The sequence below is a fragment of the Callithrix jacchus genome, chromosome 21 (assembly GCF_049354715.1).
Source record: "Callithrix jacchus isolate 240 chromosome 21, calJac240_pri, whole genome shotgun sequence".
Lineage (NCBI taxonomy): Eukaryota > Metazoa > Chordata > Mammalia > Primates > Cebidae > Callithrix > Callithrix jacchus.
Genome location: NC_133522.1, coordinates 20,553,233 through 20,697,411, shown reverse-complemented (window position 1 = coordinate 20,697,411; position 144,179 = coordinate 20,553,233). Strand labels below are relative to the sequence as shown.

Genomic DNA, 144,179 nt, shown 5'->3' with positions numbered 1-144,179 from the left:
TACCAAACAACAATCACTATACACCATTCCCTCCAATAACAGTGACTATAGAGCACTGACTCAACAACAGTCACTCTAGATCACCTACCCAGCAACACTCACTATAGTGCCCTCTACCCAACAACAGTCACTATAGAGCAGTCTACCCAACTACAGTCACTATAGAGCTCTCTTCCAAACAACATTTGCTATAGGACACCCTACCCAAGAACAGTCACTATAGGGCACTCTATTCAACAGCAGTCACTATAGATCACCCTACCCAGCAAAAGACACTATAAAGCACCTACCCAACAACCGTCACTATAGAGTACCTACCCAACAACTGTCACTATAGAGCACCTACCCAACAACTGTCACTATAGAGCACCTACCCACCAATAGTCACTATAGAGCATCTACCCAACAACAGTCACTATGGAGAGCTCTACCCAATCACAGTCAATATAGAGCACTGTACCCAACAAGAGTCACAATAGAGCAACCTACCCAACAACAGTCACTATAGATCAGCAACCCAAAAACAATCACTATAGAGCAGCTTCCCAACGAGAGTCACAATCGAGCAACCTACCCAACAGCAGTCACTATAGAGCACCTACCCAACAGCTATCACTATACATCACCTACCCAGCAGCAGTCAGTATAGAGCACTCTAACCAACAAGAATCACTATAGAACACTGTACCCAACAATCACTATAGAACACCATACCCAGCAACAGTCAATATAAAGCATCCTACTCAGCAAGAGTCAATATAACATACTCTATGCAACAACAGTGAGAATAGAGCACCCTACCCAAAAACAGTCACTATAGAGCACCTACCCATCAACAGTCACTATGGAGTGCTCTACTTAACAACAGTCATTATAAATCACTCTACCCATCAACAGCCACTATCGAGCACCCTACCCAGCAACAGTCACTATTGAGCACAAACCCATCAGTCACTATAAAGCACTCTACCCAGAAACAGTCACTATAGAGCATCCCACCCACAATATTCACTATAGAGCACACTACCCAGCAACTGTCAGTATAGAGCACCTAATCAACAACAGTCGCTATAGAGCACCCTACTCAACAACAGTAAGTATAGAGGACCCTACCCAACATCATACACTGTAGAGCACCCTACCCAGCAATAGTGACCATATAACACCCTACTTAATAACAGTCAATATGGAGGACTTACCCAAAAACAATCACTGTAGAGCCCTCTACTCAGCAAAGGGCACTATAGAGCACTCTACCCAATAACAGTCACTATTAGAACACCTTACCTAAGAAGTCACTATAGAGCAAACGACCCAACACTACTCACTAATGAGCACCTACACGACAACAGTTACTATAGATGGCTGTTAACAAAAGTCAACATAGGGCACGTACCCAACAACAGTCAGTATACAGCACCCTACCAAACAACAGTCACTATAGAGCACTTTACCCAACAACAGACACAAAGGCACAAAACACCACACACACATTCTGCCGTGCAGACATGTCGAACAGGCACACCATGCACCACAAACCCACAGTGCACAGTGATTGCACCTCACAATGACACACACTACTTACCACACACACTCCACCATACACACACGTTGCACAGATACACAACACTCACCTAACACACAATCCATAGAGCAGTCACCAAACACAGACATACCACTTACCAAATACACTGCACAGTGCAATCACCTCAGACACACAGCACCCACTGCACACACAATCCAAAGTTCAGACACTCTTCACAGGCACACACCACTCACCACACACACTCCACACACACTCTACTGTGGGCACACCTCAGAAAGACACACAACATTTAATACACACACTTTACGCACACACTCCATATAGCACAAATCTTACAAAGACACAAAGTGCAACACACACATACTCTCCACAGTGCACACACCTCACAGGGAAACGTGCCACTCATCACACACACACTCCACAGTGCACACACCTTACACATATACACAACTCATCACACACACTCCCTCCACAGTGCACACACCTTACACAGAGACACACCATGCACTACACACCCAATTCACCGTGCACATACTTCAGACGTACACCACTCATCACACTCACACACACTCCAGTGTACACACACCTTACAGAGACACACAGAACGCACCACAAAAACTCCACAAACACACGTCACAATGCACACACATCATACAAACACCAATCACCTGACACCTTATCCATAATGCAGGCAGCTCACACTGTCACACACCAGTCACCACAAACACTCAACACACAACTCAGTGCACTCATTTTTTACAGACACACACCACTCAGCACACACGCTTCTCAGTGCACACACCTCACAGAGAAACACACCACTCAATACACAAACACACACAAACTGCACAGTGCACACACATCACAAAAACACACACCACTCACCATATACACACACTACACAGTGCACCCACCACACACAGACAGCCAATACTCAAAAAACACACACTCCATAGTGCAGGCACCTAACAAAGAGATAACACTCACCACACACTACAAATTGCACTCACCTCACATGGACACACACCACCAACTGCACACACAATCCAAAGTGCTGACTCTCCACACAGACACACACCACTCACCACACACCGAACACACACTCCAATGTGCACACACCACTCACAGCACACACACACTCCACAGTGTACACACAACACAGGGAAACAGACGAGTCAGCACACACACACTAAACCGTGAACATACCTCACACAGACACACACCACTCACCAAACACACATTCCACAATTCACACAACTCACATAGACACACAGCAGTCACCAAAAATGCACTTTATACTGCACACACCTCACACACACACCACTCACGACACACACACTCTACATTAAAGAAACCTCAAACAGACACACGACTGGCCACACCAACTACACAGTAAATTCATTTCACACAGACACACAACATTCAACATCCACACATTCTGCAGTGCAGACACCTTACACAGGCACACCACTCACCACAAACACACACTCCACAGTTCACACAACTCACACAGTCACACAGCATTCACCACACACAGACTCCATTGTGCACAGACCTCACACACCACAAACGAGACACACACTCCACATTGAAGAAACCTCATACAGATTCATGACTGACCACACACACTACACAATAAATACTTTTCACACAGACACACAACACTCACCACACACACATTCCAGAGTGCAGACACCTCACACAGGCACATCACTAATCAAAAACACACACTGCACAGTGAACACACCTCATAAAGAAACACCACTGGCCACATACAAAAATTCCACAGTGAACACACCTGACACAGACACATATTTTTGACCACACACACTTCACAGTGCACACACTACACACAGACACACACCACAAACCACAAAGCACAGAGACTGCAGTGTTCACACATCTAACTCAAACACACACCACACAGTGTACACACCTCACAGACACACCACTCACAACACACACACTCTTCACAGTGCAAAAACCTCACACAGACACAAGTCACCCTTCAACACTCTTCACAGTGCACACAACTCACACAAACACACAGCACTCACCACACACTCCACAGTACACACACCTCACAGGGACACACACCAATCAGCACACACACACTCCACTGTGCACACACCTCACACAGACACACCCCACTTACCATGCAGACACTCTCCACAGTGCACACACCACACACAGACACACACCAAGCAACACACACATTCTAGAGTGCAGACACCTAACACAAACACACAAAACTTACCACACACTGCACAATCACACTCCACTCTGCATACATCTCAAACATGCCACTCATCACATGCATACTACACAGTGCACACACATCACACAGCACACACCACTCACCACAAACACACTCCACAGTAGAGACACCTGACCCAGAAACACACCAGTCACCACACACACTCCACACACATTCTCCACAGTGCACACATCTTCAACAGACACACACCATCCACACCTTAAATAGTGCACACAATTCACACAGACACACCACTCACCACACACATAGCATTGTCCAGTACATAGACCTCACACAGGCAGACACCACTCGACCAACACAACCTCTTCAGTTCACATGACTCACACAGACACACAGCAGTCACCATACACGCACTCCGTAGTACACACATCCCACACAGAAACACACCACTCACCACACAAACACACCCATACTGCACAGTGCACACACTTCACACCAACAAACACCACTCACCATACACACACTCTACACACTGCACACACAACACACAAATAAACAGTACTCACCAAGCACACACCCTTCACAATGCTCACACCACGCAGTCCACAGACTCCACACACACTCCACAGTAAAGGCATCTTATACGAAAACACTAATGACCACACACAGTACACAGTGATCACACCTAACAGAGACACAAAGCACTCACCACACACACATTTTACAGTGCAGACACCACACACAGGCACAACACATAAAAAACCCACTCCACAGTGCACACACCTGACACAGACATTTTTGACCACACAAATACTCCACAGTGCACACACCACAAACAAAAACACACCACACAAAAACAAACACTGCATGGTGCAGATACCCAACCCAAACACACACCACTAACCATACACACAATACACAGTGCACACACCTCATAGACACACAAGATTCACCACAAACACAATCCACAGTGGACACACCTCACAGGGACAGCCACCAATCAGCACACACACACTCCACTGTGCACACACCTCATTCAGACACACACCACATACTATGCACAGAGAATACACAATGCACACACCTCACAGAGACACACAGCACTCACTGTACACAAACTCCACAGTTCACACACCTCAGACACACACTACTCATGACACACACACTTTACAGTGAAGACACCTCACACAGACACACAACATTCACCACACACACATTCTGTAGTGCAGACACCTCACACAGGCACATGACTCACTAGACACACACACTGCACATTGCAAACACCTCGCAGACACACTACTAATCACACACACACTACACAGTGCACACACCTCACAAAGGAACACAACACTCACCACACAAACAACACAGTGCACAAACCTCACACAAACACACCAGTCACAGTATACACACACTACATTGTGCACACACCAAACACAGACAATACTCACCAAAAACACACTCCACAGTGCAGACAACTAACACAGACATACCACTCGCCACACACTACACAGTGCACTCACCTCACATAGACACACACCACTCACCACACACACAATCCAAAGTGCAGACACTCTGCACAGACACACACCATTTACAACACACACTCCACTGTGCACACTTCTCCCACAGAAACACAGAAATGAATACACACTTAACACACACACTCTACATAGCTGGCACATCATCCAGACACAAAACTCACCACAAACACACTCTCAGCAGTGCACACACCTCACACAGACACACACTGTGAACACACACACACTCCCCAATGCACACACCTCATACAGAGACACACCACATACCATTAACAGAAATTTTACAGTGCACACACCTCAAAGAGACAGACAGCACTCACCATACACATACACTTCACAGTGCACACCACACACAGACACACACCATTCACCACACACACTCCACACACTCCTCACAGTGCACACACGTCACACAGACACACACCACGAATCAAACAGAACCTCCACAGTGCACACACCTCACACAGACACACAGCACTCAATACACACCCTTAATACACACATTTCATGTAGCACACACATCACAATGACAATATACTCACCACACAAACTCCACAGTGCACACACCTCACACAGACACACACCACTAATCACACACAAACTACACAGTGTACACACCTCACAGAGACACACAGCACTCACAATATCCACACCCACCACAGGGCACACACCTCACACAAACACACACCATGCAGTCCACTGCACACAAAATTTACAGTGCACGTACCTCAGACACACACCACTTGTCACACATTTACAGTGCACACACCTCACAGACACACACAGCATGCAACATACATATTCCACACACACACAGCAGAATGTGCACACATCACACAGACAAAATCCAATCACCTCACACCCTATTCACAATGCAGGCACCTTACATTGTCACACACCAGTCACCACACACACTCAACACACACACTCAGTGCACACAATTTATACAGACACACACCACTCACCACACACATTCTATGTTGCATAGACTTCACACCAACACACTGCAGAACACACCCACACTCCACAGTGCACACACCTCACATAGACACACACAATTTTCCAGACACACATATTGCACAGTGAAAACGCCTCACAAAGACACACCGCACTCACCACACACACATTTTCAGTGTACACACTTCACAGAGACACACACCACTCACAAAACACACACTCCACAGTGAGGACACCTCATACGGAAACACTACTGGCCATACTTGCTACACAGTGAACACACGTAACAGAGACACAAAGCAATCACCACACACACATTCCAGAGGGCAGACACCTCTCACAGAAACACTACTCGTCAGAAACACACACTCCACCGTGCATACACCTGACACAGACACACACCACTGATCACACACATACTCCACAGTGCACACACCAAACACAGACACACACCACATGCCACACAAACACACACACTGCACTGTGCACACATCTAACCCAAACACACACCACTCACCATACACACACACTACACAGTGCACACCCCTCCCACAGACACACACCACTCACCACACACACACTCTGCACTGTGAAAAACCTCACATAGACACAATTCACTCACCACACACACTCTTCACTGCACACAAATCTTACACAGACACCCACCACTAATTATACACACACTCCACAGTTTACACACTTCAAGGGACACACACCAATCAGCACACACACACTCCACCATGCACACACCTCAGCCAGACACACACTGCTTATTAATAACACACTCTCCACAGTGCACACACCTCACACATGCAGACACCACCCAAAAAACACACTGCATAGTGCAGGCACCTAGCACAGACACACACCAGTCACGAGACACACTCCACAAACATAACTGACAGTGCATACACCTTAAACAGACAGACACCACTTACAGATTAAAGAGTACACACAACTCAAACAGACATACCACTCATGACACACATAACCCCCACAGCGCGCACGTTTCACACAGACACATATTTCTCACGACACAGACACTTTACAGTGACAACAACTTTAACAGTCACAAGACTGACCACACAACCTACACAGCAAACACACCACACATGGACACAACACTCACCACACACATATTTTGCAGTGCACACTCCTCACACAGGCACAGCTCACTCACCAAACACACACTCCACAGTTCACACAACTCACACAGACACACAGCAGTCATCACACACACAGTCCGTAGTACACACAGCTCACACACACACCACTCACGACACACACACTCCATGTTGAAGAAACCTTATACAGACACAGGAATGACCACACACACTACACAGAAAATACACTTCATACAGACCCACGACACTCAACACATATTCCACAGTGCAGACATCTCACACAGGCACAACACTCGCCACAAGCACACCCAGCACAGTGACCACACCTCACATAGTCACTATAGAGTACCCCACAATAAAAGTCAGAACAGAGCACCCAACGCAACAAAAGTCAATATAGAGCACATACCCAGCAACAGTCATTATAGAGCATGCTACGCAGTAACAGTCACTATAGAGCACTCCACTTAACAATAGTCACTACAGAGCACCCTACCCATAAACTGTTCCAATAGGGCACCTACTCCACAACAGTCATTATAGAGCACCTCACAGAATAACAGTCACTATAGAGCACCTACCCACAACATTCACTATAAAGCACCCTACACAACAACATTCGCTATAAAGAACCCCACCCAACAACATTCACTTTAGACCACTCCATCCAACAACAGTCACTATAGAGCCCTTGACCCAACAGTCACTATAGAGCACTCTATACAACAATAGTCAGAATAGACCACTCTACCCAACAACAGTCATTATAAAGCCCTCTCCCCAAGAACAGTCATTATAGAGCCCTATCCCCAACAACAGTCACTATAGAGCACTCCACCCAATAAGAGTCACTATAGAGCACCCCAGTTAGAAGCACTCACTATGAAGCACCCTATTCAGCAAGTTACTACATAGCACCCTACTGAACAACATTCACTAGAGATCACCCTACCATCAATAGTCGCTATGGAGCACCCTACCAAACAACAGTCACTATAGAGCACCTACCTGACAACAGTCAATTTAGAGCACCTACCCAACAACTGTCACTATAGAGCACCTATTCAACAACTGTAACTATAGAGCACCTACCCATCACCAGTCACTATAGTGCACTTACCCAACAACAGTCACTGTAGAGCACTCTACCCAGAAACAGTTACTATAAAACACTCTACCCAAAAAGAGTCACTATAGAGCACCAACCCCAAAACAGTCATTATATAGCATCCTACCCAAAAACAATCACTAAAGAGCACTCTACCCGAAAACAGTCACTATAGAGCGTGCTACCCAACAAGAGTCACTATAGAGCACCCTACATAACAACAGTCACTGTCTAGAGAACTCTATGCCACAACAGTCCCTCTAGAGCACCCCACTAAGCAACAGTCAGTATAGAGCATCCCACCCAACAAAGGTCACTATAGAGCATTCTACCCAAAAACAGTCACTATAGAGCACCTACTCAGCAACAATCACTATAGATTACTATAACCAGCAACAGTCCCTATAGATTAACCAACCCAACAACATTCACTATAGAGAACCTGCCCAAAATCAGTCAGTATAGAGCACCCTACCCAGCAACAGTCAGTATACAGCACCTACCAAACAACAATCACTATAGAGCACTCTACACAACAAAAGTCACTACCAAGCACCTACCCAACAACAGTCACTATCTAGAGAACTCTACTCAACAACAGTAACTATAGAACACCCAACCCAAAACAATCCCTATAGAGCACCCTACCCAATAGCAGACAGTATAGAGCACCCTACCAAACAACAGTCACTATAGAGCACTTTACCCAACAACAGTTACTATAGAGCACTCTAACCAAGAACAGTCTCTAGAGAGCACCCTACCCAATAACAGTCAGTATAGAGCATGTGACCCAACAGCAGTCACTATAGAAGACCATACACAACAACAGTAATAATAGAGCACCCTTTCGAAGAACAGTCACTGTAGGGCACCTCCAAAATAGTGTAAGGTGCTATATAGTGACAGTTGTTGGGTAGGGTGCTCAATAGTGACTTTTGCTGGGTAGGGTGCTCTATAGTGACTGTTGTGCAGGGTGCTTTAGAGTGACATTTGTTTGATAGGTGCTCTATAGTGAGTCTTCCTTGGTAGAGTGCTCTATGGTGACTGTTGCTGGATAGAGTACTCAATACTGATGGTTGTTGGGTAGGTGCTCTATAGTGAGGTTTACTTGGTAGGGGGCTCTATACTCTATGCAACTCTATAGTCAGTTGCATAGAGTTCTCTATACTAACTGTTGCTGCATAGGTGGTCTAGAGTGACTGTTGATGGTTGGGGTGCTCTATAATGACTAATGTTGTTTAGAGTGCTCTGTAGGTGACTGTTGTTGAGTAGAGTGCTCTATATTGACTGTTGTTGCATAGGTGCTCTATAGTGACGGTTGTTGGGTAGGGTACTCCATAGTGACTGCTTTTGTGTCGAGTGCTTTATAGTGACTGATGTTGTGTAGTTGCTCAATAGTGACTGTTATTGGATGGAGTGCTCCATAGTTACGGTTGTTGGGTGGGGTGCTCTATAGTGACCATTGTTGGGTAGGTGCTCTACAATTGCAATTGCTCAGAAAAGGCTAAATAGTGACTGTTGTTGAATAGGGGTTCTATAGTGACTGTTGTTTGTTGTTGTGCTCAATAATGAGTGTTGTTGGTTAGAGTGCCCTTTAGGGGACTGTTCTTGGGTGGAGATCTCTATAGTGACTGTTGTTTTGTAGAGTGTTCTATAGTGACTGTTTTGGTTGGGGTCTTTATAGTGACTTTTATTAGGTAGGGAGCTCTATACTGACTGTTGTGTAGCCACTTTATAGTGACTGTTGTTGGGTAGGGTGCTCTATAGTGACTGTTGTTGAGAGGAGTGCACTATAGTGACTGTTGTTTTGCAGAGTGCTGTATAGTGACTGTTGTTGTGTAGAGTGCTCTGTAGTGACTGCCGATGTGTAGCATGCTGTATAGTCACTGTCGTTGGGTCAGTGTTCTATAGTGACTGTTGTTGGGTAAATGCTCTATAGTGACTGTTGTTGGGTATGAGCTCTATAGTGTCTGTTGTTGCGTAGGGTGCTCCATAGTGACTGTTGATGGATACAGTGCTCAGTAGTAACTGTTGTTGGGTAGAGTGTTCTGTCATTACTGTTTTTGGGTAGGTGCTCTAAAGTGACTGTTGTTGGGCAGGTGATCTATACTGAATATTGTTTGGTAGATGCTCTACAGTGACTGTGTTGAACAGGTGCTCTATAGTGACTGTACTTGGGTATGGTGCTGTATAGTGACTGCTGTTGGGTAGCTGGCCTACAGTGACTGTTGTTTGTTGGGGTGCTCTATAGTGTCTTTTATTGTTTAGAGTGCTCTTCAGGTGACTTTTCTGGGGTGTTCTCTATACTGATTTCTGTTGTGTAAAGTGCTCTATTGTGACCGTTGTTGGGTAGGTACTTTATAGTGAATATTGTGGGATAGGGTTAACTGTTTTTGGGAAGGTGCTCTATAGTGACTGTTTTTGGGTAGAGTGCTCTATAGGTGACTGTTGTTGTGTGGAGTGCTCTATAGTGACTGTTGTTGGGTGGAGTGCTCTATAGTGACTGTTATTGTGTAGATTACTCTATAATTTCTGTTGTTGTGTAGGTTGCTCAACAGTATTGTTGGATAGAGTACTCTATTCTGACTGTTCTAAAATAGGGTGCTCTGTAGTGACTGTGGTAGGGTAGAGTGCTATATAGTGACTGTTGTTGGGTAGAGGGCTCTATGGTGACTGTTGCTGGGTGTAGTGCTTTATGACTGTACGGTAGAATGCTCTATGGTGACTGTTGCAGGGTAGGGTGCTGTATAGTGACTGATGTTGGATAGAATCCTCTATAGTGACTGTTTCTGGGTAGGGTGTACTATAGTCACTGTTACTGGATAGGGTGCTGTTTAGTGACTGCTGTATGGTAGAATGCTCTATGGTGACGGTTTTTTGGATTGGGTTTTCTATAGTGAATGTTGTTTGGTGGTGAGCTCTATAGTGACTGTTTCTGGGTAGAGTGCTCTATGGTGACTGTTGTTGGGTGGGTGATATATTGTGACTGTTTCTGGGTTTTGTGATCTATAGTGACTGTTGTTGGGTAGGTGTTCTATAGTGACAGTTGTGAGGTAATTGCCCCATAGTGACTCTTGTTTGGTGGCATTCTCTATAGGTGATTGTTGTTGGGTTGAGTGCTCTATAGTGACTGTTCTATAGAGGGCTTTATAGTGACTATTGTTGCATTGAGTGCTCAATAGTGACGGTTTTTGCGTAGAAATCTCTATAGTGACTGTTGTTGGGTTGTTGCTCTATAGTGAGTGCTGCTGGTCAGGGTGCAGTATAGTAATTACTGTTGGGTAGGGTGCCCTGTACTGAATGTTGTTGTTAGGAGTATTCTATTGTGTCTGTTGTTGGGTGGGTTGCTCAATACTGAATGTTGCTGGATGGTGTGCTCTATAGTGACTGTTTTTGGATAGAGTGCTCTCAATAATGATGGTAGGTGCTTTCTAGTGATTGTTGTTAGATATCGTGCTTTATAATGACTGCTGTGTTTTGTTCTCTATAGTGACTGTTGTTGTGTGGAGGGTTCTATAGTGACTATTGTGTAGAGTGCTCCATAGTGACTGTTGTTGGGCAGAGTGCTCTATAGTGACTGCTGTTATGTAGGTTCTCTATATTGACTGTTGTTGGGTAGGGTGCACTATTGAGACTGTTATTGGGTAGGTGCTTTATAGTGACTGTTGCTTGGTAGCGGGCTCTATTATGACTGGTGCTCTATAGTGACTGTTGCTGGGTAAAGTGCTCTATAGTGACTGTTGTTAGAGTGTTCTATAGGTGCCTGGTGTTGTGTGAAGTGTTCCATAGGGATTACTGTGTAGAGTGCTCTAGAGTGGCTATTGTTGGGCAGAGTGCTGTATAGTGAGTGCTGTTAGTAGGTACTCTACATTGACTATTGTTGGGGAGAAGGTCTATCGTGACTTTTGTTTGGTAGGGTGCTATATAGTGACTGTTATTGGGCAGGGTGCTCTATAGTGACTCTTATTTGGTAGTGTGCTTTATAGTGACTGTTGTTGGATAGGATGCTCTATAGTTACTGTTGTTGGGTAATCTATACTGACTATTTTTGAATAGGTTGTTCTAGAGTGTTCCATTGTGACTGTTGTAGGGTAGAGGGCCCTATAGTGACTGTTGTTGGGTCAGTGATCTATGGTGACTGTTTTTGGGTAGGAGCTCTATAGTGACTGTTGTAGGGTGGAGTGCCCTATATTGACTGTTGTTAAGTAGGGTTCTTTATAGTGACTGTTGTTGTGCAGGGTGCTCTTTAGTGACTTTTTGGTGGGGTGCTCTATAGTGACTACTGTTGGGCAGAGTGCTCCATAAGTGACTGTTGTTGAGTAAAGTGCTTTATAGTAACTGTTTTTCTGTGCAGTGCTTTGTAGTGTCTGTTGTTGGGTAGAGTGCTCTACAGTGACTGTTTCCTTGGAGGTTGCTCTATACTGACTGTTTTTGGGTAGGTGATCTTTAGTGACTGTTGTTTAGTAGGGTGCTCTATTGTGACTGTTGGATATGTGCTCTATAGTGACTGTTAGTTAAGGTGCTCTATAGTAACTGTTTTTCAGTAGCGTGCACTATAATGACTGTTCAATTGTGGAGTGCTCTATAGTGTCTGTTGTTTGGTTGGGTTCTCAATACTGATTTTTGTTGGGTAGGGTGCTCTATAGTGACTGTTTATGGGTAGAGTACTGTAGATAGTGACTATTGTTGGGAAGGTGCTCTATAGTGATTGCTGTTTGATAGGGTGCTCTATAGCTACTGTTGTTAAGTAGGGTGCTCTATATTGACTGCTTTTATGTGGGGTTCTCTATAGTGACTGTTGTTGAGTAGACTGCTCTATAAGTGTCTGTGGTTGGGTGGAGTGTTTTATAGTGACTATTTTCTAGAATGCTCTATAGTGACTGTTGTTGGGTGGATTGCTCTGTAGTGATGGTTATTGGATAGGGTGTTCTAGATACTGACTGTTAATGTATAGGGTGTTCTATAGTGACTCTTGTTGAATAGAGTGCTGTATAGTGACTATTTTGGGGTAGAGGGCTTAATAGTGACTGTTATAGCATAGGTACTCTATAGTGATTGTTGTTGGGTATAGTGCTCTAAAATGACTGTTGCTGGGTAGGATTCTCTATAGTGACTGTTGTTGTGTAGAGTGCTCTATAGATTTCTGTTGTTGGGTGGAGTTCTCTATAATGAATTTTGTTGTGTAGAGTGCTTTATACTGACTGTTGTTTGGTAGAGTAATCTCTACTGACTGTTGCTGGGTAGGGTGCTTTATCATTACTGTTGTTGGGTAAAGGGCTCTAAAGTGACTGTTGTAGAGTAGGTGCTCTATAGTGACCATTGTTGGTTATAGGGCTCTAGAGTCACTATTGTTTGGTAGGGTGGTCTTTAGTGACTGTTATTGGGTAGCTGCTCTATAGTGACCCATGTTATGTAGGGTGCTTTATATAGACTGTTGTTGAGTAGAGTACTCTATAGTGACTGTTGTTGGGTAGGGTGCTCCATTTTGACTGTTGTTGATTAGGGTGGTATATACTGATTGTTGTTGAGTAGACTGCTCTATAGTGACTGTTGCTGCATAGGGTGCTCTATAATGACATTTGTGGGGTAGGGTGCTCTATATTAACTGTTGTTGGGTAGAGTGCTCTATAGTAAATATTGATTATTAGGGTGCACGATAGTGTCTGTTGCTGGGTAGAGTGCTATATAGTGACTGCCATTATGTATGGTGTTTTATAGTGACTGTGGTTGAATAGAGTGCTCTATAGTGACTGTTGTTGGTCAAAGGGCTCTATAGCGACCACTTTTATGCAGGTGGTCTATAGTGACTCTTGTTGTGTAGGGTGCTATATAGTAACTGTAGTTGTGTAGGGTGCTCTATAGTGACCGTTGATGGGTAGAGAGCTCTATAGTGACTGTTGTTAGGTAGGGTGTTCTATAGTGACTCTTGTTGGGTAGGGAGCTCTACAGTGACTGTTGCTGTGTAGGTGCTTTATAGCAACTGTTGTTGTGTGACATGCTGTATAATGTCTTTTGCTTGTTATTGTGCTCTATAGTGACTGTAGTTGGGTAGGTGCTCTATAGAGAATGTTGTTTTGTAGGTTGCTCTACAGTTAGTGTTGTTGGGTAGAGTAATTTATACAGACTGTTCTTGGATAGGGTGCTCTGTAGTGACTGTTGTTGGGTAGAGTGCTATATAGTGACTGTTGTTGGGTACAGGACTCTATGGTGACTGTTGTTGGGTAGGTGCTCTATAATTAATTTTGTTGGGTAGAATGCTCTATAGTGACTGTTGTTGGGTAGGGTGCTCTATAGAGAATGTTGTATGGTGGCATGCTCTATGGTGACTGTTGCTTGGTAGAGTGCTCTATGGTGACTGTTGTAGGGTGGGTGATTTATAGTGACTGTTTCTGGGTTGTGTGCTCTATAGTGACTGTTGTTGGGTAGGTGGTCTTTAGTGACTGTTGCTGGGTAGTGTTCTCTATAGTGACAGTTGTTTGATAGGTGCTCCACAGTGACTAATGCTGAATAGGTGCTCTGTACTGACTGTTGCTGGGTAGGGTGCTCTATAGTGACTGTTGTAGGGTGAGGTGCTCTATGGTGACTCTTTCGGTAGAGTGCTCTATAAGTGACAGTTGTTGGTTGGTGTGCTCTATTGAGACTGTTGTTGTGTAGAGTTCTCTATAATGACTGTTGTTGGATAGAGTGCCCTACAGTGACTTGTTGGGTACCTCGCTCTATACTGACTGTTGTTCGATAGGTAATCTATAGTGACTGCTTTTGGGTACAGTGCTCTATAATGTCTGTTTGCTGAATAGGGTGTTCTATAGTGACAGTTGTGAGGTAGGTGCCCTATAGTGACTCTTGTTTGGTGGGGTTCTTTATAGGTGATTGTTGTTGGGTGGAATGCTCTATAGTGACATTTTTGTAGAGGGCTCTATAGTGACTACTGTTGCTTAGAGTGCTCTATAGTGACTGTTGTGGCATAGGTGCATTATAATGACTGTGGTTGGGCTGGTGCTCTATACTAAGTGTTGCTGGTTAGGGTGCTGTATAGTAAGTGCTGTTGGGTAGAGTGCCCTATTGTGAATGTTGTTGTTTGGAGTATTCTATTGTGTCTGTTGTTGGGTGGGGTGCTCAATACTGAATGTTGCTGGGTGGGGTGCTCTATAGTGACTGTTGTTGGGTAGAGTGCTCTCGATAAATACTGTTGTTTGATAGGTGCTCTCTAGTGTTTGTTGTTAGATATTGTGCTCTATAATTACTGTTGTGTTTGTGCTCTATAGTGACTGTAGTTAGGTGGGGTGCTCTATAGTGACTGTTCTTGGTTAGGGTGCTCTATAGCTATCATGCTTTATAATGACTTTTGTTGTGTTTTGTGCTCTATAGTAACTTGTTGTGTGGAGTGTTCTATAGTGACTATTGTGTAGAGTGCTCTATAGTGACTGTTGTTGGGCAGAGTGCTCTATAATGACTGCTGTTAGGTAGGTGCTCTATCTTGACTGTTGTTGGATAGGGTGCACTATAGTGACTGTTATTGGGTAGCTGTTTTATAGTGACTATTGCTTGGTAGCGGGCTCTATTGTGACTGGTGTTGGATAGGGTGCTCTATAGTGACTGTTGCTGCGTAGAGTGCTCTATAATGACTGTTTTTGGTTAGAGTGTTCCATAGGTGACTGTTGTTGTGTGGAGGGTTCTATAGTGACTATTGTGTAGAGTGCTCTAAAGTGACTTGTTGGGCAGAGTGCTCTATAGTGACTGCTGTTACATAGGTGCTCTACATTGACTGTTGTAGGGTAGGGTGCACTATAGTGACTGTTGTTGGGTAGGGTCTCTATAAGGACTGTTTCTGTGTAGAGTGCTCTATAGTGAATGTTGTTAATTAGAGTGCTCTAAAGCTGACTGTTGTTGGGTAGAGTACTCCACAGTGACTGTTGTTGGGTAGGTTGCTCTATACCGACTATTATATGTATGGTGCTCTATAATGATGGTTGTTAAGTCAGGTGATCTATACTGACTGTTGCTGAATACAATGCTCTATAGTGACTGCTGCTGGTTAAAGTGCCCTATACTGACTATTGCTGGGTAAAGTGCTCTATAGTGACAGTTTTTTCATAGGTACTTTATAGTGACTGTTGTTGAGGAGGAGGTCTAGAGAGACTTTTGTTCAGTATCGTGCTCTATAGTGACTGTTGTTTGGTAGGGTGCTTTATAGTGACTCTTATTTGGTAGGGTGCTCTGTAGTGACTGTTGTTAGATAGAGTGCTCTATAGTTACTGTTGTTAGGTAGAGTGATCTATACTGACTATTCTTAAGTAGGTTGTTCTATAGTTACTGTCGTTGGGTAGATTGCTCTATAGTGAATGTTGTTGGGTAGAGGGCTCTATAGTGACTGTTGCTGGGTCGGTGCTCTATAGTGACTGTTGTTGGGTAGGGTGCTCTGTAGTGACTGTTGTAGGGTGGAGTGCCTTATATTGACTGTTTTGGGGTAGAGTTCTCTATAGTAAATGTTGTGTAGGGTGCTCCATAGTGACTGTTGGATGGGGTGCTCTGTAGTGACTCCTGTTGGGTTCTCTATAATAAATGTTGTGTAGGGTGCTCTATAGTGACTGTTGGAAAGGGTGCTCTGTAGTGACTCCTGTTGGGCAGAGTGCTCCATAAGTTACCGTTGTTGAGTGGAGTTCTCTATAGTAAATTTTGTTGTGTACAGTGCTCTGTAATGACTGTTGTTGGGTAGAGTGCTCTACAGTGACTGTTTTCGTGGAGGTTGCTCTATACTGACTGTTGTTGGGTAGGTGATCTACAGTGACTGTTCTTGGGTAGGGTGCTTTATAGTGACTGTTGGGTATCTGCTCTATAGTGACCGTTGTTGGTTAAGGTGCTCTATAGTAACTGTTGTTGGTTAAGGTGCTCTATACGGTTTTTCGGTAGTGTACGCTATAGTGACTGTTCAAGGGTGGAGTGCTTTATAGTGTCTGTTGTTTGGTGGTGTGCTCAATACTGATTTTTGCTGGGTAGGGTGCTCTATAGTGACTGTTTTTGGGTAGAATACTCTAGATAGTGACTATTGTTGGGTAGGTAATCTATAGTGATTGTTGTTTGGTAGGGTGCTTTTTAGCGACTGTTGTTGAGTAGAGTAATCTATAGTGACTGCTGTTGTGTGGTGTTCTCTATAGTGACTGCTCTATAAGTGTCTGTTGTTAGGTGGATTGTTTTATAGTGACTATTTTCTAGAGTGCTCTATAGTGACTGTTGTTGGTTGCATTGCTTTGTAGTGACTGTTGTTGGGTAGGGTGCTTTAGATACTGACTGTTATTGTATAGGGTACTCTATAGTGACTCTTGTAAGGTAGAGTGCTGTATAGTGACTCTTTTTGGGTGGAGGGCTCTATAGTGACTGTTGTTGGGTAGGTGCTTTATAGTTACTGTTTTTGGGTAGGTGCTCTATAGTGACTATTGGTTAGGTGCTCTGTAGTGACTGTTGTTGGGTGCAGTGCTTTATAGTGACTGTTGTTGGAAACGGTGCTCTAGAGGAACTGTTGCTGGGTAGCGTGCTCTGGAGTGACTGTTGTTTGAGTTCTCTATAGTGACTGCACCTGCATAAGGTGCTCTATAGTGACTGTTGCTGGGTAGCGTGCTTTATATTGACTGTTGTTTGGTACAGTGCTTTAAAATGACTGATGTTGGGTACGTGCTCTATAGTGACTGTGGCTGATTAGGGTGTTCTATAGTGATTTTTGTTAAGTAGAGTGCCCAATAGGTGACTGTTGTTGGGTGGAGTGCTCTATTGTGACTATTGTTTAGTACGGTGCTCATAGTGACAGTTGTTGCATATGATGCTCTATTAATCACTGTTATTGGGTAGAGTGCACTGTAGTAACTGTTGTTGGGTAGAATGCTATATCGGTGATAGTTAATTGGTTGAATTCTCAGTATTGATTGTTGTTGTGTAGAGTGCTGTATAGTGACTGTTGTTGGGTAGAGTGCTCCATAGTGACTGTTTTTGGGCAGTGTGCTCTATACTGACTGTTGTTGATTAGGTGCTCTATAGTGACTGTTTTTGGGTAGGTGCTGCATAGTGACTGTTGTTGGTGGAATGTTCTAAACTGACAGTTGCTGGGTAGGTCCTCTATAGTGACTGTTGCTTGGTAGGATGCTCTATAGTGAGTGTTGTTGTGTACAGTGCTCTACAGTGACTGTTGCTGGGTAGGGTGCTCTAAAGAGACTGTGGTTGGTTAGTGTGCTCTTTGGTGACAAAAGTTGGGTAGATGCTTTATAGTAAATGTTGCTGTGTATTGGTCACTCTGTAGTGACCAATGTTAAATTGGGTGCTCTATAATGACTATTGCTGGGTAGAGTACTCTATTGTGACTGTTGTTCAGTAGGTGCTCCATAGTGACTGTTGAGTAGGGTGCTCATAGTAACTGTTCTAGAATTCGGTACTGAATAGTAACTGTTGTTGGGTAGAGTGCTTTATAGTGACTGTTGCTGTGTAGGGTGTTCTATAGTGACTATTGTGGATGGTGTGCTCTAGTGACTGTTGCTTGGTACAGTGCTCTGAAATGACCGATGTTGGGTACGTACTCTATAGTGACTGTGGCTGATTAGGGTGTTTTATGGTGACTTGGGGTAGGTGCTGTATAGTGACTGTTGTTGGGTGGGGTACTCTATAGTGACTGTTGTTGGGTAGAGTGCTTTATAGTGACTTTTGTTTGGTAGGGTTCTCTATAGGGAATGTTGTTGCATACGTTCCTCTATAATGAATGTTACTGGGTAGAGTGCTCTATAGTGACTCTTATTGGTAGGGTGCCCTATAGTGACTGTTGTTGAATAGGGTGCTCTATAGTGACTGTTGTGTAGGGTGATCTATGGTGACTGTTGCTTGGTAGAGTACTCTGTAGTGACTGTTCTTGGGTAGGTGCTTTGTAGTGACTGTTGCTGGGTAATGTGCTCTGTAGAGAGTGTTGTTGGGTTGGTGCTCTACAGTGACTGTTGTTGGGTAGGTGCTCTACTGTGACTGCTGTTTGGTATGGAGTTCATAGTGACTGTTGTTGGCCATGCTGTTCTATGGTAACTGTTGTTTGGTAGAGATCACTTAAGTTACTGTTGCTAAGTAGAGTTTTTGATAGGTGATTGTTATTTGGTGGAGTTCGCCATAGTGACTGCTTTTGTGTAGAATGTTCTATAATGACTACTGTTGGGTAGGTGCTCTTTAGTGACTGTTGTTGTTTAGGTACTCTATAGTGACTGTTGCTATGTAGGGTGCTCTAAAATGACTGTTATGAGTTGGGTGCTTTATAATGACTGTTCCTGAAAAATGTGCTCTATAGTGACTGATGTTGGGTGTGTGCTATATAGAGACTGTGGCTGGTTAGGGTGCTCTATACTGACTGTTGTTGATTAGGTGCTTTATACTGACTGTTCTTGGGTGTGGTGCTCTATGGTGACTGTTGTTGTGTAGAGTGCTCAATTGGTGACTTTTGTTGGGTGGAGTGCTTTATACTGACTGTTGTTTCATAGGGTTCTCTATAGTTACTGTTTTTGGGTATGGTGCTCTATAATGTATGTGGCTGGATAGAGTGCTCTATAGTGACTGTTCTTGTGTAGCTTCTTTATAGTGATTGTTGCTGGGTAAGATGCTCTACAGTGACTATTTTTGGGTGGGTGCTTTATACTGACTGTTGTGTAGGGTGCTATATAGTTACTGTTGTTGGGTAGAGAGCTGTATAGTGACTGTTGGGTGGAGTGCTTTATAATCATTGCTGTTTCATAGAGTACTCTATAGTGACTGTTGTTGGGTAGGATTCTCAATGGTGACTTTTTGGTATGGTACTGTATAGTGACTGTTGTTCTGTAGTGTGCTCTATAGTAACTGTTGCTGGGTATGGTGCTCTATAATCACTGTTGCTGGTAAGAGCGCTCTATCGTGACTCTTTCTGGGTATAATCCTCTATAGTACCCTTGTTGGGTCGGTGTTCTGTGGTGACTGTTGCTGAGTTGGGTGCTCTATAGTGACTGTTGTCCTGTAGGTGCTTTATACTGACTGTACTTGTGTAGGGTGCTTTAGATTGACAGTTGTTGCGTGGTTTCTTTATAGTGACTGTGGTTGGACATGTGCTCTATAGTGACTGTTGGTTGGTAGTGTACTCTGTAGTGACTGTTGTTTAGTGGAGTTCTCCAATGTGACTGCTGTTGCGTAGGGTGCATTATAGTGATTTTTGCCGGGTAGGGTGATTTATAGTGACTAATATAGGGTAGAGTGCTGTATAAAGATTGTTGTTTGGTAGGTATTCTATAGTAACTGTTATTGGGTAAAGTGCTCTATAGTGACTGTTGCTGGGTAGGGTGTTCTATAGTGACTGTTGTTAAGTAGAGTGCTCTATAGTGACTTTTTGGGTAGAGGGCTCTATACTGACTGTTTTTGGTTAGGGTGCTCTATGGTGACTTGTTGAATGGGGAGCTTCATAGTGACTGTTGTTGAGTAGGTTCTCTACAGGTACAGTTTTTGGGTAGATGCTCTATAGTGACTGTTGTTGGGGATGTACTCTATAGTGACTGTTGTTAATTACGGTTCTGTATATTGACTGTTGATTGAGTGCTCTGTGGTTACTGTTGCTGCGTAGATTGCTCTATTGTGACTGTTTCTGGTATGATGGTCTGTGGTGGCTGTTGTGTAGGGTACTTTATATTGACTGTTGTTGAATACTGTGCTCTATAGTGACTGATTTTGGGTAGGTACTCTACAGTGACTCTTGCTGTGTAGGGTTCTCTATGGTTACTGTTGTTAGTTTGGGTGCTTTATATGGACTGTTGCAGGGTAGAGTTCCCTAGAGTGACTGTTGTTGAGTAACTGCTCTATAGTGACTGTTGCTGGGTAGAGTGCTCTATAGTGAATGTCTTTGTGTGGTGTGCTTTATACTGACTGTTGCAGGGTAGAGTTCTCTATTCTGACTGTTTTTGGGTAGGTACTTTATAATGACTGTTGTTAGGTCGGGTGCTCTACAGTGACTGTTGTTGGGTACGGTGCTCTATAGTGACTGTTTTTGAGTAGGGTGCTCTATAGTGACTTTTTCTGGCAAGAGTGCTCAATAGGTGACTGTTGTTGGGTGAAGTGCTTTATATTGACTATTGTGTAGAGAACTCTATAGAGACTTTTGTTGGGTAGAGTGATCTATAGTGACTTGTGCAGGGTGCTTTATACTGACTGTTGTTTGGTAGCTGCTCTATGCTGACTGTTGTTGGGTATGGTGCTCTATAGTTACAGCTGTAAAGTATGGTGCTCTATAGTGAGTGTTGTTGGCTAGAGTTTTTTATAGTACCTGTTTTTCAGTAGGTGGTGTATAGTGACTGTTGTTGGGTAGACTTCTCTATAGTGCCTGCTGTTTGGTTGTGTTCTCTATACTGACTGTTTGTATTTAGGATGCTCTATAGTGATTGTTTGTGAATAGAGTGTTCTATGGTGACTCTTTTGTGTAGAGGGCTCTATAATGACTGTTTTTGGGTATGTGCTTTATAGTGACTGTTCTTGAATAGTGTGTTCTATAGTAACTGTTGCTGGGTACAGTGTTCTATAGTGACTGTTGATAAGTAGGGTGCTCTATAGTGACTGTTGTTGGGTAGGATGTTCTATAGTGTTTGTTGTTGTGTAGGTGCACTATAGTGTCTTTTGCTCTTTAGGTGCTCCATAGGGACTGTTGCTAAATAGTGTGCTCTATAGTGACTTTTGCTGGGAGGGGTGCTCTATACTGACTGTTGTTAGGTGAAGTGCTCTGTATTGACTGTTGTTTGGTAGGTATTTTATAGTAACTGTTGTTAGGTGGGGTGCTCTATAGTGACTGTTATTGGCTAGAGTGCTCTATAGTGACTGTTGCTGAATAAGGCGCTATATAGTGACTGTTTCTGGGTACTGTGCTCTATAGTGACTGTTGCTGGGTAGAGTTATTTATAGTGACTGTTTTTGGGTGGGGTGCTCTATAGTGACTGTTGCTGCATAGGGTGTTTTATATTGAATGTTGTTGGGTAGGACCTTTATAGTGACTGTTGCAGGGTTGGGTGTTCTACAATGACAGTTTTGGAATAAGTGCTCTATAGTGACTCTTGTTGGGTGGGGTGCTCTATAGGTGATTGCTGTTGGGTGAAGTGCTCTATAGTGACTCTTATGTAATGGGCTCTATAGTGATTGTTGTTGGGTAGTGTGCTCTATACTCACTGTTGTTGGGGATGGGTCTCTGTAGTGACTGTTATTGGGTGGGTGATTTATAGAGACTTTTGTTGAGTACGGTGATCTGTAGTGACTCTTTTTGGGTATGGTGATCTCTAGTTACTATTCTTGGGTAGAGGGTTCTATAGTAACTGTTGATGGGTAGGTGCTCTATAGTTACTGTTGGCTGGAGTTCTTTAAATATTGACTGTTGTTGGTTAGGGTGCTCTATGGTGACTGTTGTTTGGTTGAGGACTCTATACTGTCTGTTGTTGGGTGTAGTGTTCTAGATAGTTTAAGTTGTTGGGTAGAGTGCTCTATAGTGACTGTTGTGGGGTAGAGTGCTCTATAGTGACTATTGGTTTGAGATCTCTACAGTTACTGTTGTTGGGTAGGTGATCTACAGTCACTTTTCTTGAGTAGAGTGCTCTATACAGACTATGTTGGGTAGAGTGCTTTATGCTGACTATTCTTTGGTATGATGCTCTATAGTGACTATTGTACAGTAGAGTGCTCTATAGTGATTGTTGTTGGGTAGAAGGCTTTACAGTGAATGTTGTTGGGTAGGTGCTCTATAATGACTATTATTGGGTGGAGTGTTCTATACTGACTGTTCTTGAGTGTAGTGATCTATAGTGAGTGTTGTTGGGTACAATGCTCTGTAGTGACTGTTGTTGGGTTGGTGCTCTATAGTGACTATTGTTTAATAGAATGCTATATAGTGACTGTTGTTGAGTAGGGTGCTGTATAATTACTGTTGTTGGGTAGGTGCTCTATACTGATTGTTGTTGCATAGGGTGCTCTATAGTGATGGTTGTTGGGTAGGTGAATCATAGCAATTGTTTCTGGTTAGGTTCTTTATGGTGACTAATATTTGGTTGGTGCTCTATAATGACTGTTGTTGCATAGATACTCTATGGTGACTGTGGTTTGGTATGGTGTTCTATAGTGACTGTGATGGTTACAGTGCTCTATACTGATTATTTTTGTGTAGGGTGTTCTATAGTGACTTTTGTTGGGCAGAATGCTCTGTAGTGACTTTTGCTGTGTAGAGGGGTCTACAGTGACTGTTTTGGGGTAGGTATTTTTTAATGAATGTTATTTTGATGAGTGCTCCATAGTGACTGCTCTTGGGTACGGTGCTGTACACTGACTCTTTTTGGGTAGGGTGCTCTGTAGTGTCTTTTGTTGGCGAGAGTGCTCTATTAGTGACTGTTGCTGGGTGAAGAGCTCTATAATGACTGTTGTGTAGAGGGCTGTATAGTGACTGTTGTTGAGTAGAGTGCTGCATACTGACTGTTGTTGGGTAGGGTGGTTTATACTGATTGTTGTTTGGTAGCTTCTCTATACTGACTGTTGTTGGGTATGGTGCTCTACAGTTACTGTTGTAGTGTACGGTGCTCTATAGTAAGTGCTGTTGTGTAGAGTATTCTATAGTAACTGATTTTGGGTAGGTCCTCTATCGTGACTGTAGTTGGGTGGAGTGGTGTAAATAGTGACTCTTGTTGGTTAGGTGCTCTATACTTACTATTGTTGGGTAGGGTGCTCTATACTGACTGTTATTTTGTGGAGTGCTCTATAGTGACATTTGTTGGGCAGACAGCTCTATATAGTGACTGTTGTGTAAAATGCTTTAGAGTTACTGTTGTTGGATAGAGTGCTCTATAGTGTGTGTTTTTAAGTAGAGGGCTCTACAGTGACTGTTATTGGGTATGCGCTGTGCAGTGACTATTGTTGAGTTGGGTGCTCTACAGTGCCTGTTTTTTGGTAGAGTGCTCTATACTGTTTATGGGTAGAATGCTTTATACTGACAGTTGTTGTGTAGAGTGCTCTATAGTGACTGTTGTTGGGTAGAGGGCTCTACAGTGACTTTTGTTTGGTAGGGTACTCTATAGTGACTGTTGTTGTGTAGAGTTCTCTATACTGACTCATCTTGTGTAGGGTGCACTACAGTAATTCTTGTTGGGTAGAGTGCCCTACAGTGACTGTTTTGGGTAAAGGGCTCTATTTTGACTGGTTTTGGGTTCATGCTCTATAGTGTCTGTTCTAGAATAGTGTGCTCTATAGTAACTGCTGTTGGGTACGGTTTTCTATAATGACTGTTGTTAGGTAGTGTGCTCTATAGTGACTTTTGTTGGGTACAATGCTCTATAGTGTCTGTTGTTGTGTAGGTACGCTATTGTGTCTATTGTTGGTTAGGTGCTCCATAGAGACTGTTGGTGGATACTGTGCATTATAGTAACTGTTGTTGGATGGGGTGCCCTATACTGACTGTTGCTGGTTGAGGTGTTCTAGAGTGACTGTTGTTTTGTAGGTATTCTATAGTAACTGTTTGTGAAAGTTGTGCTCTCTAGTGACTGTTATTCGGTAGGGTGCTCTATACTGACTGTTGTTGGGTAGGGTGCTCTATATTTTTTTTTTTTAATTTTTTATTGGATTATAGGTTTTGGGGTACATGAGCAGAGCATGCAAGACAGTTGCGTAGGTACACACATGGCAGTGTGCTTTGCTTTTCTTCTCCCCTTCACCCACATTTGGCATTTCTCCCCAGGCTATCCCTCCCCACCTCCCCCTCCCACTGGCCCTCCCCTTTTCCACCCAATAGACCCCAGTGTTTAGTACTCCCCTTTCTGTGTCCATGTGTTCTCATTTTTCATCACCCACCTATGAGTGAGAATATGCGGTGTTTCATTTTCTGTTCTTGTGTCAGTTTGCTGAGGATGATGTTTTCCAGATTCATCCATGTCCCTATAAACGACACGAACTCATCATTTCTGATTGCTGCATAATATTTCATGGTGTATATGTGCCACATTTTTCCAATCCAGTCTATTATCAATGGGCATTTGGGTTGATTCCAGGTCTTTGCTATTGTAAACAGTGCTGCAATGAACATTCGTGTACATGTGTCCTTATAGTAGAACGATTTACAGTCTTTTGAATATATACCCAGTAATGGGATTGCTGGGTCAAATGGAATTTCTATTTCTAAGGCCTTGAGGAATCGCCACACTGTCTTCCACAATGATTGAACTAATTTACACTCCCACCAACAGTGTAAAAGTGTTCCTTTTTCTCCACATCCTCTCCAGCATCTGTTGTCTCCAGATTTTTTAATGATCGCCATTCTAACTGGCGTGAGATGGTATCTCAATGTGGTTTTGATTTGCATCTCTCTGATGACCAGTGACGATGAGAATTTTTTCATATGATTGTTGGCCTCATATATGTCTTCTTTCGTAAAGTATCTGTTCATATCCTTTGCCCACTTTTGAATGGGCTTGTTTGTTTTTTTCCTGTAAATCTGCTTGAGTTGTTTGTAAATTCTGGATATCAGCCCTTTGTCAGATGGGTAGACTGCGAAAATTTTTTCCCATTCTGTTGGTTGCCGATCCACTCTAGTGACTGTTTCTTTTGCCGTGCAGAAGCTGTGGAGTTTCATTAGGTCCCATTTGTCTATTTTGGCTTTTGTTGCCAATGCTCTTGGTGTTTTGTTCATGAAGTCCTTGCCTACTCCTATGTCCTGGATAGTTTTGCCTAGATTTCCTTCTAGGGTTTTTATGGTGCCAGGTCTTATGTTTAAGTCTTTAATCCATCTGGAGTTAATTTTATTGTAAGGTGTCAGGAAGGGGTCCAGTTTCTGCTTTCTGCACATGGCTAGCCAGTTTTCCCAACACCATTTGTTAAACAGTGAATCCTTTCCCCATTGCTGGTTTTTGTCAGGTTTATCAAAGATTGTATAGTTGTATGTATGTTGTGTTGCCTCCGGTGCCTCTGTTTTGTTCCATTGGTCTATATCTCTGTTTTGGTACCAGTACCATGCTGTTTTGATTACTGTAGCCTTGTAGTATAGTTTGAAATCCGGTAGTGTGATGCCCCCCGCTGTGTTCTTTTTGCTTAGAATTGACTTGACTATGCGGGCTCTCTTTTGGTTCCATATGAAGTTCATGGTGGTTTTTCCCAGTTCTGTGAAGAAAGTCAATGGTAGCTTGATGGGGATAGCGTTGATTCTGTAAATTACTTTGGGCAGTATAGCCATTTTCACGATATTAATTCTTCCTAACCATGAACATGGAATGTTTCTCCATCTGTTTGTGTCCTCTCTGATTTCGTTGAGCAGTGGTTTGTAGTTCTCCTTGAAGAGGTCCCTTACGTTCCTTGTGATTTGTATTCCAAGGTATTTTATTCTTTTTGTAGCAATTGCGAATGGCAGTTCGCTCTTGATTTGGCTTTCTTTAAGTCTGTTATTGGTGTAGACGAATGCTTGTGATTTTTGCACATTGATTTTATATCCTGAGACTTTGCTGAAGTTGTTTATCAGTTTCAGGAGTTTTTAGGCTGAGGCGATGGGGTCTTCTAGGTATACTATCATGTCGTCTGCAAATAGAGACAATTTGGCTTCCACCTTTCCTATTTGAATACCCTTTATTTCTTTTTCTTGCCTGATTGCTCTGGCTAGAACATCCAGTACTATATTGAGTAGGAGTGGTGAGAGAGGGCATCCTTGTCTAGTACCAGATTTCAAAGGGAATGCTTCCAGTTTTTGCCCATTCAGTATGATATTGGTTGTTGGTTTGTCATAAATAGCTTTTATTACTTTGAGATACGTTCCATCGATACCGAGTTTATTGAGGGTTTTTAGCATAAAGGGCTGTTGAATTTTGTCAAATGCCTTCTCTGCGTCAATTGAGATAATCATGTGGTTTTTGTTTTTGGTTCTGTTTATGTGGTGAATTACGTTGATAGACTTGCGTATGTTGAACCAGCCTTGCATCCCTGGGATGAATCCTACTTGATCATGATGAATAAGTTTTTGATTTCCTGTTGCAATCGGCTTGCCAATATTTTATTGAAGATTTTTGCATCTATGTTCATCATGGATATTGGCCTGAAGTTTTCTTTTCTCGTTGGGTCTCTGCCGGGTTTTGGTATCAGGATGATGTCTGTCTCATAAAATGATTTGGGAAGGATTCCTTATTTTTGGATTGTTTGAAATAGTTTTAGAAGGAATGGTACCAGCTCCTCCTTGTGTGTGAGGTAGAATTCGGCTGTGAACCCATCTGGACCTGGGCTTTTTTTGTGAGGTAGGCTCTTAATTGCTGCCTCAACTTCAGACCTTGTTATTGGTCTATTCATAGTTTCAGCTTCCTCCTGGTTTAGACTTGGGAGGACACAGGAGTCCAGGAATTTATCCATTTCTTCCAGGTTTACTAGTTTATGTGCATAGAGTTGTTTGTAATATTCTCTGATGATGGTTTGAATTTCTGTGGAATCTGTGGTGATTTCCCCTTTATCATTTTTTATTGCATCTATTTGGTTGTTCTCTCTTTTCTTTTTAATCAATCTGACTAGTGGTCTGTCTATTTTGTTGATCTTTTCAAAAAACCAGCTCTTGGATTTATTGATTTTTTGAAGGGTTTTTCGTGTCTCAATCTCCTTCAGCTCAGCTCTGATCTTAGTAATTTCTTGTCTTCTGCTGGGTTTTGAGTTTTGTTGATCTTGCTCCTCTAGCTCTTTCAATTTTGACGATAGGGTGTCAATTTTGGATCTCTCCATTCTCCTCATATGGGCACTTATTGCTATATACTTTCCTCTAGAGACTGCTTTAAATGTGTCCCAGAGGTTCTGGCACGTTGTGTCTTCATTCTCATTGGTTTCGAAGAACTTCTTTATTTCTGCCTTCATTTCGTTGTTTACCCAGTCAACATTCAAGAGCCAGTTGTTCAGTTTCCATGAAGCTGTGCGGTTCTGGGTCGGTTTCTGAATTCTGAGTTCTAACTTGATTGCACTATGGTCTGAGAGGCTGTTTGTTATGATTTCAGTTGTTTTGCATTTGTTGAGCAGTGCTTTACTTCCAATTATGTGGTCAATTTTAGAGTAGGTGTGATGTGGTGCTGAGAAGAATGTGTATTCTGTGGATTTGGGGTGGAGAGTTCTGTAAATGTCCACCAGGTTTGCTTGCTCCAGGTCTGAGTTCAAGCCCTGGGTATCCTTGTTGATTTTCTGTCTGGTTGATCTGTCTAGTATGGACAGTGGAGTGTTAAAGTCTCCCACTATTATTGTGTGGGAGTCTAAGTCTCTTTGTAAGTCATTAAGAACTTGCCTTATGTATCTGGGTGCTCCTGTGTTGGGTCCATATATGTTTAGGATCGTTAGCTCTTCTTGTTGTATCGATCCTTTTACCATTATGTAATGGCCTTCTTTGTCTCTTTTGATCTTTGTTGCTTTAAAGTCTATTTTATCAGAGATGAGAATTGCAACTCCTGCTTTTTTTTGCTTTCCATTAGCTTGGTAAATCTTCCTCCATCCCTTTATTTTGAGCCTTTGTGTATCCTTGCATGTGAGATGGGTTTCCTGGATACAGCACACTGATGGGTTTTGGATTTTTATCCAATTTGCCAGTCTGTGTCTTTTGATTGGTGCATTTAGTCCATTTACATTTAGGGTTAATATTGTTATGTGTGAATTTGATACTGCCATTTTGATTCTAAGTGACTGTTTTGCCTGTTAGTTGTTGTAGATTCTTCATTATGTTGAAGCTCTTTAGCATTCAGTGTGATTTTGGAATGGCTGGTACTGATTGATCCTTTCTATGTGTAGTGCCTCTTTTAGGAGCTCTTGTAAAGCAGGCCTGGTGGTGACAAAATCTCTGAGTACTTGCTTGTTCGCAAAGGATTTTATTCTTCCTTCACTTCTGAAGCTCAGTTTGGCTGGATATGAAATTCTGGGTTGAAAGTTCTTTTCTTTAAGAATGTTGAATATTGGCCCCCACTCTCTTCTGGCTTGTAGTGTTTCTGCCGAGAGATCTGCTGTGAGTCTGATGGGCTTCCCTTTGTGGGTGACCCGACCTTTCTCTCTGGCTGCCCTTAGTATTCTCTCCTTTATTTCAACCCTGTTGAATCTGACGATTATGTGCCTTGGGGTTGCTCTTCTTGCGGAATATGTTTGTGGTGTTCTCTGTATTTCCTGCAATTGAGTGTTGGCTTGTCTTGCTAGGTGGGGGAAATTTTCCTGGATGATGTCCTGAAGAGTATCTTCCAGCTGGGATTCATTCACTTCATCCCCTTCTGGTACACCTATCAAACGTAGGTTAGGTCTTTTCACATAGTTCCACATTTCTTGGAGACTTTGTTCATTCCTTTTTGCGCTTTTTTCTCTGATCTTGGTTTCTCGTTTTATTTCATTGAGTTGGTCTTCGACTTCAGATATTCTTTCTTCTGCTTGGTCAATTCGGCTATTGAAACTTGCGTTTGCTTCGCGAAGTTCTCGTATTGTGTTTTTCAGCTCCTTTAATTCATTCATATTCCTCTCTAAGGTATCCATTCTTGTTATCATTTCCTCGAATCTTTTTTCAAATCTTTTTTCAAGGTTCTTAGTTTCTTTGCATTGATTTAATACATGATCTTTTAGCTCACAAAAGTTTCTCATTATCCATCTTCTGAAGTCTAATTCCGTCATTTCGTCACAGTCATTCTCCGTCCAGCTTTGTTCCCTTGCTGGTGAGGAGTCTTGGTCCTTTCTAGGAGGCGATGTGTTCTGGTTTCGGGTGTTTTCCTCCTTTTTGCGCTGGTTTCTTCCCATCTTTGTGGATTTGTCCGCTGGTCGTCTGCGTAGTTGCTGACTTTTCGTTTGCGTCTCTGAGTGGACACCCAGAATGTTGATGATGAAGTATTTCTGTTGCTTGGTTTTCCTTCTACCTGTCTTGCCCCTTCGCTGTACGACTGTTGAGGTCCGCTCCAGACCCTGCTTGTCTGGGGTGCACCTCTAGTAGCCGTGGCACAGCGAGGGATGCTACCAGTTTCTTTTTCTGCTCTCTTTGTCCCAGGATGATGCCTGCCTAATGACAGTCTTTTGGATATAGAGGGGTCAGGGAGCTGCTTGAGGAGACAGTTTGTACTTTATAGGGGTTTAATTGCTGAGCTGTGCACTCTGTTGTTCATTCAGGGCTGTTAGGCTGCTATGTTTGATTCTGCTGCAACACAGCTCATTAAACAACCCTTTTTTTTCTCAAATGCTCTGTGTTGAGGGGTTTGGGCTTTATTTTTGGATGTCCGATCAGGTGTCCTGCCCAGCTCAAAGGCAGACTAGCCACTGTTTGGCTGCCGAGGCTCCGCCCAGCTGTTGTGTGATTCGCGCTGTTCCTGCCGGCTCTGCTGTGGTCTCCGCCACGCCCTGTCAGCAGTGGGCGTGTATCTCAGTAGGGACGGGTTGCCTCGGCAACGGCTGGCTGCGTCAGCAGTGGGCGTGTATCTCAGTTGGGGCGGGTTGCCTCGGCAACTGCTGGCTGCCTCAGCAGTGGGCGTGTATATCAGTTGGGGCAGGTTGCCTCGGTAGTGGTGGACGCCCCTCCCCCACAGAGCGTCTCGGACCGTCTGCCCGGGATAGTTTGAAATCGCGGTTTTGTTCGTCCCACTGGGTATCCCAACCGATCTGTCCCTGCAATCCCCTGGGCTGGGCTACTGTGCAAGTCTCGTTCAGTCTCAAGTCCAGCCCTCTCAAGTCTCAGGTTGCCGGTTCAACAAGGCACCCAGACAAGCGCGCCCTGTGGGGATTGCTGGGTAGGGCCGGCCGCCGCCGCCCCGGCTGCCGGCTTCACCAGGCAGACCTACTGCCTGGCGTCCCGTGTCTTTTTATACTTGGGAGTTTCCCCGTTCTGTGGGCAACAAAGATCAGTCTGGAAATGCAGCACTGACTCACCGTTTGCGAATTCAACGCGGGCTCCAATCCTGGGTTGTTCTCACAGCGCCATCTTGAGTCCCCTCAGGGTGCTCTATATTAACTGCTGTTAAGTAGGTGCTCTACAGTGACTGTTGTTGGTTAGAATTCTTACAGTGACATTTTTTGTAGGGTGCTCTATAGTGACTGTTTTTGGGTAGGGGTTTCTATACTAACTGTTGTTGAATAGGTTGCTCCATAGTGTCTGTTGTTCTGTTGGTGTGCTACAGTGTCTGTTGTTTGGTAGGTTCTCTATAGTGACTCTTTCTGTATAGATTGGTCTATAGTGACTGTTGTTGAGTGGGGTGCTTTATACTGACTGTGGCTGAGTAAAGTGCTCTGTAGTAATGGTTGTTTGCTAGGTATTCTATAGTGACTGTTTTTGGATGGGGTGTTCTGTAGTGACTGCTTTTGTGTTGGGTGTTGTATAGTGACGGTTGTTTGTAAGAAAGATCTATAGTGACAGTTGCTGGGTAAAGTGCTCTATAGTGACTGTTTCTGGATAGTGTGCTCTGTAGTGATTGTTGTTGGGTAGAGTGCTCTATAGTGACTTGTGCTGGGTAGAATGCTCTCTAGTGACTTTTGCTGGATAGTGTGCTCTATAGTGACTGTTTTTGCGTGAGGTGCTCTATACTGACTGTTCCTTATTAGAGTGCTGTATACTGATTGCTTTTTGGTAGGTATTCTATAGTGACTGCTGTTTTGTGGGGTGCTCTATAATGACTGTTTATAAGTAGAGTGCTCTGTAGTGACTGTTTTTGGGTAAAGGGCTCTATATTTACTGTTGTTTGGTAGAATGCTCTATAGTTACTCTTGATGGGTAGGGTGCTCTAAGTGACTGTTGTTGGGTAGAGTGCTCTATAGTGACTGTTGCTGGGTAGAGTACTCTAAAGTAACTCCAATTGGTAGGGTGTTATATAGTGACTACTGTTGGTTAGGGTGCTGTATAGTGAGTTTTTTGGTAGGTTGCTCTTTAGTGAGTTTTTGGTCAGGTGCTTGATACTGACTGTTGCTTTGTAAGGTGCTCTATAGTGACTGTTGTTGGATGTGGTGCTGTATATCGACTGTAATTGGGTAGAGTACTCTATAGTTAGAGCTGATGGTTAAGTGCTGTATAATGACTGTTGCTGGGTAGGGTGATCTACAATGACTGTTGTTGGCTGGGTTCTCTACAGTGACTTTTGTTTGGTACATGCTCTATACTGACTGTTGTTGGGTATGGTGCTCACAGTGACTGTTGTTGGGTACAGTGCTCAATAGTAACTGTTGTTGTTTAGAGTGCATTATAGTGACTGGTGCTGGGTAAAGTGCTCTTTAGGTGATTGTTATTCAGTAGAGTTCTCTATAGTGACTGTTGTTGTGTAGAGTGCTCTATACTGACTGTTGTTGGGTAGAGTGCTCCATAGTGACTGTTTTTGGGTAATGTGCACCATTTTGACTGTTGTTCAGTAGGTGCTCTATACTTACTCTTGTTGGGTCGGGTGTACATAGTGAGTGCTGTTAAGTGTGGTGCTCTATAGTAACTGTTGTTGGGTAGATTGCACTATGATGATTGCTTTTGGGGAGGTGCTCTTCAGTGACTGTTGTTGGTTAGGTGCTATATAGTGACTGTTGCTGGGTAAGGTGTTTTATAGTGTTTTTTTGTGTTGGTTCTGTATTGTGACTGTTGTTGGTAGTGTGCTCTATAGTGACTGTTGTTGGATAGAGTACTTTATAGTGACTCTTGCTGGGTAGGGTGCTCTACAGTGACTGTTACTGGGTAGGGTGTTCTTTAGTGACTATTGTCGGGTAGGTGCTCTATAATGACAATTGGTTAGATGCTATAATGTGACTATTGATGGGTAGGATACTCTATAGTGACAGTTGTTTGGCAGTTCTCTATAGTGACCATCACTTGGTAGGGTGCTCTATAGTGACTGTTGTTGACACTACAGTGACTGTTGTTGAGTAGGGAGCTCTATAGTGATTGTTGTGGTGTAGGTGCTCTATACTGACTGTTTTGGGAAGGGTACTTTATAGTAATTCTTATTCGGTAGGTTGCTCTACAGTGACTGATTTCGGGTGAAGTGCTTGATAGTGACTGTTATTGGGTAGAGTGCTCTATAGGTGACAGTTGCTAGGTAGAATGCTTTGTAGTGACTATTGTTTGGTAGGTGCTCTATAGTGACTGTTGCTGGGTATGTGCTCTGTAGTGACTGTTGCTGGATGGGGTGATCTACAGTGACTGATTATGGGTAGATGCTGTATAGTTACTGTTGTGGGGTGCTCTAAATTGACGGTTGTTGTGTAGGTGCTCTGTAGTGACTGTTGTGTATCGTGCTCTATAGTGACTGTTACTGGGTACAGTGCTCTATATTGGCTGCTGTTGGGTAGAGTGATCTATAGAAACTGTTCTTGGGTAGGATGCTTTATAGTGACTGTTATTCAGTAGAGTGCTCTTTAGTGACATTTTTTTGTAGAGGGCTTTATAGTGACGGTTGTTGGGTAAGTTCTCTATAGTGACGGTTTTTGTGTAGAGTGATCTATACTTTTTGTTGGTTGGTGGGTTGGGTGCTGTATAGTGACTTTTGTTGCATTGGTGCTCTATACTGACTGCTGTTGTGTAGGTGCTCTATAGTAACAGTTGTTTTGTACTGTGCTCTATAGTGACTGCTGTTGGGTGAAGTGCTCTATAGTGACTGCTGTTGGCTGAGGTGCTCTATAGTGACTGTTGCTGGGTAGGTGGCTCTATAGTTACTGTTGATGGGTAGGTTGCTTTGTAGTGACGGTTTCTGGGTAGGGTGCTCTATAGTGATTGTGGTTCAATACAGTGCTCTATAGTGACTGTTTCTGGGTAGGGTGCTATATAGTGACTGTTTCTGTGTAGGTTGCTCTTTAGTGATTGTTGTTGAGTAGAGTGATCTATAGTGACTGTTGCTGGGTAGAGTGTTTTCTACTGATTATTGCTGGGCAGCATTCTCTATAGTGACTGTTGCTAGGTAGGGTACTCTGTAGTGACTTTTGTTAAGTGAAGTGCTCTATAGTAACTGTTGCTGGGTAGAGGACTTTATAGTAACTGTTGTTGGGTAGGTCCTCTATATTGACTCTTGCTGGTTAGGGTTCTCCCAGTGACTGTTGTTGGGTGGGGTGTGCTAAAATGATTGTTTTTGGGTAGAATACCATTTAGGTCATTTTTGTTGGGATGAGTTACTTATACTGGCTGTTGCTGTGTAGAGTGCTCTTTAGTGACTGTTGGGTAGAGTGCTCTCAAGTGACTGTTGTTGTGTATAATCCTCTATAGTTACTGTTGTTGGGTAGGTGCTATATAGTTACTGTTGTTGGGTAAAGTGCACATATTGACTGTTGTGGGGTATACTGCTCTATAGCAACTGTTGCTGGGTAGAGTGCTCTATGGTGACTGTTGTTTGGTAGGTGCTATATGGTTACAGTTTTTGAGCAGGTGCTCTGTAATGACTGTTGTTGAGTATGTGCTTCATAGTGACTGTTGTTGGTTAGGTGCTCTATATTGACTGTTGTTCTGCAGGGTGCTCTATAGTGAATGTTGTGGGTAAGGTGCTCTATACTGACCATTGATTGGTAGGGTGCTCCATAGTGACTGATGTTGGTTACATGCTCTATTGTGACTGTTGCTGGGTAGTTTGCTCTATAGTGACTGTTGTTGGGTAGGTGCTCTATAGTGACTGTTGTTGGGTGGGGTGCTATATAGTGACTGTTTTTGGGTACAGTGCTCTATAGGCGACTGTTGTTGTTTGGAGTGCTCTATTGTGGCTATTGTTCTCTAGAGTTCTCTATAGTGAGTGCTGTTGGATAGAGTGCTTTATAGTTACTCTGGTTGGGAAGAGTGCTCTATAGTGGCTATTGTTCTGAAGAGTGCTCTATAGTGAGTGTTGCTGGAGAGAGTGCTGCATAGTTACTGTTGGTGGGGGCTCTAAATTGACGGTAGTTGTGTAGGTGCTCTATAGTGACTGTTGCTGGGTAAGGTGCTCCATACTGACTGTTGATCTGTTGCATGCTTTATACAGACTGTTGCTTGGTAGAGTGCTCTATAATGACTGTTATTTGGGAGGTTCTCTATAGTGACTTTTGTTGGGTGGAGTGAGTTATATTGACTGCTGTTGGGTACTAGCTCTATAGTGACTGTTGTTCGGTAGAATGCTATATAGAGTTTGTTGTTGGTATGGTGCACTTTAGTGACTGTTATTGGATTGAGTTCTCTCTAGTGACTGTTGTTGTGTAGAGGGATCTACAGTGACTGTTGCTGGGTAGGCACTCTGCAGTGAGAGTTGTTGAGTAGGGCATTATAAAGTACCTACCAAACAACAAAACTCTTGGGCATTCTACACAACAACAGTCACTATAAATCACCTATTCAACAACAGTCAGTATAGAGCACCCTATGCAGTAACAGATACTATAAAGCACCTGCCCAACAATAGTCACTACCGACAAAATAACCAACATCAATCACTATAGAACACCTTACCCAAAACCAGTCACTGTAGAGCACCCTACCAAAAACAGACACTATAGAGCACCATACCCAACAAAAGTTATTAAAGAGCATCTACCCAACAATAATCCTTATGGAGCACCTACCCAACAACAGTCACTATAGAGTACTCTATCAACAACAATCACTATTGAACACTGTACCCAACAACAGTTACTCTAGAGCACACTATTCAATATAGTCACTATGGGGCACTTACCCAGCAACAGTCACCATAGAATACTCTACCAACAGCAATCACTATAGAACACCGTACCCAACAACAGTTATTATAGAGCACACTATTCAACAAAGTGACTATAGAGCACCTACTTAACAACAGTCACTATAGAGCATCCTACCCAACTACAGTCAATACAGAGGACTCTACTTAATAGTCACTATAGAACACCCTACCAACAACAGTTCCTATACTGCCCTTTACCCAACAACAATCACTATAAATCACCCAACACAACAACAGCTACTACAGAGCACCATAGAAAACAACAGTCACTATAGAGCACCTGAACAACAGCAGTCACTATAGAGCTTTTTACCCAACAATTACTATAGAGTACTCTACCCAACCACAGTCACTGTAGAACAAACTATTCAAGAGCAGTAGATATATAGCACTCTACCCAACAACAGTCACTATAGAGCACCTACCCACCATCAGTGACTATACAGCACCTACCCAGCAACAGTCACTATAGAGCGTTTTCACAACAAAAGTAACTATGAAGCACCTACACAACAGTCACTGTAGACCACCCTACCAAAAACAGTTACTAGAGTACCTTACGAAACAACAGTCACTATACAGCACCCTACCCAACAACAGTCACTACAGAGCACTCCACCCAGCAACAATCAGTATAGAGCATTCCACCCAGCAACAGTCAGTTTAGAGCACCCTACCCAACAGTCATTATAGAGCACTCTACCCAACAGTCAGTATAGAGCAATCCACACAAAAACAGTCATTATAAAACCTTACCCAACAACAGTCAGTATACAGCATCCTACCCAACAGCACTCAATGTAGAGCAAGTAAACAACTACAGTTAGTATAGAGCACCCTACACAACAACAATCAGTATAGAGGTCCTGCACAATAGCAGTCACTATAGAACCCTTTACCCGACAACAGTGACTATAGTGCACTCAACCCAACCACAGTCACTATACAACACCCTACACTAGAGCAGTCACTGTATTGCACTCTACCCAGAAACCATCACTGTCAAGCTCCCTACCCATCAACAGTCACAATAGAGCACTCTATTCAACGACAGTAAATATGAAGCACCCTACCCAACAAACTTTACTATATAGCACCATACCATACAACAGTACACCTACCCTGGTTTACACCCTACCCAGCAACAGTCACTATAGAGCACTCTGCACATCAGTCACTATACAACACCCTACACATTAACAGTCACCAAGGAGCACATTGTTTATCAACACTCACCATAAAGCATTCTACAAAACAAGTCACTATAGAGCACTCTACCCAACAACAGTCACTACAGAGCACCCTATCCAAGAAGTCACTATGGAGTGCTCTATTCAACAACGCTAACTATAGAGCAACATAACCAACAAAAATCCCTATACAGCACCTACCCAACAACCATCACTATAAAGCACCCCACCCAAAAATAGTCACTATAACATACCTACCCAACTACATTAACTATAGAGCACTATAACCAGCAAAAGACATTATAGAGCACTTCACACAACAACAGTCACTATAGAGCCACCTACCCATCAATATTTACTATTGAGCACCCTACCCAACAATAGTCACTATAGCACACCCTTCCCAACAGTCACTAAAGAGTCCTCTACCCAGTAACAGTCACTATAAAGCACACTACACAAAAAGAGTTACTATAGATCACCCTACACAACAACAGTCAGTATAAAGTGCCTGCACAACAGCAGTCACTGTAGAACGCTTTACCCCACCAGAGTCACTATGGAGCACTCTACACAACCACAGTAACTATAGAACACCCTACACAAGAGCAGTCACAGTATAGCACTCTACCCAGCAACAGTCACTATCGAGCTCCCTACCTATCAACATTCACTATACAACACTTTACCAAACAACAGTCAATATAGAGCACCCTACCCAACAAAAGTCACTATAGAGAATTCTACCCAGCAACAGTCACTATCGAGCTCCCATCAACATTCACTACAGAACACTCTACCAAACAACAGTCAATATGGAGCACTTTACTAAACAAAGGTCACAAAAAAGCACCCTACCCAACAACTGTCACTACAGAGCACCCTACCCAACAACTTTTACCATAGAGCACTCTACCCAACAACAGTTTTTATAAAGTACCCTAACCTGCAACAGTTACTATAGAAGACGCTACCAAAAAACAGTCGCTGTCACTTCACCCAAAAGCGGTCACTATAGAGAACCCTACCCAAAAACAGTCACTATAGAACACCCTACGCAGAAACAGTCACTAGAGAGCACCATCCCCAACAAGAATCACTATAGAGCACCTAAACAGCAACAGAGTCACTATAGAGCCCTCTATCCAACAACTTTCAATATAAAGCACTCTACCAAACAACAATCACTATAGAATTCCTACCCAGAAACAGTCAGTATAGAGCACTCTACCAAACAACAGTCACTTTAGAGCACTCCAACCAGAAACAGTCACTATACAGCTTCTACCACACAACAGTAACTATAGAGCATCATATTCAGCAACAGTTACTATACAGCATGTACCCAACAACCGTCACTATAGAGCACTCTACCCTGAAACAATCACCATGGAGCACCCCACCTCACAACGGTTACTATAGAGCACACTACCCAGCAACATTTACTATAGAGCACCTACCCAACAAGAGTCACTATCGAGCACCCTAGGAAGCAACAATCAGTATAGCACACATACCCAAAAATGTTCACTATAGAGCACTTTTCCAACAATGGTCACTATACATCACCTATGCACCAACAGTCACTGTAGAGTTCTCTACCCAACAACAGTCATAATAAAGCACTCTTTCCAGCACCAGTCACTATAGTTTACTCTACCAAGCAACAGGCACTATACAGCACCTACAAAAAAAGTCACTATAGAGCACCCTACCCACAACAGTCACTACAGGGTACCCTACCCAACAACAGTCACTATAAAGCACCCTACTTAACAGCAGTCACTATAGAGCACCATACCCAGAAATTGTCAGCTTAGAGCACCCTACGAAACAACAGTCACTATAGAACACTCTACCCAACAACAGTCAATATTGAGCACTCCACCAAAAAACAGTCACTATAGAATCCTACCCAACAACAGTCAGTATAAAGCACCATACCCAACGACACTCACTGTAGAAGACCTACCCAAGAACAGTCACTGTAGAGCACTTCACCCAACAACAGTCACTATAGAGTACCTACCCAACCACATTCACTATAGAGTTCTCTACACAGCAAGAGTAACTAGAGAGCAATTTACCTAGTAACAATCACTATAAAGCACCCTATTCAGCAACAGATTCTATAGAGCACTCTACCCAACAACAGTCACTATAGAGCACCCTACACAGCAATAGTCACGATAGATTACCTACCCAACAATGGTCACTATAGAGCACCCTATGCAAAACAATCAGTATAGTGCACGTACCAACAAGACTCACCATAGAGCTCTTACACAACAACTGTCAATATACAGCACCTATGCAACAACAGTCACTATAGAGCATTCTACTTAACAACAGTCACTATAGCGCACCTACACAACAATAGTCACCATAGAGCCCTCTACCAAACAACAGTCACTATGGAGCACTCTTCTCAGCAACAGTCTCTATAGAACATGGTACCCAAGAACCATCACAACAGTGCAGTCTACCTAACGACAGTCACTATAGAGCACCGTACACAGCAAAAGTCACTATTGAGCATGCTACTTAACAATCACTATAGAGAATCCTACCAACAACTGTCACTATAGATTACCATACATAACCACAGTGACTATAGAGCACCTACCAAACAATGGGCACTATAGAGCACCTACACAACAACAGTCACTATAGAGCACCCTACCAACAACAGTCACTTCAGAGTACCTTACCCAACAACAGTCACTACAGAGCACCCTACCCAACAACAGTCACCATAGAAAACCCCACCCAACAACGGTCACTATAGAGTACCTACCCAGCAACAGTAACTATAGAATATAGTTGCTCTATACTGACTGCTGTTGGGTGGAGGACTCTATAGTGACTGTTGATGGGTAGGGGTCTCCACATTGACTGTTGCTGGTTAGAGGGATGTATAGTGACTGATATTGGGTAGGGTGCTCTATAGTGACAATTGTTGGGTAGGGTGCTGTATAATGACTGTTGTGTCAGGTGCACTGCTGACTGTTGCTGGGTGGGGTGCTCTATAGTAACTCTTGTTGGGTAGTGTATTCTATAGTGACTGTTGTTGGGTTGAGTGCTCTATAGTTACTGTTGTTTGTTAGGTGCTTTATAATGACTGTTGTTGAGTAGAGTGCTATATAGTCACTCTTGTTTAAAAAAAGTGCCTTATATTGACTGTTGTTGCATAGGTACTGCATAGTGACTGTTGTTGCATAGCGTGCTCCATAGTGACTGTTGATGGGTAGGGATCTCCATAGTGACAGTTCTTGGTTATAGGGATTTATAGTGACTGTTATTGGGTAGGTGCTCTCTAATGACTGTTATTAGGTAGGGTGCTCTGAAGTGACTGTTGTTGGGTAGAGTGCTGTATAGTGACTGTTTTTGTAGCGTGCTCTATAGTGACCATTATTGGGTGGGGTGCTCTATAGTGACTGTTGTTGGGTAGAGTGCTATGGATAATGACTGTTGTTGGGTAATGTGGTTTTTAGTGACTTTCTGGGTAGAGTGTTTCATAGTGACTGTTTTTGATTCAAAAGCTATATAATGACTGTTGTTTGGTAGGTCCTCTATAGTGACTTTTGCTTGGTAGGGTGCTCTATAGTGACTGTTGCTTGTTAGGTGCTTTATAATGACTGTTGTTTGGTAGAGTGTTAAATTGTGATGGTTATTGTATAGGGTGTTATATACTGACTGTTGTTAGGAAGAGTGCTCTATAGTGACTCTTGTTCAAAAAATGTGCTGTATAGTGACTGTTGTTGTGTAGGTGCTGTATAGTGACTGTTGTTGCATAGGGTGCTCTATAGTGACTGTTGGGTAGGGTTCTCCATAGTGACAGTTCTTGGTTATAGGGCTCTATAGTGACTGTTATTTGGTAGGGGCTCTATGGTGACTGTTGTTAGGTAGGGTGCTCTGAAGTGACTGTTGTTTGGCGAAGTGCTATATAGTGGCTGTAGTTTGTAACGTGCTTTATAGTGACTATTATTAGGTTGGGTGCTCTATACTGACTGTTGCTGGGTGGGGTGCTTTATAGTGACTGTTCTTGGGTAGAGTGCTATGGATAATGACTGTTGTTGTTTAAGTTTGTTTGTAGTGGCTGTAGTTATGTAGAGTGTTTCATAGTGACTGTTTTGATTCAAAAGCTATATAGTGACTGTTGTTGGTTAGGTCGTCTATAGTGACTTTTGTTGGGTAGGGTGCTCTATAGCTACTGTTGGGCATGTGCTGTATAGCGACTGTTGTTAGGTAGGGTGCTCTATAGTGACTGTTGCTGTGTAGGGTGCTGTATAGTGACTCTTGTTGGGTAGAGTTCTCTATAGGTGACTGTTGTTGGGTGGAGTGCGCTATAGTGACTCTTGCTGGGTAGGATGCTCTATAGTGACTGTTGCTGTGTAGGGTGCTGTATAGTGACTCTTGTTGGGTACAATGCTCTATAGTGACTGTTTTTAGGTAGAGTGCTATATGGTGACTTGTTGGGTACAATGCTCTATAGTGACTTTTTAGGTAGAGTGCTATATGGTGACTGTTGTTGGGTAGGTGCTGTATACTAACTTTTGGTTAGGGTGCTTTCTAGTGACTGTTGCTGGGTAGGTGCTCTATAGGGACTGTTGTTGGGTAAGTTGCTGTATAGTGACTGTTGTTGGGTAGGGTGCTCCATGGTAACTGTTGCTGGGTTTGTTGCTCTATACTGACTCTTATTGGGTGAGGTGCTCTATAGCGACTGTTGCTAGGTAGAGTGCTCTATAGTGACTATTGCTGGGTAGAGTGCTCTTTAGTGACTGTTGTTGGGTAGGTACACTATAGTGACTATTGTTGGGTGGGAGCTCTACAGTGACTTTTGTTGGTAAGAGTGCTCTATAGTAATTGTTACTGGGTAGCAAACTCTATACTTAATGTTGTTGGGTGGCTGCTCTATGGTTACTGTTGCTGGGTAGAGTACTCTTTTGTTACAGTTGTTCAGTAGGTGCTCTATAGTGATTATTACTTGGTAGAAGGCTCTATGGTGCCAGTTTTTGGATAGATGGTCTATAGTGACTGTTGTTTGTTGTGGTGCTCAATAATAACTTTTGTTGGTTAGAGTGCTTTATAGGTGACTTTTGTGGGGTGGAGTTCTCTATAACGACTGTTCTTGTGTAGAGTGTTTTATAGTGAGTGTTGTTGAGTAGGGTCCTTTGTAGTGACAGTTTTGGTGTAGAATGCTCCATAACGACTGTTGTTGGGTCGGTGCTCTATAGTGACTGTTGTTTGGTTGGGTGCTCTATAGTTACTGTTGTTAAGTATGTGCTCTATAGTGATTGTGGTTGGGTTGGTGCTCTATCGTGAATGTTGTTTGGAAGGTGCTCTATAGTGACTCTTGAACATTTGCTTTATAGTGACATCTGTAAACAACATCTGTTGTTAGGTAGGGTGCTCTACAGTTAATGTTGTTGGATGAGGTGCTCTATACTGACTGTGGTTGGGTAGAGTTTCTTATACATGACTGTTGATGGGTGGAATGCTCTATAGTGACTGTTGTTGGGTAGGGTGCTTTATAGTGACTGTAGTTGGGTAGGGTGCTATATAGTGACTTTTGTTGGGTGAGGTGCTCTATAGTGACTGTTTCTAGGTAGAGTGCATTATAGTGACTGTTGCTTGGTAGGGTGCTCTATAGTGCATATCTTTGGGTAAGTACTCTATAGTGACTATTGTTGGGTGGGGTGCTCTATAGTGGCTCTTGGTTAGATGCTCAATATTGACCGTTTTGGGGTAGGGTGCACTATAGTGACTGTTCTTGGGTAGGTGCTGTATTTAGACTGTTTTTGGGTAGGGTGCACTATCGTGACTGTTGATGGGTAGGTGGTCTATAATGACTTTTTGGGTAGTAGCCTCTATTGTGACTGTTGTTGGGTAGGTGTTGTGTAGTGACTGTTGCTGGTAGCGGGCTCCATTGTAATTGGTGTTGGGTACAGTGCTCTATAGTGACTGTTGCTTGGTAGAGTGCTCTATAGTGACTGTTGTTGTGTTGAGGGCTCTATAGTGACTGTTGATGTGTAGGTGCTTCATAGTGACTTTTGTTGGTAGGTTCCCTATAGTGACTGTGTTTGCATAGGAGTTTTATAGTAACTGTTGTTTGGTGGGGTGCTCTCTAGTGACTGTTATTGGGTGGGGTGCTCTATAACTTACTGTTGTTGGGCAGGGTGCTTTTAAGTAACTGTTGTTGGGTTGGTTCTCTATATGTGACTGTTGTGGGTTAGAATTCTTTATAGTGACTGTTTTTGGTAGAATGCTCTATAGTGACTGTTGCTGGGTAGGGTGCTCTATACTGACAGTTGTAGGTAGGGTGCTCTATAGTGTTTGTTGTTCTCAAAGTGCGCTATAGTGTTTGTTGTTAGGTGCTCCATAGTGACTGTTGACTGATAGTATGCTCTATACTGACTGTTGCTGGGTGGATTGCTCTATTTTGACTGTTGTTTGGTAAGTGTTCTTGGTTGGGGTGCTCTATATTGACTTTTATTGAGTACGTACTCTATACTGACTGTTGTTGGGTAGGGTGCTCCATAGAAACTGTTTTGGGTATATGCTCTATAGTGACTGTTCGGTAGAATGCTATTTAGTCTGTTGTTGGGTATGGTGCACCATAGTGACTCTAGTTGGGTGGAGTTCTCTATTGTGATGGTTGTTAGATAGGTGCTTTATAGTGACTGTTGTTGGATAGAGCGCTCTATATAGACTGTTGTGTTGTAGAGTGCTCTATAATGAGTGTTGCTTGGTAGGGTGCTCTATAGTGATTGTTGGGTAGGTACTCTATACTGAGTGTTTTTGAATGGGGACTCTATAGTGACTGTTGTTTGGTAGAATTCTTTGTAGTGTTTGTTGTTGGGTATGGTGCACTATAGTGACTGTTATTTCATGGACTGTTATAGGGTAGAGTGCTCTAGATAGTGACTGTTGTTGGGTAGGGTGCTCTATAGTGACTGTTGTTGGGTAGCTTGCTGCATAGTGCCTGTTGCTGAATAGAGTGCTTTATCATGACTGTACTTGGGTAGCATGCTCTACAGTGACTGCTGTTGGGTAGAGTGCTCTATGGTAACTTTCTGGGTAGAGTGCTCTATAGTGACTGTAGTTGCGTAGGTGATCTATAATGGCAGTTTTTTGGTAGGTTCTCTTTAGTGACTATTGTTGGATGGGTGCTCTATAGTGACTCTTGCTGGGTAGGTGTTCTATAGTGACTTTTGTTCATGAGGGTGCTGTATAGCGACTGTAGATGGTAGGGTGATTTATAGTAAATGTTGTTGGGTAGGGTGTTCTATTATGACTTTTGCTGAGTAGGGTGCTCCACAGTGACTGTTGCAAGGTTGTGTGGTCTATAGTTACTGTTTTTGGGTGGAGTGCTCTATAGTGACTGTTGTTGGGTAAAAAGCTCTATAATAACCCTTGTTGGGTAGATGCTTTATAGTGACTCTTCTAGTGTAGACGCTCTATAGTGTCTGTTGTTGGGGAGAGGGCTCTATAGTGACTGCTGTTGGATAGAGTGGTCTATAGTGACTGTTGTTGGGTAGAGTGCTCCATAGTGACTGTTGTTGGATCAAGGGCTCTATAGTGACTGTTGTTGAGTGGAGTTCTCTATAGTGACTGTTGTTGGGTAGGGTGCTCTATAGTGACTGTTGGGTGGAGATCTCTATAACGACTGTTGTTGGGTAGGGTGCTCTAGAGTAACTGTTGCTGGGTAGGTGCTCTATGGTGACTGTTATTGTGCGGTGTGCTCTATAGTGACTAGTGTTGGAAAAGTGCGCTATAATGACTATTGTTGGGTGGGTTGCTCTTTAGTGACTGTTACTGGTAGTGTGCCTTATAGTGATTTTGTGAGGTGTGTTCACTGTGCTGAGTGTGTTTCTGGTGAGTGGTATACCTGTGTGAGGTGTCTGCACTGCAGAATATGTGTGGTGAGTGTTGTTCGTTTGTATGAAATGTATTTACTGTTTAGTGTGTGTGGTCATTCGTGTGTCTGATATGGGGTTTCTTCAACTGGAGTGTGTGTGTCGTGAGCAATGTTTTTGTGAGTAGTGTGCATTGTGGAGGGTGTGTGGTGTTACTGCTGTTTGTGTGAGTTGTGTGAACTGTGGAGTGTGTGTTTAAAGAGTGTTTTATGTCAGTGTGAAATGTGTTCACTGTGGAATGCTATGTGTGTGGTGACTGGTGTGTGTGTGAGTTGTGTGCACTCTGTAATGTGTATGTGGTGCATGTCTGTTTAAGGTGTGTAAACTGTGGAATATGTGTGGAGTGTGTGGTGACTGGTGTATGTCTGTGTGATGTGTGTGCAAGGTGGAGTTTGTGTGTGCTGATAGGTGTGTGTCCCTGTAAGGTGTGTTCATTGTGGAGCATGTGTGTGTTGTGAGTAGTGTGTGTCTGCGTGAGGTGTGTGCACTGTGAACAGTGTGTGTTCAGTTACTGGTGTCTGTGTGAAAATTTTCAATGGTCAGAGTGTGTGTGTGGTGAGTCGTGTGTGTCTGTGTGATGTAGCACTGTAAAGTGTGTATGGTGAATTTTCTGTTTCTGTGTGAAATGTGTGCACTGTGTAGTGTGTGTGTATGGTGAGTGGTGTGTGTTTGGGTTAGGTGTGTTCACAGTGCAGTATGTGTGTTAGTGTGGTCTTTGGTGTGTGCCTGTGTGATGTCTGCACTGTGGTGTGTGTGTGTCGTCAGATGTGTGTGTCTGGGTCAGGTGTGTGCACTGTGGAGTGTGTGTTTGTGGTGAGTGGGGTGCTTGTGTGAGGTGTCTGCACTGTGGAATGTGTGTGGTGAGTGTTCTGTGTCTCTGTTAGGTGTGTTTACTGAGTAGTGTGTGTGGTCAGTAGTGTTACTCTATGAGGTGTCTTCACTGTGGAGTGTGTGTGTCGTGAGTGGTGTGTGTTTGTGTGAGCTGTGTGGAATGTGAAGTGTGTGTGTGGTAAGTGGAGTGGTCTGTGAGGTGTGTGCACTGTGTAGTATGTGTGTCTGAAAAGTTGTGTTTTTCTGTGTCAGGTGTGTGCACTGTGGAGTGTGTGTGCAGAGTGGTGTGTGTCTGTGTGAAATGTGTGCACTGAGTGTGTGTGTTGGGTGTGTGTGGTGACTGGTGTTGGACTGTGTGAGGTGCCTGCATTGTGGATAGGTTGTGAGGCGATTGGCGTGTGCCTGTGTGCTGTGTGTGTGCAGAATTTGTGTGGTGAATGCTGTGTGTCTTTGTCATGTGTGTGTTGTGGAGTTTCTGTGTGATGAGTGGTGTGTGTCTGAGGTATGTGCTCTGTGGATTATGTGTAGTTCGTGGACTGCATGGTGTGTTTCTGAGTGAGGTGTCTGCACTGTGGAGAGTGTATGTGTGTTGAGTGATGTGTGTCTGTGTAAAGTGTGTCCACTGTTGAGTGTGTGGTGAGTTTTGTGTCTGTATAATGTGTGTGCTATTTAAAGTGTGTGCATTAAATGTGTGTATTGAGTGGTGTGTGTCTTTGTGAGGTGTGTGCACAGTGGAGTGTGTTTGGAGTGTGTGTAGTGAGTGGTGTGTTTCTATGTGTTGTGTCTGCACTTTGGATATTAAGTGCTGTGAGTGGTGTGTGTCTGTGTGAGGTGAGTGCACTGTGTAATGTGTGTGGTGAGTGGTATGTCTGTGTTAGGCGTCTGCACTGTGGAGTGTGCATTTGCTGAGTATTGTCTGTGTGTGGTGTGTACACTGTGTAGTGTGTGTGTGGTAAGACGTGTGTGTGAGGTGTATGCACAGTGGAGTGTGTGTGGTGAGTGGTGGGTGTCTGGAGTGTCTGCACGTTGGATTCTGTGTACAGTGGGTGGTGTGTGTCTGTGTGAGGTGTGTGCACTTTGCACTTTTTGTGTGTTTGTGTGGTGAGTTGTGTGTGTCTGTGTGAAATGTGTGTAATGTGGAGTGTGTGTGGCAATTGGTGTGTGCCTTTGTGAGTTGTGTTCACTTTGTAGTGTCTGTTTGTGGTGAGTGGTGTGCCCATGTGAGGTGTCAGCACTGCAAAATGTGTGTGTCGTGAGTGTTGTGTGTCTGCGTGAAATGTATTTACATTGTATTGTGTGTGATCAATTGTGTGTTTGTATGAGGTTTCTTCAATGTGGAGTGTGTGTTGTAAGTGGTGTGTGTGTGGTGTGTTCACTGTGGGGTGTGTGTGTTTGGTGAGTTGTGTGTGTCTGTGCAAAATGTATGCACTGAGTGTCTGTGTTGAATGTGTGTGGTGACTGGTGTGTGACAGTGTGTGGTACCTGCATTATGGATAGGGTGTGAGGTGATTGGTATGTGTCTGTGTGATGTTTGTGCATTGTGCTGCGTGTGTGCAGAATTTGTGTGGTGCATGCTTGTGTCTCTGTGAGGTGTGTGTTGTGGAGTTTCTGTGTGATGAGTGTGGTGTGTCTGAGGTATGTGCACTGTGGATTTTGTGTGGAGCCCGTAAACTGCGTGGTGTGTGTCTGTGTGAGGTGTGTGTACTGTGGCGGGTGAGTGTGTGATGAATGGTGTGTGTCAATGTGAGGTGTGTGCACAGTGGAGAGTGTGTGCATAGTGAGTTTTGTGTCTGTGTGATGTGTGTGCTATGTGGAGTGTGTGCATTAAGTGTATTGAGTGGTGTGTGTCTGTGTGAGGTGTGTGCAGAGTGTAGTGTGTGTGTAGTGTTTGTGGTGAGTGCTTCGTCTGTGTTGAGTGTCTGCAATTTGGATTCTGAGTTCGGTAAGTGGTGTGTGTCTGTGTGAGGTGAGTGCACTGTCTAGTGTGTGTGGTGAGTGGTATGTATTTGTTAGGTGTCTGCACTGTGGAGTGTGAGTTTGGTGAGTATTGTCTGTCTGTGTGTGGTGTGTACACTGTGCAGTGTGTGTGTATGAGAAGTGGTGTGTGTTTGTGAGAGGTGTGTGCACTGTGCAGTTTGTGTGTGTTTGTGTGGTGAATGGTGTGTTTCTGTGTGAGGTATGTGCACTGTTGAGTGTGTGTAGTCTAAATTGTGTGTCTTTGTGAGGTGTGCACACTCTGTGGTGTGTGTTTCTGGTAAGTCATGTGCCTGTGTGAGGTGTCTGCACTGTAGAATGTGTGTGTGGTGAGTGTTGTGTGTCTGTGTGAGGTCTGTTTACTATGTAGAGTGTGTGGTTAGTCTTGTGTCTCTGTGACGTGTCCATTGTAAAGTGTGTGTTTCGTGAGTACTGTATGTCTGTGTGAGGTGTGTGTACTGTGGAGTGTGTGTGTATGGGGAGTGCTGTGTGAGGTGTGTGCACTGTGGAGTCTTTGTGCATGGAATGTGGTGTGCATCTCTGTGAAGTGTGTACACTGTGTTGTGTGTGTTTCTACAGTGTGTGTTTGTGTGGTGTGTGCACTGTGGAGTGTGTGTGCTGACTGGGGTGTGTCTGTTTGAAATATGTGCACCAAGTGTGGGTTTTGAGTGTGTGTGGTGACTTGTGTGTGACAGTGTGAGTTGTCTGCATTGTGGAAAATGTGTCAGGTAGTTGTTTTTGTAATGTGTGTGCATTGTGGTGTGTGTTTGTGGAGTTTGTGTAGTGTGTGCTGTGTGTCTCTGTGAGGTGTGTGTACTCTAGAGTGCATGTGAGTGTGGTGAGTGGTGTATGTCTGAGGTATGTGCACTGTGGATTGTCTTTGGAGTGTGTGGAGTGCATGTTGCATCTCTTTGTAAGGTGCATGCACTGTGGAGGGTGTGTGTGGTGAGTTGTGTGTATGTGTTAGGTGTGTGCACTGTGGAGTGTGTGTGTAATGAATGTTGTGTGTCTGTGTGTGGTGTCTGTCCTGTGGAGAGTGTGTGTGTGTTGAATTTTGTGTCTTTGTTTGGTTTGGGCTATGTGAAGTGTGTGCCTCAAGTGTGGTTATTATGTGGTGTGTGTGTGTGTAACGTGTATGCACAGTGGAGTGTGTGTGGTGAGTGGTGTGTGTTTCTGTGGAGTGTCTGCACTTTAGATTGAGTGTTCAGTGGGTGGTGTGTTTCTGAGTGAGGTGAGTGCACTGTGTAATGTGTGTGGTATGTGGTATGTCTCTATTTGGTGTCTGCACTGTGGATTGTGTGTTGTGTTTGGTGATTGTTGTGTGTCTGTGTGAGATGTGTGCAATGTGTAGTGTGTGTTTATGGTGAGTGGTTGTGTTTGTGTGGGGTGTGTGCAATGTGCAGTGTGTGTGTGTATGGTGAGTGCTGTGTGTCTGTGTTAGGTGTTTGTACTGTGGAGTGTCTGTGTGTTCTACAGTGTTTTATTGTGTGAGGTGTGTGCACTGTGGAGTGTGTGCACTGAGTGGTGTTTTTGTGTAAAATGGTGCACTGAGTGTGTGTTGATTATGTGTAGTGACAGGTGTGTGGCAGTGTGTGGTGTCTACATTATAGATAAGTTGTCGGGTGATTGGTGTTTGCTTGTGTGAGGTGTGTGCACTGAGGAGTGTGTGTGTGTATGGTGAGTGCTGTGTGTCTGTGTGAGGTTTTTGAACTCTGGTGTGTGTGTATACTGAGTGGTGTATGTTTCTGTGAGGTGTGTTCACTGTGAAGTTTGTGTGTGTTTTTGTGGTGAGTGGTATGCGTCTGTGTGAGGTGTGTGCACTGTAAAGTGTGTGGTCAATTATGTGTGTCTTTGTGAGGTGTGTTAACTTCACAGTGTGTGTTTGTGGTGCGTGGTGTGCCTGTGTGGCGTTTCTGCACTGTGGAATATATTGTGGTGAGTGATGTGTGCCTCTGTGAAATGCATTTCCTGCATAGTGTTTTGTCAGTCGTGTGTTTGTATGAGGTTTCTTCAATGTGGAGTGTGTATGTCGTGAGTTGTGGGTTTGTGAGCTGTGTGCACTATGAAGTGTATGTGTGGTGACTGCTGTTTGTGTTAGTTGTTTGAACTGTGGAGTGTGTGTTTACTGAGTGGTGTGTTCCTGTGTGAGGCATGTGCACTGTGGAATGGGTGTGTGGTGATTGTTGTTTGTCTGTGTGAGGTGCATTTACTTTGTAGTGTGTGGTCAGTCTTGTGTCTCTGCGAGGTGTCTTCACTGTAATGTGTGTGTTGTGAGTAGTGTCTGTTATGTGTGAAATGTGTGCACTGTGGAGTGTTATGTGCCTGGTGAGTGGTGTGTCTGAGTTGTGTGCACTCTTCAATGTGTGAGTGGTGCATGTCTGTTTAAGCTGTGTGCACTGTGGAGTATGTGTGTGGACTGTGTGTGGCGACTTGTGTGTGTGTGACTTGTCTGCACTGTGGAGTGTGTTTATGGTGAATGGTGCCTGTGTGAGGTGTGTGCACTGTGTAGAATTTGTATGATAAGTGGTGTGTGTCTGTGTGAACTGTATGCACTGTGTAGTGTGTGTGTATAGTGAGTGGTGTGTGTTTGCGTGAGGTGTGTGCACTGTGCAGTTTGTGTGTTTGTGTTGTGAGTGGGTGTGCACTGTGGAGTGTGTGTGCATGTTGAGTGGTGTGTGTATTTGTGAGGTATGTTCCCTGTGCAGTGTGTGTTTGTGGTTTGTTTTGTGACTGTGTGAGGTGTCTGCACTGTGGAATGTGTGTGTGATGAGTGGTGTGTGTCTGTGTGAAATGTGTGCATTGTGGAATGTTATGTGGGTGGTGAGTGGTTTATCTCTTTAGGTTGTGTGCACTCTTTAATGTGTGAGTGGTGCATGTCTGTTAAAAGTGTATGCACTTTGGAATATGTGTGTGGAGCGTGTGTGATGACTGGTGTGTGTCTACGTGAGGTGTCTACAGTGTGTAGTATGCGTCTGATGAATAGTGTGACAGTGTGGAATGTATGTGCAGTGGAGTGTGAGTGTACAGTGTGTGTGGAATTGCCTAAAATTGCCTGGAATTGGCTAGAATTGCCTTACTTTGCATTACCTTGCCTTGCCTTGACTGGAATTGCCATGCCTGGAATTGTCTTCACTTGCCCTAGCTGGAATTGCCTTGTTCGGAAATTCCTTTCCTTTCCTTGTCTTTTTTTGCCTTACCTGTTATTGCCTTTCTGGCAATTGTCTTGCCTGGAATTGCCTTGCCTGGAAATACATTTCTCTGCCTTGTCTTTCCTTGCCTTACCAGGTAGTGCCTTGCCTGAAATTGCCTTGCCTAGAATTGCATTGCCTTGCCTAGAATTGCATTGCCTTGCTTTAACTTGCTTTTCCTGTAATTGCCTTGCCTTCCATTGCCTTGCCTTGCCTGGAATTGCCTTGCCTAGAATTGCATTGCCTTGCTTTAACTTGCCTTTCCTGGAATTGCCTTGCCTTGCATTGCCTTTCCTTGCCTGAAATTTCCTTGCCTGGAATTGCCTTTCCTTGCCTTACCTGTAGTTCCTTGTGTGGAATTGCCTTGTCTTGTGCTATCTTGCCTTGCCTGGAATTGCCTAGCCTTGCCTTGCCTGAAATCACCTTGCCTGGAATTTCCCTTTTTTGCCTTGCCTTGCCTTACCTCAAATTGTTTTGCTTGGAATTTCCCTGCCTTGCCTTGCCTGAAATTGCCTTACCTGGAATTGCCCTGCTTTTCCTTGCCTTTCCTTACCATGAACTGTTTTGCCTGGAATTGGCCTGCCTTGCCTTGTTTTGCCTAGCCTTGAATTCCCTTCCTTGAACTTTTTTTGCCTTGCTGGGAATTTTCTTGCCTTGCCTTTTCTTGCCTAGCCTGGAATTGCTCTTTCTGGAATTGCCTTGCTTTTACATGCCTTGCCTTGCCTTGCCTAAAATTGCCTTGCTTAAAATTGTCTTGCCTTCCTTTGCATTGTCTGTAATATCCCTGCCTGGAATTTCCCTGCCTTGCCTTGCCTTGCCTGAAATTGCCCTGCCTTGCCTTGCCTGTAATTGCCTTGTCTTGCCATGGCTTGCCTGGATTAGCCTTGCCTGAAATTTCTTGCCTAGCATTGCCTGGGATTTACTTGCCTGGAATTGCCTTGAATTTACTTGCCTTGCCAGAAATTTTCTTGCCTGAAATTGCCTTGCGTTGCCTTGTTTTGTCTTGCCTTGCCTAGAATTGCCTTGACTTTTCTGTCCTTGCCTGGAATTGCCTATCCTGGAATTTTCTTGCCTTGACTTTCCTTTCCTGGAATTGCCTAGCCTGAAATGGTCTTGCCTTGCGTTGCCTGGAGTTGCCTTGCCTGGTATTGCCTTGCCATTTTTTGCCTAAATTTGCCTTCCTGGAATTTTCCTGCCTTGTTTTACGTGGAATTGCCTTGCCTGGAATTGTCTTGTTTTGCCTTGCCTTACCTGGAATTGCATTTCCTGCAACTGCCTTGCCTGGATTTGCCTTGTCTTTCCTTGTCTTTCCTTTCCTTTTTTTTCTTGCCTTGCCTAGAATTGCCTTGTGTGGTATTACCTTGCATAGAATTGCCTTTCCTTTCCTTGTCTTGACTTTATTTGCCTTGAATATTCTTGCCTTGCCTGGTATTGCCTTGCCTTACCTTGAATTGCATTTCCTGCAATTGTTTTGCCTGGAATTGCCTTGCCTTGCCTTTCCTGAAATCGCCTTGGCTGGAATTTTTTTTTTTTTTTTTTTTTTGCCTTGCCTTGCCTCGAATTGCCTTGCTTATAATTTCCCTGCTTTTCCTTGCCTGGAATTTCTCTGCTTGGACTTGCCTTGCCTTGGCTTGCTTTGCCTTGCCTGGAATTTAATTGCCTATTATTGGCTTGCCTTGTCTTGCCAAGAACTGACCTGCCTTGCATTACCTTGCCTGAAAATTCCCTGCCTGGAATCACCCTGCCTTTTTTTGCCTGAAAATATCTTGTCTGGAATTTTCTTGCCTTGCCTTGCCTGATATTGCCTTGCATAGAATTTCCATGCCTTGTTCTAAATTTTCTCTCGTTGCCTTGACTTGCCTAGCCTGGAATTGCCTTTCCTGCAATTGCCTTGCCTGGAATTGCCTTTCCTGCAATTGGCTTGACTGGAATTGCCTTGTCCTGTCTTTCCAGGATTTGCCTTGCTTTCCTTGCCTGGAATTGACTTTTCTGCAAATGCCTTGCATTGCCTTGCCTTTTCCTGCATGGGATTGACTTGTCTGGAATTGTGTTGCCTGGAATTGCCTTGCCTTGGGTTGCCTTGTCTTGTCTTGCCTTGCCTGGAATTGCCTAGCCTTACCTTGTCTGAAATTACCTTGCCTGTAATTGCTTGTTTTTGCCTTGCCTTGCATTACTTTGCCTTGCATTGCCTTGCATTGCCTTGCAGTGCCTAAAATTGACTGTCCTGAAACTGCCATGCATTGCCTTACCTTGCCTAAAACAGCTTTGCCTAGAATTGCCCTACATTGCCTTGCCCTGCCTTGCCAGGAATTCATTTGCCTAGAATTTGCTGCATTACCTTGCCTTGCCACCCCTTTCCTAGCCTAGGATTGTCTTGCCTGGAATTGCCTTGCCTTTCCTTGCCTGTAATTTCCTCGCTTGGAATTGCCTTGCATTGCCTTGACATGACTTGCTTTTCCTTGCCTGGAATTGCCCTGCCTTGCCTTCCCTGGAAGAGCCTTGCCTGGAATTGCCTTGTCTTGCCTAGCCTTGACTTGACTTGCCTTGTTTCAAATTGCCTTGCCTTGCTTTTTCTCTCTTTGAATTGCATTGCATTGCCTTGCTTTACCGTGACTGGAATTGCCTTGCCTTGCCATAGCTAAACTTGCCTTGCCGGGAATTGCCTTTCTCCTCCTTGTCCTGCCTTGCCTTGCCTGGAATTGCCTTGCCGTGAATTGCCTTTCCTTGACTTGCCGAGAAATACCTTGTCTAAAATTGCTTTGCCTTGACTTACTTTTCCGGAATTTGTCTTGCCTTGTTGTAAATTTTCTTGCCTTTCCTTGCCTTGCCTAACCTGAAATGGCTTTGTCTGGAATTGCCTTACCTAGGCTTGCCTTCCCTTTCCTGGAATTGCCATGCCTAGAATTGCCTTGCCTTGCCTTGCCTTGCCTTGCCTAAAATTGCCTTGCCTGGAGTTGCCCTGCCTTGTCTTGCCTTTCCTGGAATTGCTTTGCCTTGCCTTGCCTTGTCTTGCCATGCCTAAAATTGACTTATGTCAATTGCATTACCTTGCCTTGACTTATGTGAATTTGCCTTGCATTGCCTAGCCTTGCATAAAAGAACCTTGCCTGGAATACCCTTGGATTACCTTGCCTTGATTGAAATTGCCTTGCCCTGCATTGTCTGGCCTTGCCTGAAATTGCTTTGCCTGGGATTGCCTTGCCTTGCCTTGTCTGAGGTTGCCTTCCCTGGAATTCCCTTGCCTTGCCTTACCTGAAATTGCCTTTCCCTGCTTTCTCTTGCCTTAATTTTTCTAGAATTGCCTTTCTTGCAATTGCCTTGCCTGGAATTGCACTGCCTTGCATTGCCTGGAGTTGCCTTCTCTGGTATTGCCTTGCCTTTCCTTACCTAAAATTGCCTTGCTGGAGTTGCCTTTCTCTGCCTTGTCTTGCCTTATTTTGCCTGGAATTGCCTTTCCTGAAATTTCCTTGCCTAGAATTGCATTGCCTTGCTTTGCCTTCCCTTGCCTTGCCTTGCCTGGAAATGCCTTGCCTGGCATTGCCTTGCCTTGCCTTGCCTTGCCTTACCTCGCCTGGAATTGCCTTGGCTAGGATTGCCTTGCCTTGCGTTGCCTTGCCTTGCCTTGACTGGAATTGCATACACTGGAATTGTCTTGCCTTGACTTAGTTGGAATTCCATTGCCTGGAAGTACCTTTCTTTGCCTTGTCTTGCCTTGCTTTGCCTGAAATTGCCTTTCTGGTAATTGCCTTGGCTGGAAATGCCTTGCCTTGCATTACCAGGTATTGCCTTGTCTGAAATTGCCTTGCCTTGCCCTGTCTGGAATTGCCTTGCCTAGAATTGCATTTGCTTGCCTTACCTTGCCTGGCCTGAAATTGCCTTTCCCTGCCTTGCCTGGAATTTCCTTGTCTGGAATTGCCTTGCCTTGTCTTGTCTTGTGTTGCCTGAAATTGCCTTGCCTTGCCATGCCTGATACCTCCTTGCCTGGAATTGCCCTTTTTTTCCTTGCCTTGCCATCCCTAGAATTGCCTTTCTTGGAATTTCCCCGCCTTGCCTCGTCTCGAATTACCTTGCCTGAAATTGATCTGCCTTGCCTAGTTATGCCTTGCCTTGAATTCCCTTTCCTGGAATTGTTTTGCCTTGCTGGAAATTTTCTTGCATTGCATTTCCTTGCCTAGCCTTGAATTGCCCTGTCTGGAATTGCCTTGCTTTGTCTTGGCTTGCATTTCCTTGCCTGGAATTGCCTTGTCTAAAATTGTCTTGTCTTGCCTTGCATTGTCTTTAATTGCCCTGCCTGAAATTGCCCCGACTTGCCTTGCCTTGCCTGAAATTTCCCTGCCTGCAATTGCCCTGCCTTGCCTTGCCTTGCCTTTAATTGCCTTGCCTTGCCTGGATTTGCCTTACCTGCAGTTTCCTTGCCTAGCCTTGCCTGGAATTTACTTTCCTGGAATTGCCTTGCATTGACTTGCCTTGTCAGGAATTTTCTTGCCTGGAATTGCCTTCCCTTACCTTCGCTTGCCTTGCCTTGTCTTGCCTTGCCTGCAATTGCCTTGACTTTCCTGGCCTTGCCTGGAATTGTTTTACCTGGAATTGCCTTGCCTTGCCTTACCTTTCCTGAAGTTGCCTTGCCTTGCCTTGCATGGATTTTTCTTTCCTTGAGTTGCCCTACCTTGCCTTATGTGGAATTGCCTTGGCTGGATTTGACTTGTCTTGTCTTGCCTTGTCTTGCCTTGCCTTGCCTTTTCTTGCCTTGCCTGGATTTGCCTTTCCTTGCCTTAATTTTTTTGAGTTGCCTTGATTTTCTAGACTGGAATTATTTTGCCTTGCCTTGCCTGGAATTGCCTTTCCTATAATTGCCTTGCCTTGTCTTGCCAGGAACTGACCTGCTTTGCATTACCTTGGCTGAAATTTCCCCACCTGGAATTGCACTGCCTTGCCTAGTCTTGCCTGGAATTGCCTTGCATTTCCTTGCCTTGAATTGACTTTCCCAGAATTGCCTTGGATTGCCTTTCCTTTCCTTTCCTTTCCTTTCCTTTCCTTTCCTTTCCTTTCCTTTCCTTTCCTTTCTTTTCCTTTCCTTTCCTGGAATTGACATTTTGGAATTGCCTTGCATTGTCTGGCCTTTTCTTGCATAGGATTGTGTTGCCTGGAGTTGTCTTGCCTGGAATTTCCTTGCCTTGCCTTGCCTTGTCTTGGCTTGCCTTGCCTGGAATTGCCTTCCCTGGAATTGCCTTCCCTGGAATTGCCTCTCCTTGTTTCGCCTTGCCTTGCCTTGCAGTGCCTAATATTTACTTTCCTGAAATTGCCTTGTGTTGTTTTGCCTTGCCTTGCCTAAAAAAGCCTTGCCTTGAATTGCCCTACATTGCCTAGCCCTGCCTTGCCTGAAATTGACTGACCTAGAATTGTGCTGCCTTCCCTTGCCTTGTTTTGCTTAGAATTGCCTTTCCTTTCCTTTCCTTGCTTTTCCTTGCCTGGAATTGCCTTGCCTTGCCTTCCATGATATAGCCTTGCCTGGAATTGTCTTGTCTTGCCTTGCCTTGACTGGAATTGCCTTGTTTCAAATTGCCTTGCCTTGCCGTGCCTTTCCTTGCCTGGAATTGCCTTGTCTAGAATTTCCTTTCTTTGCGTTTTTTTTGCATTGCCTTACCTGGAATTGCCTTGCTGGGAATTGCATTGCCTTGCCTTAGGCGGAATTGCCTTGCCTGGAATTGCCTTTCCCTGCCTTTTATTCCCATGCCTTTCCTGGAAATGCCTTTTTGGCAATTGCCTTGCCTGGAATTTCCCTGCCTTGCATTGCCAGAAATTTTTTGCCTTACATTGCCTTGCCCTTCCTGGAATTGCCTTGCCCTTCCTGGAATTGCCTTGCCTTGCCTTGCCTTACCTTGACTTGATTTTAATTCCCTTGTCTCGAATTGCCTTTTCTTGCCTTTCCCGGAATTACCTTGTCTGGAATTGCCTCACCTTGTCTTGTCTTGCCTTGCCTGGAATTGCCTTGCCTTGCCTTGCCTGAAGTCGCCTTGCCTGAAATTGCCCTTTTTTGTCTTGTCTTGCCTTGCCTGGCATTGCCTTGCCTTGCCTTGCCTTGCCTTGCCTGAAGTCGCCTTGCCTGGAATTGCCCTTTTTTATCTTATCTTGCCTTGCCTCGAATTGTCTTACTTAGAATTTCCCTGCCTTGCCTTGTCTTGTCCTGCCTTGCTTGCAATTACCTTGCCTTTCCTTGCCTGAAATAACCTTGCTTGTGATTGCCCTTTTTTGCCTTGCCTTTTCTTCCCTCTAATTGTCTTGTTTGTAATTTCCCTTTCTTGCCTCACCTCAAATTGCCTTGTCTGGGGTTTCCCTGTTTTACCTTCCTTTTCCTTACCTTGAATTGCCTTTTCTGGAAATATCCTGCCTTGCCTTGTTTTATTTTGCCTGGAATTCCCTTGACTGAAATTGCCATGACTTGACATGCCTGAAATTGCCGTGCCTGAAATTTTCTTGCCTTGCCAGCAGTTTTCTGACATAGGCTTGCATTGCCTAGCCTGGAATTGCCTTGTCTGGAATTGCCTTTCCTTGGCCAATCTTGCCTGGAATTGCCTTGCCTAAAATTGCCTTGCCTTTTATTGTCTGAAATTCCCCTGCCTGGATTTGACTGAAATTGTCCTGCCTGGCATTGCACTGCCTTGCCTTACCTTGCCTGGAATTTCCTTGTTTTGTCTTGCCTTGCCTTGCCTAGAATTGCATTGCCTCCCTTACCTTGCCTCGCCCAGAATTGCCTTTCCTTTCCTTGCCTGGAATTACCTGGTCTGCAGTTGTCTTGCCTTTAATCGCCTTGACTCGCCTTGCCTGAAATCGTCTTGCCTGGAATTGCCCTTTTTTTGCCTTTCCTTGCCTTGCCTCGAATTGCCTTGTCTTGCCTCGAATTGCTTTTCCTGAAATTGCCCTGTTATGCCTTCCCTTTCCTTATTTCGAGTTACTTTGCCTGGAATTGGCCTGCCTTGCCTTGTTTGCCTTGCCTCAAATTTCTATGCCTTGCCTTGCCTGGAATGGTCTTGCGTAAAATTGCCTTGCCTTGCCTGGTTTTGCCTTGTTTTAATTGCCTTGCGTGGAATTCCCTTGCCTTGCCTTGCCTTGCCTGAAATTGTCTTCCTTGAAATTTTCATGCCTTGATCTAAATTTTCTTCCTTTGCCTTGCCTTGCCTTGCCTGGTGTTGCCCTGTCTGGAATTGTCTTGCCTTGGATTGCTTGCATTGCCTGGAATTGCCTTGCCTAGAATTACCTTGCCTTGTCTTTTCTGTAATTGCCATGCCTGGAATTGCTGTGCCTTGCCTTGCGTTGCCAGAAATTGCCCTGTTTAGAATTGCCCTGCCTTGCCTTGCCTTTCCTGGAATTGTCTTGCATTGCCTTGCCTTTCGTGCCTAAAATTAACTTTCCTGGAATAGCCTTGCACTGCCCCGCCTTGCCTAAGAGTCTTGCCTGGAAAATCCCTATAAATCCTTGCCTTGCCTTGTCTGAAATTGCTTTGCTTATAATTGCCCTGCCTTGCCTTGCCTTGCTTTGCTTTTCCTTGCCTTGTTTTGCATTGCCTGGAGTTGCCTTTCCTAGAGTTGCATTGCCTTGACTTACCTTGTCTTGACTTGAATTGCCTTGACTGGAATAGCCTTGCCTTGTCTTTCCTTGATTGGAATTGTTTTGCCCTGCGTTTTCTTGTTTTGTCTGGATTTGCCTTGCCTTTAATTGCCTTGCCTTGCCTTGTCTGGAGTTGCCTTCCCTGGAATTGAATTGCCTTGCCTTACCTAAAATTGCCTTTAATGGGATTGCCTTTTCCTTCCTTCTCTTGCCTTAATTTTCCTGGAATGGCCTTTCGAGAAATTGCCCTGCCTGGAATTGCCTGCCTTGCATTGCCTGGAATTGCCTTCTCTGGAATTGCCTTGCCTTACCTTTCCTAAAATTTTTGTTCCTGGAATTGCCTTTCTCTGCTTTGTCTTGCCTGGCCTTTCCTGGAATTGCTTTTTCTGAAATTTCCTTGCCTAGAATTGCATTGCCATGCCTTGCCTTAACTTGTCTTGCCAGAATTTCCCTGCCTGTAATTGCCTTGCCTGAAATTGCCTTGTCTAGAATTGTCTTGCCTTTCCTTGCATTGTCTGGAATTGCCCTGCCTGGAATTTCCCTGTCTTGCCTTGCCTTGTCTGAAATTACCCTGCATGCAATTGCCCTGAATTGCCTTTCCTTGACTGGAATTTTTTGCCTTGCCTTGCCTGGATTAGCTTTGCTTGCAATTTTCTTGCCTAGCTTGCCTGGAATTTACATGCCTGGAATTGCCTTGTATTGACTTGCATTGCCAGGAATTTTCTTGGCTGGAATTGCCTTGCCTTGCCTTACTTTTCCTGGAATTGCCTAGCCTGGAATTGCCTCGCCTTGCCTTGCCTGGAATTGCCTTGCGTGCAATTGCCTTTCCTTGCCTTGCCTGGATGTGCCTTTCCTGGAATTGCCCTGCCTTGCCTTAGGTGGAATCCCCTTGACTTGAATTGCCTTGTCTTGCCTTACCTTGCCTTTCCTTTCCTGCAATTGCCTAGCCTGGAGTTGCCTTGCCTTTCCCTGCCTTGCCTAAAACTTCCTTGCCTGGATTTGCCTTGTCTTGACTTTTCTTGCCTTGTTTTGTCTATCCTTGCCTTACCTTGCCTGTAATTGCCTTGTTGTGCCTGGATTTTAGTTTTGCATTGCCTTGCTTTTCTAGACTGAAATTGTTTTGCCTTCTCTTGCCTTGCCTTGCTTGGAATTGCTTACCTATAATTGTTCTGCCTTGGCTTGCCTTGCCTTGCATGGAATTGTTTTATCTATAATTGCCTTGCCTTGGCTTGCCATGAACTGACATACCTTGCCTTACCTTGCCTGAGATTTCCTTGCCTGAAACTGCAGTGCCTTGCCTTGCCTTGCCTAAAATTGCCTTGCCTTTCCTTGCCTGAAACTGACGTTCTTGGAATTGCCTAGCATTGCCTTGCCTTTCCTTGCCTGGAATTGACTTTCCTGGAGTTGCCTTGCATTGCCTTGCCTTTCTTTGCCTGGAATATCCTTGTCTGGAATTGCCTTGCCTTGTCTTGTCTTGTCTTGACTTGCCTGGAATTGCCTTGCCTGAAATAGTCTTGCCTGGAATTGCCCTTTTTTGTTTTGCCTTGCCTTGCCTCGAATTGCCTTGCTTGGAATTTCCCTGCCTTGCTTTTTTCTCGAGTTGCATTGCCTGGAATTGCTCTGCTTTGCCTTGCCTTTCTTTACCTCGAAATGCCTTGCCTGGAATTGTCCTGTCTTGCCTTGTTTTGCCTTGTTTTGAATTTCCTTGCCTAGAATTTTTTTTGCATTTCCTGGAATTTTCTTGCATTGCCTTTTCTTCCCTAGCATGGATTTTCCCTGTCTGAAATTGCCTTGCTTTTGCTTGCCTTAAATTGCCTGGAATTGCCTTGCCTAGAATTGTCTTGTTTTGCCTTGCATTGTCTTTAATTGCTCTGCCTGGAGTTGCCCTTCTTTGCCTTGCCTTGCCTGAAATTGCCCTGCCTGCAATTCCCTGACTTGCCTTGCCTTGTCTTGAATTTCCTTGCCTTGCCTTGCCTTGCCTTGCCTGCTATTTCCTTCCCTTGCCTTGCCTAAAATTTACTTGCGTGGAATTTCCTTGCATTGTCTTGCCTTGCCAGAAATTTTTTTTCTGGGATTGCCTTGCGTTGCCTTGCCTTGTCTTGCATTGCCTGTAATTGCCTTGAGTTTCCTGGCTTTGCCTGTAATTGCCTTTATTGGAATTGCTTTTCCTTGTCTTTTCTTGACTGTAATTGCCTAGCTTGCAATTGCCGTGTTTTGCCTTGCCTCGAGGTTCCTTGCCTGGAATTGCATTGCCTTGCCTTGCCTGGATTTGCCTTCTTTTGAATTGCCCTGATTTGCTTTACGTGGAATTGCTTTGCCTGGAATTTCCGTGTCTTGCCTTGACTTGCCTGGAATTGCCTTTCCTGCAATTGCCTAGCCTGGAATTGCCTTTATTTTCCTTGCCTTGCCTTGCCTGGAACTGCCTTGCATGGATTTGCCTTGCTTGCCTTGCTTCCTTGCCTTGCCTTTCCTTGCCTTGCCTTGCCTGAAATTGCCTTGCCTTTCTTTGCCTTGACTTTTTGGCCTTGCCTGGAATTTCCTTGCCTGGAATTGCCTTGCCTTGCCCTCCTTTTTTTGCTTGGAATTGTCCTGATTTGCCTTCCCTGGAATTGCCTTGCCTTGCCTTGGCTTGACTGTAATTGCCTTGCTTCGAATTGCTTTGCCTTGCCTTTCCTCGCCTGTAATTGCCTTGTCTAAAATTGCTTTGCCTTGCGTTGCCTTGCCTTGCCTTGACTGTAATTGCCTTGCCTTTCCTCGCCTGTAATTGCCTTGTCTAAAATTGCTTTGCCTTGCGTTGCCTTGCCTTGCCTTGACTGGAATTGCCTTGCCTGGAATTGTCGTGTCTTGCCTTAGCTGGAATTGCCTTGCCTGGAAATAACTTTTTTTGCCTTTTTTTTTACCTTACATTGCCTGGCATTGCCTTTCCTGCAATTGCCTTGACTATAATTGCATTGTCTTGCCTTGCCTTCCCTCGTCTTGCCTTGCCTGGAATCGCCTTGCCTGGCATTGCCTTGTCCTGTATTGCCTTGCCTTGTCTTGCCTTGCCTGGAATTGACTGTCGCATAATTGCCTTGCATTGACTTGCCTTTTTAAGCATGAAATTGCATTGAATCAATTGTCTTGCCTGGAAATTTCTTGCCTAAATTTCCATTGCCTTGCCTTGCATTGCCTGGAATTGCCTAACCTGAAATTGCCTTGCCTTGCCTTTCCTGGAATTAGCTTGCCTGGAATTGACTCTCCTTGCCTTGCCTTGCCATGCCTAAAATTGACTTTTCTGAAATTACCTTGTGTTGCCTTGCCTTGTATAAAAGGGTCTTTCCTGGAATTGCCCTATATTGCCTTGTCCTGCCTAGACTGGGATTTCCTGGCCTAGAATTGCACTGCCTTCCCTTGTTTTTCTTGCCTAGCCTATAATTGCCCTGCCTGGAATTGCATTTCTCTGCCTTATCTTGCCTTGCCTTGCCTGGAATTGCCTTTCCTGCAATTGCCTTGCCTAGAATTGCATTGCATTGCCTTGCCTTCCCTTTCCTTGCCTTGTCTGGAATTGCCTTGCCTGGCGTTGCCTTGTGTCTCCTTTCCTTGCCTAGAATTGCCTTGCCTGGAATTTCCTTACCTGGAATTGTCATGCCTTGCCTTTCCTGGAATTGCCTTGCCTGCAATTTTCTTGCATTTTCTTGCTTTTCCTTGCCTGAAATTACCCTGCCTTGATTTCGCTGGAATAGCCTTGCCTGGAATTGCCTTTGTTTGCCTTGCCTTGACTGGAGTTACCTTGTTTCGAATTGTCTTGCCTTGCCTTTCCTCGCCTGGAATTGCCTTTCCAAGGATTTCCTTGCCTTCCATTGTTTTGCCCTGCTTTGACTGAAATTGCCTTGCCTGGAATTGCCCTGCCTTGCCATAGCTGGAATTGCCTTTCCCTGCCTTGTCTTCCTTCCCTCGTCTGGGATTGCCTTTCAAGCAATTCCCTTGTCTGGAATTGCTCTGCCTTGCATTGCCAAAAATTGCCTTGGCTTGAATTGCCATGCCTTATATTTCTTTGCCTTGAATGAAATTGCTTTGCCTAGAATTGCATTGCCTTTCTCTACCTTGCCTTGACTGGAATTGCCTTGCCTCGAAATGCCTTTCTTTGCCTTGCCTGGAAATACCTTGGCTGGAATTGCCTTTCCTTGCCTTGCCTTGCCTGAAATTGTCTTGCTTGGAATTCCCAGGTCTTGTTCAAAATTTTCTGGCATTGCCTTGCCTTGCCTAGTTTTTACTTGCCTTTCTGGAATTGCCTTGCCTTGGCTTGCTTTGCCTTGCCTAGCTTTTAATTGCCTTTCTGGAATTGCCTTGCCTTGGCTAGCCTTGCCTTGCCTGGAATTGACTTGCCTAAAATTGCCTTGCCTTGCCTTGCCTAGCCTTTAATTGCCTGTCTGAAATTGCCTTGCCTTTACTTGTATTGCCTTGCCTGGAATTGTCTTGCCTAGAATTGCTTTGCCTTGCCTGATCTGAAATTGCTCTGCCAACAAATGCCCTGCCTTGCTTTGCCTTGTCTGAAATTGCCCTGCCTGGGATTTCCCTAGCTTGCCTTACCTTTCCTGGAATTGCCTTGCCTTTCCTTGCCTTGCCATGCCACGCTGTGCCTAATATTGACTTTCCTGAAATTGACTTGCATTGCCTAGTTTTGAATAAAAGAGCCCTGCCTGGAATTTTCCTACATATTTTTCCCTGCCTTGCCTGGCATTGCTTAGCTTTGAATTGCCTTGCATTGCATTACCCTGCCTTGCATGGAATTGCCTTGCCTGGAATTGCCTTACCTGGAATTGTCCTTTTTGCTTTGCCTCGATTTGCCTTGCTTGAAATTTCCCTGCCTTGCCTTGTCTCAAATTGCCTTGCTTGAATTGCCCTGCTTTGCCTTGCCTTTCCTTACCTCAAATAGCCTTGCCTGGAATAGTCCTGCCTCTCCTAGTTGTGCCTGCCTTGAATTACCTTGCCTGAAATATTTTTGCCTTGCTGGAATTTTTTTTGCATTGCTTTTCCTTGCCTAGCCTATAATTGCCCTGTCAGAAATTGCCTTTCTTTGGATTGCTTTGCCTGCAATTGCCCTGCCTGCAATTGCCCTGAGTCGCCTTGCCTTGCTTTGCCTGAATTTGTCTTGCCTGCAATTTTCTTGCCTATTCTTGCCTGAAATTTACTTGCCTGGAATACCCTTGCATTGACTTACCTTGCCAGGAATTTTCTTGCCTGAGATTGCCTTGCCTTGCCTTGCCTTGTCTTGCCTTGCCTGTAATTGCCTTGACTTTCCTGGCCTTGCCTGGAATTGCTTTCCTGGAATTTAATTGCCTCGCCTTGCCTTGCCTGGAATTGCCAAGACTGGAAGTGCCTTGCCTTGTCTTGCCTAAAGTTGCCTTGCCTGGATTTGCCTTGCCTTGCCTGGATTTGCCTTTCCTGGGATTGCCCTGTGTTGTATTATGTGGAACTGTCTTGCCTGGACTTGCCTTGTCTTGCCTTGCCTTGCCTGAAATTGTTTTTTTTTTTTTGCAATTGCCTAGCCTGGAATTGCCCTGCCTTGCCTTGCCTTGTCTGGAACTGCCTTGCTTGGATTTGCCTCGTCTTACCTTGTTTTGCATTTCCTTGCCTTGCTTTACCTTGTTTTGCCTAGAATTGCCTTGCCTGGAATTGCCTCTCCTTGCCTTGCCTTGCCATGCTTTTTCGTGCCTAAAATTTACTTTCCTGAAATTGTCTTGTGTTGCTTTGCCTCGCCTAAAAGAGCTTTGCCTGAAAATTCCCTACATTGCCTTACCCTGCCTTGCCTGAAAATCCCTTGTCTAGCATTTCACTGCCTTCCCTTGCCTTGCCTTGCCTAGAATTGCCTTGGCTTGAATTTTCTTGAATTGCCTTGCCTGGAATTACCTTGCTTGGAATTGCCTTGCCTTGCCTTGCCTTGCTTTTCCTTGCCTGGAATTGCCCTGCCTTGCCTTCTCTGTAATACCCTGGCCTGGAATTGCCTTGTCTTGCCTTGCCTTGACTGGAATTGCCTTTTTTCAAATTGCCTTGACTTGCCTTTCCTCGCCTGGAATTGTCTTGCCTAGAATTTCCTTCCCATGCATTGCCTTGACTTGCCTTGCCTTGCCTTGCCTGGTATTTCCTTGTCTGGAATTGCCTTGTCTGGAATTCCCTTGCCTTGCCATAGCTAAAATTGCCTTGCCAGGACTTGCCTTTCCCTACATTTTCTTGCCTTGCCTTGCCTGGAATTGCCTTTTTGGCAATTACCTTGACTGAAATTGCCCTGCCTTGCATTGCCAGAAGTTGCTTTGTTTTACTTTGCCTTGCCTTCCCTGAAATTGCCTTGCCTAGAATTGCATTGCCTTGCCTTACCTTGCCTTGCCTGGAATTCCCTATCCTCTTATTGCCTTTTCTTTGCCTTACCTGCAATAGCCTTGGGTGGAATTCCCTTGTCTTGCCTTGCCTACGTTGGAATTGCCTTACTTTGAATTGCCTTGCCTAGAATTGCTTTGCCTTGCGTTGCCTTGACTGGAATTGCATTGCCTGGAATTGCCTTGCCTTGCCTTACATGGAATTGCCTTGCATGGAAATACCTTTCCCTGCCTTGTCTTGCCTTGCCTTGAATTGTCTTGCCTTGCATTGCCAGGAGTTGCCTTGCCTGAAATGGTCTTGCCTTGCATTTCCTTGCCTTGACTGGAATTGCCTTGCCTAGAATTGTATTGCCTTGCTTTTGCTTGCCTTGCCTGGAATTTTCTGGCCTGGAATTGCCTTTCCTTGCCTTGCCTGGAATTTCGTTGTCTGAAATTGCCTTGCCTTGCCTTGCCTAAAATCGCCTTCACTGGATTTACGTTTTTGCCTTGCCTTGCTTGAAATTTTTCTGTCCTGCCTTGTCTCGAATTTCCTTTTCTGAAATTTCCATGCTTTGCCTTGCCTTTTCTTCCCTCGAATTGCCTTGCCTGGAATTGGCCTGCCTTACCTTGTTTTGCCTTTCCTTAAATTCCCTTGCCGGGAAATTTTTAGCGTTGCTGTAAATTTTCCTGCATTGCATTTTTTTGCCTAGTCTGGTATTGCCCTGTTTGGAATTGCCTTGCTTTGGCTTTCCTTGCCTTGCCTGGAATTGCCTTGCCTAGAGTTGTTTATCCTTGTCTTTCATTGTTTTTAATTGCCCTGCCTGGAATTGCCCTGCCTTGCCTTGCCTGAAATTGCCCTACCTAAAATTTCCCTGACTTGCCTTGCCTTGCCTGCAATTTTCTTGCCTAGACTTTCCTGGAATTTTCTTGTCTGAAATTTTCTTGCGTTGACTTGCCTTGCCAGAAATTTTCTTGCCTGAGATTGCCTAGCCTTGCCTTGTCTTGCCTTGCCTGGAATTGCCTTGACTTTCCTGACCTTACCTGGAATTGCCATTCCTAGAATTGCCTTGCCTTGCCTTGCCTTGCGTTGCCTGGAATTGCTTTGCCTGGAATTTCTTTGCCTTGTTTTTCCTGGAATTGCCTTTCCTGGAATTGCCCTGCGTTGCCATACGTGGAATTGCCTTGCCTGGAACTGCCTTGTCCTGACTTGCCTTGTCTGTAATTGCCTTTCCTGCAATTGCCTAGCCTGGACATGCCTTGCCTGTATTTGCCATGTCTTGCCTGGTCTTGCATTGCCTAGCTTTCCTTGCCTTGCCTGGAATTTCCTTGCCTTGCCTGGATTTTCTTTGCATTTCCTTGGTTTTCCTGCACGGAATTTTCCTGCCTGGAATTGTTTTGCCTTGGCTTGCCTTTCCTTGCCCGGAATAGCCTTTATTATAATTGCCTTGCTTTGCCTTGCAAGGAAGTAACGTGCCTTGCATTACCTTGTTAAAAATTTCCCCGCTTGGAATTGCAGTGCCTTGACTTGACTTGCCTGGAATTGCCTTGCCTTTCCTTGCCTGGAATTGATTTTCCTGGAATTTCCTTGCATTGCCTTGCCTTTTCTTGCCTACAATTGACTTTGCTGGAATTGCCTTTCATTGCCTTGCCTGGAATTTTCTTGTCTGGAATTGCCTTGCCTTGCCTTGTTTTGCCTTGCTTGGAATTGCCTTGCCTTGCCTGAAATCACCTTCTGTGGAATTGCCCGTTCTTGTTTTGCCTTGCCTTGTCTTGAATTGCCTTGCTTGGTATTTCCCTGCCTTTCCTTGTCTCAAATTGCATTGCCTGGAATTACCCTGCTTTGCCTTGCCTTTTCTTACCTCGAATTGCCTTTCCTGGAATTTTCCTGTCTTGCCTTGTTTTGCCTTGCCTTGAATTTCCTTGCCTAGATCTGTTTTGGCTTTCTGGGAATTTTTTTGCTTTATCTTTTCTTGCCTAGCCTGGAATTTTTGTCTGGAATTTCCTTGCTTTCACTTGCCTTCCATTGCCAGGAATTGCCCTGCCTAGAATTGTCTTGCCTTGCCTTGCATTTTCTTTAATTTCCTTGCCTCGAATTGCCCTGCCTTGCCTTGCCTAAAATTGCTCTACATGCAATTGCCCTAACTTGTCTTGCCTTGTCTGAAATTTCCTTGCCTTGCCTTGCTTGGATTTGCCTTGCCTTCAATTTTTTGCCTAGCCTTGTCTGGAATTTACTTGAGTGGAATTCCCTTGCATTGGCTTGCCTTGCCAGGAATTTTCATGCCTGGGATTGCCTTGCCTTGCCTTGCCTTGCCTTGCCTTGCCTTGCCTTGCCTTGCCTTGCCTTGCCTTGCCTTGCCTTGCCTTGCCTTGCCTTGCCTTGCCTTGCCTTGCCTTGCCTTGCCTTGCCTTGCCTTGCCTTGCCTTGCCTTGCCTTGCCTTGCCTTGCCTTGCCTTGCCTTGCCTTGCCTTGCCTTGCCTTGCCTTGCCTTGCCTTGCCTTGCCTTGCCTTGCCTTGCCTTGCCTTGCCTTGCCTTGCCTTGCCTTGCCTTGCCTTGCCTTGCCTTGCCTTGCCTTGCCTTGCCTTGCCTTGCCTTGCCTTGCCTTGCCTTGCCTTGCCTTGCCTTGCCTTGCCTTGCCTTGCCTTGCCTTGCCTTGCCTTGCCTTGCCTTGCCTTGCCTTGCCTTGCCTTGCCTTGCCTTGCCTTGCCTTGCCTTGCCTTGCCTTGCCTTGCCTTGCCTTGCCTTGCCTTGCCTTGCCTTGCCTTGCCTTGCCTTGCCTTGCCTTGCCTTGCCTTGCCTTGCCTTGCCTTGCCTTGCCTTGCCTTGCCTTGCCTTGCCTTGCCTTGCCTTGCCTTGCCTTGCCTTGCCTTGCCTTGCCTTGCCTTGCCTTGCCTTGCCTTGCCTTGCCTTGCCTTGCCTTGCCTTGCCTTGCCTTGCCTTGCCTTGCCTTGCCTTGCCTTGCCTTGCCTTGCCTTGCCTTGCCTTGCCTTGCCTTGCCTTGCCTTGCCTTGCCTTGCCTTGCCTTGCCTTGCCTTGCCTTGCCTTGCCTTGCCTTGCCTTGCCTTGCCTTGCCTTGCCTTGCCTTGCCTTGCCTTGCCTTGCCTTGCCTTGCCTTGCCTTGCCTTGCCTTGCCTTGCCTTGCCTTGCCTGGAATTGCCTGGAATTGCCTGGAATTGCCTGGAATTGCCTTGCCTGGAATTGCCTTGCCTGGAATTGCCTTGCCTGGAATTGCCTTGCCTGGAATTGCCTGGAATTGCCTTGCCTGGAATTGCCTTGCCTGGAATTGCCTTGCCTGGAATTGCCTGGAATTGCCTTGCCTGGAATTGCCTTGCCTGGAATTGCCTTGCCTGGAATTGCCTTGCCTGGAATTGCCTTGCCTTGCCTGGAATTGCCTTGCCTTGCCTGGAATTGCCTTGCCTGGAATTGCCTTGCCTTGCCTGGAATTGCCTTGCCTTGCCTGGAATTGCCTGGAATTGCGTTAGAATTCTGAATATTCCCCATGTGTGCATTATTAAGGGAGGTTCTAAAAAATTATTCCTATGAAATAGATTTCTGACAATTCCCCAGGTGTGGGTTATTCACTGAGGCTATGAATTGAAGGCAATGTGAAATGGACTCTTGATTATTTTCCAAGTGGGATTTATTGACACAAGTACTGAATGAGGGGCCATGTGAAATAGACTCCTGTCTATTCCACAGGTGTGTATGATTCGCTGAGGTTCCCAATGTGTGGCCAAAGGAAATAGACACCTGGCTACTCCACATGTGTACATTATTCACCAACGTTTTGAATGAATGGCCATATAAAACAGACTCCAAATTTTTCTACAGGTATGCATTATTCAAAGAGGCTCTGAATACAGGCCATACGAAATAGACTCCTGACAATTCCCCAGGTGTGTATTACTCAGTGAGACTCGGAAAAAGGGGCGATATGAAATAGACTCCTCACTATTGTACAGGTATAGTAATTCAGTGAGTCTCAAAATGGGTGTCCATATTAAATAGAATTCCTACTATTCTCCATATGTGGATTATTCAGTGAGGTGCTGAATGAGTGGCCATATGACATATATTCCTCAGAACTAAACAGGTGTTCATTGTTCACTTAGGATTTGAATGAGGAGCAATATAAAGTAGACTCATGACTATGTCCCAGGAGTGTATAATTCACTGAGTCTCTGAATGATTGGCCTGAAGAAATAAACTCCTGGCTATTACCCAGATATGTATTATTCAATGACGCTCAAAATGAGTGGCCATATGAAATAGACCTCTCAGTACTCCACAGGGGTGAGTTATTCAGTGAGACCCTGAAAAAGTGGACATATTAAATAGACTCCTGAATATTCCTCAGATGTGCATTAGTCACTGAGGCTCTGAATGTGTGGCCACTGGAAATAGAATCCTCACTATTCCCTAGGTGTGTATTTCTCACTGAGTCCCTGAATGAGTGGCGATTCAAAATCAACTTCTGACAATTCACCAAACATGAACTACTTCAAGAGACTTCGAATGAGGGGCAATATTATAAAGACTCCTCAGTATTTCCCTTGTGTGTATTTCCCTGGTGTGTATTTCCCTGGTGTATATTTCCCTGGTGTGTATTTTCCTGGTGAGTACACTGAGGCACTGAAAGTGTGTTTCTATCAGACTCCTCACTATTCCCAATATGTGCATTATTCAGGTTGGCTCTCAATACTGATAGTATGAAATAGAATCCTGATTATTCCCCAAGTGTGTCATTCAATGAGGCTCTGTATGAATGGCCATAGGAATTAGACCCTTGACTATTCCCCTGGTGTGTATTATTCACTGAGGCTTTGAATGAAGGGTAATTTGAAATAAAATCCTCACTTCTCCCCAGGCGTGCATGATTCACTGAGGCTTTGAATGAGTGGCTACATAAAATAGTCTCCTGACTATTCCACAGGTGTGTAGCATTCAGTGATACTCTGAATGAGTGTCCATATGAAACAGAATCCTCACTATTCCAAATGTGTGCATTATTCAGTGAAGGTCTGAATGACTGTCCATAAGAAATAGAATCCTGACTATTCCCCAGGTGTGCATTATTCACTGAGGTGAGGAATGAGTGGCCATATGAAATACATTGCTGAGTACTCCCCAGGTATGGTATGCATGATTTACTAAGGTGTTGAATCAGTGGTAATATGAAATAGACACCTAAATATCCCCGAGGTGCACATTATCCAGAGAGGCTCTGAATGAGTAGCTATATCAATTAGGCTCCTGACAATTCCACAGAAGTGCATTATTCAATGAAGCTCTGAATGAGAGGCCAGATGAAATTGACTCCTGATCCTTCCCCAGTTGTGTATAATTCACTTAGCCTTTTAGTGTGTGCTTAATTGAAATACACTCATGACTATTCCCCAGGTGTGTCTTATTCACTCAGGTTCTGTATGAGTTGCTATATAAAATACACTCCTGACAATTTCCCGAGTGTGCGCTATTCCCTGGGAGTCTCAGTGAGTGGCCATATGAAACAGATTCCTGACTCTCCCCAATGTGTGTATTATTCAGGGAGGCTCTGAAAGACTGTTTATATGAAATAGACCCCTCACTGTTTCCCAGGTGTGCGTTATTGACTGAGGCTCTGAATAAGTGGCAATATAGAATAGATTCCTGACTATTCCCCTGGTGTGTATTTTCACGCAGCCTTGGAATGAGGGGCCTTATGAAATAGACTCCCGACTATACCACAGATGTGTATTATTCACTGATGTTTTGAATGTGTGGCCAAAGCAAATAGACACCTGGCCAATCCACAGGTGTACATTCTTTACTGATGCTCTGAATGAATGGCAATATAAAAGAGACTCCAAATTTGTCTCCAGGTATACATTATTCAATGAGGCTCTGAAGGAGAGGCCATACGAAATTTACTCCTTACAATTCCGCATGTGTTAATTTTTCTGTTAGACTCGGAAAGGGGGTCGATAGGACAGGATTCCAAGACACACATAATTCAGCGAGCTCATAATGGGTGTCCATATTAAATAGAATCCTGACTATTCCCCACCTGTGTATCACTCAGTGAGGTGTTGAATGAGTGGCCATATGAAATAGACTCCTGAGTACTTAACAGGTGTGCATTATTCAGTGAGGCTTTGAATGAGAGGGCCTATGTAATAGACTCCTGAGTATTCCCTAGGTGTGTATTATTCACTGAGGCTCTGAGGGAGTGATCATATGACATAGACTCCTGATTAATATCCGGGCGTGCATTATTCAATGAGGCTCTCAATCAGTGGTCATCTGAACTAGAATCCTATTTCCCAGGTGTGCATCATTCAGTAATGCTCTGATTACGTGGACATATGGCATGGACTCTATTCCCCAGGTGTGTATCATTCAGTGAGTTTCTGAACGAGTGACCATATGAAATTGACTCCTAACTATAGCCTCTTGACTACTCTTTATGTGTGCATTTTCCACTGAGGCACTGAGTGAACGGTCATATCAAATAAACTCCAGACTATTCCCCAGGTGTGCATTATTCAGTGAGTCTCTGCATAAGTGGCTATATGAAATAGACTCCTGAGTATTCCCAAGGTATATATGATTCTTCATTGAGGCACTGAATGAGTGGCCATGCAGAATACACTCCTGACTTTTCCATAGGTGTGTATTATTTAGTGAGGCTCTGAATGACGGGCCATAGAAAAGAGACTCCTGAATATTCCCCAGGCGTGCATTTTTAGGTTGGGCTTTGAATGAGTGGCCGTAAGAAATACAATCCTGACTTTTCCCCAGTTGTATATAATTCAGTGAGGCTCTGAATGTGTGGCTATATGATATAGACTTCTGACTACTCTACAGATGTTCCTTATTCAGTGAAGCTCTGAATGAGAGGCCATATGTAATAGCGTCCTGAGCATTTGCCCAGGTATGCATTATTCACTGAGGCTCTGAAAAATTGGCCATATGAAATCGTCTCCTGACTAGTCCACAGGTGTGTATTATTTAATGAGGCTTTGAGTTAGTGACCATATGCAATAGACTCCTGACTATTCCCCAGGTGTGTATTATTGACTGAGACTCTGAATAAGTGGGCATATGGAATAGACTACTGACTATTCCAAATTTGTGCCTTATTAACTCAGGCTTTGATTTTGTGGCCATATAAAATAGACTAGTGTCTATTCCGCAAATGTGTATTATTCACTGAGGCTGTAAATGAGTGTCTATGTAAAGTAGACTCCTAACTCTTCCCCATGTGTGTATTACTCAGTGAGGCTCTGCATGAGTGGTCATATGAAATAGGATGCTGACTATCTCCTATGTTTGTATTATTCAGTGAATCTCCGAATGAGTGACTACATGAAATAGACTGCTGAGTACTGTACATTTGTGCATTATTCATTGAGGCTATGAGTGAGTGGCCATATGAAAAGGAATCCTGACTATCCCAAAGGTGTGTATTATTCATGGAGGCTCTGAATGAGTGAGTGTATGAAATACCCACCTAGCTATTCCACATCTGTGCATTATTCACTGAGGCGCTGAATGAGTGTTTATATGATATAGGCTCCTGATTATTGCCCAGGTGTGCATTATTCAATGAGGCTCTTAATCAATGGTCATATGAAATAGAATCCTATTTCCCAGATGTGCATTATTCAGTAATGCTCTGATTGAGTGGCCCTATGACATAGACTCTATTCCCCAGGTGTGTGTCATTCAGTGAGTTTCTGAATAAGTGGCCACATGAAATAGACTCCTGTCTATTCCCCAGGTGTGTATTACTTACTAAGGGTATGGATGTGTGGCTACATATAATAACTTCCTGACTATTTCTCAGGTGTGCATTTTCCACTGAGGCACTGAATGAAATATCATATCAAATAGACTCCAGACTATTTCGCAGGTATGCATTATTCCATGAGTCTCTGAATACGTGGCTATATGAAATAGACTCCTGAGTATTCCACAGGTATGTATGATTCACTGAGGATCTGAATGAGTGGCCATGTAAAATACACTCCTGACTTTTTCACAGACGTGTATTATTCTATGAGGCTCTGAGTGAGAGGCCATAGGAAAGAGATTCCTGAATACTCCCAGGAGGGCGTTTTTAGGTTGGGCTCTGAAAGAGTGGCTTTATGAAATAGAATTCTGACTTCCCCAGGTGTGTATTATTCAGCGAGGCTCTGAATGTGTAGCTACATGAAATAGACTTCTGACTACTCTACAGGTCGTCATTATACAGTGAAGCTCTGAAAGAGAGGCAGTATTTAATACGGTCCTGAATATTCCCTGGTATGCATTGTTCGTTGAGGCTCTGAAAATGTGGCCATATGAAATAGCCTCCTGACTATTCTACAGGTGTGTATTATTTAATGAGAATTTGAGTTACTGACCATATAAAATATATTTCTGACTATTCCTCAGGTGTGTATTATTGACTGAGACTCTGATTAAGTGGGCTTATGGAATAGACTCCTCACTATTCCAGGGTTGTGCATTACTCACTCAGGCTTTGATTTTGTGGCATATAAAATAGACTAGTACCTATTCCCCAGGTGTGCATTATTCACTGAGGCTCTAAATGAGTGGCTATATGAAGGAGACTCTTAGCTCTTTTCTAGCTGTGTATTATTGAATGAGACTCTCAAAAAGTGGGCATAAGAAAGAGACTCCTGTCTGTTCCCTTCGTGTGCATTATTTACAGAGACTCTGAATGTGTAGCCATTTGAAGTAGACTCTTGACTATTTCCCAGGGGTGTATTATTCACTGAGGCCCTGAAAGAGTGGCCATATGAAAGAGATTCCTGACTATTCCAGATTCATATATACTATTCACTGAAACAGTGAAAGAGTGGCCATATGAAATAGATTTCATTTTACTCCACAGGTGTGCGTTATTCATTGATTCTCTAAATGAATCACCACATGAAACAGACTAGTTATTATTCTGTACATGTGCATTATTCAAAAGGGTTCTGTATGAATGTCCATATCAAGTAGACTCCTGACTATCACCCAGGTGTGTATCATTCAGGGAGGTGTTTAATTTGTGGCTATCTAAAATAGGGTCCTGAGAGGTGTTCAGTATTCACTGAAGCTCTGAATGAGAGCCCATATGAAATAGACTCCTGACGATTGCTCCATTGTGCATTATTCAGTAAGTCTCTGAATGAGTGGTCATATGAAATAGAATCCTGACGATTCCCCAGGTGTGTATCATTCAGTGAGATACTGAATCAGTGGTCATATGAAAGAGGCTCTTGACTATTACTGTGGTGTGCATTATTCACTGAGGCTCTGAGTGGCCATACGAAATAGACTCCTAATATTCACTGAGTATTCCTCATGTGTGCATGATTCACTGATTCTGTGAGTGGCCATATGAAATATACTCCTGACTATTCCCCGGTTGTGTATTATTTCTCGGGGGTCCTAATGAGTGGCCATATGAAATAGACTTCTGGGGCCGGGCACAGTGGCTCAAGCCTGTAATCCAAGCACTTTGGGAGGCCGAGGTGGGTGGATCACAAGGTCAACAGATCAAGACCATCCTGGTCAACATGGCAAAACCCCGTCTCTACTAAAAATTACAAAAATATTAGCTGGACATGGTGGCGTGTGCCTGTGATCCCAGCTATCAGGAGGCTGAGGCAGGAGAATTGCCTGAACCTAGGGGGTGGAGGTTGCGGTGAGCCGAGATCTTGCCATTGCACTCCAGCCTGGGTAACAAGAGCAAAACTCCATCTCAAAAAAAAAAAAAGAAAAGAAAAAGAAATTGACTTCTGATTATTCCACAGATGTGTATTTTTCAGGGAATCTCAGAATGGGGGGCGATATGAATTAATCTCTTCAGTACTCCACAGATTTGCATTATACACTGAGGCTCATAATGAGTGGTCATATTAAACAATCCTGACTATTCTCAAGATGCGTATCATTCAGTGAGGCTCTGAAAGATTTGCCATATGAAAAAGACTCCTGAGTACTCAACAGGTGTGAATTATTCACTGAGCCTCTGAATGAGTGGCCATGTGAGACACACTCCTGACTTTTTTCCAGCTGTGTACCATTCAGTGAGGCTCGAAATCAGTGGCCATAATAAACAGAACCCTCAGTACTCAACAGACGTGCATTATTCACTGAGGGGCTGAATGAGTGGGCATAAGCAATAGACTCCTGATTATTCCCCCGGTATGCATTATTCACTGGGGCTCTGAATATGTGGCCATTTGGAATAGAGTCCTCACTATTCCCTAGGTGTGTGTTATTCACAGTCTCTGAATGCATTGCCATTCCAAGTAGACTCTTGAGAATTCTCCAGGTGTGCACTATTCGGTGAGGTTCTGAATGAGTGGCCACATGAAATAGACTCCTCACTGTTCCTCATGTGTGTATTATACACTGAGGCTCTGAAAGAATGACCAAATGAAATAGATTTTTGACTATTACACAGGTGTGCATTATTCAGTGAGGCTCTCAATGAGTGTTTATGTGAAACTGTCCTGAATATTCCCCATGTGTGAATCACTCAGTGAGGCGCTGAAAGAGTGGGCATATAAAATAGACTCTTGACTATTCCCCAAGTGTGTGTTATTCACTGAGACTCTGAATGAGTGGCCATATGAAATAAACTCCTGACTTTTCCACAGGTGCATATTATCCACCTGGGCTATGAATGAGTGTCCAAATGAAATAGACTCTTGGCTACTCAACAGGTGTGAATTATTCACTGAGGCTCTCAAGGAATATCTGTCACAAATAGACTCCAAATTATTCTCCAGGTGTGTATTATTCAGTGAGGCACAGATTAAGCGGCCATATTAATTAGAATCCTTACTTCCTCACTGTTCCTCGAGTGTGTATTATTCACTGAGGTTCTTAATATGTGGCTACATGGAATAGACTCCTTACTACCCCACATTATTCAGTGACCCTCCGAATGAGAGGCCACATGAAAAAGACTCCTGATTATTCCACAGGTGTGCATTATTCAGTGCGACTCTGAATGAGGGAATAAAACAGAATCCTGACCATTTCCTCAGGTGTGTACATTTATCGAGGCTCTCAATGAGTGGCCATATGAAAGAGACTTCTGACTATTCTGCAGGTGTGCATTATTCCATGAGGCTGTGAAAGAGTAGCAATACGAAATAAACTCCTGACAATTCCCCAGGCATGTAATATTCAGTGAGGTTCTGAATGAGTTTCCATATGAAATAGTCTCTTTTTATCTGGTGTGCATTATTCAGTGAGGTTCTGAATGAGTAGCCATAAGAAATAGACTCCAGACTATATCACAAGTGTGTAATATTCTGTGAGGCTGTGAAAGAGTTGCCATATGAAACAGACTCCATATTACTCCACATGTGTGCATTATTCACTGATTGAATGAGTAGCCATATGACATAGACTCCAAACTATTATCCATGTGTGCATTATTCAAAGAGGTTCTGTATGAGTGTCCATACCAAATAGACTCCTGACACTCCCACAGGTGTGTATTATTTAGTGAGGCCCAGAACGAGAGGTCATATGAAATAGACTCCTGACTATAACCCAGGTGTGTATCATTCAGGTAGGCACTTAATTTGTGGCTATATTAAACAGCGTCCTGACTACTCCATAGGGATTCATTATTCACTGAAGCTCTGAATGAGAGGCCATATAGAATAGACTCCTGACAATTTCCCCATTGTGAATTATTCAGTAAGGCTCTGAATGAGTGGTAGTATGGAATAGAATCTTTTTTTCCTTATTTTTTATTGCATTTTAGGTTTTGGGGTACATGTGCAGAGCATGCAATACAGTTGCATAGGTACACACGTGGCAGTGTGTTCTGTTTGCTTTCACCCCTTCACCCACATTTGGCGTTTCTCCCCAGGCTATCCCTCCCCACCTCCCCCTCCCACTGGCCCTCCCCTTTTCCCCCCAATAGACCCCAGTGTTTAGTACTCCCCTCTCTCTGTCCATGTGTTCTCGTTTTTCATCACCCGCCTATGAGTGAGAATATGCGGTGTTTCCTTTTCTGTTCTTGTGTCAGTTTGCTGAGAATGATGTTCTCCAGATTCATCCATGTCCCTACAAACGACACGAACTCATCATTTCTGATTGCTGCATAATATTTCACGGTGTATATGTGCCACATTTTCCCAATCCAGTCTATCATCAATGGGCATTTGGGTTGATTCCAGGTCTTTGCTATTGTAAACAGGGCTGCAATACACATTCGTGTGCATGTGTCCTTATAGTAGAATGATTTATAGTCCTTTGGGTATATACCCAGTAATGGGATTGCTGGGTCAAATGGAAATTCTATTTCTAAGGCCTTGAGGAATCGCCACACTGTCTTCCACAATGGTTGAACTAATTTACACTCCCACCAACAGTGTAAAAGTGTTCCTTTTTCTCCACATCCTCTCCAGCATCTGTTGTCTCCAGATTTTTTAATGATCGCCATTCTAACTGGCGTGAGATGGTATCTCAATGTGGTTTTGATTTGCATCTCTCTGATGACCAGTGACGATGAGCATTTTTTATATGATTTTTGGCCTCATACCCCCAGGTGTGTATTATTCAGTGAGGCACTGAATGAGTGGCCATATGAAAGAGGCTCCTGACTATTATCCTGGTATGCATTATTCACTGTGGCTCTGATTTATTGGCCATGTGATATAGACTCCTGAGTATTCCCCACGTCTGCATGATTCAATGATTCTCTGAGTGGCCATATAAAATAGACTCCTGACTATTCCCCAGTTGTGTATTATTCCGTGGGGGTCCTACTGAGTGATCATATGAAATAGACTTCTGACTGTTCCCCATGTGTGCATTATTCAGGGAGTCTCAGAATCGGGGGTGATATGAATTACTCTCCTCAGTACTCCACAGACATGCATTATTCACTGAGGCTCGTAATGAGTGGTCATGTTAAACAGACTCCTGATTATTCCCCAGGTGTGCTTTATTCACTGAGGCTCTGAAACAGTGTTCCTATGAAAGAGACACCAGACTATTCCCAAGGTGTGCATTATTCAGCTTGGCTCTTAATGACTGGTCATATGAAATAGAATCCTGACTATTCTCCAGGTGTGTATCATCAGTGAGGCTCTGAATGAGTGACCATATAAAAGAGACTATTGACTATTCCCCAAGTGTCTATCATTTACAATAGAATCCTCAGTACTCCCCAGATGTGCATTATTCACTGAGGCTCTGAATGAGTGTCAATATGAAATATACTTGACAATTTCACAGGTGTGTATCATTCAGCGAGGCTCTGAATGAGTGGCCATATGAAAGAGAATTCTCACTTCTCCACCGGTGTGCATTACTTTATGATATTCTGAATTAGTGGCCATATGACTGTTTCACAGGTGTGTATCATTCAGTGAGGCTTTGAGTGGCCATATTAAAGAGATTCTTGAATATCCACAAGAAGAGTATTACACAGAGAGGGTCTGAATGAATGGCTATATCAATTAGGCTGCTGACTACTCCACAGGAGTGCATAATTCAGTGAAGCTCTGCATGAGACGCCAGATGAAATTGTCTCCTGACAAGTCCCCTGGTGTGTATTATTCACTGAGCTTCTGAATGTGTGGCCAATTGAAATATGCTCCTGACTATTCCCCAAATGTGTGTTATTCACTGAGGTTCTGTATGAGTTGCCATACAAAATAGACTCCTGACAATTCCCCAGGTGTACACTACTCCCTGAGGCTCTCACTGAGTGGCCATATGAAATAGACTTCTAACTCTACCCCATGTGTGTATTATTCAGAGAGACTCAGAAAGAGTGTCCATATGAAATAAACTCCTGTCTATTCCCCAGGTGTGCATTATTCACTGAGGCTTTGAATGAGTTTCAATATGAAATACACTCCTATTCTCCAGGTGTGTTTTATTCACACGGGCTCTGAATGAGGGGCCATATGAAATAGACTCCTGACTATTCCACAGGTGTGTATTATTCACTGATGTTCTGAATGTGTCGCCAAAGAAAATAGACACATGGCTACTCCACAAGTGTGCATTCTTCACTGATGCTCTGAATGAATTGCCATGTGAAAGAGACTCCAAGATTTTTCCAGGTATGCATTATTCAGTGAGGCTCTGAATGAGAGGACACTGTAAATAAACTCCTGACAATTCCCCAAACTTGCAGTATTCTAAGGACTCTGAATGAATGGCAATATGAAATAACCTAATCAATTTTCCCCTGGTTTGTATTATTCACTGAGGCTCCAAAGGAGTGTCCATATGAAAGAGAAACCTGTCTATTCCCAAGGTGTGCATTATTCAGTTTGGCTCTGAATCACAGGTCATATGGAATAAGATACTGCTTATTCCCCAGGCGTGTATCATTCACTGAGGCTCTGAATGAGGGGTCATTTGAAATAGAATCCTCAGTACTCCCCAATTGTTCATTATTCACTGCAGCTCTGAATTAGCGGAAATATGAAATAGACTCCTGACTATTCCACAGGTGTGTACCATTCAGCGAGGCTCTGAATGAGTTGCCATATGAAAGAGAATTTTGACTATTCCAATCATGTGCGTTATTCAGTGAAGGTCTAAATGAGTGACCATAAGAAATAGAATCCTGACTATTCCCCAGGTGTGCATTATTCACTGAGGTGCTGAAGGAGTGGCCATATGAAATAGATTGCTGAGTACTCTCCAGGTATGTGTTATTCACGGAGGCTGAGAATCAGTGGCCATGTGAAATAGACTTCTGAATATCCCTCGTGTGTGCATTTTTAAGGGAGGTTTTGACAAATATCCCTATGAAGTTGATTGCTGCCTATTTCTCAGGTGTGGATTATTCACTGAGGCTATGAATGGCAGGTAATGTGAAATACACTCCTGATTATTTTCCAGGTGGGTTTTATTTACATGGGAACTGAATGAGGGGCCTTGTTAAATAGATTCCTGTCTATTCCACGTTTGTGTGTGATTCACTGAAGTTCTCAATGTGTGGCCAAAAAAATAGACACCTGGCTACTCCACATGTGTACATTATTCCCCGACACTACATGGATGGCCCTATGAAAGAGACTCCAAATTTTTCTCCAGGTGTGCATTATTCAATGAGGCTCTGAAGGAGGGGCCATACAAAATTTACTCCTTACAATTCCACATGTGTTAATTATTCTGTTAGACTCAGAAAGGGGGTCGAAAAGAAATAGACTCCGCAGGATTCCAAGACATACATAATTGAGCGAGGCTCTTAACAGGTGTTCATATTAAATAGAATCCTGACTATTCCCCACGTGTGTATCATTCAGTGAGGTGCTGAATGTGTGGCCATATGAAATAGACTCCTGAGTACCCAACAGGTGTGCATGGTTCAGTGAGGCTTTGAATGAGAGGGCCTATGTAATAGACTCCTGAGTATTCCCTAGATGTGTATTATTCACTGAGGCTCTGAAAAAGTGTTCATATGACATAGCCTCCTGATTAATGTCCGGGTGTGCATTATTCAATTAGGCTCTCAATCAGTGGTCATATGAAGTAGAATCCTGACTATTTCCCAGGTGTGTATCATTCAGTAATGCTCTGATTGAGTGGCCCTATGGCATGGACTCTGACTATTCCCCAGGTGTGTATCATTCAGCGAGTTTATTTCATGTGGTCACTCGTCCAGGGCCTCCGTGAATAATACACCCTTGGGAAATAGTCAAGCGTCTACTTCAAATTACTTTTCTGAAATTGCCTTCCCTTAGCTGGAATTGCCTTGCCTGGAATTACCTTTCCTTGCCTTGTCTTGCCTTCCCTTGCCTGGAATTGCCTTTCCAGCAATTGCCTTGCCTGGAATTGTGCTGCCTTGCATTGCCAGAAATTGCCTTGCCTGAAATTGCCTTTGCTTTGCATTTCCTTGCCTTGCCTTAAATTGCCTTGCTTTGCATTTCTTTGCCTTGCCTTAAATTGCCTTGCCTTGCATTGCCTTGCCTTGACTGGAATTGCCTTGCATAGAATTGCATTGCCTTGCCTTACCTTGCCTTTCCTTTCCTTGCCTTTCCTGGAATTTTTTTTGTCTGCATTTGCCTTGCCTTTATTTGTCTTGCCTTGCCTGGAATTTCCTTGCCTTGCCTTGCCTAAAATCGCCTTGCCTGGAATTGTCCTTTTTTGGCCTTGCCTTGCCTTGACTCGAATTGCCTTGCTTGGAATTTCCCTGTCTTGCCTTGCCTCAAATTGCCTTTCCTGGAATTGCCCTGTTATGCCTTGCCTTTCCTTACCTGGAATTGCCTCTCCTTGAGTTAGCCTGCCTTAGCTTGTTTTGCCTTGCCTTGAATTCTTTTGCCTAGGATTTTTTGGCCTTGCTGGGAATTTTCTTGCATTGCCTTTTTTTTTTTTGCCTAACCGGGAATACCCTATCTGGAATTGCCTTGTTTTGTCTCGCCTTGCCTTGCCTGGAATTGCCTTGCCTTGCCTTGCATTTACTGAAATTGCCCTGCCTTGCCTTGTCTTGTCTTCCCTGAATTTGCCTTGCCTGGAATTTACTTGGCTGAAATTGCCTTGCTTTGACTTGCCTTTCCTGGAATTTTCTTTCCTGGATTTTTCTTTTTTTTTTTTTTTTGCTTTGCGTGGAATTGCCTTGCCTTGCCTGGATTTGTTTTGTCTGGAATGCAGTGCCTTTCCTTAAGTAAAATTGTCTTGCCTGGAATTGCCTTTGCTGCAGTTGCCTAATTGCCTATCCTGTGATTTCCCTGCCCTGCCTTGCCTTTCCTTGCCTGGAACTACCTTGCCTGGATTAGCCTTGTTTTGCCTGGTATTCCCTTGCGTTGCCTTTTCTTGCCTTGCTTTGCCTACGATTGTTTTGCATGGAATTTTCTTGCCTTTCCTTGCCTTGACTTTCTTTGCCTTGCTTCTCATTACATTGCCTGGTATTGCCTTGCCCTGCCTGCAATATTTTTACATTGCCTTACTTTTTGTAGCCTGAAATTGCCCTGCCTGATATTGTTTGGCCTCGGCTTGCCTTGCCTTGCCTGGAACTGCCTTATCTATAATTACTTTGCCTTGATTTGCCTGGAACTGACATGCCTTGCATTGCCTTGCCTAAATATTGCTTGACTAGAATTGCACTGACCTGTCTTGCCTTGCCTTGCCTGGAATTGCCTTGACTTTCCTTGCCTGGAATTGACATTTCTGGAATTGTCTTGCATTGCTTTGTCTTTCCTTGCATGGGATTGCCTTGCCTGGAATTGACTCTCCTTGCCTTGCCTGGAATTGACTCTCCTTGCCTTGCCTTGTCTTTCCTTGCCTTGTTTAAAATTGACTTTTCTGAAATTTTCTTGCCTTGCCTTGCCTTGCCTTGCCTTAAAAAGCCTTGAAAGAAATTGCCCCGCCTTGCCTTCCCTGGCATAGCCTTGCATAAAATTGCCTCATCTTACCTTTCCTTGACTGAAGTTTCTTTGTTTTGAATTGCCTTGCCTTGCCTAGAATTGCATTGCCTTGCCTTACCTTCCCTTGACTGGAATTTTCTTGCCTTACACTGCCTTGCCTTGTCTGGAATTACTTGCCTAGAATTGCATAGCCTTGCCTTACCTTGTCTTTTCTGGGATTGCCTTACCTCGAATTCCCTTTCCTTGCCTTGCCTGAAATTACCTTGGCTGGAATGGCTTGTCTTGTCTTTTCTAACCTTGCCTGGAATTGCCTTGCCTTGCCTTGCCTTGCCTTGCCTGAAATCGCATTGCCTGGAATTGCTTTAGCTGCAATTGCCTTGCCTGGAATTGCCTTGCCTTACCTTGCCTATATTTGCCTTCTGTTTTTTTTTCCCTGGAATTGGCTTTCTTGCAATTGCCTTTTCTTTTCTTGCATGGGACTGCCTTCCCTGGAATTGTCTTGCCTGGATTTATCTTGCCTTGCTTTGGGCTGCCTTGCCTTTCCTTGCCTGGAATTGCCTTTCCTGGAATTGCCTCTTTTTGCCTTGCTTTGTCTTGCCATGCCTTTCGTTGCCTTGCCATGCCTAAAATTGTCTTTCCTAAATTGCCTTGCGTTGCCTTGCCTTGCCTAAAAAAGCCTTGCCTACAATTGTTCTACATTGCTTTGCCCTGTCTTGCCTGGAATTGCCTTGCCAGGAATTGTGCTGCATTCCCTTGCCTTGCCTTGCCTTGCCTAGAATTGCCTTGGCTGGGATTACCTTGCCTTGCCTGGAATTTCCTTGCTTGGGATTGCCTTGCATTGCATTGCGTTGCCTTGCTTTGGTTTTCCTTGCCTAGAATTGCCATGCCTTGCCTTGCCTTCCCTGGAATAGCCTTACGTGGAATTGCCTTGTCTTGCCTTGCCTTGACTAAAGTTGCCTTGTTTCGAATTGCCTTGTCTTTTCTTTCCTCGCCTGGAATTGCATTGCCTAGAATTGCCTTTTTTTTGCCTGGAATTACCTTGTCTGGAATTCCCTTGCCTTTTGTTGCCTTGCCTTGCCTGGAATTGCCTTGCCTAGAATTGCCTTGCCTTGCTTTGCCTTGACTGGGATTTTTTTTGCCTGGAATTGCCCTGATTTTCCTTGACTTGCCTAAAATTTTCCTGCCTGAAATTGCCCTGCCTTACCTTGTCTTTCCTGAAATTGCCTTTCCTTGCCTTGCCTTGCTGTGCCTAAAATTGACTTTCCTGAAATTGCCTTGCATTGTCTTGCCTGGCCTAAAAAAACCCTTGCGTGGAATTGCCCTACATACACTTTCCATGCCCTGCTTGGAATTGTCTTGCTTAGAATTGCCCTGCCTTGCCTTACCTTTCGTTGTTTTTTTTTTGGCCTTGCCTGGAGTTTTATTGCCTGGCATTGCCTTGTCTTGCGTTGCCTTGCCTTGTCATGCCTTACCTTGCCTGGAATTGTCTTGCCTTGTCTTTCCTGGAATTGCCTTGCCTGAAATTGCTTTGTATTGCCTTGCTTTTCTTTGCCTGGAAGTGCCCTGCCTTGCCTTCCCTGGAAGAGACTTGCGTGAAGTTGCCTTGTTTTGCCTTGCCTTGATGGGAATTGCCTTGCTTTGAATTGTTTTGTCTTGCCTTTCCTCACCTGGAATTGCCTTGCCTAGAATTGCCTTGCCTTGTATTTCCTTGCCTTGCCTTAGCTGGAATTTCCTTGCCTGAAAATACCTTTTCCTGCCTTGTCTTGCCTTGCCTTGCCTGGAATTGCCTTTCTGGCAGTTGCCTTGCCTGGAATTGCCTTGCCTTGCCTTTTCTTGAATTGACTTTCATGAAATTGCCTTGCACTGCCTTGTCTTTTCTTGCATTGGATTGCCTTGCATGGCATTGTCTTGCATCGAATTGTCTTGCTTGGAATCACGTTAGCTTGCCTTGCATTGCCTAGTGTTGCCTATAATTGCCTAGCCTGAAATTGCCTTGCCTTGCCTTGCCTTGCCTGGAATTGCCTTGCCTGGAATTGGATCTCGTTGACTTGCCTTGCCTTACCATGCCTAAAATTGATTTTCCTGAAATTGCCTTGCCTTGCCTTGCCTAAAAGAGACATAGCTGAAATTGCCCTATATTGCCTTGCCCTGCCTTACCTGGAATTGTTTTGCCTACAATTGTGCTGCCTTCTTTTGCCTTGTCTTGACTACCCTAGAATTGCCTTGCCTGGAATTGCCTTGCCTTGCCTTGCCTGAAATTTTCTTGCTTAGAATTGTCTTGCATTGCATTGCCTTGCCTTGCCTTGCTTTTCCTTGCCTGAAATTGTCCTGCCTTGCCTTCCCTGAAATAGCCTTGCGTGGAATTGCCATGTCTTAACTTGCCTTGACTGCATTTGCCTTGTTTCGAGTTGCCTTGCCTTGCCTTGCCTCGCCTGGAATTCCTTTACCTAGAATTGTCTTTTTTTGCCATGCCTGGAATTACCTTGTCTGGAATTGCCCTGCCTTGCCTTGTCTGGGATTTCTCTGCCTGGAATTTCCCTGCCTAGAATTGCATTGCCTTGTATGGGATTGCCCTGTCTGGAATTGCCCTGCCTTTCCTTGACTTGCCTGAAATTGCCCCGCCTGAAATTACCCTCCCTTACCCTGCCTATTCTAAAACTGCCTTTTCTTGCCTTGCCTTGCCGTTCCTAAAGTTGACTTTTCTGAATTGCCTTGCATTGCCTTGCCTGGCCTCAAAGAGACTTGTGTTGAATTGCCCTACATACTCTTGCCATCCCTTGCCTGGAATTTTCTTGCTTAGAATTGCCCTGCCTTGCCTTGCCTGGAATTTTCTTGCCTGGCATTGCCTTGTCTTGCTTTGCCTTGCCTTGCCTTGCCTTACCTTGCCTTGCCTTGCTAGAATTGCCTTGCCTGAAATTGTTTTGAATTGCTTTGCTTTGCTTTGCCTGGAAGTGCCCTGCCTTGCCTTCCCTGGAATAGTCTTGTGTTGAATTGCCTTGTTTTGCCTTGCCTTGACTGGAATTGCCTTGCTTCGAATGGCCTTGTCTTGCCTTTCCTCGCCTGGAATTGCCTTGCCTAAAATTGCCTTGCCTTGGATTTCCTTGCCTTGTCTTGACTGGAATCGCCTTGCTTGGAATTGTCTTGCCTTCCCTTAGCTGGAATTACCTTGCCTGAAAATACCTTTTCCTGCCTTGTTTTGCCTTGCCTTGCCTGGAATTGCCTTTCCAGCAATTGCCTTGCCTGGAATTGCCTTGCCTTTCCTTGTCTGGAATTGCCCTGCCTGGAATTATCCTGCCTTGCATTTCCTTGTTTTGCCTAAAATTGCCCTGCCTTGCCTTGCCTTTCCTGGAATGGCCTTGCCTTGCCTTGCCTTGCTGTGCCTAAAATTGACTTTCCTGAAATTGCCTTGCTTTGCCTTGCCTTGCCTAAAAAAGACTTGCCTCGAATTTCTCTACATATTTTTGCACTGCCTTGCCTGGAATTGCCTTGCTAAGAATTACCTTGCCTTTCATTGCCTTGTTTTGCCTTTTTTTGTCTTTCTTGCCTTGCCTTGCCTTGCCTTGCCTGGAATTGCCTTGCTTGAAATTTCCTTGCATTTCATTGCTTTGCCTTGCCTGAAATTGCCTTGCCTGAAATGTCCTTTTCTTGTCTTTCCTGGAATTCCCTTACCTGGAATTCTTTTGCCTTGCCTTGCCCTGCATTGCCTGGAATTGCCTTAACTGGAATAGGCTTGCCTTGCCTTGCCTTGATTGGAATTGCTTTGCCTTGTGTTGTCTTGCCTTGCCTGCAATTGCCTTGCCTTGCCTTGTCTGAAGTTGCCTTCCCTGGAATTGCTTTGCCTGGGATTGTTTTTCACTGCCTTCTCTTGCCTTAGTTTTCCTGGAATTGCCTTTCTGGCAATTGCCTTGCCAGGAATTGTTCTGCCTTGCATTTCCTGGAGTTGCCTTCCATGGAATTACCTTGTCTTGCTTAACTTAAAATTGCTTTTTCTGAAATTGCCTTTCTGTGCCTTGTCTTGCCTTGCCTTGCCTGGAATTGCCTTTTCTGCAATTGCCTTGCCTAAAGGTGCACTGCTTTGCCTTGCATTTTCTTACCTTGCCTTCCCTGGAATTGCCTTGCCTGTCATTGTCTTGCTTTGCCTTGCCATACCTTGCCTTTCCTTTACTTGTTTTGCCTCGATTGTCTTGCCTGGAATTGCCTTGCCTTGCCTTCCCTGAAATAGCCTTGTGTGGAATTACCTTGCCTTGCCTTTTCTCACCTGGAATTGCCTTGCCTAGAATTGGCTTGCCTTGCGTGGTCTTGCCTTGCCTTGACTGGAATTGACTTGCCTGAAATTGACTTGCCTTGACTTAGGTGGAATTGCATTGCCTGGAAATACCTTTTCTTGCCTTGTCTTGCCTTGCCTCACCTGGAATTTCCTTGCCTGGAATTGCGTGGCCTTGCATTGCATTGCCTTGGCTTGACTGGAATTGACTTGCATAGAATTGTATTGCATTGCCTTAACTTGCCTTGAATGGAATTGTCCTGCCTGGAATTGCCCTGCCTTGTTTTGCCTTTCCTGGAATTCCCTTGCCTGGCCTTGCCTTGCCATGCCTAAAATTGGCTTTCCTGAAATTGCCTTGCATTGCCTTGCCTTGCCTAAGTGAGCCTTGCCTGGAATTACCATAGATACCCTTGCCCTGCCTTGCCTAAAATTCCCTTCCTTAGAATTGCTTTGCCTTGTCTTTCCATGCACTGCTTTGCCTTGCCTGAAATTTCTTTGCTTGGAATTGCCTTGCATTGCATTGCGTTGCCTTGCCTGGAAAGTCCTTGCATTGCCTTGCCTTTCCTTGCCTTGCCTGGAATTTCCGTATCTGAAATTTTTTTGCCTTGCCTTGACTTGCATTGCCTGGATGGCCTTTCATGGGATAGCCTTGAATTGGTTGGAATTGCCTTGCTTTGCCTTGTCTTGCCTTGCCTGAAATTGCCTTGCCTGGAATTGTTTTGCTGTGCCTTATCTGGAGTTGCCTTCCCTGGAATTGCTTTGCCTTGCCTTACCTACAATTGACTTGCCTGGAATTGCCTTTCTCTTCCTTGTCTTGCCTTGCCTTGCCTGGAATTGCCTTTCTTGAAATTGCCTTGCCTAGAATGGCATTGCCTTGCCTTGCCTTCTTTTGCCTTGCCTTGCCTGAAATTGCATTGCCTGGCATTGCTTTTCCTTGCCTTGCCTTTCCTAGAATTGCCTTGCCTGACATTGCCTTGTCTTGTCCTGCCTTGTCTTGCCTTGCCTTACCTGAAATTACCTTGACTGGAATTGCCTTGCCTAGAATTGCATGCCTTGCCTTACCTTGCCTTGCTTGGAATTCGCTTGCCTCAAATTGCCTTTCCTAACCTTGCCTGGAATTACCTTGTCTGAAATTGCCTTGCCTTGTCTTGCCTTGCCTTGCCTTGCCTGGAATTCCCTTGCCTAAAATCACCTTGCCTGGAATTGCCCATTTTTGCCTTGTCTTGTCTTGCCTCGAGTTGCCTTGCTTGGAATTTCCCTGCCGTGCCTTGCCTCGAATTGCCTTGTTGGAGTTGCTGTGCTTTGCCTTGCCTTTTCTTACCTCAAATTGCCTTGCCTGGAATTGGCCTGCTTTGCCTTGTTTTGCCTTGCCTGGAAATTTCTTGCCTGGAAATGCCATGTCTTGTTTTGCCTGATATTGCCATCCCAGAAATTTTCTTTCCTTGCCGGGATTTTTCTTGCATTGCCTTGCCTTGCCTAGTGTGGAATTGCCCTGTTTGGAATTGCCTTGCATTAGCTTGTGTTGCCTTGCCTGGAATTGACTTGCCTAGAATTGTCTTATCTTTTCTTGTCTGAAATTGCTTTTCCTGGAATTGCCAAGCCTTGCCTTGCCTTGCCTGAAATTGCCCTCCCTGGAATTGCCCTGACTTACCTTGCCTTGCCTGGAATTGCCTTGCTTAGAATTGCATTGCCTTACCTTACCTTGCCTTGCCTTACCTTGACTTGCCTGGAATTGCCTTTCCTTACCTTGCCTGAAATTGCCTTGTCTGGAATTGTCTTGCCTTTAATTGCCTTGACTTGCCTTGCCTGAAATCGCCTAGCCTGGAATTGCCCTATTTTTTTTCTTGTCTCATCTCGAATTGCCTTGCTTCAAATTTGTCTGCCTTGCCTTGCCTCGAATTGCTTTGACTGGAATTGCCCTGGTTTGCCTTTCCTTTCCTTACCTCAAATTACCTTGCCTGGAATTGGCCTGCCTTGCCTTGTTTTGCCTTTTCAAGAATTTCCTTGCCCAGAATTGCCCTGCTTCTAATTTCCATGCTGTGCTGGAAATTTTATTGCATTGCCTTGACTTGCCTAGCCTGGAATTGCCCTGTCTGGTATTGCCTTGCGTTGGTTTGCATTGCCTTGCCTGGAATTGCCTTGCCTTGCCTTGCCAAAAATTGCCTTGCCTGAAATTGCCTTCCCTGAAATTGCCTTGCCTTGCCTTGGCTGAAATTGCCTTTCCAAGAATTTTATTGCCTTGCCTTCCCTTGTCTTGCCTGAAATTGCCTTGCCTGGAATTGACTCTTCTTGCCTTGCCTTTTCTTGCCGTGCCTAAAATTGACATTCCTGAAATTGCCTTGCATTGCCTTGCCTTGCCTAAAAGAGCCTTGCCTGGAATGGCCTTACATTGCCTTGCACTGCCGTGCCTGGAATTGCCTTGCCTAGAACTGTGCTGCCTTCCCTTCCCTTCCCTTTCCTAGCCTAGAGTTGCCTTGTTTGTAATTGCCTTGCCTTGCTTTGCCTGGAATTTCCTTGTTTGGAATTTCCTTGCATTGCATTGCCTTGCCTTGCCTTGCTTTTCCTTGCCTGAATTGCCCTGCCTTGCCTTCTCTGGAATAGCCTTGCCTGGAATTTTCTTGTCTTGCCTTGTCTTGACTGGAAATGCCTTGCCTAGTATTGTCTTGCCTGGAATTGCCATGCCTTGCCTTGCCAGGAATTTCTTGCCTAGAATTGCCCTGCTTTGCCTGGCTTTGTCTTGCCTGGAATTGCCTTGCCTGGAATTGTGATGTTTAACCTTGCCTGGAATTGTCTTGCCTAGAATTGCCCTGCCTTGCAAGTCAGCCGTGGAGCACAGCAAGTCAGCCATGGAACACAGCAAGTCAGCGGTGGAACACAGCTAATCAGCCATGGAACACAGCAAGTCAGACTTGGATTGCAGCAAGTCAGCCGTGGAACACAGCAAGTCAGCCATGGAACAGAGCAAGTCAGCCCTGGAACACAGCAAGACAGCCATGGAACAGAGCAAGTCAGCCTTGGTACACAGCAAGTCAGCTGTGGAACAAAGCAAGTCAGCAGTGGAACACAGCATGTCAGCCAATGAACACAGCAAGTCTGCCATGGAACACAGCAAGTGTGGTGTGGAACGGAGCAAGTCAGCCATGGAAAAGGGCATGTCAGCCATGGAACACAGCCAGTCAGCTGTGGAACAGAGAGAGACAGCCATGGAACACAGCAAGTCAGCCTTGGAACACAGAAAGTCAGCCATGGAACACAGCAATTCAGAAGTGGAACACAGCAAGTCAGCCGTGGAACAAAGCTACTCAGCCGTGGAACACAGGAAGTCAGCCATTGAACAGAGCAAGTCAGCCGTGGAACACAGCAAGTCAGCCATGGAACACAGCCAGCCAGCCATGGAACAGAGAAAGTGAGACATGGGACACAGCAACTCAGACTTGGAACACGGCAAATCAGCCATGTAACACAGCAAGTCAGCCATGGAACACAGCTAACCAGCCGTGGAACACGGCAAGTTAGACTTGGAATGCAGCAAGTCAGCCGTGGAACACAGCAAGCAGCTAACCAGCCATGGAACACAGCAAGTCAGCCATGGAACAGAGCAAGTCAGCCGTGGAACAGAACAAGTCAGCCATGGAACACAGCAAGTAAGCAGTGGAACACAGAAAGTCAGCCGTGGAACAGAGCAAGTCAGACGTGGAACAGAGTGAGTCAGCCATGGAACAGAGTAAGTCAGCCATGAAACAGAGCATGTCAGCCATATAGCAGAGCAAGTAAGCCCTGGAACACAGCAAGTCAGCCGTGGAATACAGCAACTCAGCCATAGAACAGAGGAAGTCAGCCGTGGAACACAGCAAGTCAGCTGTGGAACACAGCAAGTCAGCCGTGGAACAGAGTGAGTCAGTCATGGAACAGAATGAGTCAGCTGTTGAAAACAGAAAGTCAGCCGTGGAACACAGCAAGTCAGCCATGGAACAGAGCAAGTCAGCCATGGAACAGAGCAAGTCAGCCTTGGAACACAGTAAGTCAACCATGGAACAGAACAAGTCAGCCATGGAACACAGCAAGTAAGCAGTGGAACACAGAAAGTCAGCCGTGGAACAGAGCAAGTCAGACGTGGAACACAGCAAGTCAGCCGTGGAACACAGCAAGTCAGCCGTGGAACAGAGCGAGTCACCCATGGAACAGAATGAGTCAGCTGTGGAACACAGCAAGTCAGCCATGGAACACAGCAAGTCAGCTGTGGAAAAAAGCAAGTCAGCCATGTAACAGAGCAAGACAGCCGTGGAACAGAGTGAGTCAGCCATGGAACACAGTGAGTCAGACGTGGAACACAGTGAGTCAGTCATGGAACACAGAAAGTCAGCCTTGTAACACGGCAAGTCAGCTTTGGAACATGGCAAGTCAGCCTTAGAACATGGCAAGTCAGACTGGGAACACAGCAGGTCAGACTTGGAACACGGCAGGTCAGACTTGAAACACGACAGGTCAGACATGGAACACGGCAGGTCAGACTTGGAACATGGCAATTCAGAATTGGAGCACAGCAAGTCACACGTGGGACACAAGAAGTCAGATTTTAACACAGCAAATCAGACTTGGAACATAGTGACTCAGACTTGGAACACAGCATCTCAGACTTGGAACACAGCAAGTCAGACATGGAACACAGCAAGTCAGACATGGAACACAGCAAGTCAGACATGGAACAGAGCAAGTCAGCCGTAAAACACAGCAAGTCAGCCATGGAACACAGCAAGTCAGACTTGAAACACAGCAAGTCAGCCATGGAACAGAGCAATTCAGCCATGGAGCACAGCAAGTCAGCCACGGAACAGAGCAAGTGAGCAGTGGAACACAGCAAGTCAGCAGATGAACACAGCAAGTCAGCCGTGGAACAGAGCGAGTCAGCCATGGAACAGAATGAGTCATCTGTGAAGCACAGCAAGTCAGCCGTGGAACACAGCAAGCCAGCCTTGTAACACGGCAAGTCAGACATGGAACACGGCAAGTGAGACTTGGAACATGGCAGGTCAGACTTGGAACACAGCAGGTCAGTCTTGGAACACGACAGGTCAGCTGTGGAAGACAGCAAGTCAGCCGTGGAACAGAGCAAGTCAGCCATAAAACACAGCAAGTCAGCCGTGGAACAGAATGAGGCAGCCATGGAACAGAGCAACTCAGACTTGGAACACAGCAAGTCAGACATGGAACACAGCAAGTCAGCTGTGGAAAACAGCAAGTCAGCCAAGGAACACAGCAAGTCAGCCATGGAACAGAGCAACTCAGCCATAGAACAGAGCAAGTCAGCCAAGGAACACAGCAAGTCAGCCGTGGAACAGAGCAACTCAGCCATAGAACAGAGCAAGTCAGCCATGGAACACAGCAAGTGAGCAGTGGAACACAGCAAGTCAGTGGATGAACACAGCAAGTCAGCCGTGGAACAGAGCAAGTCATCCACAGAACATAGCAAGTCAGCTGTGGAACACAGCAAGTCAGCTGATGAACACAGCAAGTCAGCCATGGAACAAAGCAAGTCAATCATGGAACAAAGCAAGTCAGCCGTGGAACACAGCAATTCACATGTGGAACACAGCAGGTCAGACACAGAACACAGCAACTCAGACTTGGAACACAGCCACTCAGACACAACACAGCAGGTCACATGTGGAACACAGCAGGTCAGACGCAGAACACAGCAGATCAGATGTGGAACAAGCAGATCAGACGCAGAACACAGCAGATCAGATGTGGAACACAGCAGGTCAGTCGCGGAACACAGCAGATCAGACGTGGGACACAGCAGATCAGACGTGGGACACAGCAGGTCAGACTTGGGTTGCAGCAGGTCAGACTTCGGATGCAGCAAGTCAGAGGTGGGATGCAGAAATCAGACTTGGAACGCAGCAAGTCACACTTGGAACACAGCAACTCAGACATGGAACACAGCAAGTCAGACGTGGAACACCGCAAGTCAGACTTGGAACACAGCAAGTCAGACTGGTAACACAGCAAGTCAGACGTGGAACACAGCAGGTCAGATGCAGAACACAGTGGGTCAGACGCGGACCACAGTGGGTCAGACGCAAAGCACAGTGGCTCAGTCGTGGAACATAGCAAGTCAGATTTGGAACACAGCAAGTCAGACTTGGAACACAGCAAGTCAGATGTGTAACACAGCAAGTCAGACATGAAACACAGCAAGTCAGAAGTGGAACACAGCAAGTCAGACTTTAAACACAGCTAGTCAGGCGTGGGACTCAGCAAGTCAGACTTGGAACACAGCAAGTCAGACGCGGAACAGAGGAAGTCAGACGCGGAACAGAGCAGGTCAGATGCGGAACACAGCAGGTCAGACACAGAACACAGCAGGTCAGACGCAGAACACAGCAGGTCAGACGCAGAACGCAGCAGCTCAGACACGGAACACAGCAGGTCAGACACGGAACACAGTAGGTCAGATGTGGAAACCCAGAAGGTCAGACGCAGAACACAGCAGGTCAGACGTGGAACACAGCTAGTCAGACGCGGAACCAAGCAAGTCAGATGCGGAACACAGCAAGTCAGATGCGGAACACAGCAGGTCAGATGCGGAACACAGCAAGTCAGATGCGGAACACAGCAGGTCAGATGCGGAACACAGCAGCTCAGACGCGGAACACAGCAGCTCAGATGCAGAACACAGCAGCTCAGAGACACGAAACACAGCGGGTCAGATGCAGAGCACAGCAGGTCAGACATGGAACACAGCAAGTCAGAGGTGGAACACTGCAAGTCAGATGCGGATCACAAGTCAGACATAAAACACAGCAACACGTGCTCCCCTCCCAGTGTCCATGTGTTGTCATTGTTCAACACCCACCTATGAGTGTTTTTTTTCTTTTTTCTTTTGGTCTCTAGCGGATTTTCATTTTTCTTTAATCACATTTGGTATGAAATGCAACACAATATTCTTAGTTCAAAATTAACTCTTTTTCTGACAGGAAATTGAAACTTGATGGATGGCTAGGTTAAGAAAATGAAGGAAAATAAAACAATAATAAACATGTCTTGATGAGGGAGGTCTGATTCAGACCAAGCCCTTTGATGGTTACAGGTTAAAACAAGCTCACAAAGAAACAGCAGGTCATACAGGCAATGGGTGTTCAGACTGCAATGGTGATGATTCACATGACATTCAGCATTAAGAAGACCTTTTCAGGACTACCATAGTCTATCAGAGGTGCAAAGTTTTACAAGGGCCAGTGACTGGAGTTCTCCCAAAAGGAGGGGACCAGACAAGTTAAACATATTTAGTCTGTGTGAGAGAGGACTTGGGGAGCCCCAACAAGAGTTTTCAGATATGTGAAGGGCCTGAATAAAAAGAAAAGCTCATCCTACTCTACTTCTACTGCACTAGCAGTCACTCTTATGATTCTTGGATGTCACAAATCCCAGTACACACACACATAAGCACAAAGAAGTGAGCAGGACGTGATCACCATTTATGTAATTATTTACCTATGCATTGCAACGAATACAAACACCTCAGAAAAAACGCTGACTCTTATCACAAGCAATCCCTCTGATACTTTGTATTTTGTTTACTTAAATGATGACTGTGACCCACTATAAATAAGCACTCACAGTCTGGCACAGATTACACCCACAGCACAGACTTCTCCGCTGGAAAAAATATGCAGTTGTGGTTTAGAATTCTAAAGGGGTAGAGAGAATCCCAGGAGAGAATGGGAGGTCTCAGAGGGCAGTGGGAAGCTATGGTGGGGCAGGAGGCAATGGAAAATCCAGGAAGGCGGGAGGAAGTCCCAAGAAGCAGTGAGCTCCATGATATGGAGGATATTCACACTTGTGTCAGAGAAGGATAAGAGAACAATTTTCCCACCAAGTAAGAGGTTGGATCGGATGATATGAAAAGCCCCTCTTCTGAATCCAGGACCTTACTCATCAGGACAAAAATTTACCAGCATGTATTAAAACAAACCCTACCAGGTTGCAGAATACCTCCTCTGCCCTGTCTTCACCCCTCCTTTCCCCACTGGCCTACTGGAAAACAAGTACACCCATGTGGGAAACTGCCAGTTGAATCTTGGTTCTTTCCCTGTGAGAAGCCATGTGGAATCTGATGCCATACATTTCCAACTTTTGAGCAATTTCAAGCACCTGGAAATCTGACTCAGCAGGTGTCTGGCCCATGAGCTTCTGATGGAATTCTAGTATCTTCTCAAGGCAGCGCTACTAGCCAGACAAATACTCGTTGGCTTTGAGATGCTCCCAGTCCAGTGTTTTATTGTAATCTCCTATTTCTGGCTGCAGAAGATGGGATGTGGGAAAAGCTGATGTGGTGTCAGCACAGGTCAAATGCTCTTCCAACAGGTCCTTCTTAAGCTGCAAGGCAAACAAGTATCTTGTATATTCTTGTAGCTGACCAGTATCAGGTGGAAAAAATTTTATGGCTAGGTGAAGCACCACATTCTTTGGCCTTCATATTTGCTTAATGATGGGTTTCATAGGTCCAAGCCAAATTCAGTAGGACTGAGTATTTTGAAACTCCAACCTGAAGTAGTTGCATTTCACCAGATTCAAACGCTTCCACATTTGTGTCAGTAATAGCTGACCATCGCATTTAGGCTCAATGTCACATATTTCCATGTTGCTGTCCAGCAGATTTACACTGAGGTGCAGCTGCTTCTCTTGTCTTCTGGGCAAGAGTTTGCCCCAGATCAAGGGTGCTAACTCCCACAGGAGTCTGAGCACCCAAGCATGTCCCTGCAGTTGGCCAGACTTTGTATGTTCCTTCTATCTCCCACATTCTTCACCATCTGAGTGAAGAAAACACCTCGCTCTCTCCCTCACCTGCAGCATCCTCACCGGCCTGGCCTGGACTCCACAGTTGTGAGCAGGAGCCTCCACACTGGCATTGGCATCACAGGCTCCAGACTTCCCACAGCAGCCCCTGCGCCCCACCCTGGATGCTGTCCCCTGCCGTGGACACACCATCGATTGGCCTGAGGGGCTCCAGGGCCAAATCTTGCATCAAATTCTCTTTGTTTCTTTTATAAAAAAACAGATCCCACTGGTCAGCTGTGCCTACACCACTGCCTGTGTCCTCACCACCACAGCCATGCACTTGGAATTGATCACTGCTTTTCAGTTGTACTTCAATCCTGAATTAATCTTTAAACACTTTAAAATATTGAGATTAATCACCAATTTCTTATTTTTTGAGCCAGTTGGATTCAATTTTTTATTTAACATGATTTTTCTATATTGTTACTGTCCAATGCTAGAAGGCTCTTTCTGGGGTTGGACAGCAAACTTGGTATTTATATTCCTTTTTGGTGGATTCTTAATGACCCTTCTTAGTTTGTTTTTGAGCTTAGTTTTCATGGGCCAGGCCTTTACAATAATGCTCGTCTATGTGTGGAGCCAAAGGAAATCCTATGTCCACATGAACTTCTTCAGCCTTCTCAACTTCCAGGCCCCCTTTCTGCCCTAGGTGTTCATGGGGTTTTCCTTGTTGGGGAACTCAATCACTGTAGACCTTTTGGGTATTGCAGTTGGACACATATATTTTTTCTTGGAAGATGTATTTTCTAATTAGCTTGATGGAATAAGAATTCTGAAACCACCATCTATCTTGATAGATTTTTGATACACCAGATCAGGATCCAAATTATAATTCACTACATGAAGCATGGCCAGGAAGTTTTGCCTGGGCTGAAGGCCAGTGCCTCAGAGGTTAAAGCAGCAGTGCCAATAATGAGACCCAGCTGGGAAGGACTCAGGAATACCCACTGAGATTCTTTTATCCTTGGTTGCAAAAGTGTGAATGCTTTTGACAACCTGGCAGATTTTAACTCCAGAAGCACTGAATAATCCAGAAGACATTTCCAACAGTCTTCCAGTAGTTCCTCACTACACTGGTACTGAAAGTGTAATTTCTTGGAGCCAAAAAACTGTAGAAACAGATATCCTGCCACCTGTAACAAGTACATGAGTACCTGATTTTTATGGTATAAGGCAGGGCTTTTTCCTCCTCCTCTTGATAGATGAGGCCATGGTGTAAATGGAAGTTTCAGAGTGGACAAAATAAAACCAAATTCCATTTTTCTCTCACTGTAAAAAAAAATCAGGTTTTAGAGCAGATAAAATTTGTATTAGATTTTTAATTTTTTTTTTTGAGACGGAGTTTCACTGTTGTTTCCCAGACTAGAGTGCAATGGCATGATCTCGGCTCACTGCAACCTCTGCCTCCTGGATTCAAGCAATTGTCCTGCCTCAGCCTCCTGAGTAGCTGGGACTACAGGCATGCAACACAATGCCCAGCTAATTTTTGTATTTTTGTAGAGACAGAGTTTCACCTTGTTCACCAAGATTCTAGATCTCTTGACCTCGTGATCCACCCAGCTCGGCATCCCAAAGTGCTGAAATTATAGGCATGAGCCACTGCTCCCGGCCTAGATTTATAATTATACACTGGTAATTTTAGGTGTAAATTTATGATAGGGTGCCTTTTAATGGTAAATAAAAATTTATATTTTTACATACAAAAATGTTTTTTATAAATACATTTATATATTTATAATATATTTATATTATATATAAAATATTTATTTAATTACATAAAATATTGTATTTTATGTATTTATCTATAAAATTATATATATATTAAATATATACATTTTTACATTTGTACATATATATGTACTTATATATGTACTTACATATATATGTACTTTTCTTGTATGTATACATTTAATTCGATGTACATATGTACATTTTTAAATTTAATACGTGTAATACATATTACAGAGAAGAGTTAGTGGTCAATAAATGCTTCTGGACCCTTATTCAGGGTTATTTTTTTTTTTGCTATGAAAGTGCTTTATTAGGCCAAACTACTTACCATGCTGTCATTTAGAGATTATATTACTCTACTATAACATACCTAAGCTGTCACTAAAATAATAGCTATGTTATCACTAAATATCAGCCAGCAAATTGAGGAACATATTTCAAAATAATAAAAGCTATTTACAACAAACAAACAGCCAAAATTATACAGAATGGGCAAAAACTGGAAGCATTCCCTTTGAAATCTGGCACTAGACAAGGATGCCAGTCCTTGTTTTATTCAATATAGGACTGGAAGTTCCAGCCAGAGCAATCAGGCAAGAAAAAGAAAAAGTGTATTCAAATAGGAAAGGAGGAAGCCAAATTTTCTCTATTTGCAGACGACATGATTGTATATCTAGAAGATCCCATCAGCTCAGCCCAAAATCTCCTGAAACTGATAAGCAACTTCAGCAAAGTTTCAGGATACAAAATCCATGTGCAAAAATTGCAAGCATTTCTGTACACCAGTAACAGACTTAAAGAGAGCCAAATCAAAAATGAACTGCCATTCACAATTGCTACAAAGAGAATAAAATACCTAGGAATAAAACTAACAAAGAATGTGAAGGACCTCTTCAATGAGAACTACAAACCACTGCTCAATGAAATAAGAGAGGACACAAACAGATAAAGCAACATTCCATGTTCATGGTTACAAAGAATTAATATTGTGAAAATGGCCATACTGCCCAAAATAATTTATAGATTCAATGCTATCCCCATCAAGCTACCAATGACCTTCTTCACAGAACTGGAAAAAAACACCTTAAACTTCATATGGAACCAAAAGAGAGCCCGCATAGCCAAGTCAATTCTAAACAAAAAGAACACAGCAGGAGGCATCACACTACCAGGCTTCAAGCTATACGACAAGGCTACAGTTTTAAAACAGCATGATACTGGTACCAAAACAGAGATATAGACCAATGAAACAGACCTGAGGCCTCAGAGGCAACACAACATATCTACAACCATCCAAACTTTGACAAACCTGACAAAAACAAGCAATGGGGAGAGGATTCCCTGTTCAATAAATGGTGTTGGGAGAACTGACTAGCTATGTGCCAAAAGCAGAAACTGGACCCCTTCCTGACACCTTACACTAAAATTAACTCCAGATGGATTAAAGACTTAAACATAAGACCTAACACCAGGGGCTGGGGGCAGTGGCTCACACCTGTAATCCTAGCACTTTGGGAGGCTGAGGTGGATAAATCATGAGTTCAAGAGATTGAGACCATCCTGGTCAATATGGTGAAACCCAGTCTCTACTAAAAATACAAAAAATTAGCTAAGCATGATGGTGCGTGCCCATAATCCCAGCTACTCAGGAGGCTGAGGCAGGAGAGTTGTCTGAACCCAGGAGGCAGAGGTTGCAGTGAGCCAAGATCACACCATTGCACTCCAGCTGGGGTAACAAGAGGGAAACTCTGTCTCAAAAAAAAGAAAAAAAAAAAGACGTAACACCATAAAAACCCTAGAAGAAAATCTAGGCAAAACCATTCAGAACATTGGCGTAGTCAAGGACTTCATGACCAAAACACCAAAAGCATTGGCAACAAAATCCAAAATAGACAAATGGGACCTTATCAGACTTCACAGCTTTTGCACGGTAAAGCAGTCATTAGACTGAATCGGCAACCAACAGAATGGGAAAACATTTTGCAGTTTACCCATCTGACCAAGGGCTGATATACAGAATCTACAAAGAACTAAAACAGATTTACAAGAACAAAACAATCAAGCCCATTTAAAAGTGGGCAAAGGATATGAACAGACACTTACAAAAGACATACACAAGGCCAAGAAACATATGAAAAAATGCTCATCATCCCTGGTCATTAGAGAAATGCAAATCAAAACTACCATCTCATGCCAGTTAGAATGGCGATCAATAAAAAATCTGGAGACAACAGATGCTGGAGAGGATTTGGAGAAATATGAATACTTTTACACTGCTGGTGAGAGTGTAAATTAGTTTAACCATTGTGGAAGACAGTTTGGTGATTCTTCAAGGACCTAGAAATAGAAATTCCATTTGACCAAGCAATCCCATTACTGGGTATATATCCAAAGGAATATAAATCATTCTACTATAAGGACACATGCACACGAATGTTCATTGCAGCACTGTTTACAATAGCAAACACCTGTAACCAACTCAAATGTCCATTGATAATAGACTGGACAAGAAAAATGTGGCACATATACACCATGGGATATTATGCAGCCATCAAAAACGATGACTTCGTGTCCTTTGTAGGGACATGGATGGGCCTGGAGACAATCATTCTCAGAAAACTGTCACAAAAACAGAAAATGAAATATGACATGTTCTTACTCATAGGTGGGTGTTGAACAATGAGAACACATGAACACAGGAGGGGAGCACTACACACTGGGGACTGTTGGGGGGTGGGGAGTTGGGGAGAGAGCATGGGGAGAAGTGCCAGATATAGGTGAAGAAGAGGAAGGCAGAAAATCACACTGCCATGTTTGTACCTATGCAGCAATTTTGCATGTTCTTCATATGTATCCCAAAACCTAAAATGCAATTAAAAAAATAAGAAAATTAAAAAATTTCCGGGCGTTGTGGCTCACGCCTGTAATTCCAGCACTTTGGGAGGCCGAGGTGAATGAATCACAAGGTCAAGAGATGGAGACTATTCTGGTCAACATGTTGAAACCCCATCTCTACTAAAAATACAAAAAATTAGCTGGGCATGGTGGTGTGTGCCTGTAATCCCAGCTACTCAGGAGGCTGAGGAAGGAGTATTGCCTGAACCCAGGAGGCAGAAGCTGTGGTGAGCCAAGATCGCACCATTGCACTCCAGCCTGGGTAACAAGAGCAAAAACTCTGTCTCGAAAAAAACAGAAAAACATGCTAAGAGAAATAAATCAATTTCCCCCCAAAACACATTGTATAACTCCATTTTATGAGTTATCCAGAACATGCCAATCTATAGAAATAAAAAGTAGATTAGCAGATGCTAAAGGATAGAGGGTTAGGAGAGATAAAAATGTTCTAAAAATGACTACAGTAATTCTTGGCACAATTCTGTAAAAATACTAAAACCTACTGAATTGTCCACTTTGACCAGGTAAATTGTATGGTATGTGAATATCTCAATAAAGTTGTTATTAAAAAATGTACAGTTTTCCATGTATCTTTGGGTCTTCATTCTGAAAGTTTCTGTGTCATGTCAAACTGTGATTACATAAATATGTGTGTCTTTTCACCTATTTATCTGCCTTTGTTAGTTGATTTTCAGTGAACCTTCACAGGATAATGTGAAGTCATCTCACCCTCCTACATGCACAAGGCATGTCAATCTCTTGGTTTACTTTTTCCTTCATACCTGTAGTGGGTTTGCTAAAGGATCTGTATTTTTGCATTAATTTCTTAAACACTTGAATGAAAAATTTCTCTCTTATGCTTCCTTTCCTGGTGGGAGGAAACCATAAAAGAGCAGCCCCTGGTATGTAGAAGGGGGCCTGGCACTCACAGAAGGTGTCACAGATCCCCGATCCCAGACAATGTTCACCTGACACCTTGATAAAGCAAGACATGATGAGAGCCATTTACAAGAATTTCCAAGTAAAGAGAAACTCAAGAACACTGTGCCACCCCCGAAAATACCAGACACTTCACTGACTTGGTTAAAATGAGTGACATCCACCTCATTCTCAGTAACAGCTTTTTCCTGGCCATTGGCCATTGGCCATCTCTTCTAGATAAGATTCATTGAGATGTGAAAAAATAAAAAAGCCTCCTCCATCAGAAGGTATCCAACTTAAAGCAACACCCCCACACTGTCAGACACTCCCTTAGATCACCCAATCACAGTCCATATCCTACAAAAATTTCTTTTCACCCGGACATGTTGCTCCTAGCACCCTGAAATTTTCTTGTGGTCCAAGTGAGGAGGGATGTGTGCCCAACCACACTCCTGGTATTTACTCACTGTGGCCCGTGTTAAAAATTATTTCATAAAATCTTTTTAATTAATGAGCACAGGAATCAATGCTTTCTAATCTACCTTAGATGTAAGTTGAACCACTGTAATGATATATATTTTTGGTAATAATATTTTTGAATATAGTCTTAACTTTTCCAAGTAGTCAATAAATTGTTTTCAGAAAAATATTTCAAAATAAAATAGCATTAAGACTTCAAATTTAATGGTGCAAAGAAACTTCCAATTATTCAATCTATTTATTTTATAGGTAAAATATGAACATTTTTGTAACTTCTGATATTCTTCAAAGTAAAATTTTGGAAAAAGTAAAATTGGTTCAAAATAGTTTTTGAAATATGCCATAAATTTATTTTAATAATGGTTACCAAAGGCAATATTTTTATTTTAGATTCATGGGCTATGTGTGCAGTTTTGTTACATGGATGCATTGTGTGAGGCTGAGGTTTGGGTACAGATAATCTTACCACCCAGGTGGAAAGCATAGTATACAGTAGAAAGTTTTTTAGAAAATGTAATCCTCCCTCTCTCCTTCCCCCTCTGTTACTCCCCAGTATGTACTTTTCTCATCTTTACGTCTATGTGTACTCAGTGCTTAGTTCCCAACTGTAAGTGAAAACATGCAGGATTTGATTTTCTCTTCCTGCATTAATTCACTTAGGACAATAACCTCCAGCTGCATCCATGTCATTTTACTTATTCAGCCCACTGTTGATAGCCACATAGATTGATTTCATGTCTTTGCTAGTGTGAATAGTGCTGCAGTGAACATAAGGACACATGTGTCTTTTTCATAGAATAATTTATTTTCTTTTGGGTATATATCTGGTAATAGGTTAGCTGGGTCAACAGTAGTTTTGTTTTAAGTTCTTTGAGAAATCACCAAACTACTTTCCACAGTGGCTGGTCTAATTTACATCCTCACAAACAGTGTATAAATGTTTATAATGCATAAGTAATAATACACAAATTATATTGTATAAGTGTAGGTATACATAAAGGTTTGTAATGTAGGTTTTATTTACAAGCCTGTAATCCATTTTTTATGGATAAGGTGTTAGGATTAGGCTGAAATTTTGAGCCTATGGATGTTTATTTTCTCCAGTAGCATTTGATAAAAAGACCATCCTTTCGCCTTCCATTGTTTTTGCACCTTGTCAAAATTGAGTTGAGCATAATTGAATGGGTCCATTTATAGGTTTTTTATTGTGTTCCACTGATCTGTTATCCATCCCTCCACCAGTGTCATACTGTTTGATTACTGTAACCATAAACTAAATTTTAATATCTAGTAAAATAATCACAATAGTCTGGTTATAGTTTGCTTGGCCTCACCAATTCTCCTTTTGCAATCTGATTCTTAGGTACCAGAATGAGTTAACTTTATGGCTCAAACTAATAGGACAACTTGCTGAGGTCTGGAAGCACCTTTTCTAGAGAATCCCTGACCTCTCAAAACTTGGTAGAGATCTAAAGTTTATTTTGTTTTACAACTCCTGTTTTTTTTCTTTCTGGAATTTTACTTGCTTCCAACGAGTAAGGCAAGATTTCCTGTTTCCACGAAAATGTAAGGCAGGTAACCTTTTTATGTATTCTGAGCTCACTCCTAGTAAAAAAGACAAGTTTGAGGTTTTAGTTTTCTGCTTCTAGGATGGTAGAGAACAGTCTTCAGCCTGAGACCCATCCCTAGGAAAGTAGCTGAACTGCAGTTTTGCCTTTCCTGAGGTTTAGCAACCAGGTAATCTTAATTTCTCTTTACAATTATAACACTAAGTTCTGTGATTGCTTGTTTTGCTTAACTGTTTTTTGTAGTTGTCTGTTTCTATTTTTGTTGTTTTTTCAGTCTTTCTCTCATTGGGTTAGACCGACTCTGACTTGATGAAGAAAGTTCCCAATTATGGGGAACAAGGCCTTTGACATGGGTAAATTCCCTACTTTCCCCACAAAAGGTGGTGTGGTGGGAGAGAAAAGCAGCCAGAAACACAAAAAGAGGAAAGACTTTTGATTTTGACTACTAAAAGGGCTTTATTTACATAACAAGGCCACCTTTTTACTACTCACACAGAACTAAAGAGCAATGGCTATTATCCTATGCTGTAGTTGGATAGCTAAGATTCTTCTTTTCCACCATGACAGCCTGGGTTTGTTTCCTAAATCAATTATGTTCCAGCTTGATACTTGGTACTTCCAAAAAAGCAGGAAATTGCCACATGTTAAATATGGTAAGGAGATTAAAAAATGTTTTTGAAGAAGCTCAATAGTTAAAGTCAGCTTAATTAAAAACTAACATTCAGGTGTGTGTATGTGTGTGTGTGTGAGTGTGGGGGCGCTGCACTTGCATGTCTGTATTTAAAATATCTTCTTTTTTTTCTTCCTGGGACATTGTCAATTTTTTGTTTTAATTTTTATTTATTTTTTGTCTTTAAGATTGTCTTTTATTGAGCAGAGGTTTTTTTTCTTCTCAGTTGACTGAATTCCATTTTCTTCATTTGCTTCTGCTATCTCTCCTTTCTCTTGCATTCTGCTGCATGAGTGAACTAAAATAGGATATAATAGCCTGGAGTTTCTTCAAAAAGATGGAGAAAGTGACAGGCTTCCTTTTGGGAGAAACCTCTGTTTTTTTCTTGTGGTAAACAAATAAGTTTATCTCAGCTCTTAAAAGAGTTGCTTTTTTATTGCATCACCTAAATTTTTAACTAAAATAGCCATTGCCACATAAACTAACTACTCTTGGGTTTTTAAGAAAGAGCATAGTTTAGTCATTTGGAAGTGTCTTTGATTAAATTTTTATTAAATGAACTGTAAAACATCATGTAATCTAGTCTCATTATTATTCTTTTTTTGGAGATGAAAGATTCAGTGTGGGCTCTGCCCAGAGCTCAGAGATCTAGTTAAAAAAATAGGTAGTCCTCAATTAAATAGAATTGGTCTACACAATCGCATGAAAGATTTCTATAATTTTATGTTTGATTTGGCATTCATCTTTAATCTTTATCTAGCACCAGCAGACATTTTCTCTCTGCATCTTGTAATGTAAATTTTGTTATTTGATATTTACCTGAGTTGTTTCCTTTAATATGCAAATTTAAGGCTATTTATCAGACGACATTCTAGGGTTGTAATACAGGTTAGAAAGAATTTGAAAATCTAACAGAAACATATATCTTGGAACCTCAAAAAAAGAAGAATTCGCCTAACTCATAGGCATTTAATACTACAAATTCATGGCTGGCTTGGGCTTCAAAAAAGCCTTATCTGAGACTTACCCTTCTGTGGAATAAAGTTTCATCAAAGCCAATTTAAAATCCTATGTAAAATATATATATTCTTGCTGCACTGCATACAAATAACCAGGTTAAGTGTAATAAATCAAATCAGTCCTACTATGATTCTTCTTCAGTAAAAAATAAGAAACTGGAGAGAAAAAAATCATGTTTTAAAAACTATAGTACATCTGTGTTTAAATTCTAGTCTTCCATAATATTAATCAACTTTTGCTATTTTCTACAGTTTGGACTGAATGCTAATTTTTCTTAGCTACAAGTCTGTGCAATAATGTTTTCAATTTCTTTCCTTCTTTTTTCCCATTTTTTTTTCTAATTTCTAGTTAACAAAAACGAAACTTTCCTTTTTAAATCCCTTTGAGCTAAAGCTGGACAACTTAAACCTCAAAAGAAAATAACAGCAACCTATTGCCTATATTAATTTTTCTGGATTGTTCTTTGGTTTGTTGTTTTTCTCCATTCCTCCCCCTATTTTCTCTTCATAAGAAATGAGACTTCACAATCTGCTAAAAATGAACTTGCCTAATAACTCTGGACCTACCCATCCAGGAATAAATTATTCTAGCCATGAGAGATTAGATGAAACTTGAGACCACAGACTTATTTTCTTCTAAAATGGTTTTCCCAAAAGACTTTTAAAAAAGAAAACGGGGAAGATGTAAAAGAAGGATAAATCTTGGGGCCCCAAAATCACTAAGGTAAAAGAAAAAGTCAATCTGGGAACTTCTTCTTATTATTTTTTTTTGGCTTTTTTTTTCCTGAGATGGAGTTGTGCTCTTGTTACCCAGGCTGGAGTGCAATGGCACCATCTCGGCTCACCACAACCTCTGCCTCCTGGGTTCAGGCAATTCTCCCACCTCAGCCTCCTGAGTAGCTGAAATTACAGGCATGAGACACCATGCCCAGCTAATTTTTTTTATTTTTTTTTGTATTTTTAGTAGAGACAGGGATTCAACATGTTGACCAGGATGGTCTCGATCTATTGACCTCATGATCCACCAGCCTCGGCCTCCCAAAGTACTGGGAATACAGGTGTGAGCCACCAAGCTCGGCCATTCTGGGAAGTTCTTAAGGCAAAGGAGCCTCCCATTCTATTCAAAATCACCCTTCTGCTCACTGAGATAAATGGGTCTGATTGCCTCCTTTGAAGAGGCTAATCAGAAACTCAAAGGAATGCAAATGTTTGTCTCTTACCTCCTATAGCCTGGAAGCCCTCTCCTGCGTATTTCTGATTTCTCTTCTTTAACTTCATTGAGAATTAAGAGTTTTATGTATTTCTGGTGTACAAAATAATATTTGTATGTGTGTACACATGATTGGATACTTAAATCAAGCTCATTAACCTGTATTACTTCAACGTATTTTATGTGTGTGGTGAAAACAGTTGTAATTTACTTTTTTAGCAATTCTAAAATACACATTACTACTAACCTATCCACCATGCTTGCAACATCTCTCAAAAAAATACTTCTTTTAACTGGAACTTGTATATTTGACCACATACCTCCACTCTCTCTCACCCCAGTCTCTCATAACCACCATTCTACTCTCTGCTTGTATGAGTTCAACTTTTTTAGATTCTTTATATAAATGCGATCAGGCAGTATTTGTCTTTCTGTACCTGGATTATTTTACTCAACATAATTTCCTTTAGGTTAATCCATGTTGTCCCAAATAGCAGTTTTGTGTTATTTTTAAGGCAGAACAGTATTTCATTATTAATACACACACACCACACACCACATTTTCTTTATGTATCTTTCAATGCATAAAAACACCATTTCCCCCCCCCACATTTTAACTGTTTTAAACATTGCTGCTATCAGTTTCACAAGTGAGAGTGCAGTTACCTCTTCACAGTTTTAAACCCTTTTGTATATATACTCAGAAGTGAGATTCCTGAATCATATGGTAGTTTTATTTTTGATTTCTGGGCGATCCTCTATCCATTAGAGATGTACTCATTTTCCTTCCCACCAGGAGTGTACATCTTTTCCCTTATTTTTATATCCTCATCAACATTTGTTAACCTTCATCTTATTAATAAACGAAATTCTTACAGGCATGGGATGATAACTTATTGTGATTTCACTTGCATTTCCCTGATAATTAGTGATGTTGAGCACATTTTTATATGTCTCCTGGTCGTTTATATCTTTCTTCGAAACATATATTTAGGTGTCTTGCCCATTTTTGTTATTATTATTTTTATTTTTGCTCTTGAATTATGTGAGTTCCTTACAGGTGTGCTTATAGCTAGAACCTGAGCAATGCCATTTTATACAAGACAAAGCTGTTTTCCAAATATAAGTTGTAATAGCTGCCCCATTCTCCTCACAATGAGTGCTAACCTTGGCTTATGTAAGTAAAACTGCTAGCTTGCTCTGCAAAATGCCCACTATGTAAAGCTGCTTACCTTTTCTTATCAGTAACTGCCTGAATTGCTGTCCTTTGCTTACCAGTAATGACCAGAATAAGCAGCCCAACCTAATTCCATCCTGGCCCCTGCGACTTGTAATAAATAACTAAGATCTGTGATTTCCACCACTACCCAGATGATGTTTAAACTAACGCTTATCTTGACTTCTGTAGCAATCCAAGTGACAAGTCTCCTAGCCCTTGGAATGTCCAAAGACCCTCACCCTCATCTCTGCCTGGGAGGTGATTTATGGAATCCCCTGGCCCTCAGATTGTCTGAATCCCTTCAGCCCCACCCCCGCCCCACACCCTCACCCCAGAGGTGGTTTAAGGGCATAAAAAGGTCTTGTCACCTTCCTTTCAGGGCCACAGGTTGGAGAGACGTGAGTCCTCTGTGGTTGCTGGCAATAAAGACCCTGTAATTTGGCATACTTTTGTCTCGGTGCTAATTTTATACTCGATCCAATACTTCACAGGGTTTTGAACACTAACTTCTTAGCAGATGTATACTTTGTAAATATTTTTTCCAGTTCTGAAAGCTAACTCTTACTCTGTCAGTTGCATCCTTGTGCATAAACTTTGTATTTGAGGTAGTTCCATGTGTCTATTTTTGCTTTTGCCTGTGGTCAAATAAAAAAAAATCAGTGAATAGACCAGTGTTGTGAAGTTTCCCCTTTCTGTTTTCTTCTTGTAGTTTTGTAGTTTCACATCTCACATTTAAGTTTTTAATTCATTTTAAGTCAATTTTTCTATATATTGTAAGATAATGTTCCAATACTATTAGCCTGCACGTGGATATCTAATTCTCTCTATATCCTATTTTAAATAAATTGTTCTTTCCCCATTGAGTGTTCTTAGCACTATTGTCAAAAATCAATTTACAGTCAATTGGTTGGTTTATTTCTGATTTTGTGTCTTGTTGCATTGGTAAGAGTGTATATTTCTCTGTGGTATCATGTTGTTTTGATGACTGTAGCTTTTTAAAATATTTTGAGAGCAGGTAGTGTGATGTCTGACTTCGGCATTGTTCTTTACCTCATGATTGTGTTGCCTATTGTGATTTCATATACATTTTAGGATATTTTTCATTTGTGTGAAAAATGTCATTAGAATTTTAATAAAGATAGCATTGAAGCTCAGGATCACTTTGAGTAGTATAGACATTTTAATAATTGATATTTCTTACAATTCATAAATAGGAGAAACGTTTTCACTTATTGGTGCTAATATTTCTTTTGTTAGTATAATATTTAATGTACAGATTTTTTACTTCTTTGGTTAAATTGAAACCTGTCTTAATTTTTAAAAACAACCATTGTATGTGAAATTGTTTTATTGATTTGTTTTTAAATGGTTTACTCAAAATATATTGAAAAGCTACTGACTTTTATGTCAGTTTTGTATTTTTTGGTGGCAGTTAGGTTTTTCTACGTATGCTGCTGTGTCTTCTGTAAAAAAAGGACAATTTTACTCTATTTTTCCTAACTGGGTGTCTTTTATTTCTTTCTCTCACCTAATTTCTCTGGCTAAGGTTTTTAGTACTAAGTTGATATAGAAGAGATTAGAGCAGACCTTTATGTCTTGTTCCTGATCTTAAATATAAACATTGACATTTTCATCATTAACTATGATGTTAGCTGTGGGCATGTTATATATAATCTTTATTGTGTTGAAATGAACTTTTCTGTAATTCAACAAATTATAAGAATATTTAATTTTCTCAAATATTTTTTCTGCATCTATTGATGTGATCATTTAGTTTTGTTTTACATTCTGTTAATGTTGTGTATCCCTAGGATGCAGATATTCAGCCATCCTTGCATCCTAGAGATAAATATCTCATAATCAGTGAATGATTCTCTCAGTGTGCTCCTAAATTCTGTTTGCTAATGTTATGTTGAACATTTTTACATCTATGCTTCTGAGGGTTATTGACTTGTAATTTTTTTCATGTAAAGTTGTTTTTCTGGCTTAAATATCAGAGTTATACTGGCCTCATAAAATCAGTTTGGGAGTATTTCCTCCTCTTCAATTTTTGGACTGTTTGAGAAAGATCGCTATTATACTGTATTACTTTATGAACTTGTTCAAAATTAATATTAAAATGCTTAAAAAATTGTAAAATACATTCCAGGAAGTGTAGGAGGTAAAAGAATCAGACAGTGTCATTAAAGCAGAAACCAAGCAATCCACCAGATGTCCCTTAGAAAAATATTCTTATGGAATCTCTAGACAAGAGACCATGAAGCTTCATGCAACTTCCTTCCATGCAGATGGATTTTTGTAGCCTCATACTAGAAAGAGCTTTCATGTCTGTAAAACTAAACATACTATGCAGTAGGCTTATATTATAAAGAGCTTTCATGTCTCTTTCCTGCTCTCATAGGGCATGCCCTAAGATTCAAGTGCAATAAATTAAATGTGTTAATAGGAAATAATCTTTCAATATTAGCGACAGTGAAGAGATTATGCAAAAATATTATATAACGTATAACATGCTTATCAATTTAAATAAAAAAACTAACAGATCAGTAGAACATAGTGATTATAGAAACAGAAAAGGGGATTGGAAACGCATTTTAAATGTATGACTGTGGTGCCTCAAGTACCAGAACAGTGCCCCATGCTTACCTCAGTCCTGGGGCTGGACAGTAGTGAAGCTGGGAGCCCAGTGCAGCTATCTGACTCCCAGAGCACACACTCAGCCCAAATTTCACTGCGCTGAGGCACTCTACCCCTGCTACCTGTGCCTCACCACATAATGGCCTGTTTTTTCTGGCCTTTAGGATTTTGCTAGCCTACTAAGTTAGGGGCTGCAACCGTCAGGAGAGAGAGGCAGCTGTGAGGCCATCAGGGGCCACACTACAGGTTCTTTCCCATTTCCTGCCTTAGTGGAGACCTGCAGCCCCAGTGGTCATTATTGCAACAGGAGCTGACACAGATCAGGGCACAATGGCGACAAGCTCTCTGCAGCTGGCCACAAGAGAGCCTCTGACTACCCTCTGCCCCTTTGCTAAGCCCCCACCTTTCCTCCTCACTGACCTGCTCCACTGCATGGAACCAAGCCAGAAATTGGTCCTCAGGCTGAGGGTGATAATTTTCTTCAGCCATCTGAAATAATTTAAATAAATTGTTCTTTCCCTATTGTCTCAGGGAGGACATTGTCCTCCTAAAGGTAGAGAGAGGAAAAGGCTCTGATGGGATATGAGTGGAAGATGCTGATAGGGTAGAGATAGGAAAAGGCACTGATAGGGTATGAGTGGAGGGAGCAGGGGCCAATCTCTGGGGCTGTTTTCCTGAGGGTGTCATAATAATCTCCAATCCTGTGCAGCCCCAGCCTGTTCTCAGAGTTTGATGTAAACAGCTTCTTCTCCAGGAATTGGTCCTTGACACCAGTCTCCTTCTCCTGTGAGTGTCAAAACCTTCCACTAAATCTAAGATGCGGAGGATGGAGCCAGGGGATGTCCCTAGGATGTTTCCATGGATGGTCTCTGATGACCATGTCTCCAACCTCTCCCACCATGAGACCCCCAGATGCTTGCCCTCCTGTTTTTCTCATTGTTGTTCACCTCCTGACCCAGGAGGAGCCCCATCTAGCCCCACCCCATGCTGCACTACTGCAAGAGCCACTGGAGCCAGGACATGTGCACATGACAAGACTTGGACCTGCACTAGGCTTCGGGCTCTAGAGGAGGGCTCATGGATGCTAAGGCTCTGGGACCTTTGACCCAGCCCTCTTGTATGACTGGAAAACTGGGACCATGAGTAGAAAGCAAGCGTTCAGCTACATAGAAACAGCCTACCCTTGGAGGGGCCCAGTTTTAATCTTTCATGGGTGCTACCCAAAAGGAAAGCTGAGGCCAGCTCAGCTCACACCTCACGCAGCTTTGCAGTCAGGCAGCACCTCAGTGTTACCACTCAGGGACAGGGTCTGACAGCTGCTGTGGAGCCTCCATCACTCAAAGGTACCTTGGGGCTGATGTTCCCCTTCACAGGCCCAGATGTGAGGCTCTCAGGAGAGGTTTGCCAAGTGAGGACTGAGATTTAAGGGCTCTGTAGAGGGCCCTCTCCTCCCAAGCCTCAGGACCCTGGTTTCTGCTGCACCATTCCCAGGCTCATTTATATTTACATAGTCCTTCAGGGGGCAGTGTCCAGCATTACCAAGACACTGAGGAAGGTCCCCAGGAAGGGGACCATAGCCTGTGCCATTAAGAGAGGAGGTTAGTGGTGATGATTGCCCCTAGGTACCTGCCCAAGGCCCTATCATATGAAATCCCAACAACCCTGTCCTCCAGGCACCCCTCCCCAGGTCTCCCACTTGTAGCAGCCAAAGACCCTCAGCTCCCTCTCCCAGCTATCTCCTTTCTCTCCTTCAGCTGGCTCCCAAAACCTCCAAGCATCACCTGGTAATGTTTATGGTGGGATTTTACCAAGACACAAGGGCATGTGGTCCCTGGCCCCACCCTTCCCCACATTTACTCTGAGCCTAGCTCTCCCAGGTTCTTGCACTGGTCTGTCTACTGGTGGTGTTTTTGGTTCTGTGGCCACAGCAGGGCAGGGCTGGGGAGGAAGCCCCTGCCCTCTTAATGTGGAGGCCTTCAGCTGGGAGGGAGAAGCCCTGTTTTGTGACCACTTCCACCTCCTCCTTGCCACAGGCTCACTCACCTCTGTCTTTGCACCTCATCAGGGGTTTTCTTTCCTGGGTGGCCAACTTAGGGATCCCCACCTGCAAGATTAAGGGCTCAGTCAGTGAGTTGCTCCTCCCACTCCCCAGTTACACCCTAACTGCACTGCCCTCAGCCCTGGGGCACTGGGCCCCCAGGAGAGAGGCTAGCTCCTCTGACACCTGGAGGCCCTGTCCCAGCTGGCTTCACCCCACACCCCAGCACCACCACCCATCATCCCATCAGAGTCGTGTTCTCTGGACAAGCAGTCATAGTGGGAAAGGAACAGGGTACCCTGAGAGACCTGTTTGAATGGCACCTGCCTGTCTCAGCCCACTGGAATTTCTGCCCCACAGTTGCATTTAAGGTCACACCAAAAGCTTTACCTCCCCAGTGATCTCCCAGGGGAATCTCCAGCACAGAACTCTCTTTTTATACTCAGGAACTGGTCTCCCAAGGCACCATCTCTGGCTGAGAGGCAGGGTATTTTCCCAGAGAAGAAAGCCCTGGTGTCCTTCATTCCAGCCACCCACACATGCCCTCCATTGGGATGGTTCTACTCTGTGCATCGAGCCCTCCCAATAAAATGAAGACAAAGAAGATGGAGCCAGGGTGGAAGCTCATGCTGTCCCCTGACCCCATCCCCATTACTCCTAGCAGCTGTGTGCTTACAGTTAGATTTCAGTTGGGCACAGAGTTCCATTGCTGTGTACAAACACCTGAAATCCTCCAGTCAGCTCCAACATGTTCCTGATGGTTAAAAAACCCAAGTCCTGAGTTAGAAATTTTGGCCTAGAATTCTAGGACAGCTTAGAACACCCCTGCCCCATCAGCCTATCCCTGTGTCCATTTTATCTGGTCTCCCAGAACCTCCCAGGATCCCTGAGGGTTCATGGTGAGATCTTTAGGGTCCATGGTCCACCCTGGTGCTCCTATGGGGAGGATTTTAGTTTAATCTTCCCACCTGGACACTTTACCCCATGTCACCCTGAGCCAATGGATTAGGATGCTTTTCAGAGCAGAGAGGATGGCATTGAGTGAGTGGAAGATTCTGAGGCTGAGGCACTCCTGGGGAGGGAAGAGAATGAGCCATGAGGTCTGGAGTTGGAGCCCTGCCTGGTCCAGCCTCAGCCCCCTCTGCTGACCTCTCCCCTTCTGTATGAAGCTGAGGCCCAAGGAGCCACAGAAGGAAATCCCTGAGGCCCATTGAGGGACAGACAGAGGAAGATTTTAGTGCAACCCACTAAGGAGCCCAGGTAGGAAGCAAGCAGCCACCCCAGGGCCATAGGAGTCAAGGTCCACGAACCTCTGCCAGAAAGGGCCAAGAAGATGTGCAGGGCTCAGACCACAGAGGCCCACCCTGAGAGAAGAGAGAGAAAAGCCAGTTTCCATGTCTCCAGAGAGGAAGTTCCCAGACACTCCTCTGGCTTACCCTGCCCATCTTAATCCAGTGTTCCACCACCCTGGCCCTGGCCCTCAGGATGTGTTCCCTGAGGCAGGAGTTGATGACACAGGTGGTCGCACTGTGAACCTGATTGATGGTGGCACAGACAGAAGATGCCTTTTTATCCTCAGCCTTTCTGTTCTGTTAGGCCCAGATGGAGCTCAGGCATTCTTAGGGCATCACTTTCTTTTTTTTTTTTTGAATGGACATATGCTTTTATTTTGCATAAATATCTAGGATATGAATGGTAGAGCAATATCATAGGCATATGTTTAACTTTTTTTTAGTTTTTTTTTTTTGCATTTTAGGTCTTTGGGTACATGCAAAGAACATGGGCATCATTTTCTTAAGGAAGCTCCTGAGGAGGGGTATAGTGTCATAGACACAGGACAGTCCAACTCAGTGTCCACAGTCACAACATCAAGTGTTTTGGCAGAGTAAGGACCTTATCCACTGGCTATGGAAATGTAAACTGTTACCACTGCTTTTGAAAATTGTGGGCATCATATGGTAAATGAAAACAAACCAAATGCCCACCAACAGTCACATGCAAAAGCATTGTGACCTGTTTATTTTATACAGTGTAATGCAACAAAGGTAATATACACACTTGTTAACCACAGCAAAAACATGGGTGAATCTCACAAATAATGTTGAGCAAAAGAAGTGAAACAAAAATGATTGTAGCAAGCTGTAGGATTCAATTTATAGAAAACCACTATTTACATTAAATTTTATATTTTTAGACATGCATGCACAGTTCATAAAGCTTAAGAAAAGCAAACAATTATTGTAAGTTTTGAATGATGTGGTCTGTGAACATGAAAGTTGCACTCAGGGAAGAATTCCTTGCTTTTCTTGGTTGAAGTTATATTCTGTTTCCTGTCATTAATGGTAGTGCCAAAGCTGTTCACTTCCTGTCATTAGTTAAACTGCATAGAGAATGAAATGGTTTGAAAAAGCTGGATAGTTACAGTATAAACTGTGGTAGATATTTGATATAAATCAAACCAACAAAAGTTTATTAACTTACATTGTAAGTGTCTTAGTATAATCACTCAGGACCATTCTGACTTCAGTTCATTTCTCCTCATTTTATGTTTCTCCAAAGCATTCATTATCTAATATGAAAAAACTGCAAAAACTGTATGTAAAAATGGAATTAAAACATAAAAATAAAAAATATATATATATATATGTAATCTTTATTTTTCAACATAAGCTTCATCAAGGTCAAAACACATTTAAAATTAATAATGCCAGCCACTTAATCCATCCCTAAGAACTGGAAATTTAACCATGTCAATGCAGTCTTTTTTACATTCCTAAATTATGACAAATGAATGCCTTGTATAGATTTTATTTCATGATTAGGAAACAAAAAGAAATCAGAAGGAACCAAATTAAGACGGTAAGGTGGGTCATTGAAATTCTTGCAAAATATCTCTTGTTTGATGAGAGGAATGAGTGGGAACATTCTTGGGAAGGAGAAGGACTCTCTGATGAAGTTTTCTTGGGAGACTTTATGTGAAATATTGGCTAACTTTCTCAAAACACTCTTATAATAGGTAGTTGTTATTGTTCTTTGCCTCTCTAGAAAGTCAAAAAGCAAAAATGCTTTGCACATTCCAAAAAAGCTGTTCTCATGACTCGCTCTTGACTAGTCAGATTTGCTTTGACTGACCCACTTCCACCTCTCAGTACCTATTTCATTGATTGTATTTTGTCTTTAGGGTCATACTGGTAAAGGCATGTTTTATCTGCTGGAACAGTACTTCAAGAAACACTTCAGGATCTTGATTCTACTTGTTTACAGTTTCCACTGAAGCTCTGGTCTTGTCTGCAGCTATTCTGGGTGCAAGGGTTTGGATGCCCATCAAATGGAAGGTTCTGCTCAACTTAAGTTTTTCAGCCAGAATTTTGTAATCTGAATCAGTTCAGATGTCTGTGTTGTTGGCTAGCATTTCTGCCATTAATCTTCAGTCCTCATCAATTAGGGCACTAATAAGATAAATTTTTTTCTCACAAATTGACGTGCATGGTCTTCCACTGTGGACTTCATATTCAGCATGGCCTTGTTCTTACTTAAAACAAAATTCTGATTTCAGGCAGTGAACCTATTTTCATTTTACTTTTTTAAAACCATACATTACCCAATATAAGAACTTCCATAACTTTTGGTAAAGCATGAATGATTTCATTATTATTCCACCCAAGCATCAACAGAAATTACTGATTTCCCTGGGTCATTGCTCTCATTGCCTTTTCCCAATGTATCAATAATTTTACTATTTTTTCTCTCAGGTATCAAAATAAATACGGTTTCCTTCAATTTTAGCAGAATTTATGTTGCTCTGATAAGGGCTGTTTCTAAATTGATATCCTTGTAGATCTTGTTCAGAAATGTTATAGAAAATTAATATGAGTTTATTTTGGTGCAAAAATAAAATCCATGCATAGCTCTTTTATAATATGCATTTTCCATGAACTTTGTGATGTCTCTCCATATATTCTATGTCAAGGATGTATTGTGCATTTTGTTCTGTTGCTACTGGAATGTGTGCTCTCTGAACAAGCAAGTGATCTCTTGTTTGACTCACTGACTTATCTGCTGGTATGTAATCTGGAACTTACATAGCTTCATCACAGGTTCATGTTGTGGAACTTGAAAGAATTATGAATATAAAGTCAAATAATCCATTCAAAAAGACAGTGAGGGGCTGTGCACAGTGGCTCAGGACTAGAATCCCAGCACTTTGGATTCACCTGAGGTCAGTTCAAGACCTGCCTGGTCAACATAATGAAACACTGTTTCTACTAAAAATACAAAAATTAGCAAGGTATGGTAGTGCATGCCTATAGTCCCAGTTACTTGAGCAGGGAGGGGATGTTGAGAAAGAAGAATTGCTTGAACCCCGGAGGCAGAGGCTGCATTGGGCTGAGTTCATGCCATTAATTGTACTCCAGCCTGGGTGACAGCAAAACTCTGTCAGAAAAAACAAAACAAAACAAAAAAGAAAATGAGAGAATAAAAATGACTAATATGCATTAAAAAGTAACATTGTATTTCAGGAATGCCAATTCAGAGCACAGTGTAACCTATTCAACAACTGTCACTCTTTGTACAACCTAGGATATAAATACTTACATCTGTTCACTTTTTTGGGTCTTCATTTTTCTTTTAAGAGCACCCTTCTATACGTAAATAAAATATTAATGCTTTTTATTTTTGAGACAGAGTTTTGCTGTTGTTACCCGGACTGGAGTGCAATGGCACAATCTCAGCTCACCACAACCTCCGCCTTCTAGGTTCAAACAATTCTCCTGCCTTAGCCTCCCGAGTAGCTGGGCCTACACGTGTGCACCACCATGCCCAGCTAATTTTTGTATTTTTAGTAAAGACGGGGTTTCACCTCGGTGACCAGGATGGTCTCGATCTCTTGACTTTGTGATCCACCTGCCTCGGCCTCCCAAAGTGCTGGGATTATAGGCGTGAGCCACTGTGCCTGGCCATATTAATGCTTTTCTTAATATAACTTTTCTTTTTAAGAGACAGTGTCTCATTCTGCTGCTTAGGCTGGAGTGCAGTGGCAATATCATTGGTGGCCCTTGTTGCTGGGTCCATGAGAGTGTTAGCCAGCCTCAGGGGCATCTGCTTGTTGGGTCCTAGAACCAGGGGAGAAGTGCCCTGGCTGGAAGGAGTGCACATGGGAGCAGTAAAGATGCAAGCTAATGGCAGCTTCAAGTTGCTTGGTTTGTATAGTAGTTCACTGGCCCACGAGACAAATGTCAGCTCCTATCTCAGAAGTACACAGTAGGTGTACCATGAACCCTTGGGCTGGGAATGCATGAGACAAATGTGGGATGGGAAAGAATGGGAGAGTGTGTGGCTGCAGCATCTGGGATTGAACTAAGGGCTTTCAGTCACCTAAGATCTTGGTCCTCTCCTATGGAGTCAGGGAGATGGGAGGAACCACCTGTTGCATGGCCATCCCTAACTGGCAGGCATTTGGTGGCCCATTTAAAGCCTCCTGAAAAAATTTCTGGTCAGGGCATGGTGGCTCATGACTGTAATTTCACTTTGGGAGGACAAAGCAGTGAATCATGAGGTCAAGAGATCAAGACCACTCTGGCCAACATGGTGAATACCCATCTCTACTAAAAATACAAAATTTAGCTGGGTGTGGTGGCACAGGCCTGTAGTCCCAGCTACTCAGGAGGCTAAGGCAAGAGAATCGATTGAACTCAGGAGGTGGAAGTTGCCACTGAACTCGAGCCTGGTGACAGAGTGAGATTTTGTCTCAAAAAAAAAATCTGCAAGGACACTGAACCAGAAGCAGCAGTGGCAGGAACAGCAGGCATGGTGTCAGAGCTATCATGGAAGAGACAAGGGTGTGGTGGTGGCAGCAGCCTGAGAGATGGAGCCACCTTTAACAGGAAGTGACCTAATTCCCCAGGCTGGTCACCTCCCAGTGACTACTCCTTTTTGCAAGCTAGGCCTTTTGCACTCTTAAGTCTCCCTCTGGATCTTCCTGCCCAGCCCAGCTCCAGCCCCTCCATGTGTTGAACACAAGTCATGGTCTGTCCTAGAATCACCCCTCTCTGCTCTTGGCTATCGGCTGTGCCTAGTCCTGTGAGGCTTCAGCAAAGGTGCCTTCAGGGGAGAGATGGAGAGCGGAGGCCTTCCAGAAAGACAAGGAGGCCGTGAAGAATGTGGGTCTCCTTGGGCCTTTGAGAGTGGCTAGGGGAATCCAGGTCCACATCTTCAACCTCTGGGATCACTCAAGGGTGGAGTTTGCACTCTCACTGGGAAGATCTCTGTCTGAGAGTGGGCAAAAGCTGCTCAGCTAGGAGACCCTATGCCCAATTCCCACACCCTGTCCCTTGCCCCTCAGTCCCAGGCTCCCCCACCTTGAGGCTACAGTGCCCCATCTCAGGCCCACCTCAAGTTTGAACACAGCTAGGCCAGAAAGCAGAAGCTGGCATGGTGAGGGTTGCTGGGAATAACTTCTTCTCTGGCCACCACCCCCTGCTTCTGGCTTGAAGTGGGGAAGAAGAAAGCTGGGGGGATGCCCCAGCCTTCGTGGAGCACCCATGGAGGGAGAGAAGCAGCCTGTGCTGTCTGCACTGGCGTAGACAGGCTCAGCAGATTAAGCCTGTAGGCCTAGTACTTTTAGGAAGTTGAGCTGGAAGGATCCCTTGAGCCCAGGATTTCAACACCAGTCTGGGCAACACAGCAAAAGCCCATCTCTACATACATACATACATACATACATACATACATACATACATACCTGCATACATACCTGCATATATACAGAAAGAGGGAGGAGAGTTGGGTTGGGGAGTGGGACTGTGAGTGGGGTGGCCCTGTAGGTTGCAAACTCCCTGGAGTCTTCATGGCTCTGGGTTTTTACCCGGATTCTCTGGTGGTCCTCAAGTGATGGAGTCTCAGCTACCCCTTCTGTAAAATGATAAGGAGAGTGAGGTTTGGAAGGCAAAGTCACCATGGAGGACTCAGAGGAGATTCCCCAGGCTGGTTCTTGAAAGTGGCAGAGTTGAGTTTTGGGAGCCTGGGATATGCCCACACAGGACAGCAGTCCCAGCAGTGAAAGCACATAGAATAGCCTGGAAAAATGTCCTGGATGGAGACTGGGTGTGTTGTGGGAATAACTAAGCTGTTAGGGCTCTGCAGAGCCTCAAATAAAAAACCAGGTCCCACAGAAGGAAATGCCCCATTCTCTCTGGGGGGTAGAGCTGAGTCTGCAGCTCCCCAGCCTCTATTCCCTCTAGTTTTGGGAGGCCCCAGTCTATCCCTGGCCACATACGTAGGAGCAGGTTTGGGATCTGGAGTTTTCCTGAAGCCCCAGTGGCTTAATGATCCCCAATCCTGTCTCTCAGATGACCTAGCCCTCTGAAAAAGCCCATTTCCTTATTGAAGCCTCAGCATCACAACTTTGGCGCTTTCTGTCTGCTAGCAGGATTAGAGAAATAATAATAAATACAATTGCTATATTTTTTCCAGTTGTTACTCAACACCAGCCCTATGGAGAGAAATTATGAATGTAATCCCAATGTATTACTCCCCTATGCAGTGCCAGGAACAGAGTGGGCCCACAACCTTATCACTGAATCCTCAGAGCCATCCAGCTGGAATGTGAGAGTAGGGACTACTGACCCCACTTGGTAACAAGGAAATGGCTGATCAGAGAGAGAAGGCAATTTTGCCAAGGACACACAGCTGGTGGCTGAATGTGGCGAGAGAACACATGGGCTGTTGTTTCCCATTCCTAGCTCAGCCTGGCTGGGGCCATGGGAGGAAGATGTTGATCATTATCCTGTGACCAGCCAAGCAGTGGAAGAGTGTCTGAGTTGGAGTTATTTATGGGGCAAGTCTAGACTATGCATATTACAGGACCAGCGCCTTGGAAGGCTTGGGGGCTCTGAGGTTAAGGCAGAAAGTTCCTGTTCCAAGAATCTGGAAGTAGACAGTGTTAGAGGGGAGGTTTGTTAGTTCATTCACTGCAGGCTGCTCAAGCTTGTTGGGCCTCGGGAGGTGCCATATGGGATATTCAAGAACAGCAAGGCTCCCAGTTGTTGCAGGACTGAAGGACAGTCACATGATGGTTGGGGTGTTGACTCTTAGTGTCCTAGTAGTGAGGATAGTAAACAGGAGTCCAGGTCAAAGATGTGGTGAGGACAGGCATGGTAAGATTACGGACATGAACCACCATGCCAAAGCCCAGGGTCATTTTTATAAAACAGCGGCAAAGTATTTCATTTTATAGAGTTTCTATGATGCAGTGAGCTCCTTCTCAGGCAAAAGCCCTAGGAGAAAACACTAGTTCGACTTCTAACAGTATAAATCACCTGTACTCTCAACTGCTTCATAGTTCATAAACATGGAATCATAGAGCATGGATTATTTTTTATGTAGATATCAAATTATATACTTAATTAAATGTTCTGTAATATTGAATATTCTTGTGACTCATTAATTAAAATGGTGATTAAATTCCATTATTTCACATCAAACAATTAATCCAATTATTCTACTTCAAATACACACATGAGTGGTATTAATTTTGGAGGTATTAGAAATAAGGACTGTGTGTAAATTATACAATGGCTTATGAACAAATTACTATTGGATATCTACCCAATCAAATCATTAGGTCATATGTTTACATATGTTAAGCTTTGAAAAACTGTGCAAGTTTTTAAAACCAGCACAAATTTTAACACTACAGTGTATATAATGTTTGTCTCATTCAAGTCATTGTTTACTATTCATATTTTTTCTAATTTTTCTTTTAAACTTTTAGCTAATTTGTGACTTTATTTGAATATTCTTGGTTTCTAATGGGTTGGCTATCTTTTCACCTGTTTATCAGTCATTGCATCTTCTGTTGATTTTACTCATTTGCTTCTATTGTGTTTTCCATTATTTCCTTATCAATTAGTAGAAGTTGTTTATATATACTGGCTCCATGATTTTTTTAAATAATTGTTTGTGTTTGTGTGTGTGTGTATGTCTCATTTTTACTGTCTAGTCATCGCTCATCTGGATATCCCTGATAAGAATAACCCCTTAAGTTTAATATAATTTTTTTTGTTGAGACAGAGTTTCGCTGTTGTTTCCCGGACTGGAGTGCAATGGCATGATCTTAGCTCACTGCAACCTCTGCCTTCTGGGTTCAAGCAATTCTCCTGCCTCAGCCTCCTGAGTAGCTGGGACTACAAGCACACACCACCATGCCCAGCTAATTTTTGTATTTTTAGTAGAGACAAGGTTTCACCTTATTGACCAGGATGGTCTCGATCTCTTGACCTCGTGATCCACCTGCCTTGGCCTCCCAAAGTGCTGGGATTATAGACATGAGCCACCACATCTGGCCTAAGTTTAATATAATTAAAATTTCCCATTACCTTTGTTATAGTAAAGTGTTAGTTTTTCTGATGAAAAGATATTTTGCTATTGTAAAAATTGAGAGGTCTTATTTCTTTGTTTTATTCTAACAAAAATCATTTTTATTGGTGTAAAAATACATAAAATTTGCCATTGAAACCATTTTAATTGTACTACTCAATAACATTAAGTACACTCACAATGCTGTGTATTGTTACCACTATCCATTTCCAATTTCCAAAACTTTTTATAATTCCAAACCGATGCTGTGTTTATTATCATTTTCAGTTTCACCCTCCTTTTAGCCATTCATAATCCCTGTTCTACTTTTTTTCTCTATTATTGAACTTTCTATTCTAAATATGTACTTCATATTAGTGAAATAATCCAATATTTATCCTTTTGTATTTGGCTTATTTTACATGGTATAATGTCTTCAAGGTTCATCCGTGTTGTAGTATGTATCAGCATTACATTTTATTTTTTTGAGACAGAGTCTCATTCTGTACCCCAGGCTGTAGTGCACAGCAATGCAATCATGACTCACTGCTGTCTCAACCTCCCCAGGATCAGGTGATTCTTCTGACTCAGGTGTTTTTCCCTTGTGGCTGGAACTATACGCACATATCATAAAGCCCAGCAAATTTTGGTATTTTTTGAAGAGATGGGATTTTGCTATGTTGCCCAGGCTGGTCTCAAGCTCCTAGACTCAAAATGTCCTCTCATCTTGGCCTCCCAAGGTACTGGGGAACAATAAGAATAAGCCACCATGCCCACCAGCATTGTATTTATTTTAAGACTAAATAATATTCCATTGCTTGTATATATCATATTTTCTCTATCTCTTAAAAGATATCTGGGTCTGTTTCTACATTTTGTACTGTAAATGATGTTGTAAAGATTGATGTGAAAGTATCAGATGAAGTCCCTGCTTTCAATAATTTTGGATAGACATCTGTATGGAATTACTGAAACATATCATAATTCTATCTAGAACTTTCTGACAGATTGTCAAACGATTTCCTACAGTCAGTAAACCATTCAATATTCTCACCAGCAATCTGCCAGCCTTTCACTTCCTCCACATCCTAGCCAAAACTTGTTATTTTTTATTTTTGTTTTTTTATACTCACTATAATAGTGTAAATAGGTATCTTGTTGTGGTTTTGATTTGTGTTTCCATAATGACTGGTGATGCTAAGCATTTTCCACATCCTTATTGACCCAATGTAGATTCAAGTCCTCCACCTTTTTATAAATGCTCTTGCTGATTTGTAATTTTGTTGAGTTTTAGGAGTTCTTTATATATTCTGTTAATACCTTATGTACCTAATTAGGTACGTGACTTGCAAATTATTTCTCCCATCCAACAGTGGTCTTTGCACCTGTTTTTCTTCTTTTTTTGGAATAAAAATGTTTCACACTTGATTGAGAACATTTTATCTTTTTCTTACTTTGATGCCTGTGTTTTTGGCGTCAACTGTTGAGAAACCATCAACAAACTTAATGTCCAAAGACTTTTGCTTATGCTTCTTTTCTAAGAGTTTTAGAAGTTTTAACTTTTGAAAGTTTTATTTTAGGTTCAGGGGTACATGTGAAGGTATGTTACATAGCTAAACATGTGTCACAGAGGTTTGCTGTACAGATTATTTCATCACCCAGGTTTTAAGCCCAATATGCAACAATAGTTATCTTTTCTGCTTCTGTTGCTTCTCACATCTTCTACCCTCAAATTACCCTCAGTGTCTGTGGTTGTCTTCTTTGCATTAATAAGTTTTCATTCAATTTCCACTTACAAGTGTGGACATGCAGAATTTGATTTTCTGTTCTTATGTTAGTTTGCTAAGGATAATAGTTTCCAGCTACAACCATGTTTCCACAAAAGAAATAATTGCCTTCCTTTTTGTGACTGCATAGTTTTTTTTTCTTATTTTTTTATTGCATTTTAGGTTTTGGGGTACATGTGCAGAGCATGCAATACAGTTGCATAGGTACACAGATGGCAGTGTGTTCTGTTTGCTTTCACCCCTTCACCCACATTTGGCGTTTCTGCCCAGGCTATCCCTCCCGACCTCCCCTTCCCACTGGCCCTCCCCTTTTCCCCCCAATAGACCCCAGTGTTTAGTACTCCCCTCTCTGTGTCCATGTGTTCTCATTTTTCATCACCCGCCTATGAGTGAGAATATGCAGTGTTTCATTTTCTGTTCTTGTGTCAGTTTGCTGAGAATGATGTTCTCCAGATTCATCCATGTCCCTACAAACGACACGAACTCATCATTTCTGATTGCTGCATAATATTCCACGGTGTATATGTGCCACATTTTCCCAATCCAGTCTATCATCAATGGGCATTTGGGTTGATTCCAGGTCTTTGCTATTGTAAACAGGGCTGCAATACATATTCGTGTGCATGTGTCCTTATAGTAGAATGATTTATAGTCCTTTGGGTATATACCCAGTAATGGGATTGCTGGGTCAAATGGAATTTCTATTTCTAAGGCCTTGAGGAATCGCCACACTGTCTTCCACAATGGTTGGACTAATTTACACTCCCACCAACAGTGTAAAAGTGTTCCTTTTTCTCCACATCCTCTCCAGCATCTGTTGTCTCCAGATTTTTTAATGATCACCATTCTAACTGACGTGAGATGGTATCTCAATGTGGTTTTGATTTGCATCTCTCTGATGACCAGTGACGATGAGCATTTTTTCATATGATTGTTGGCCTCATATATGTCTACTTTCATAAAGTGTCTGTTCATATCCTTTGCCCACTTTTGAATGGGCTCGTTTATTTTTTTCTTGTAAATCTGTTTGAGTTATTTGTAAATTCTGGATATCAGCCATTTGTCAAATGGGTAAACTGCAAAATTTTTTTCCCATTCTGTTGGTTGCCGATCCACTCTAGTGACTGTTTCTTTTGCCGTGCAGAAGCTGTGGAGTTTGATTAGGTCCCATTTGTCTATTTTGGCTTTTGTTGCCAATGCTTTTGGTGTTTTGTTCATGAAGTCCTTGCCTACTCCTATGTCCTGGATAGTTTTGCCTAGATTTCCTTCTAGGGTTTTTATCGTTCCAGGTCTTATTTTTAAGTCTTTAATCCATCTGGAGTTAATTTTAGTGTAAGGTGTCAGGAAGGGGTCCAGTTTCTGCTTTCTGCACATGGCTAGCCAGTTTTCCCAACACCATTTGTTAAATAGGGAATCCTTTCCCCATTGCTTGTTTTTGTCAGGTTTATCAAAGATTGTATAGCTGTAGATATGTTGTGTTTCCTCTGGTGCCTCTGTTTTGTTTCATTGGTCTATATCTCTGTTTTGGTACCAGTACCATGCTGTTTTGATTACTGTAGCCTTGTAGTATAGTTTGAAATCCGGTAGTGTGATGCCCCCCGCTGTGTTCTTTTTGCTTAGAATTGACTTGGCTATGCGGGCTCTCTTTTGGTTCCGTATGAAGTTCATGGTGGTTTTTTCCAGTTCTGTGAAGAAAGTCAATGGTAGCTTGATGTGTATAGCACTGATTCTGTAAATTACTTTGGGCAGTATAGTTATTTTCACGATATTAATTCTTCCTAACCATGAACATAGAAGGTTTCTCCATCTGTTTGTGTCCTCTCTGATTTCATTGAGCGGTGGCTTGTAGTTCTCCTTGAAGAGGTCCCTTACATTCCTTGTGAGTTGTATTCCAAGGTACTTTATTCTTTTTGTAGCAATTGAGAATGGCAGTTCGCACTTGATTTGGCTTTCTTTAAGTCTTTTATTGGTGTAGACGAATGCTTGTGATTTTTGCACATTGATTTTATATCCTGAGACTTTGCTGAAGTTGCTTATCAGTTTCAGGAGTTGTTGGGCTGAGGCAATGGGGTCTTCTAGGTATACTATCATGTCATCTGCAAATAGAGACAATTTGGCTTCCACCTTTCCTATTTGAATACCCTTTATTTCTTTTTCTTGCCTGATTGCTTTGGCTAAAACTTCCAGTAGTATATTGAATCAGAGTGGTGAGAGAGGGCATCCTTGTCTAGTGCCGGATTTCAAAGGGAATGCTTCCAGTTTTTGCCCATTCAGTATGATATTGGCTGTTGGTTTGTCATAAATAGCTTTTATTACTTTGAGATATGTTCCATCGATACCGAGTTTATTGAGGGTTTTTAGCATAAAGGGCTGTTGAATTTTGTCAAATGCCTTCTCTGCATCAATTGAGATAATCATGTGGTTTTTGTTTTTGGTTCTGTTTATGTGGTGAATTATGTTGATAGACTTGCGTATGTTGAACCCGCCTTGCATCCCCGGGATGAATCCTACTTGATCGTGATGAATAAGTTTTTTGATTTGCTGTTGCAATCGGCTTGCCATTATTTTATTGAAGATTTTTGCATCTATGTACATCATGGATATTGGCCGGAAGTTTTCTTTTCTTGTTGGGTCTCTGCCGGGTTTTGGTATCAGGATGATGTCTGTCTCATAAAATGATTTGGGAAGGATCCCCTCTTTTTGGATTATTTGGAATAGTTTTAGAAGGAATGGTACCAGCTCCTCTTTGTGTGTCTGGTAGAATTCGGCTGTGAACCCGTCTGGACCTGGGCTTTTTTTGAGTGGTAGGCTCTTAATTGCTGCCTCGACTTCTGAAGTTGTTATTGGTCTATTCATAGTTTCAGCTTCCTTCTGGTTTAGGCTTGGGAGGAAACAGGAGTCCAGGAATTTATCCATTTCTTCCAGGTTTACTAGTTTATGTGCATAGAGTTGTTTGTAATATTCTCTGATGATGGTTTGAATTTCTGTGGAATCTGTGGTGATTTCCGCTTTATCATTTTTTATTGCATCTATTTGGTTGTTCTCTCTTTTCTTTTTAATCAATCTGGCTAGTGGTCTGTCTATTTTGTTGATCTTTTCAAAAAACGAGTTCTTGGATTTATTGATTTTTTGAAGGGTTTTTCGTGTCTCAATCTCCTTCAGCTCAGCTCTGATCTTAGTTATTTCTTGTCTTCTGCTGGGTTTTGAGTTTTTTTATCTTTCTCCTCTAGCTCTTTCAATTTTGACGATAGGGTGTCAATTTTGGATCTCTCCATTCTCCTCATATGGGCACTTATTGCTATATATTTTCTTCTAGAGACTGCTTTAAAGGTGTCCCAGAGGTTCTGGCATGTTGTGTCTTCGTTCTCATTGGTTTTGAGGAACTTCTTTATTTCTGCCTTCATTTCATTGTTTACCCAGTCAACATTCAAGAGCCAGTTGTTCAGTTTCCATGAAGCTGTGCGGTTCTGGTTTGGTTTCTGAATTCTGAGTTCTAACTTGATTGCACTATGGTCTGAGAGGCTGTTTGTTATGATTTGAGTTGTTTTGCATTTGATGAGCAGTACTTTACTTCCAATTATGTGGTCAATTTTAGAGTAGGTGTGATGTGGTGCTAAGAAGAATGTATATTCTGTGGATTTGGGGTGGAGAGTTCTGTAAATGTCTATCAGGTTTGCTTGCTCCAGGTCTGAGTTCAAGCCCTGAATATCAAGCAAACCTGATATCATTGTTGATTTTCTGTCTGGTTGATCTGTCTAATATTGACAGTGGAGTGTTAAAGTCTCCCACTATTATTGTGTGGGAGTCTAAGTCTCTTTGTAAGTCATTAAGAACTTGCCTTATGTATCTGGGTGCTCCTGTATTGGGTCCATATATGTTTAGGATCGTTAGCTCTTCTTGTTTTATCGATCCTTTTACCATTATGTAATGGCCTTCTTTGTCTCTTTTGATCTTTGTTGCTTTAAAGTCTATTTTATCAGAGATGAGAATTGCACCTCCTGCTTTTTTTTTTTTGCTTTCCATTAGCTTGGTAAATCTTCCTCCATCCCTTTCTTTTGAGTCTTTGTGTATCCTTGCACGTGAGATGGGCTTCCTGAATACAGCACACTGATGTGTTTTGGATTTTTATCCAATTTGCCAGTCTGTGTCTTTTGATTGGTGCATTTAGTCCATTTACATTTAGGGTTAATATTGTTATGTGTGAATTTGATACTGCCATTTTGATGCTAAGTGGCTGTTTTGCCCATTAGTTGTTGTAGATTCTTCATTATGTTGATGCTCTTTAGCATTCAGTGTGATTTTGGAATGGCTGATACTGGTTGTTCCTTTCTATGTGTAGTGCCTCTTTTAGGAGCTCTTGTAAAGCAGGGCTGGTGGTGACAAAATCTCTGAGTACTTGCTTGTTCACAGAGGATTTTATTTTTCCTTCACTTATGAAGCTCAGTTTGGCTGGATATGAAATTCTGGGTTGAACGTTCTTTTCTTTAAGAATGTTGAATATTGGCCCCCACTCTCTTCTGGCTTGTAGTGTTTCTGCAGAGGGATCTGCTGTAAGTCTGATGGGCTTCCCTTTGTGGGTGACCCGATCTTTCTCTCTGGCTGCCCTTAGTATTTTCTCCTCTATTTCACCCTTGTTGAACCTGACGATTCTGTGCCTTGGGGTTGCTCTTCTTGTGGAATATCTTTGTGGTGTTCTCTGTATTTCCTGCATTTGAGTGTTGACCTGTCTTGATACATGGGGGAAATTTTCCTGGATGATGCCCTGAAGATTATTTTCCAGCTTGGATTTATTCTCTTCATCCCCTTCTGGTACACCTATCAAACGTAGGTTAGGTCTTTTCACATAGTCCCACATTTCTTGGAGACTTTGTTCATTCCTTTTTGTGCTTTTTTCTCTGATCTTCGTTTCTCGTTTTATTTCATTGAGTTGACCTTCGGCTTCAGATATTCTTTCTTCTGCTTGGTCAATTCGGCTATTGAAACTTGTGCGTGTTTCACGAAGTTCTCGTATTGTGTTTTTCAGCTCCTTTAGTTCATTCATATTCCTCTCTAAGTTATCCATTTTTGTCATCATTTCCTCAAATCTTTTTTCAAGGTTCTTGGTTTCTTTGCATTGATTTAGAACATGTTCTTTTAGCTCATGGAAGTTTCTCATTATCCATCTTCTGAAGTCTAATTCCGTCATTTCATCACAGTCATTCTCCGTCCAGCTTTGTTCCCTTGCTGGTGAGGAGTTTTGGTCCTTTCTAGGAGGCGAGGTGTTCTGGTTTCGGGTGTTTTCCTCCTTTTTGCGCTGGTTTCTTCCCATCTTTGTGGATTTATCCACTTGTCATCTGCATAGTTGCTGACTTTTCGATTGGGTCTCTTAGTGTACACCCAGATTGTTGGTGATGAAGTATTTCTGTTACTTGGTTTTCCTTCTACCAGTCTAGCCCTGTCACAGTATGACTGCTGAGGTCCACTCCAGGCCCTGCTTCTCTGGGGTACACCTATAGCAGCTGCAGAACAGTGAGGGATGCTACCAGTTTCTTTTTCTGCTATCTTTGTCCCAGGATGATGCCTGCCAAATGTCAGTCTTTGGGATATAGAGGGGTCAGGGAGCTGCTTGAGGAGACAGTCTGTACTTTATAGGAGCTCAATTACTGAGCTGTGAGCTCTGTTGTTCATTCAGGGCTGTTAGGCTAGTATGTTTGATTGTGCTGCAACAGAGCTCATTAAAAACCCCTTTTTTTCTCAAATGCTCTGTCTTGGGGGTTGGGGCTTTGTTTTTGGATGTCTGTTGAGGTGTTCTGCCCAGCTAGGAGGCAGTCTAATCACTATTTGACTGCTGAGGCTCCGCCCTGCTGTTTTGAGGCTCGCCCTGTTGCTGCAGGCTCTTGCTGTTCTGCTGCATTCTCCACCACAGGCTACGCCCTGCAGCGGAGTCTCTCTGTTGTAGCGGGTTGCCTCGGCAATGGCAGGCTGTGTCAGCAGTGGGCGTGTGTCTCAGTCGGGGCGGGTTGCTTCGGTAATGGTGCATGCCCCTCCCCCACGGAGCACCTCAGGAATTGCCGTTTTGTCTGTCCCACTGCGCTATCCCACACGCTGTGTCCCTGCAATCCCCTGGGCTGGCCCACTGCCCAAGTCCCTTTCAGTCTCGAGTTCAGCCTTCTCAAGTCTCAGGTTGCCATTTCAACAGGGCACCCGGACAAGTGTGCCCTGTGGGGATTGCTGGGTAGGGCCGGCCACCACCACCCTGGCTGCCAACTTCTCCAGGCAGAGCCTCTGCCTGGTGTCCCACGTCTCCTTTATACTTGGGAATTTCCCCGTTCTGTGGGCAACAAAGATCAGTCTGAAAATGCAGCTTTGACTCACCTCTCCGCGGATTAATCGAGAGGTTAAATCCTGGGTTGTTGTCACAGCACCATGTTGAGTTCCTCCCCGACTGCATAGTTTTTTATGGTGTATATGTACCACATTTTCTTTATTCACACTGTCATTGATGGGGCTTAGTTTGACCATGTCTTTGTTATTGTGAGTAGTGCCACAAGAAACATTTGCATGAATTGTTTTTATGATAGAATAACTTACATTTCTCTGGGTATACACGCAGTAATGAGATTGCTAGCAGAACTATCAAATGGCAGTTCTGCTTTTAGCTCTCTGAGAAATCACCAAACTGCTTCACAATGGTTGAACTAATTTACAACCCCACACAGAGTGTATAAGTGTTCCCTTTTCTCCAGAACCTCACCAGCACTTAATTTTTGGCTCTTTATTTATAGCCATTCTGACTGGTATAAGATGATATCTCATTGTGGTTTTGATGTTTATTTTTCTAATCATCAGTGATGTCTAATGGTCACATGCTTGTTGGCTGCATGTATGTCTTCTTTTAGAAGTGTCTGTTCATATACTTTGCCCACTTTTTAATGCAATTATTAGTTTTTATCTCATAAATTTAAATTCTTTATGGATCCTGGATATTATATCTTTGTCAATTCATAGTTTGCAAATATTTTCTTCCACTCTGTAGGTTGTCTCTTTATTCTGTTGATACTTTTTTCCTATGCAGAAGCTTTTAAGCTTAACTAGATCCACCTTATCTAATTTTGTTTTCCTTGCTATTGATTTTGGTGTTTTTGCTCTGAAATATTTGCTGTTCCTGTGCCCAAAATGGTATTGCCTGGGTTATCTTCCGGAGTTTTCAAACTTTTAGGCTTTATAACTAAATCACAAGCATTCTTATAGAGCAATAATAGAAAAACAGAGAGCCAAAATATGAGCAAACTCCCATTCACAATTTCTACAAAGAGAATAAAATGCCTAAAAATACAATTAACAAGTGATGTGAAGGATCTCTTCAAGGAGAACTAAAAACCACGGCTCAAGGAATAATAAAGGACACAAACAGATGGGAAAATATTCCATATTCATGGTTCAGAATGGTTAATATCATGAAAATGGCCATACTGCCCAAAGTAATTTATACATTTAATGCTATTCCCATCAAGCTACCAATGACTTTCTTCACAGAATTGGGGAAAAAAATTACCTTAAGCTTCAAGTAGAACCAACAAGAGCCCACAGAGCCAAGACAATCATAAGCAAAAAAAAAAAAAAAAGGAAAAAAAAGGCATCATGCCACCTGACTTCAAACTACATCACAATACTACTGTAATCAAAACAACAGGGTACTGGTATCAAAACAGAGACATCGACCAATGGTACATAACAGAAGCATTAGAAAGAATGCCACACAAATACAACTATCTGTTCTTTGACAAACTTGACTAAAACAAGCAATGGGGAAAAAATTCCCTATTTAATAAATGATGTTGAAAAAACTGGCTAGCCATATACAGAAAGATGAAACTGAAAACCTTACTTACATCTTATACAAAAATTAACTCTAGATGAATTAAAGATATAAACAGGGGGCCTAAAATCATAAAAACTCTGGAAGAAAACCTAAGCGATACCATTCAGCATATCGACATGGGCAAGAACTTCATGGCTGAAACACCAACAGCAATGGCATCAAAAGCCAAAATAGACATATGCGATCTAATTAAACTTAGGATCTTCTGCACAGCAAGAGGAACTATCAATAGAGTGAACCAGCAACCAACAGAATGAAAAAAAAGTTTTGCAATCTGTCCATGTGAAAAGGGGCTAATATCCAGAATCTACGAAAAACTTAAATAAATTTACAAGAAAGAAACAACTCCATCTATAAGTGGACATACAAAAGAAAGATCTTCTTCGCTGGTCAATAGAAAAATGCAAATCAAACCACACTGAGATACCATCTCATAACAGTTAGAATAACAATCTGTAGGGAGAAGATCCCATTAACCCTGAGGCAGGAGCAAAAGGCCTCAGCCTATTTCCACATAAATAATCAAGAAGAAAGTAATTAGTAATAAGGCCAGGTGCAGTGGCTCACGCCTATAATCCCAGCACTTTGGGAGGCTGAGGCAGGTGGATCACAAGGTCAAAAGATCAAGACCTTCCTGGTCAACAAGGTGAAACCCTGTCTCTATTAAAAAAACAAAAATTAGCTGGGCATGGTAATGTGCACCTGTAGTCCCAGCTACTTGAAAGGTATAGGCAAGAGAATTGCTTGAACCCAAGAAACAGAGGTTGTGGTGAGCCAAGACTGTGCCATTGCACTCCAGTCTGCGTAACAACAGCAAAACTCCATCTCAGAAAAACAAAATGAAACAGAAAAACAGAAATATAACCTTAGTAGTTATTAGTTATTCATATGTGATCTTAGTTATTCATAGATCATTTTAATTCTTTTCTTTTTTTTCTTTTCTTTCTTTTTTAAATTTCATTTTAGGTTTTGGGGTACATGTGAAGAACCTAAGATAGTTGCAAAGGTACACATGTGGAAGTGTGATTTGCTGCCTTCCTCCCTTTCAGCTATATCTGGCATTTCTCCCTTGCTATTTCTCCCCAACTCCCTACCCTCAACTGTCCCTCCCCTATTCCCCCCAGTAGACCCCAGTGTGTAGTTCTCCCCTCCCTGTGCCTATGTGTGCTCATGATTCAACACCTGCCTATGAGTGAGAACATGCAGTATTTCATTTTCTGTTCTTGTATCAGTTTGCTGAGAATGATGGTCTTTAGGTTTATCCATGTCCCTACAAAAAACAGGAACTCATCGTCTTTGATTGCTGCATAATATTTCATTGTGTATATGTGCCACATTTTCCCTGACCAGTCTATCATTGATGGGCATTTGGGTTGTTTCCAGGTCTTTGCTATTGTAAATTGTGCTGCAATGAACACTCGTGTGCATATGTCCTTATAAAAGGACGATTTATAGTCCTTTGAATATATACCCAGAAATAAGATTGCTGGGTAAAATGGAATTTCTATATCTAGGTCCTTGACGAATTGCCACACTGTCTTCCACAATGGTTGAACTAATTTACACTCCCACCAGCAGTGTAAAAGTTTTCCTATTTCTCCACATCCTCTCCAGCATCAGTTGTCTCCAGATTTTTTAATGATTGCCATTCCAACTGCCATGAGATGGTATCTCAATGTAGTTTTGATTTGCATTGCTCTAATAATCAGTGATGAAGAGCATTTTTTCTTATGTTTGTTGGCCTCATGTAGGTCTTCTTTTGTAAAGTGTCTGTTCATATTCTTTGCCCACTTTTGAATAAGCTTGCTTGTTTTATCTTGTAAATCTGTTTTAGTTCTTTGTAGTTTCTGGATATCAGCCCTTTTGTCAGATGGGTAGACTGCAAATTTTTTTCCAAACTGTTGGTTGCCAATTCCCCCTAATGACTTGTGTTTTTTTTGCCGTGCAGAAGTTGTGGAGTTTGATTAGGTCCCATTTGTCTATTTTGGCCTTTGTTGCCAATGTTTTTGGTGTTTTGGTCATGAAGTTATTGCCTACTCCTATGTTCTCAATTGTTTTGCCTAGATTTTCTTCTAGAATTTTTATGGTGTTAGGTCTTATGTTTAAATCTTTAATCCATCTGGAGTTAATTTTAGTGTAAGGTATCAGGAAGGGATCCAGTTTCTGCTTTCTGCATATAGCTAGCCAGTTTTCCCAACACCATTTATTAAACAGGGAATCCTTTCCCCATTGCTTGTTTTTGTCAGGTTTATCAAAGATTGTATGGTTGTAGATATGTTGTATTGCCTCTGAGGCTTCTCTTCAGTTCCGTTGGTCTATATTTCTGTTTTGGTACCAGTACTATGCTGTTTTAATTACTGTAGCCTTGTGGTATAGTTTGAAGTTTGGTAGTGTGGTGTCTCCTGCAGTGTTCTTTTTGCTTAGAATTGACTTGGCTATGCAGGCTCTCTTTTGGTTCCATATGAAGTTTAAGGTGGTTTTTTCCAGTTCTGTGAAGAAGGTCATTGGAAGCCTGATGGGGATAGCGTTGAATCTGTAAATTACTTTGGGCAGTATGGCCATTTTCACGATATTGATTCTTCCTAAGCATGAACATGGAATGTTTTTCCATCTGTTTATGTCCTCTCTTAGTTCGTTGAACAGTGGTTTGTAGTTCTCCTTGAAGAGATCTTTTATGTTCCTTGTTAGTTGTATTCCCACGTATTTTATTCTCTTTTTAGCAATTGTGAATGGCAGTTCATTTTTGATTTGGCTCTCTTTAAGTCTGTTATTTTTTAGATCATTTATTTATTTATTGGTGAATAGGAATGCTTGTGATTTGTGCACATTGATTATGTATTCTGAGACTTTGTTGAAGTTGCTTATCAGTTTCAGGAGGTTTTTGGCTGAGACGATGAGGCCTTTTATATATACTATCATGTCATCTGCATATAGAAACAATTTGGCTTCCCCCTTTCTTGTTTGAATACACTTTATTTCTTTTTCTTGCCTGATTGCTCTGGCTAGAACTTCCAGTACTATATTGAATAGAAATGGTGAGAGAGGGCATCTTTGTCTAGTGCCAGATTTCAAAGGGAATGATTATATTCTTTTTTCATTCTGCATGATATTGGTTGTTGGTTTGTAAAAAATATATTTTATTATTTTGAGATACATTCCATTGATACCTAGTTTATTGAGGGTTTTTAGCATAAAGGGCTGCTGAATTTTGTTGAAGGCCTGCTCTGCATCAATTGATATAATCACGTTGCTTTTGTCTTTGATTCTGTTTATGTAAAGAATTACATTTATAGACTTGCGTATGTTGAACCAGCGTTGCATCTCTGGGATGAATCCTACTTCATCATGGTGGATAAGCTTTTTGATGTGCTGTTGCGATTGACTTGCCAGTATTTTATTGAAGATTTTTGGGTTCCTGTACAGCATGGATATTGGCCTAAAGTTTTCTTTTCTTGTTGAGTCTCTGCCAGGTTTTTGTATCAGGATTATGTTGGTCTCAAAAAATGATTTAAGAAGAATTCCCACTTTTTCTGTTTGTTCAACTAAGTGGGTTGAATCTGTTTACATTAAGGAGATAGAAACAAGTTTTTCTATAAAATCTACGTTTGGACATTCCACAGTGAGTGGGAGTATATGCTGTAAGGAAAAACATATGGTTGTAAAACGAAAACGGAGCTATCTAACAGAATGGTTTCCAATGCGTGCATTCAACTTACAGAGTCAAACTGGTGTGTTTATGCAGCAGTTTGGAAACGCTTTCTGTGGAGAATCTGAAAACAGACATTTCCAGCAGAATACGCTCATATAACAAATATCAGTATGACTGCATCTAAAACAAAGAAGAAACATATACTTCAAACTGCTCTACTGTGCGTTCATTGAACAAAGTGAGTTGAATCTATCTTTAGATTCAGGAGTTGGAAACACGTTTCTTGTAAAAGCTGCATTTGAACATTCCAGAGTAAATGAGAAGACATGCTGTAATGAGAAATATCTGGTTCTAAAATGAAAACGGAGCTATCTAACAGAATGATTGTCAATGTCTGCATTTTACTTACAGACTTAAACTGATGTGTTTTTCGCAACAGTTTGGAAACCCTTTCTGTAGAGCATCTAAAAACAGATATTGCCAGCAAAATATCCACATATAACAAATAGCAGTAAGACTGTATCTAAAACACAGTAGAAACATATCCTTCAAACTGCTCTGCTGTGTATTCGTTGAAAAAAGTGACTTGAATTTATCTATGGATTCAGGAGTTAGAAACATGTTTGTTGTAAAAGCTGCATTTGGACATTCCAGAGTGAATGAGAGTATATGCTGAAATGAGAAATATCTGGTTCTAAAACGAAAAAAAGTTATCTAACAGAATAGTGGTCAATGTGTGCATTCAACTTACAGAGTTAAACTGATGTGTTTATGCAGCAGTTTGGAAACCCTTTCTGTGGAGAATCGAAAAACAGATATTATCTAACAGAATGGTTGTCACAGTGTGCATTCAACTTACAGAATTAAAGCGATGTGTTTATGCTGCAGTTTGGAAACACTTTTTTGGAGAATCTAAAAACACACATTTCCAGCAAAATACCTGCATATAACAAAGAGCAGTAAGACTGCGTCTAAAACACAAAAGTAACGTATCCTTCAAACTGCTCTGCTGTGTGTTCATTCAAATAAGTAAGTTAAATCTTTCCTATATTCAGGAGTTAGAAACAGATTTCTTGTAAAATCTGCATTTGGACATTCCAGACTGAATGGGAGTATATGCTGTAATGAGAAATATCTGGTTCTAAAATGAAAACGGATCTATCTAAAAGAATGTTTGTCAATGTATGCATTCAACTTACTGAGATAAACTGATGTGTTTATGCAGCAGTTTGAAAACCCTTTCTGTGGAAAATCTAAAAACAGATATTTCCAGCAAAATACCCGCATATAACAAATAGCAGTTAGACTGTGTCTAAAACACAGAAGAATCGTATACTTCAAACTGCTCTGCTGTGTATTTGTTCAACTGATTGAGTTGAATCTATTTTTAGATTCAGGAGTTAGAAAAACCTTTCTTTTGAAGGAACAGGGGGAATAGGCAAAGGAGCAACAAACAAACACCTATTAATATTGTAACACTTATGATGAGGGTTTTGAATCCTCCCAAGGATGAGAACCAACCTCGAAATAAGAGCTCTGGGTTAAATCCGTGCCACATTTGTACAGACACGTGTGCCAGTTTGGTCATGTCTCGCACAATACCTTCCACTTCTTGTCCCTGGTCATCTATGTTTAGACAACAGTTGGTTAGATTGAATTTTCTACAGACTTAGATGATTAGGGGATTCACCATTGCTGTAGTTAGCCAAAACTAACATCACAGGTATATTATATAAAACATTATAAGTTTTTTCAAAAAATCTGGAAAGTGAGAATGAAAGTGAGACCTCTCACTAATATTATAAAATATTGAGGGTCTCAAATGGGGGAATGAGGAGGGAGACCCAGGCATTAGGGATTCCCTCCTTCTCTGTCTTCCACTGTGCATCTCAATAGAAGAAAGAGTAGGCCGGCTGGTGCCTTCTGAATCTTTTTCCTGAAAACAACAGGCTAGGCCTTAAGGAAACACTCCAGAAGGCACTATTTTTACTTAAAACAAGATCAAACCAGAAACCTTTTCACATGTGAGGCCTCAAACAGTAAACCCGAACCGTTTGATATGTAATTCCTGAAATTGTAAACAGAAACCTTTTAAAATGTGAGTTCTAAAACTCTGAACCTAAGATTCTTCCATGTGTAACATCTAAAGCATAAGCCTATATAAAGGCTGAACCTCCCTTTGATAGACAAGCTTGGTTGTTAGGCACATATGCCACTTTGCTCCCAGCTGAAATGAATTCCTTCCTCCTGTTAAAAAAAGAAAAAAAAAAGAAAAACGTTTCTTGTAAAAGCTGCGATTGGACATTTCAGAGTGAATGGGATTATATGCTGTAATGAGAAATATCTGGTTCAATAACATAAACGGAGCTGTCTAATGGAATGGTAGTCAATATGTGCACTCAACTAACAGAGTTAAACTGATGCATTTATGCAGCAATCTGCATAAACAGAATGAGTTGGGAACACCTTCTGTGGAGAATATAAAAACAGACATTTCAAGCAAAATATTTCAATAAAACAAATAAAAGTAAGACTGCATCTAAAATATAGAAGAAACATATCCTGCAAACTGCTCTTCTGTGTGTTCATTCAACTAAGTGACTTGAATCTATGTTTACATTCAGGAGTTAGAAACACGTTTCTTGTAACAGCTGCTTTTGGACATTCCAGAGTGAGTGGGAGTATATGCAGTAATGAGAAATATCTGGTTCTAAAGAACAACAGAGAAATCTAACAGAATGGTTGTCAATGTGTGAATTCAACTTACAGCATTAAAGTAATGTGTTTATTCAGCAGTTTGGAAACCGCTTCTGTAAAAAATCTAAAAACAGACATTTCAGGAAAAACATCCACATATAACAAGTAGCAGTAAGACTGTGTCTGAAACACAGAAGAAATGTATTCCTAAAACTGCTCTGCTGAGTGTTCGTTCAACTAAGTGAGTTGAATCTATGTTTACCTTCGGGAGTTAGAAACACGTTTCCTGTAAAAGCTGCGTTTGGACATTCCAGAGTGAATGGGAGTATATGCTGTAATGAGAAATATCTGGTTCTAAAACGAAAACGGAGCTGTCTAACAGAATGGTGGTCAATGTGTGCATTCAACTTACAGAGTTAAACTGATGTGTTTATGCAGCAGTTTGGAAACCCTTTTGGTGGACAATCTAAAAACAGACATTTCTAGCAAAATACCCACATATAACAAAGAGCACAAAGACTGCATCGAAAACACAGAAGAAATGAATCATTCAAACAGCTCTGCTTTGTGTTCATTCAACTAAGTGAGTTGAATCTATCTGTAGATTCAGGAGTTAGAAACACGTTTCCTGTAAAAGCTGCATTTGGACATTCCAGAGGGAGTGGGTGTATATGCTATAATCAGAAATATCTGGTTCTAAATAGAAAACGGAGCTTTCTAACAGAATGTTTGTCAATGTGTGCATTCAACGTACAGAGTTAAAGTGATGTGTTTAAGCAGCAGTTTAAAAACCCTTTCTGTGGAAAATTTTAAAACAGACATTTCCAGCAAGATACCCGCATACAACAAATAACAGTAATACTGCATCTAAAATACAGAAGAAACGTATCCTTCAAACTGCTGAGCTGTGTGTTCGTTCAATTATGTGAGTTGAATCTATGTTTACATTTAGGAGTTAAAACACATTTGTTGCAAAAGCTGCGTTTGGACATTCCAGAGTGAATTAGAGTATTTGGTGTTATGAGAAATATCTGGTTCTAAAATGATAACAGACCTTTCTAACAGAATGTTTTTCAATGTGTGCATTCAACTTACATAAATAAACTGATGTGTTTATGCAGCAGTTTGAAAACGCTATTGTGGAGAATCTAAAAACAAATTTCCAGGAAAATACCCGCATGTAAAAAATAAAAGTAAGACTCCGTCTAAAACAAAGAAGAAACGTCTTCTTCAAACTGCTCTGCTGTGTGTTTGTTCAACTAAGTAAGTTGAATCTATTTTTAGATTCAAGAGTTAGAAACACGTTTCTTGAAAAGCTGAGTTTGGGCATTCCAGAGTGAATGGGAGTATAGGCTGTAATGAGAAATATCTGCTTCTAAAACGAAAATGGGGCTATCTAACGAAATGGTTGTCCATGTGTGCATTCAACTTACAGCATTAAACTGATGTGTTAATGCAGCAGTTTGAAAATTCTTTTGTGGAGAATCTAAAAACAGGCATTTCCAGCAAAATACCTGCATGTAACAAATAAACCTAAGACTCTGTCTAGAACAAAGAAGAAACGTCTTCTTCAAACTGCTCTGCTGTGTGTTCATTCAACTGAGTTGAATCCATTTTTAGATTCAAGAGTTAGAAACACGTTTCTTGAAAAGCTGCATTTGGACATTCCAGAGTGAGTGGGAGTAAATGCAGTAATGAGAAATATCTGCTTCTAAAACAAAAACGGAGCAATCTAACAGAATGGTTGTCCATGTATGCATTCAACATACAGCATTAAACTGATGGGTTTATGCAGAAGTTTTGAAACCACTTCTGTGAAGAATCTAAAAACAGACATTTCAAGCAAAATACCCGCATATAACAAATAGCAGAAAGACTGCATCTAAAACACAGAAGAAACGTATTATTCAAACTGCTCTGCTATTTTTTCATTAAACTTAGTCAAATCTATCTTTAGATTCAAGAGTTAGAAACACTTTTCTTGTAAAAGCTGCGTTTGGACATTCCAGAGGGAGTGGGTGTATATGCTGAAATGAGAAATATCTGGTTCTGAAATCAAAACAGTGCTATCTAACAGAATGATTGTGAATGTGTGCATTCAACATACAGAGTCAAACTGATGTGTTTATGCAGCAGTTTGGAAACGCTTTTTGTGGAGAACGTAAAAACACACATTTCAAGCAAAATACCAGATATAACAAATAGCACTAAGACTGTGTCTAAACCACAGAAGAAACATATCCTTCAAACTGCTCTGCTGTGTGTTGGTTCAATTAAGTGAGGTGAATCTATCTGTAAATTCAGGAGTTAGAAACATGATTCTTGTAAAACCTGTGTTTGGACATTCCAGACTGAATGGGAGTATAGGCTGTAATGAGAAATATCTGCTTCTATAATGAAAACAGAAGTATCTATGAGAATGGTTGTGAATGTGTGCATTCAACTTACAGAGCTAAACTGATGTGTTTATGCAGCAGTTTGGGACCCCTTTCTGTGAAGAATCTAAAAACAGAAATTTCCAGCAAAATACCCGCATATAACAAATAGCAGTAGAGACAGCGTCTAAAACACAGAAGAAACATAGCTTTCAAACTGCTTGGCTGTCCGTCCGTTCAACAATTTGAGTTGAATCTATGTTTATATTCAAGAGTTAGAAAAACGTTTCTTGTAAAAGCTGCATTTGGACATTCCAGAGTGAATGGGAATATATGGTTTAATGAGAAATATCTGGTTCTAAAACGAGAAAGGAGCTATCTGACAGAATAGTTGTCAATGTGTGCATTCAACTTACAGAGTTAAACTGATGTGTTTATGTGGCAGTTTGTAAAACCTTTCTGTAGACAACCTAACCACAGACATTTCCAGCAAAATATCCGCAGAAAACAAATAGCAGAAAGACTGCATCTATAACACAGAAAAAATGTATCATTCAAACTGCTCTGCTATGTGTTTCTTCAACTAAGTGAGTTGAATCTATCTTTAGAGTCAAGAGTTAGAAACACGTTTCTTGTAATTGCTGCGTTTGAACATTACAGAGTGAGTGGATGTATATACTGTAATGAGAAATGTCATGTTCTAAAACAAAAATGGAGATATTTAACAGAATGGTTTTCAATGTGTGCATTGAACTTACAGAGTTATACTGATGTGTGTATGCAGCAGTTTGGAAACCCTTTCTGTGGAGAACTTAAAAACAAACATTTCCAGCCAGATACACACATACAACAAATAGCAGTAAGACTGCGTCTAAAACAAAGAAGAAACGTAACCTTCAAACTGCTGGGCTGTGTCTTCGTTCAATTAAGTGAGTTGAATTTATGTTTACATTCAGGAGTTAGAAGCACGTTTCTTGTAAAGGCCGCATTTGGACATTCCAGAGTGAATGAGATTATATGCTGTAATGAGAAATATCTGGTTCTAAAATGATAACGGAGCTTTCTAACTGAATGGTTGTCAGTGTGTGCATTCAACTTATAAAGATAAACTGATGTGTTTATGCAGCAGTTTGGAAACCATTTCTGTGGAGAATCTAAAGATAGTTATTTCCAGGAAATACTCACATATAACAAATAGCAGTAAGACTGCATCTAAAACACAGAAGAACCACATCCTTCAAACTGCTCTGCTGTGTGTTCGTTCAACTAAGTGAGTTGAATCTACCTATAGATTCAGAAGTTAGAAACGCATTTCTTGTAAAAACTGCTTTTGGACATTCCAGAGTGAATGGGAGTATATGCTATAATGAGAAATATCTGGTTCTAAAAGGAAAAAGGAGCTGTCTAACAGAATGGTGGTCAATGTGTGCATTCAACTTACAAAGTTAAACTGATGGGTTTATGCAGCAGTTTGGAAACCGTTTCTGTAAAAAATCAGAAAACGGATATTTCCAGCAAAATCCAAGCATTTAAGAAATAGCTGTAAAACTGCGTCTAAAACACAAAATAACCATATCTGTCAAATTGCTCGGCTGTATATTTGTTCAACTATGAGTTGAATCTATGTTTAGATTCAGAGAGTTAGAAACACGTTTTGTTTAGAAGCTGCATTTTGATATTTCACAGTGAATGGGAGTACACGCTGTATTGAGGAATATCTGGTTCTAAAAAAATACGGAACTACCTAAGAAAATGGTCTTCAATGTGTGCATTCAACATATAGAGTTAAACTGATGTGTGCTTGCAGCAGTTTGTAAATGCTTTCTGTAAATAATCAGAAAACAAATATTTCCAGCCAAATCCAAGCATTTAAGAAACAGCTGTGAAACTGCATCTAAAACACAAAACAAATATATCTGTCAAACTACTCTTCTGTATCAAAGCTACCTATCAGAATGGTCTTCAAAGCTACCTATCAGAATGGTCTTCAATGTGTGCATTCAACTCACAATGTGTGCAAAACACACAATGTGTGCAAAACAAATATATCTGTCAAACTACTCTTCTGTATGTTTGTTAAACTAAAGAGTTGAATCTATGTTTAGATTCAGAGAGTTAGAAACATTTCATCTAGGAGCTGCGTTTTGATATTCCACAGTGAATGTAAGTACACACTGTATTGAGAAATACCTGGTTCTAGAACAAAAATAAAGCTACCTATCAGAATGGCCTTCAATGTGTGCATTCAACTTACAAAGGTAAACTGATGTGTGTTTGCAGCAGTTTGCAAACGCTTTCTATAAAAAACCAGAAAACAAATATTTCCATTCAAATCCAAGCATTTAAGAAATAGTTGTGAAACTGCGTCTAAAACGCAAAACAAACGTGTCTTTCAAACTGCTCTTTTGTATGATTGTTCAACTAAGAGAGTTGAATTAATGTTTAGATTCATAAAGTTAGAAACACGTTTTGTCTACGAGCTGCGTTTTGATATTCCACAGTGAATGTGAGTACATGCTTCATTGAAAAATATCTGGTTCTAGAATGAAAACGGAGCTACCTTATAGAATGATCTTCAATGTGTGCATTCAACCTAAAGAGTTAAACTGACGTGTGTTTGCAGCAATTTGTAAACTCTTTCTATAAAGAATCAGAAAACGGATATTTACAGCCAAATCCAGGCATTTAAGAAATAGCTGTAAAACTGCATCTAAAACACAAAACAAATGTAACTCTCAAATCACTCTGCTGTAATTTCTTTCACCTAAAAAGCTAAATCTATGTTTAGATTCAGAGAGTTGGAAACTCGTTAAGTCTAGGAGCTGCATTTTGATATTCCACATTGAATGGGAGTACACGCTGTATTGAGGAATATCCCGTTCTAAAACAAAAACGGAACTACCTACGAGAATGGTTTTCAATGTGTGTATTCAATGTACAGAGTTGAACTGATGTGTGCTTGCAGCAGTTTGTAAACACTTTCTGTAAAGAATCAGAAAACGGATATTTCCAGCCAAATCCAAGCATTAAGAAATAGCTGCGAAACTGCGTCAAAAACACAAAATGAGCGTGTCTTTCAAACTGCAGTTTTGTAAGTTTGCTCAACTAAAAGAGGTGAATCTCTGTTTAGATTCAGAGAGTTAGAAACACATTTCGTCTACGAGCTGCGTTTTGATATTCCAGAGTGAATGGGAGTACACGCTGTATTGAGAAATATCTGGTTCTAAAACAAAAATGGAGCTACGTTATAGAATGGTCTTCAATGTGTGCATTCAACTAACAAAGTTAAAATGATATGTGTTTGCAGCAGTTTGTAAACCCTTTCGGTAAAGAATGAGAAAACAGATATTTCCAGCCAAATCCAGGTATTTAAGAAATAGCTGTAAAACTGCGTCTAAAACACAAAGCAAATGTACCTCTCAAACTGCTCTGCTGTATGTTTGTTCAACTAAAAGAGCTGAATCTGTGTTTAAATTCAAAGAGTTGGAAACACGTTTCATATAGGAGCTGCGTTTTGATATTCCACAGCGAATGGGAGTAAACGCTGTATTGAGGAATATTTGGTTATAAATCAAAAGGGAGCTACCTATCAAAATGGCCTTCAATGTGTGCATTCAACTTACAAAGTAAAACTGATGTGTGTTTGCAGCAGTTTGGAACCCCTTTCTGTAAAGAATCAGAAAACAAATATTTCCAGCCAAATCCAAGCATTTAAGAAACAGCTATGAAACTGCGTCTAAAACACAAAATAGAAGTACCTCTGAAACTGCTCTGCTATATGTTCATTCAACAAAAAGAGCTAAATCTATGTTTAGGTTCAGAGAGTTGGAAACACGTTTCATCTAGGAGCTGAATTCTGATATTCCACAGTGAATGGGAATGCATGCTGTATTGAAGAATATCTAATTCTAAAACAAAAACGGAACTACCTAACAGAACGGTCTTCAATGTGTGCATTCAACTTACAAAGTGAAACTGACGTGTGCTTGCTGCAGTATGTAAACGCTTTCTGTAAAGAATAAGAAAACGGATATTTCCAGCCAAATCCAAGCATTTAAGAAATAGCAGTGAAACTGAGTCTAAAACAAAAAACAAACATGTCTGTTAAACTGCTCTTCTGTATGATTGTTCAACTAAGAGGGTTGAATCTATGTTTAGATTCAAAGAGTTAGAAACACGTTTCGTCTAGGATCTGTGTTTTGATATTCCAGCATGAATGCGAGTACACACTGTATTGAGAAATATCTGGTTCTAAAGCGATAACAGAGCTACTTAAAAGAATGGTCTTCAAGGTGTGCATTCAGCTTACAGAGTTAAACTGATATGTGTTTACAGCAGTTTGCAAACCCTTTCTGTAATTAATCAGAGAACAGATTTTCCAGCCAAATCAAAGCATTTAAAAAATAGCTGTAAAACTACATCCAAAACGCAAAAGAAAAGTACCTCTCAAACTG

General features: G+C 42.6%; 1 pseudogene; it reads left to right on the top strand.

The window, feature by feature from the left end:
• The first annotated feature begins 93,373 nt into the window (after positions 1-93,373).
• Positions 93,374-96,507, top strand: LOC128930399 (derlin-2 pseudogene; annotated as a pseudogene).
• The last annotated feature ends 47,672 nt before the right edge of the window (positions 96,508-144,179 follow it).